Source organism: Phyllostomus discolor, chromosome 8 (genome assembly GCF_004126475.2).
Source record: "Phyllostomus discolor isolate MPI-MPIP mPhyDis1 chromosome 8, mPhyDis1.pri.v3, whole genome shotgun sequence".
NCBI classification, from domain to species: domain Eukaryota; kingdom Metazoa; phylum Chordata; class Mammalia; order Chiroptera; family Phyllostomidae; genus Phyllostomus; species Phyllostomus discolor.
Window position 1 is genome coordinate 65,784,779 of NC_040910.2, and position 144,179 is coordinate 65,928,957.

Sequence of the window (144,179 nt, forward strand, 5' to 3'; positions counted from 1 at the left end):
TTAGCTATTCATACTAAGCTAAATGCATTGATACGTGTTCATTGTGGCTTGAACTTTGTCCTCCCCAAAAATGTTCAAGTCCTAATCCTTAGTACCTGTGAATGTAATCTTATTTGTAAATAGGGTCTTTACAGATGTAATTCATATTTTAAGTGAAGCCACCCTGAACTAAGGGCCCTCATAAGAAACAGTCACACACAGGGCAGATGGCCAGGTGAAGACAGGCAAAGATTGAAGTGGCACTTATCCAAGCCAAGGAAAACTGAGGAGGGCGGCATCCACCAGCAGCCTAAAAGAGGCAAGGAAGGATCCTTCCCTGGAGCCTTTGGAGAGGGCATGACTCTATTGACACCTTGATTTTAGACTTTTAGCTTCCAGAACTATGAGAAAATAGCTGTTATTTAAAGCCACCCAGTTTGTGGCAATTTCTTATGGCAGCCCTAAAAGTAGAATACAACGTGCAGCTACTTCATAATGTGGCTGAAAAAAATCTGTATGATTGTGTAGAAAATAATAATAGAACTAAAGATGTGCATTTATTTTGCATTGTACTACATGTGTTTTCATTAAAAAAAGGATGCAATCATTTTATTTGAGATGTTCCAGTACAACTTACAAAAGCCTAGTAGATGAGAGAAGAGAAAAGATGGACATTAGTTTTGGGAGTTGGCATCATTTGTATCTTCCCCTTTGATGGTAAAGATACAAGAAAGAAAGAAGCAGTAAAAGAAGGTATATTTGCAAATTATTCTATAAGAGATGGAGCATTTGTCTGACCTGCAATAGAAACCCCATGGAGACAGAAAATAAAACATCTCTTGGTAGCCACTCTCTACTTCTGTTTTAGTCACAATGTACCATGTTTTTTCTTTTATGTGTGTGATTTTGTAGGTAATTCAGTATTTTCTGTCATCTATTATTTATTTTCTACCATCACCATGTATTTCATGTGCTTTATGGACTAACTTGCTAAAGGCAAATTTGCATAAGTGGAATATTGCATAACCTGAGAAGCATCTACAATGGTTATTCTAATTCCAGTTACCTTTCCTGTTCAGCTGTATTGGTCATTTTTTTAACATCAGTCACTAGTAGGGGGAATGAGATGGATCCTAAAAGAGCAATCAAGTCAAATCTCTTGCTATAAATATGAAGCTATTTATTTTCATGTATCTGCATATTTATGTATAAAGTGCATATATCTTATCCCAGTATTCCAGAGAACAATAAAAAAGAGATTATTTGGGAAAGAAAGTAGAAGAGATCTCTATTGAATTTAAAGCATCAAATCTTAAAAGCCTTGTGAACATTTATTAACTTGATCACATAAGACCTGTTTAGACTGTGAGAGATCAAACCATCCAAACTTTAAAACTGTAAGATTTAATTTTGATCAAGTCAATGTACATAAAAAATCAGCAATAATTAATCTTACAGTCTTAGTTGCTTAATAGTATGACTTAAAAAACTACATTAACAATAGAGTTACCGTATGGCTCAGCGATCCCCCTTCTGGGTATCTACCCAAATAACTTAAAAACATTTATTCACAAAGATTTATACACCCAAATGTTCATTGCAGCATTATTCACAGTGGCTAAGATATGGCAACCACCAAGGTGTCATTCAATAGAGGAGTGGATAAGAAGATGTGGTGCATTTGTCCTGTGCAATACTACTCAGCCATACAAAATATTAAACACTGTCATTTGCAACAACATGGATGGACTTTGAGAATGTTACATTAAGTGAAATAAGTCAGTCAGAAAAAACTAAGAACCATATGATTTCAATCACATATGGGATATAAAACAGACAACAGTATGGTGGTTACCAACAGGAGTGTGGTAGAGGGTAAAGGGGGCCAAATGTGGAGATGGAAGGTGATTTGACCTTGGGTAGTGGGCACACAATGTAATATACAGAAATATACAGATCATGTATGTATCATGGAAAGGTACACTTGAAAACTATGTGACCCTATTAACCAATGTCACACCAATAAATTTAATAAAATAAAAGCTATATAATTGTGTAGAAATCATATCACAACTGAAAAGAAAAAAAAGCATTTGTTGAAAGAAGTGGTATCTATAGGTACCTTAAGCCATGCCTTGTATGTTCTTCTGAGTAAACAGAGGGGCGTACACCTGCTTCCATGAGTGTGCAGGCACACAAATTTCAGGCTGGGAAATGAAGTGTGCAAAATTGAACTCTGTTGTGCTTTTGAAAACTGAGCTGAATTTTCGTTTATAGTGTGTTTTTCTAATTGGGACAAATGTAGTCTCAGTCCATTCTGGGAAATCTCAGGGTCTCCCCAGGATGCTCCCTGCCCCCACATTTTGATGACTTCCTCTGATCTTTCTCCATATCTCCCATTCGGTCTTAGAGAAGGCCAAGATACCATGTGGGACCTGGGCTTTAGCCACTGTTACCCACCCACGGGCATCTGACGAACTGCACTTTTCCAACCCGTCCTCGGTCACTAGCATGTTGCAATGGTGTCATGCATGTTTCCAGCCCCCAAGGCCTCTCCTGACCCTGTTGTGCCCTTCAGACCCTCGCCTTCCTGGCTGTTTCTGGGCCCCTGTCCAATGCCTCTGGAGCTTTGAGGGGCCACTGCAGAGCTGTGGCAGGTGCTTTCTGCCAGGGAACACTGCAGCCCTTCCTCCTTTCTCTTCTTCTGCTCTTCTGCATCTCTGAGGTGCAGGATCTCTTTGAGGCTGGCCCTTCCCTGGCATCCTTGAGGACTGAGGCACAAGTCTGCTTTGTTCCCAGGTTCTTTCAAGCTTTTGTGCAAGGTCTATGTCTCTCCTCCAACTCCTGTTGGACATACTTCTTTGGAGCGGGAGCAACAGGAAGCACCAGAACATCTCCAGTGCCCTCTGACTCACCTCTTGTACAATACAGGGAAGAGGAGTTTTTAAATCTCATTAGATGTCCTGCACCAAAGAAACTCACTCACACTCCCCTTATTTTTCAGGTCTGTTATTCATGCCCCACATCCTTCTAAAGTTCACTAAAAAATTAAATTATTTTTATCTATGAAAAGTATACAATATCTTTAAAATAAAACAAAGTATGAATATTATAATAAAACAGGAAATTATGGACTTGGCATCCTCTACTTGAAAAAAAGAAACTGAGAAGAGACTAAATAAAATAACTACATGACCCTCATTGAATCAACTTTTAGCCCTAGGTTACTTAAATAAGTTCCATTTTTTAACTATTAGTTCTTTTTCCTTCTTTTGCTTAATTTTTACTGCAGCCAAGAGATTTTGAAAAGCTGGATAGTCAGTCTACTAAAAAATGTTTCTTGACACTTTTCCATGCTAATTCATTTCTTGAAGAAATATTTTTCAAAACCTGCATCCAGTTTTTTTATATGTCACAGACTCTAAAAGAATTGACTCAGGAGAGAAGCAAGAAGCATGAGCAAATTTCTATGTAATTATCCACCTTTCCCATTATTTTTGGCCAAATCAATAACTCATAAAATTGCCATTTGTCAAGACATTAGTTAAAACCCTATCCTTTGAAGGATGTCAGGCCCTAGAGAAATAATAGAACAAAAGAAAATCCCAGATAGTTGGTGAAATGTCCCCCACCTGGCCTCAAAGTATACCTAGGCCTCACTACATGCAGCTGAGCCCCCAGTGTGTTCTGAACACATTTGCCCTCTGAGCTTACAATAGCAAGTCCTGTAAAGCTTAGGATTCTACTTCTTAAGGCGTGTTCCTCAGAACAGTGAATGAGACTGGCTAGGGCAGGGATAAACAGAGTCCATGGTCCAAGAAGCTGGCGAAACATCAGACTAAGCAAAAATTAACTAGTTTCTTTACTGAAGAGTCATCTCAGAGACTATAATATGCTCTTGTTTATGAGGAATGCTCAAGAGGTAATACGTTTCCCAACTTTACTTGGGAAATACTTTGTTATGGAATATTTCCCAGGACTAAGGTTACATTCAGAGAGGCTCTGGCCTCTTCCAACATTAGAAAGTGACAAGAGTATACATGACCACCCACTCAGAGTGCCACCTGCTAAGGCCAGCACACCCAGCCTTCCATGAATGTTAGCCCCTTGGTTTGTCTCTCTTTTGTTCAAACTATGAAGAGATTGACTCAGTATTATTGGTAAAAACACTTTGTAATGTTGGCTTGCAATAACTTCTGTTTTCTTTTGTTTTTCAAACTGAAACAACCACTTTGCTCATCTTCCTCTGGAAAAATCTTACTCTTTCTTCCAAAAGTCCTCCTTAAATTCCACTTATTTTGGGAACTCTTAGTGATATTTCTATTTTATTTGAACTCTAGGTAATCCATAGCTTAGTAATTAATACACTTTAATCACCAAGTGACTTGGGATTGAGCAAATAATTTTTCCCTAACATGAGATGAGTGAGAATTACATATGACTTAGACAGAAAGTCACTGATACCAAAACAGTCACTCTGATCTCCTTTAAAACCTGACCTGACTTCTAATGAGCTCTGACTTGTGACCAAGGCTGTATTGTTCCTTCTCATAGTGACTTGACTCAGCTTCCAAACCTACTTGTCCACTTGCCTGCTACCCACTGGACTCCATCTCTCCAGTCCTACTGGCATGTCCCCATTCCCAAGTCAATTTAGAGCCATCACTAGCACCCCAACTGTAAAGATTGATAAATAAAAAAGAACTAGCAAACAAATGCCAGGCCAACTGTGGAAGACCCAATTCAGTAAGAAACACTTAGAGTATCTTTTGACTTTTACTTTTCCTTCATCGGCTCTATCTACTGTCACAAAGTTTTATGTTCTTTCTCTGTAAGGTATTTTAGATTTTCTCTTTCCATTTGTGTCCTCTGCCAACATTGCAATGTAGCACTCTGTGATTTCATGGCCAGCATCTAACTCCAGCCTCTCCACTGGCTTATCTACTTCAAGCTTTTCTAACCTGAACAGCATTCAGTTTTCAAAGTAATTTTCCAAAATGAAACTTTCATAATTCCTGGGGCTGAGAACAAGAAATCAGGCACTTGAATTTGAAATCTAAAGATTCCCAGACCCCAATTTTTTGTCTATTTGTTTTTGTTTATTTTAATTATAAATAAATTGGAGATCATGGTATTAGATAGTTCTATATCCCAAGCAGTGGTGAATCAACCGTCCATTCTCCTAATATTGTTGAGACTGAACTCAGTTCAGAGAGGCAAAAGGTTTCTACTTGTGAATAATAAATCTTTTAAGAACTGTATTGGAATGGTGTGCACATATAATTGAAAGCAATAGGTGTATCTGTTGTATGAGTCATCAATTGAATTTCAAAGCAAATGTTCCTTGTTCATAGTAAAAAAAATAGTAATGTGTTAAACCTCTCATAAGGTAAATAAAAAGACAATTTAAAATGTCACAATTAGCTTACTGCATTTGAGCTAGTCTCTTTGGAGTCAGGCTAGGAAACCACAGTTTAGGTTTGGCTGAGATGCTGGGGACAGGAGAATAGATACGAGACAGCAGGTGAGAGCAGGTGGTTCCTGGTAGAGCTAAGCTGGTGAGCATGAGCAATATAAGCTGATGGCATTAATAGGACCACCAATGGCATTATCTGACCAGGGGGCAAGAAAGCCTGTATGGTGGAGTGGAAAAGCAAATCTGATGAAACTGAAAGAGACATGCTGCTCTAAAATCCCAATGAACATCAAAAATTACAACAGTTTACTCCAGGGTAGAGATGAATCCAAGATCAGACCAAGGGTCCTGGCTTCTATCTCCATTCCTCTCTCGCCTCTGTATTCCTATGCTGATTTCATCCTCAGGGCAGTTTCACTTCTCAGAGAAAAGTGTGGCCTCTGGCAGCTCAGGCTTATGTCCTGCCAGCTGGGCAAACCTAGGGCAAAGGACAAGCTTTCCTAGTAATCACAGTCCTCTCATTGAACCTCTGGGCCTGGCTTGATTTCCTTGTATTTTCTAAACTAGACCCTATGGACTGGAAGATGGACTACTTTGACAGCTAAAGCCAAGGGGTGAGCTTAAGTGTATTCGGGTTTTATGGCAGATGTGTAAGGAGGAGTGTTTGCCCAGAGGGAAACCCAGGTGCTATTATTAGAAAAAGAGCAGGCAAAAATTATGGCTCTTCTCCAGAATATGTGTAATAGCTTCCTATTGCCAGTCTGGCTGCTCAGTGTTTATGGCAGAAACACATCTTCCTAGGACCTCAGCCATGTCAGAGGCAAACTTCATCCAGGGCATTTCAGCACCCATGTGAGTCCTCTTGACATAGATAAAGATGCTTCTTTTTCAAAGCGCTGTCCTGTCATCAGATAGAAAATTGTCCCAACATACTATGTTTCTGCAATGCTTGCAATATGAATGATGTCTTCTTGACTTAATGAAGGTGGGCACGCCTGGCAGAACCAAAGTAGGACCCAAAGGTTGATAGTCTTTGGTCCTCATGTCCCCCTTCAGATGAACAGGGGTGTTTGGGGGAGGTTCCTTGGTCATTTCTTGACCACAGTTTAACCTTTTGGGTCTTTAAGAGAGTTTCTGGCAACAAAAACTGATGCAAGGGTTTAGAGAGAGAGAACTGATGGAAGCAGAAATGGTGGGTGAGAACACAGCTTCCCACCTGGCAACTTCGCTCTCAGGAATGCTGAGTGATCTGGAGAGAAGACCGCAATGTGGAGTCAGACAGACACTGCAGCGTCATGTAGAAGCCCAAGACAGCTTCTGAAGGCTGCTGAAATCACACTTCTGCTTCTAGGAAACTTTCTTAAGTTATCAGGGAGATAACTGTAACACTATCTTATGGCCAAAATATGTGTAAATGGACACTTGGTCCCAGCGAATGGTTTGGCATTTATCGACTGCCTTTTATGACTGCCACATTGCTGCTTGTCTCTTGTGACCCAAAATGTTGTGCTCCCTCAACCAGTTTCTCGAGGTTCATTTTCAAATCTGCCACCTTCACCAAATCTCCTTCCCTAATTTCTAGTGAATTATTGATTATTCCATTTTCTCTGTCCTAACATGAATTGGAATCCTGTCCTGGAGGCTTGGCACTGCCAGGAGGAAGCTTTTTCAGGAGAAACTGCCACTGAAAAGCAAATATTGTCATTTGGCCTCCACAGATGCATGACAAAAGCACAGACTACAAAGAAAATCATGCAGGGCCCTCTGGACCTAGCTCCTGTTTCTTCTCCATTCTGATTTTCTGTTACCCCTGGATCCTTTCGAGGACTTCTCCAGGCCAACCCACACATTGTTCACACTGAAACACGAGCAGGTGACAGCGCACCGTGCCCTGTCTTGTCCCTTGGCTTTTCTGTGTACCCTCTCAGACTGAGTGCCCAGCCCCCGCCTCTTCCCTGGGAGCCCTAGTGCATCCACAAATCTTTATCGGTGTCCTTGTAGCAGGTAATATGCTAGGTGTTCCAGGGAAACTACTTGTCTTAGGCTTCCTGGAGTGTTTGTGTAGTCTAAAAGGGAATCATAGAATCACTGCACACTATGACAGCACAAAACCTCCCAAAGTCTGTAAGAAAAACTGGAAACTTGGAGAATCTGTACCAGGAGACTCGTTCAAACCAGGGGCAGGGCATGGACAAGGAAGACATCCTAGAAGATGTGTTTTGAGCTGATATCTGAAGGACAAAGGGGATATGCACTCCAGATAGAAACACCATGTGCTTCGAGAGAGAAAGGGACTGGGCACCATTGAGACTAAATGTGAAGCTGGTGATTGTGTAGTATGTCATCTCATAGTTCAAATTGAAAATAATGCAATTATGAATCCCAAGGAATGTGCACGTTTTGTCTCATTAAGATTATAAGCTCCTAAAATCTGTGTTTCCCCATATGTAGAACAAAGTATTTTACTCTTCCAGAACCATTTTACCCCCTGATACATTCTTTAGGGGGCTGCCCTGGATACATTACATCAAGGGGCTCCAGGTTCTCTGCCTCTGATGCTGGTTTGACTGGTCAGATACCCTGGCAGAAGATGGAGGCAGAGATGAGAGTGAGGTGCAGAGAGGAAGGGCAAGGCAATGGAGGGCTACGGGATTGTTTCTTAGAAATGCTGGGTTTCTAGGGTACGGGAAGATAAAGTCCAGTGAAGAACCTGAAATTCTTTGAGCAGAACCATTTGTGAGTCCTCATACATCAATCCTTCTCATTATTACAGGTCACCAAAGAATGTTCTCCACATTATCCACACAGCAAGAAAGTCTTAGTCTTTTTTAAAAACATCTATCTCTACACCTATCTATAGATGCATATATATATATAAAATTTCATATGTGTAGTTATATATGAAATTATATATTACAAACAAATACATATATAAACTATATATCTATTACATAATAAGTCATATTACACATTATATAATACAAATGATAATATATTATGGTATTTTATATAAAATAAATTATATATAATATATTTGATGTTATGTAATATATAATCATTCTAGTATTATATATTATTGGGTTGGCTAAAAAGTCTGTTGGTTTTTTTTCCATAAGATGGCTCTGGTAGCGCTTAGTTGTCTTTAACTTCATTTGAAACAATTTTGTTAGATTGTATTGTGATAGCTGTCATGTCAGCATGCATTAAAACAACTTATCAAAAGTGGTGAATTTTTGTGTAGCTGTTTTAATATTGAAGATGGAAGAAAATACACAACATTTTTGGCATATTACACTTTATTAGTTCAAGAAAGGTAAAAACATGACTGAAATGCAAAAAAAGATTTGTGCAGTATGTGGAGAAGGTGCTGTGACTGTTCAAATGTCCAAAGTACTTTGCAAAGTTTTGTGCTAGAGATTTCTCGCTGGGCAATGCTTCACGGTCAGATAGACCAGTTAAAGTTGATAGTGAGCAAATTGAGACATTAATTGAGAAAAATCAACATTACATCATGTGGGGCATAGCTGACATACTCAAAATATCCAAATCAATAACGGTATTGGTGAAAATGAAAAATGTGTCTTTTATTTTAAGGAAAAAAGTGAACTTTCTGACCAACCCAAATATATAAGAAAATATATTACATTATAATGTGTTATATATCTATATCTATCTTTATATACAATTGACCCTTGAACAACACAAGTTTGAACTACACAGATCCACCCATATGAAGATATTTTTTAATCACTATCTGTGCTCTTTTCAGCCGGCAGTTAGGAGTCTGTGGGTGAGGAGGGCCAACTACGTATGTGTTGTTCTAGACCACTCTATAGAGGGTACTTGACCATCTGCAGATTTGGGTATCTGTGGGTGCCCCTAACCTCTGCATCATTCAAAGGTCAACTGTATGTATATATGTGTATATATGTGCGCACATACATATATACATATGTGTATACACATATACACATGTATATACACATGCATATAGTGTGTATATGAGATATGTCTGTGTATGAGATATCCATATATGTATCTATAGAGTATATATGTGTATATACGTGTGTGTATACAAAACTTTAAAGGAAACTAATCAAGATATTAATCATGGTCATCTTTAGACGATGGAATTTGAAACTTTGAGTGTGCTTTGTTTTACTTTATACTTCATTGTATGTTAAGTGTTTTAAATAACCATGAATTGCTGATTCTAGGAGAAAGTCATTTAAAATATATTTCTAACTTTAAAATGTAAGCACTCTGTGAGTGGGGGTGAAGGAAGATAAGCGATCTTTTGAACAGTGGAGCAGACGAGTTTATAGAATCCAGGGCTGAGAAGGGTATGTCTTGGAGGACAGAGGAGCCGGAAGTGAGAACCCACTAGGAAGAGGCAATGCTGCAGAAAAGGAAGCTGGAAGCGATTGAACATCACCCTCACCTCTCTCCATGCCAAGTACAAGACCAGCTTCTATGATAGCGAGAGCTTTTCCTGGCAGAAGCTTATCACCTGTAACCCATAAGGAGTGGCTGTGTTCTTTAACATGAAATGACACAGAGAAAGGGAGAAACAAGAAGAAATTGAAACAGAGTTCACAGTGCTTGTTGGTATTTTTGTAGGGGCTTCTCTCCTTTCAAAGTTCTGTAATAATGACTAGCCATGACTGGTTTCCATTCTAATTAATACCCCTGAATGGATGAGGAGAAGCATTTTCTAAAGAGTTGTGGTATGATTAACTAAATGTTATTATGGTATTTCATGGGACTTTACTTAATCTTAATTTTTTTCATGATTAGACACAATGCCACTTACCTATGCCCTACTGATTTTTGTTTTGTTTGGTTTGGTTTTATGTATGCATTTTTTGTTTTGTTGTGTCAAAAATCTTTTTCCATGACTCTGTCCTGGGAAGGTGCCTTGGGTAGTCCATGTCCCACCAATAAAGACCTCTGCTTTTATCCAGGGCCTCCTCTAGGTGACTTTTTCCTTCTAGGTGTTGACAACCTTCTGCCTTCCCTCATTCCTTCAGACTTAAGGGTGGTAAGAACTCCAGTGCTACTAGCCCAGGGTTATTGCATTGTACCCTGGTCTTAGCCTTTCCCACTACTTTATAAACAAACATTTTGTAAATAAACCTTCCAAGAACTATTTTACATGTGTTTACTAATTTACATGTGTTGCCTCTTTCCTATTGGGGCTCTGTGAGCTATGCCCCTCTCACCAAAACCATCCTGTCTGTACTGTCCAATGTGGTGGCCACTAGACCCAGGTGGGGATTGAGCACTTGAAGTGTGGCTCGTCCCAACAAAGAAGTGCTGGAGATGTAAGGTACACATCGTTTGCTTGAAGACTTGGTAGGCAAAGAAAGAATAAAAATGACCTCAATAATTTTCATACTAACTACATGAAGAAATCACACTTTTAGGTAGATTAGATATATTACTAAAATGTATTTCACCTGTTTCTTTTTCACATTTTTTAAAGGTGGCTACTGGACATTTTAAATTACTGGTAAGGCTTGTATCTGTGGTTCATATTTTATTTTGAACATGCAGAGAGGCCCTAGATAATGAGCGGTCCTGGGAACCACATCTCCTACAGGACGTGCATTTCTAACGCCCACATTAAGGAAGTCACCTATGCTCTGATGTGAAAGTGGAAGCATGCAGTATCCTACCGTGTGGGAGCTCCGTGGGAGCTTGGAGACCACCACTTTGAGGATGAGAAAACTGAGGCACGTTCGTAAGTGTTTACGGGATATTGCACATGCCTTCGGAATAACTGTAAAATGGTGATTTCCTTTCTATCTTTCTTCCTTTCTTTCTTTTCTGCCTTCCTCTGGAACTCAGACTGAAACATCTAGAGAAAAAAATTAAAATATACTAAACCTCAAGCTAGTATTAAATCTCAACTGGTTTGTCGATACCCAATTTTAGCGCACAAACAGGCATTAAAACTTGGCAGGACTTGTTTGTTCATCCTCGTAAAAGCCCATTGCTTTATGGCATCAGAATCTAATGAGCTCTTCGCTGGCTCGTAGGATAGGTTGGGACTGGCACTGCATAAACATAAAACCACGCCAGGCACTGAGTATTTATCCAGGGGTCACACATATTCCAGTTTCGCCCAAGCAGAGTTAGAACCACTCAGGCCCCTTCGGAAGGTTCAAAAGGACTTCCCTGACTTCCACTTTGATTGTCAAATAGAGCGCAGCAGAGGGGAAGGCTGCAAGTCCCAACACTGGGCACCAGGAATCCCCTGAGTGTCCTGCAGCTCCGTCGCTGTGCCCGCGGCGGGCCCTGCGGGCGCCCGCAGTGGGCGCAGAAAACGGCCCGCGCAGCTTCCAGGGTTTGATGTGCGGCGGCCAGGCCAGGCTACCGCCCACATTACGGGGTGTCCTGCGGAGACGCGGAAGCCAAGAAATCAAAAACAAATCGGACTGGAATAAGAAACCACCTCAAGCAGGTTCCACGGGCCACCTCCCTCCATTAAACAGCAAGGCGATTTGTATCCCTTCCTGACCCGCTCTCCCAGGAGCGCGAGAGGAGGATGTGGGGTCAGGGGAGGCAAGAGAGAGGAAACCGCCGTTTAGGAAGGACACTTAACTCCTTCGCCCACGCGCGCACACAGGCACAAAGAGCATTAAAAAAAATTCCTTCATCAAAAACTGGGCATATGGATTTGGAATCGGAGCTGTTAATTTTTTAAAATCTTACTTTCTCCCCTTGATTTATTGGTTTATTTCCTTAGAGGTAGCTCCTTTCTAGGTCCTGGGGAACACTTGATCGTTCTAAATTAACAGAAAGGAAAACGATCAAAAGGAAAAACAACAAAAACAACAACAACACACTGCTGAGGGGAGAAAAGGCTCCGCTCAAGGCCCCCTGGGCTGGGGAGTAGGTGCGAGTCGAGGCGGCTCTGGAGGAATTCAGTTCGCCGGAGACGAACGGGGGCGTGGCGTGCAGCCGGGTACTGGGAACTGCAGCCAACAAAACTTCCTAAGGTTCGGGGAGGTGGCCCAGGCTGCGCGCGGGAAGGGTGTAGCTACGAGGGAAGCTGAGCGCTAGGGACTTGGAGGGGGACAGGGCTGCGAAGGGCTGAGGTAGTCGGAGAGGTTCAGAGCCCCTAATCCAGGGAGTCCTCCGCTGGGTGCAAGGCAGGCCCCCGGGGATCCGGCGGGCTCTAGCTGTCGGTCAGACAACCCCGGGCCTCCGCAGCCCCTAGCTCGGCTGGAAAGGGGCGAGGCTGCCGGCCAGGGTGGGGGTTGGGGGAGGCGGAGTGGGGGAAGGGGCGTCACCTCGGTGGCACCCGCCCTCTCCGATGTCATTGGGCGGCTGCGGCAGGGTCCGCGCCACCTTTTCTCCATCCTACCCTGCTCGGCCGGGGGCTGGTCTGGCCCCTGCCGTTGACGTCACCGCCAAGTTTGCAGCCCCTGGGCGCCCCACGTGTGGCGGCGGCGACGGAGTCGCCGGCCCGGGAGGCTGCGAGGGAGTGGCCGCGGTGGCTGACAGGTCCGGAGCAGCCTGACTCCACTACATCGCACCCAGGTAGGGCGCGAGAACAGTCTGGAGTGGCCAAGCGCGCACCAAAAGGGGCGGACTGCTGGGCACGGGCCTTCTGGATCCCACTCGGGCAGCGGGACTCCGGGGGACCTCCCACCGGGGATGAGAGGGAGCGCCCAGGCGGACTAGAGGACAAGGAAGCCGCGGCAGGGAGGCACAGCCTCTTGCCGCTGTCTGGAGCGCACAGAGCTCAGCAGCACGGGAGCGATACGTCCCCTCTCCCGGACGGAGCAAGGGATGCACGGTCGCTGAACGGAGATCGGTGCCGAGTGGCCGCTCGGGGGCCGAGGCTGAGACCCACGCCTTCGCCACCAACGCCAAGACCCCATTCCCGCGACTCTGAGAGAACTGGCGCGCCGAAACCTGCCACAAGACTCAGGACTTGCCGAGTCTAAGACGATGGTTTCTTAAGCACAGCACCACGTCCCCTTCCCGACCCCTTTACCGGAGGCAGGGATCCCGCGCCAGGTTCCCGGGGCTGCGTCTCCCGGAGGAGTCCCGGCTGCCGGCTCCTGGGGCAGCTCGCACGGCCGCAGGGACGCGCGGGGTATGAGGCCTCCGTCCAGTGCGCAGGCCCTCCCGGAGGATGCCATGGCACCTGAAAGAGTCCCGGCCTAGCATGGCCCGCACGCTTCTCGACGTCGCCTCCGGCTAGGATGGCCCCTCCGGGCCCGGCCGGTGCCCACCCTGCCGCTGCCGAGCCGTTGTCCCGCAGCATCTTCCGGAAGTTCTTGTTGATGCTCTGCTCGCTGCTCACGTCCCTCTACGTTTTCTACTGCCTGGCCGAGCGCTGCCAGACCCTGTCGGGCCCCGTCGTGGGGCTGTCCGCCGCTGGCGAGGAGGCGGGGGCCCCAGGTCCCGGCGTCCTGGTCGGAGGCCGGACGGAGCTGGCCCTGTGGTCCTCGGCGACGCAGAGAAAGCGCTTCTTGCAACTGCGGCCGGGACAGAGGCGCCGGAGGCCCGCGGGGCGCGACGGCGGCGAGGAGGCGGCCTGGGAAGAGGAGACCCCCAGCCTGACCGGGGGTCCCGTTGGCTCTGGGGCGGGGAGCAGCGTGGCCGAGGCCCCGCCAGGGACCCTGGCCCTGCTGCTGGATGAAGGCAGCAAGCAGCTGCCGCAGGCCATCATCATCGGCGTGAAGAAGGGCGGCACGCGGGCGCTGCTCGAGTTCCTGCGCGTGCACCCCGACGTGCGCGCCGTGGGCGCGGAGCCCCACTTCTTCGACCGCAGCTACGATAAGGGCCTCGCCTGGTACCGGTGAGCGGGCGCGGGGGTCTTTGGAGTGGTGGAGAGAACTTGAGAAAGCCGATGTTGACTGCCAGTGCACCTCCCTCCCCATTTCAGGCAGAAGGCAAAGGGGCGGCTGTAGTTGTCCTTAACTTGACGGGTCTCTTTCCCTACCGTGCCTTTTTCTTTTTCTTTCTTTCTTTTCTTTCTTTTCTCTCTCTCTCTCTCTTTCTCTCTTTCTCTCTTTCCTCTCTCTCTCTCTTTCTCCCTTCCTTCCCTTCCTTCCCTTCCTTCCCTTCCTTCCCTTCCTTCTCCTTTTTTTCTTCTTCAGGACAGTGAGTGCTATCCACTTTCCATGTGGGTGGGTGGGCAGTTTGGGCCTTCAAGTTTTTTTTCAGTCCTTGGGATTCCCTTTTCTTTAAATAGCCAATCTCATCTTTTCCTTCTGCTCTGTGACAGGATCCTTGTTAGCTAAAGGGTGGGGGGGGGGGGACACCTCTCCTAAGTCAGAACCCACTCATCAATTATTACTAGATCTATCCCCATTCCCAAAGAAGCCTGCTTCATTTCTTCTTTACCTTCTGGGCAATTCCCTGTGGTTAATGCAGACTTTGCCATCAGGTATTTATTTACCTTGACCCTTTGCCAGATAATTATCGTAGGTGGTAAGTAATATAGAAACTTCGTAAAAATGTCAGGAGCTAGAGTCTAGGCAGTAGAGAAATACATGTTGGAGCAAGTGCCAGCCACGGGTCACTGTGTTTTAAAGAAGTCTTCCTTGGTCATAACTTCTGTTGGGGGCGAGGAATGAGTTTTATAAAGTGCTATCTATAATTACAGGGAGGAGTACCTTTTGTCTCTGGACTGGTAGAAACTTTCCCAAAGCTCTTCACACAATTCTCTTTTAAAATGAGGTGGCTAATTTAAAAAAGGGGGGGGATATAGGGACACTGGTTACAGTTTAGGAAACAAGTCTGATTTAGATTTTAATCTTAAATTCACCAGCCTTCTCAAATTCAGCCCACTTTTAATAATAGAATCAGCTAAACTCTAGTAAATCCTTGTGTCACCTGGATTTCGTTCCCCATAAAATAATGGCTTTTTTTTTCCTCTGAGAACTAGGAAAAATCATGTGGCCAGAATTTTCCATTTTATAGTTTTATCTCATTCTTCAAATGGCAGTCTCCTTGTCGTTTTAACTGAAACAATATTACAAAAGTTACAATACAATTTAAATATATTTCAAAAGACCACTAAATCAACCATGCAGCCCCGAAACAGAAATGGACATGATTTGACAAGTTTATTTACATGAGAGGTCAAACGCACTCTCGGATGGATTTCAGGAGCTGAATTTACGGTAACCCAACTCATGAGAAAACAGTTGGTCCTAAAAGTCAAATTTAAACATTAAACCACTTTAAAACAGTAACTTTCCATTTATTGGAAAGAAAAACAAACAACCTTTCCTTAATACAGAATATATATCATTTAAAATCATCAGCGTCTTTAAAAATCCCCTTGTGTTTCTGTCATTTATGTTGTATCCTCTGGGAAGTTCTTATAAAAATGACCTGTTGAATCTGAAAACAACAGGTCCTTCTTTTTAGCACAAAGGCAGCTCTGTTTTTTCCATCAAGGACACAAGAAAGAAGTGATTAAAGACCCCTAAAACTCTTATCTATAGCACTTTGCATTGAATTCGGCCTCATACAGTGTATAAGGGAACACATTTCAAGCCAACTGCCCGGAATATCTAAGACAATGTTTGGCTCTGAGGTGCTATTATATGTGGTGAAATATTTAGTACTAAAACCCTTTACTTAAATTTTACCATTTAGACTTTATTTCCACAAAGTAAGATTGTTTCTTCTTATTCCAGAAATGAATGTTTAAGGGCACTGTATATCTGGAGACCTGGATCTTATTTTCTATGGAACTTTCTGAACTTGTGTAAGAGAAGGAAAGCTTCAAGGTAACTAGAAACACAAGTATTGAAAAAGAGAGAGAGAGAGAGAGAGGGAGAGGAAGACGTCACAAACATTTAGAGCATTCTCTCATTTGGAAACTGGATGCATGCTGTAAAGTAAATCTGTCTTTGGATTGTTTACTCCAGCAGAGGAGTTCTATAAAGCAATTTATGGTGGTTACAAAAATAACTGCACAGTAGACTTCATGGTTTGGTGAATTTAATTTTCTAAGTGTTGGAGCAATGTCTTTGTTTTACCATTTGCAGTGGTTTTTTATTGGATGCATAAATTTAAGTTTAACTCAATTACATAGAAAACTCTTATTTAAAAAAATCCAAGCTATGGAGCCTGGATTATGTGATTATTTAATGAAATTTTGCCTCAGTTCTCTTTCATTTGGCCCTGAAGTTGGAGTTTGATGTTTGTGAGAAAGATTGAAGACCTTAACTTCAGGGGAGAAAAAAAAACAACTCTCACGCAGAATACCACTTAATTATTAAGTGCATTTTAGCTGCTTGCATTTAGCCACTATTTCAGCATGAATGATTCAGTTAGGTTTTCTTGAATTAGCCCAAAATTTGTAGTGTAGGGCTTCTGTCCCACATTTATGGCCACACATGTGTATGCACATGCACACACACAAGCAGAAAGAAGACCCCAGTATTTGCCCCCCGAAGTGAATTGTGAAAGAGAAAAATATGTATAGTATCTTTCATGTGAGTAATTTTTTCAATTTATTGAATTTTAGAGAGATAGAGAGACAGAGAGATGAAGGGAGAGAGACAGAGACCGAAATACTGATTTGTTGTTACATTTATTTATGCACTCATTGATTGATTCTTGTATGTGTCCTGACCAGGGATCGAACTCACAACCTTGATGTTGGGACGAAGCTCCAACTAACTTAGCTACCCAGCTAGGGCTAATATCTTTTAGATACTTTTTGACATAGGACTATCACACGTAAATATCTAGCCTGGGCTTCTTTTTGCCCAGTGAAATTAATAGTTTGTTGTGGCAGTGCCCCCTACTGTCTTGACAAAGGGACAAATCTGTTGCTGTTAGGGAGTTTCAGAAAATCCCTTGGAGAATGAGTTTGAGAGTTAGAAATGTGTTGCTAGAATGTTTCAATAAACTAACTTATCATGCTGGGAAAAACATAAAGTACTTTATAAAGTGCATCCCAAGAATAGTGTGATCAACTGTTTCTTTGAACAAATGTGTAGTAAAGGCTAATAAAATTAATTTACTTAAATACTTCACAAAAGAAAATTTTCTAATTAATTTAAAATGTCCTAACATTAAAATAAATGAAACAAAGGCAAATTGTAATATGCCAGGAAAATTGTTAATGATAATTTAGGATGCTTTGGCATAGTTTTCTAAATATGAAACTCCACCCTGATGGGCTTTAAAAAACATTCCACATTACTTAATTTAGCAGACATGATATCAGCCCAACAAATGTCTGTGGCTTGCGTGCCACGGGAGAGCAATCCTTTGCAGTGAACAGTCTCCATTTCCACCGTGTGTGCGGTGGGTTCATAAACAAAACGGGGAACTGTTGCATTAGCTTCTCAACATTTGGATCTTTTCTGGAAAGTCAAGGCCAAATGCCTCAACTATGTAGTTCAAGAGTGGGTGAGCTTAGAATTTAGTACCATCCTCCTCTCTCCCTGTGTATATCTGTACCCATGAGAAGGTGAGCTTTTTTTTCCCCTCCTAAGACAAAACATACCTACTTATGAAGTATTTAAAGATGTATGTGCATTTATATAATATATATGGGTGTACGTGTACATATATACATGTTTATATAGGTGTGTGCATATAAACATTTGGTTTCTGTAACTCCTTATTCTCCTATTTTGGGATAAGATAGTAAGTATTTATTATCCAATCTTGTATACTAGCACATTTAGTTCTTATGTTTTGAGTTGTTTTCTTTATCAAGACTGGACAATTTCAGCCGAGATCAGTATCACTTTAATTGTTTTACTCTATAGCTTCTTTACTTGCTGTATTCAGGAAGACCAAAGATTACTTAGTTTGGTATTTAGGAGTCAGTTCTCCCCTGACTTCACCAAAATTTGAAGTTTTCTGGCTTCTAGTGATCATTGCCTTGTTTTTCAAGTCCACCAGAGGGGCAGGCTGAACAGAGGAACTTTTGGTTCCTATCAGGAGGAACCGGCATTTCGTGGCAGCTGGGAGCAGCTGCAAAGCACCCCCATGTGCAGTTTCCCACCCTCCTGAGCCACGAGGCCCTTCTGCATGAAGGGTTGGAAATGAAATTTGAGCCAAGGGAGCTGCAGAGTCTGGCTATCCATGCTAGGTTATATGGACTGAAGTCCAAAGAGGTCGCTTTGTTCTTGAGGCCTAGTTAAATTCACGCAGAAAAGAAGATGGGTAGGAGGAAAGCATGAAGAAGTTGCTTTGGGCCCTGAGTTAGGGCCCATGTCTACAGGGGGACAGGATATAATGTCTCTTATAAATATAATTCCCAGAAGCTCTCAGTGATGGGACACTCTCTGTCCACTGAGAGGCTGCAAACAGACGAGAGGCTGCAGCCCTTAGAGAAGCTGCAGTGCTGTCGTTTTGTTTGCTGAATATCTGAGCTCCAGGCTCATCATCCCAGGAGACTGCCCAGCAAACAGGTCAAGTAGCCTAGGTCCTGTGTGTCTGCCAATTGCATACCTGCAAGCACTTGCATGCCAGACCAGAGACCTAGTAGGAGGTAAAAATGAGGGAATTGATAATGGGAAAGTTATTAAGTGGTTAGGGAACTTCTGAACAATATCTGACACCTAGGGTATGGAATAGTCTTTGGGACTACTAAGTCCAGGCGTTAAAAACAATAACAACACCCTGGCTGGTAGCTCAGCTGGTTAGAATGTCGTCCTGATATGCCAAGGTCACAGGTTCCATCTCTGTCCTTACAGAGCACTTACCCGAAGCAACGAATGAGTGGAACAGCAAAATCAATCTCTCTCTCTCTCTAAAAGATCAATCAGTAACCCAACAACGACAAAAACTGCATATAGTCTGGCCTTGGAACACTTCATGTGAATGAATATTCCTTCATAACAATGAGACATATCTTGTGCTGATATACTTTATGCATAGCCATCTATCAGTGGAAATTCTCAACAGCATTGTAATCTTCTGCCCTCCCCTTAAAAAAAAGAGAACACTTTGGTCAAAATATTTGTCTCATATAAATAAGTCTGTTGGTTGGTTAAGAAAGAATATATGCCAAATCCATGTTTCAGTCAAGGGAATGAGATCAGCCTGTGATATTAATGACAATAGGGGCCAACCTTACAGAGACCAGATACACACCTCATGAGGGGATGAGAGTCACAGAGCAAACAAACTCTGATATAAACAACAAAGGCCCGATGTCTCTAAGGGGCATACTTGAACAATTGCACATTGCAATGATCGTCAGTCAAATTGCTGGGCTGAGTTGGGAATTATATATACCCAGCACCTGTCCTTAGGGAGACACCTTCTTCCACCAAGTGATAGTAACTCGGCTGCTAAAAACTGCCACTTCTCAGTTTGTTTCCCAATGATATTAGGTAGAGTCCAAGCTTTCAGAAATTAAGTGATGAGCTACAACAATTGTGAAATCGAGGTTTCTTATTAAATGTCTTTAATATGTAATAAGAGGAAATTTCACTTAAGTAGTATTTTAACTCCCTAGGCTTTGCATTTATAAAAATATCTTAAAAATATGTGCCAGCACTTTAGATTTGGTACAGTTTAAAAATCTCTGCAGGGAGTATTGATACAGTTAGTAAGTAAACTTATGTGAAATCAGAACTTAGAAATGGAGGAAATGCTAAACTCAGTGAATTGAAGCCTCTTCCCAGTTTTTTGCCTCCAATGATCGCAACTTCTGGGTTCTGCATTATTCACGTGGTCACGACTGTCATGCCTCTAACATTTACCTTTATCCTGTGAACACTTGAGGAAAGTCTTTCAGAAGTTCAAATTTGGCTTGTTTCAGAAATTGTCAGAAGACCATAAACGTAAAAAAAGGGGGAGTGTTCATTAAGAATAAAGTTTAGTACTTGACAGTGGGCTTGTGATATTCTTGAAAAGATTTCTAAAAACCTATTCACTGACTCCTGACAGCAGCCAACTTTGAGTATGACCTGTAGTGCCACCTAGTGGAAGGAAGAGTCAGCAAGGAACTCGAATGGCTAAGTAAACTGAAAACGTCATCATTATCAGAGTATATGTTTAGTCTCAAAAAAAAAAAAAAAAAGAATGAGGAGGGGTTGTGTTAGGTAGCACTTACAGCAAGTAAGATCTGCTTAGTGTGGCTGAGCTGCACTTTGACTTTATGCCTGAGCTCACTTTTTTTAAGTAGGGAGTTTATTCTTTGGAGAGGAATAAAAGAGACTTGCCTTCACAATAAATCTGAAAAGCAAGATATAAATGATTAGGAGATTTATATTAGAAATGCACATGACTGAAAGGAATGCCATATGCCCCAGATTAGTTTTGTTAGTGTGTTTTGCCTCTGTTTCTGAAGCCAGCTTCAAATGAAAATACTTCCAGATGATTTGATTTCAACAAGCAGCCTTACTCCTTCCCCTGTCTTGTACAGGCTCTGGAGGAGGGTCCAGTGATTCTTAACAGGCAGCACACAGAAGTCTACTTAACCCTTAAGTACCTGAGCTACACGGTTGAAGACCCTGCTCACATGGTACAGTTTTATAGAAAGGTGCTTTCAGAGTTCCCAAAGGAGACATCTTCCTGGTATGCAGTCCGGAGTGCGAGGAGGGGAGGGCAGGGAACGGGGGGAGGGTGGGGAGGGATGGTGGCCAGGGCAAAAGTAACACAGGAGGAAGGGGAATAATAGGGATGTTCCAGGGGAGAAACTGGGCAGATATCACCTTAACCACAGGGTAAGGTCAATGTTGCCTTATTCTCCTGTCGAGATGCACCCCCTGGTGCAATGCAGTGAGGAGGGCACTTCACCTGTGGGGGATCTTCCCCCAAGTCCATAACCCCACTCCAATCATGAGAAAAGAGACCAACCCAAATGGAGGGATCTACAAAATTCTTGACCAGTACTTTTGGAAAACGTTAAGATCATGAAAAACAGAGTAAGACTGATGAACTGTCACAGATAGCAAGAGACCAACGAGACTAATCACTGGTGAGTAAATGAAGTGAGCTCCTCTCGCCTGGATCCTGGACCAGAAACAGGCCGTTTGTGGAAAAACTGGAGAAACTCGAATAATGTGTGCAGTCTAGTTAATAGTATCATACCAAGGTTAATTTCTTGGCCTTGCTCATTGCACTAGGGTTATCTAAGACAATAACCTTATGAGAGTTAGGGCACATGAGCATTCTCTCTACTATTTGCTTACGAGTTTAATATCTAAATTTATTCTAAAAGAAAAGTAAAAGCAGCAACATCAGCAAAGATGGCAGGAGTTGCCCACCAGCTCCAAGGGATATGGGCTCAGACTGAAATACTCTGCCATGCCAGCTCTCTTTACCCTGCGTTTCTGTTCTCTCTCCTCCGAAGGCCCCAGCACAGGCTGCCAGCTTCGCCTCCACTGCCAGCACCTGTTGCCTCCAGACATGCTGAGCTTTCCCTCAGCTGATTTCATAATAAAATTGGCTCACGGCCCCCCTCCTACTCGTGAGTCCCCAAAACAGGCACAGAGATCGTTTTGTTTTTCTTTCTTCCTCTGGCCATGTAAAGTGAAGAAGGTGTAAAATGTTGCCCAATCCTGACTGAATCCCACTAGTGCTGGACAGCAAAAACTGATGTAAGTGACAGGTTTCTGAAGACACAAAGAACTGAAGTGAGGGTCAGAGGAGAATCAAGCTTGGGCATCTGGCTCTTTTGCTACAAACATTGGAGGAGCTGTTGTCCAGGGTCAAGAAGCTTGTAATGGAGTGAAGAGATGGGTTCTTGGCTGTGGATGTTCTTTGTGGCTAAGATAACACAGTCCAGATTTTCTGGACCAGCTTACATGCTCTATCTGCTTAGCCTTGTGCTTTCACCTTTGGTTGAGACTCTGTGGCTTATGAGAAGAGTCATAGGTGCCAAACAGGTCTGGAGCAAGCATGGGGTTGAAGGATGAGGGAGAGAGGAAGACAGAAAATCTAACCCCAGGCACTGGATGACAGGGACCTGGACATCCTGAGTGGTTCTTCCTGCTGGAACTGCTAAGCCCAGGATGCCAGTGTTATTGGGCTCAAAGTTCCTGTCTAGGTGGCATGCTGGCGTGTTCTGCTTCTGTTTTTAAACACACAGTTGTGCAGCTGAGAGCCTGATTTAATGGAGTAATGAAAATCTGACTTGAAGCATTTCCTTTGATATTTTTAACAACTGTAAAAATAGTTTTATCCACATTACATTTTTACTTAAGCAAAACAGAACAGCACATAAGCTACATCTTAAGACTCAAAGAATTTAATGGTATTTCCTATTAATCGTTGAGTCACTCGTCCTTATTGGATCTGTTTTATGAACCTTTTTCATGGAAAGGACAGGCTACTTATGCTTATGTAGATAAAATTAATTTATGTGACTTAGTACTACTCCCAATTTGTTGTTCGGTATTTTCCTACCTTAGTTGGTGTATACTTTTTTTTAAAAATCATGCATGCATTTTGAACCATTTTTTTTAAATAGCAAAATATTTGAGTCCTGCAATGTACATTTGATAAATATCTATCATTTTATCTGTTTCATTCATTTCTACTTTTCTTCTTCTTCTTCTTCTTCTTCTTTTTCTGGTTTCTTAAAGGGTAAAGCTAGATTATTTGAGATCCTTCTTTTCTCCTAAGATAGGCATTTATCATTATAAACTTCCCTCTGCAAACTGCTTTTGCAGCACGCCATACGTTTTGGTGTGTTGTAATTCCATATTCAGTTGTCTCTGGATATTTTTTGATTTCCCTTTTGATTTCTTCTTTTACTTGTTCAGGAGTGGACTGTTCAATCTCTATATGTGTAAATTTATCAGTTTTCTTCTTATTACTGATTTTTAGTTTCACACCACTGTGGTCAGAGACTGTACTTGATATGATTTCAGTCTCCTTAAATGTCTTGTGGCCCAGCATATGGCCTGCCCTGGAGAATGTTCTGTGTGCTCTTGAGAGGAATGTGCATTCTGCTGCAGTTGGCTATAATGTTCTCTGTGTGCGTGTCTTAGATCCATCTGATCTAAAGTATAGTTTAAGCCTGTGTTTCCTTATTGATTCTCTCTGGATGGCCTGTTACTGTAGATGTGTAATAATAGCTTCATTTGTTGAGCTCTCACTGTGTGCTAGATGAAGCTGCATGATCTGTACATAGTCTGGATATTTTATTAATATGATTAATATTATTAGGTAAGCTCAAAAAGATGAGGTAACTTGCCCCAGGTCATATAGCCAAATAAATGGAAATGGTGCTGGACCCAGGTTTGCTCACCCTCAGCATGCCAGTCCTTCACCACTGCAATACTCTGTTATGTCTCAGTCAGAATCGTCCATGTGGGTTCCTGCCAAAACATCAAGCCATAAGTGGCTCAGTGATGGTAGGGACTGAAAGTCTGTCCATGTGATAGAGTGACTTGAGTATGTTTGACTCTGGGTCTTGAACCTTCCGTTAAAAACAAGACAATGTATCAACATATGGTTGAAAAGTAAATTTTTTAAAGTAGTTAATGTCTTTGTGAGCTCATTAGCCTATATAGAATAATTAAAGCCCCTGTTTTTTGTGTAATTCTTTTTTTAAAGTAAACTAATCACAGAACTCATCTTACTGAACATATCAGAAACCCTAAGCTATTCAATTGATCTTTTTCCTCATCGATTAAAATATAACAATGACCACAAAGAAATTCAACTAGTAATTGGTCCAAAGGAGCAAGCTTCTTTCTTCTGAACAGCTGCATAGGGAAGCTGAAATATTGTCAGAAATGTAATCAGACAGTTGCTTACTGCTCTTGGAATTATAGCAAGGTGAGTTGGTGGCTGTACCCCTTCGCTGCAACCATCAACAACACGTGCTCCCTGTTGGCTGGAGGAACCCCCCATAATCCCCCTGAATGCAGCTGAGTCATTGCCAGAGTCCGTCTTTCTCATTCTTTTCTATGTTCACACTTTTTGATTGACACTTTTTTCTTTAGATATACTAATACTCCCAATGAGGGCATGGCCCATTGTCACCTCCAAACACTATTCTATCTTCATTATTATTATTAATAACTTTCAGCTAATTGATTTCTTGCCACCTGGTCATTATTAGTGCCAGGCCCTTTACTATAGTGGTCAGGTCATTGCCACATCAGACACAGCTCTTGGTTTGAACTTCCTTTGGTTCTAGTCAGATGGAATCATACAATCTAAAGGATATTGGCATTAAAAGATACCTTAGAGAGTATCTTCTGCATATGAATAAACTGAGGTGCCTTGCCCAAGGTTAGTCCCAAAGACACACTTGACTTCTAATTGCCAGAGTACAACATGGCTTAGTATACAGTACCTGGAGAATATAATTGGGAAACAATTGCATGCTCTGAATTACATAAATTTAATTTTGGACAATTTGCACCAATGACAAAAAAATTCCAGAGAATGGAACAAGTTATTAGCATTATTTTTTCTCCTCCCAGAACTGGCTAATTAAAGCATTGAATGGAATTGAGCCAGTGCTCAATTCATCTTTACACTTCTAGTTTTTGTCTAAACGCTTTTCCCAATATGTTGATGCCTGTAAGTTTTAGAATCCTGCTAACATGATTGGCCTGTGGATCCTTGCGAGTAATTTGTGTTTTATGGTTGTTGCCTGCTTGTAAAAGATTAGTAGGAGAAATCCGAGTACAGACAGGAAAAAGTTTGCTTTTTCTCTCTTGAGTGTTCAGGGTAGGAAGTAATCAATCAAATTATGGGAATAAAATTCCTTTTCCCGTTTTCAGAGTTCTTACTTAGATTAGCCTTCTCCTTTCAATAGAAAATATCAAAGTTGCCAGGCTGGTTTGAATGACAGAGTCAAAAATGATCTGTTTGTTACGGTCATAAATCTTTGCAGATTCTCATTAAGTTCAAGTACTTTAAAAAGGAACTGGATTTAGTTGCAACTAAAGTTCCATTTTAAAGTTCCAGAGCAAACTGCTCCCCTCACCACCTTTCTTACCCAAAGTTACATTTGTTCACATTCAGTGTTCAGAAAACTTCTGGCTCGAAGAAAATGCTGCAGCTATGAACTAATTTCATTTCACAAACAAAGCTTTTAAGTAAACAAAGATGGCATCTTTTTTTTTAATTTCCTGGTGGACTTTCATTATGTCTGTAGTTTCTCTCATCAAATGTTGTGGGTATATTTATATATATATATATATATACATAAAGAAATAAAGGCCACTTGTTTTTCTTTCTAATGAGAACTTACTCTTTCTTCTTGGTGCAGGAGGATTTAGGATTACAACAGTATCTGTTAAAAAGGCTTTCCCCAGAGCCAGAGGGTCTCCTAGAATGCCCTGCTAGAGTTTAATGATGGAAAGAAAACAAATTGGATCTGTTTTATATTTATATGGGAGGGAAGTCATGGGGAGTTAATGCACGTGATAAAAATTCTTGGGATTTTCAGGTGCATTTTTCCTGTGGCAAAGGATGGCAAGTTGGAAGCAAACACTGGATTGAGTGCTTCTCAGCTCCAGCTGGTGGTTACCAAGTAAGGAGGTAGACTCATTATTGCCATCCCTCTGATTTCTTTGAAATAATACTGGAACACTAATTAAAAATATATTAGGAAATAATTCATGGATTAAAAACCAAATCTAAAACAAAACAAAACAAAATTCTAAATGGACGAAGCAAATCATCCTTATCTGGGGGGAAACAGCTGTTAGTGCATAACCTCTGGCTTGTAGCGAAGGCCAGAGCTAGACCACAAAAAGCTGGTGTACCAAGGCTTTTCACACTGTGGATCACAAGACACTAACGCATAATCAAATCACCTTTTCTGTGATTTGTGTGTGAGTGCAGAAAGGGTTAGATATAAAATGTATTTGTTATAGAGGCTCTCAATAGAGGAAAAGTTTGAAAAACACTGGCTAGTGTGAACAGAAGTCCTATTTGAAAAGACTAAAATGAACATGCTTTGGGGTCTCTTGAGGAGCTCAGTGCAAGCATTCTATACTATGGATTCTAAAGCTCAGTCTCTCTCAGCCTTGTACCCGCAGGGCCTGGAACTGTACCTGTCACATAATAGCTTCACTATTTGTTTAATAAAAAAAAATTAAAATGACCTTTAGGACAGAGGTCAGCATTTTTTCTGGGAAGGGCCAGATAGTAAATATTTTAGACTTTGTGGGCCATATGGTCCCCATCACAGCTATGCAGCTCTGCTTTTATAACAAGAAAACAGCCTTAGACAACATGTAAGTGGATGGGTATTGCTATGTTCCTGTAAAACTACTTCCAAACATGGGCCTGTGGCTCACTGGTCATGGCGTACAGACTTCTAGGGTTGGCTATAGACCATTTTCCCTTACTCATCCTGTTACTCTCAGGTGAGTATCCACCACCAACATTCATGGCATGTGTTGTGAATGCATTAGGCAGATGATCAGCCTCCCACTTGGAGATACAACTCAGAAATGACAGAGCTCCTTGCAGCTGTGTGAGAAGGGACAGTCCATCCTGGAGATGCATGGCAGCGACATGTGGGAACTTTCTGACCCCTACAGAGTTGTTTGCGATGATGGCATTTCCTGTAAAAGTGGTCATGTGCTCCATGACAAACGTTTTATTTTGGAAAAGACATCACATAAACACAAAGCAGTCTTTGGTCATTTTTTAAAAAGCTTAATAATTCCTTGATATTGATATTTTCTTAACTTTGTACTTTAGTACATGTTTAATTTATAGATCTTTCTCTTTTCCATATTTTCCTTTGTCTTTTGGATGTCTGGGCATCTATGAAGCATTTGGAGGGAGTGGTAGAGGACACAATGAGGTAATACCTCATTTTCAGCTCTCCATTCCGAGAAACAATCCCGCCATGTGGATTAATTCAACAATCTGCCTTAGCAAGTGAGGAGTGAAGCATCAAGTTGGGATCAAAGCATAAGGAAAGATCCTTGAGGATTATTTGTTTAAAGATTTTATTTATTTATTTTTAGAGAGAGAGGAAGGGAGGGACAAAATGAGGGAGAGAAACATCAATTGGCTGCCTCTTACATGCACTCTGACAGGGGACCAAACCTACAACCTAGGCATGTGCCCCAAATGAGAATTGAACTGGCAGCCTTTTGTTTTCATATGACGACACCCAACCAACTAGCCACACTGGTCAGCTCACTGAGGATTATTAAATGGCATGTTTAAGAAATGTGGACTTTATTCTAGATCATCATTGTCCAATGGAAATGCAATGGAAGCCTCATGTTGTTTAAAATATTCTAGTAGCTGCTGTAAAAAAGCAAGAATGAAGAGGTAAAATTCATTTAATAATTTTTATATAAGCCAATGTGTGAAATATTACAATTTCAACATGTAATCAAAAAGATAAAACATTATCGGTGAGACATTTTGCATTTTCATACAAAACATTAGGAGTCTAGTACCATTTTCTGCATACAGTATGTCTGTATGCAGTTCTGACCAGCCCCATTTCAAGTGTTTAACAGCCCCACAAGGTCGATGGCTCCCATACTGGACAGCGCAGCACTGTCGAACGGCAGGGACTGGGGAGTGCATGCAGAAGACTTTCAGCTGAGGACTGATTCCTCAGATTCTCTGGTTCCCCTGTGGAAACCCAATCCAAGGTGACATTGGAAAGGTAGAGGATACTGAGCAGGGTGGCTATTGAGGAACCTAAAAGAGAGATGATGGAGGCTTGAATTAGAGTGTGGGGTGTGGGGAAAAGGTTTGCTAGACATTTTGGTAATGGGAGTTATAAAAGTTGTAGTAGGGTCCCAGCAATGAGGACAGGGGGAGACATCAGGGACTATTTCTAGTTCAGGTGTGTTTATTAGTAGCTGTGACTAGGATAGGGAACAGAGAAGAAAATAACAGGTGTCAGAGAGAACAAGCAGCTTTATTTTAGACACCGGAAGTGGAAAGTGCATCAGGATAAGCTGTCACTCACCAACAAGCTCGAGGTGGGAACCATTATAAGGCATGATTGCTGAGGTTGTGCCAGCCATGACCATGGCCAAGGTGTGCGGGTGTGTAGCAGAACACAAGGAGAGGGTGGAAGGTGAGCAAGACCAGGAAAACACGTTTATATTCTTGCCCCATAGGGAGACAGTTTCTATAGGTTATGCCACAAAGTCAGAAGTGCTTAGAGGGAATTGTACTGATGTCTGTAATTTACTTTGAAATGCATTAAAAATGGTAAGATGAATTGATGGGTAAATAGATGTATGATAATAAAAATATAGAAAATATATGTGTATATTTAGAATTTAGCCAGTGGGTATATGGTGCCTGTTTTACAAATCCCTCCAATTCTTTTCCATGTTTAGAATTTTCATAATGAAATCTTGGTGGTGGTAGGGAAGAGATGGCTTCAAGTTCAATGAAATCAAATGCTACAGAGGGGCCAATAGAGGTGTCTTCATTAGGAAGTTATTGGTGTCCCTGGGGCCAGGTGGGCTATTGTGGTGTGACAGAAGCCACCCAGAAATTGCTGATGAGTAAGTGGAAATGCTTTACAAGAGGGGAGCAAATTGAACATCACCCAGATGTCAGTTCTATGCTGTCTCCCTCTTCTCTGCTGGACTTGAGACAACCAATGAACTCCTCATACCTGTCTTACTTCTGTCATGGCTAGTCGTCCATGTAAGTAAAACTTCCCTGTATGAAAGGAGGTTTAAAAATGCCTTTAGTGTGCTTTTGTCCTAATTACTGCATTTGTATGTCATTTTCTGCACTGATATGGATACATATGCATGGTGACTTGATAAACAGCTTTTTTACTGGGAGGTTCTGGCCAGATTTTTTTTAAACTGCAGATTGTGCTCTTTGGATGGGTGCTAAGGTTGCAGCAGTGATTATTGGACATGATAATTATGCTCTTGAAAATTCAGGGAAAAGCACAGTGGCTCTATGCAAGGTGCGCCTCACCAGGTTGAACTCCATTGCAAGTGTGGAGAGAAAAATAAACTTGCCTTAAGAATCTCAGTCTTTCTGAACCTCACTTGAAAGGTCCATGAGAGAATGAGGAAATTTAAATGCTTTGTGTTTTCTCTCACCAACACTGAATTTTTTTAAAAAAAGAAATTTCAACCATTGAATATTTATTCATCGGTAACATATTCTTATTTCTCCTCTATGAATGTCAAGTATATTCTTTCTTATGTTCCTGATACTTTCCTATCTCTTCTCCAGAAATTTTGGTGATGATGAGAAAACATTGGAAGGAAGGAAGGAAGGAAGGAAGGAAGGAAGGAAGGAAGGAAGGAAGGAAGGAAGGGAGAGAAAGGAAGAAAGAGAGAAAGAGATGGAAAGGAAACGGCAGGGGAATGGGAAAGGAAAGACCTGAGAATATCAAACCAATTTATTTCTTTACTCTCTGACTCACAAATTTATTGCTCTTGGAAAAAAGTTTTTAGTGGTTCTCATTTAGTTGATGGCAACAATTTCTCTCTAATTCATAGAAGCTCATAGAAAAAGGGCTTGGACAACATTTCAAGCTGAAAATTGCTGAAATAAGGGGACTTGCTGTGCCTGACACTCTGAAAATTATTTCCATAGCATCTCTAGATTTAGTATTGGAATATTGCAAACAGTGAATCCACGTCACCAGGACTGTGCTTTACAGTTCCCTCCGAGGCCCGAGGGTGGGCTGGTGGAAGATTAGAGGGTTCGTTTGGACAGGATGAGTAAGGAGAACAGACAGAGAGTGTGTGAAGTCCAGAGAACAGAAGAATGAAAAAGCTGGTGGGCTTACATTTATACAAATAACTGCACATTCACTTGGCTCGTCTAATACCTGGATTAAAGTGTAGCTGCTCCCATGTTACCCTTGGTAGATGTGTGACAGAACTTTGAAAAGTTTCATTGTATGACCAGAGCTCACCATCATCTCAGCAGAGGAGGATGTAGAAAACTAGAGGGAAGAGAAAGAGAAAATAGCACCAAACAAAAAACGTGTCAGAGGACCACCAGTAAGGAGCAGAGAGACCCATGTGCAGCGGCAGCGGAGGGGGATGTGGAAGCAGTTTCAGCAGTTTCGGTGTCGACCTTGGTATTTTCAGTGGGTACCTCTGGAGACTTCTGTGGGTTCTGAAATCCCCAGAGGTGGAGATGTCCTACCTGATCCTCCACGTTTGTCTCCCTGGTCACGTCCTTTCTATGGCTGTGGGTTTCCAGTACATTCCCTCAGACCCTTTTCAGCTTCTACCATGACTTTGTTCACTTGATCTTTTTTAAATTAAGAAACACTACCTACATTTGTGGAGACAGAATAGCTATACCATCTTTATAGGAATTCAGGTTCTCTGCCTCTACAAAATTAAGATGCCAGAATCTTCTTAACTGTGCAGACTAACACATTATTAACGTGACTGCTGGGCGCTGCCCTGTGTGACAATGCTAGTTGAAAAATAAGGCCCTTGGAAAGATATGACAGTATTTCAAATATGGTTTCTTAAAATAGAGTATTGATTTCTCAGGAAGAGAAAGCATGAAAATAGGTAAATGATCTAATGTGTGAGCAAGTGTTATGCTAATGTAAAAGGTGAGTATTATGAAATGCTTAGAAATCCATTGGACATCGTGTGTCTCTTTCCACGTGCAATGCCTTGATTGTTTAGCAAACTGTATCAGTGAACAGATTATATTTCAGATGTTTTCTTGCAAGCACATTTCCCCTTCATTTATAAAAAATATACTAATAGTTCATCTATTATTACTATATTGGCTTGAGCATGTGATTTGTGCATATTTATTATTATAATATGCCAGCGCAGTTTTAAAAGTTTGGGTGAAACCATTGTCCTTCAAAACAGGAAGTTATTAAAAATCAGATAATAATTAGATATGTAAGCAATTTTAGTGTATTGATTTATGAGTGCTTATGATCAGAATTTTGTAGAATATACCTACTCACTTTTGAAAGCTTGGGTAAAATCAGTTTCCTTGAAAACAAAAAGTTCTTTTTCTCCCCGCCCCACGGCCTCTAAAACCCTGAACTATTGAACTCAGATTTGAGTAATGATGTACTATACTTTGCCAAATGAGTCGTTTCCCCTTTTATACCATCCATCAGAGAGAAGGAAGTGTTCATTTGGACAAACTGCTTCCCAGGAAAGGCCTTTTTTGTGTTTGTTTAAGTCAAGGTAATTTTAAAATAGAAGAGAATGTCATATTGTTCTCACATGGCATTTAGGAAATAAAAAAGTTGGAGTCTCTGGGATACTCTGAATGCTATTGGCTAAAACAGTAGTTAAAAGAAATAAGTATCTTCCATAATTAGAGAAAAGCAATTTGGATGATTTAACAGTTCGTATAAAAATGACAGAAATGAGATGTTCCACATATTTGCAGTTTTCTTAGACATGCCACTACAAAATATAATATGTACTCTAAAAGTATTTTTGTAAATTGGAAATATTTAGGCTCAGAATGTTCTGACTGGATTTATTTTTATTATAATCAATTCTTGTTTGAAATTCCTGGAGATTGTACTAAATCTCAACCCACTGGGAAATAAGCTTGTTTATTCTTACCTAAAATAAAGTACCTGATAAATAAGAAAAAGCACACTATCGTAAAACCTCATTATTAGCACTAGGAATGGCCTGCAGGTCATTTAGTCCAGGACTTATCTGATCGACCAAAGCTTATTAGTTTATTAAAACCATTTCATAGCTATCAAGTCATCAAATAAGGCTTTTGAGATATGTCTTCACAATGCTGATATAACATATTTGAAGAGTAAAATATTTAGTCAGCCTGTTGCTCCTTTTATCTACTGGTTGCCAAGCAGATTTATATTTCTTTATTCTTTACTCATATGACCAGTTGTTTTAAGGCAGTATAGAGAGTCTAGACAACTTTAGAAATATGATTTTATTGGCACATTAAAGTTTATTTATTAGGAAGAGAGTACAGTCAGTTCTACTATAATGCTTGCTTTAGAAAAGTAAAACTGTTAGTATATTAGGAAATAATTTGAGCATAATGTGAATTTTGCATTTGTTTATGTGCATTTTCCTCCACAAGAAACACTAGATGGAAGAAAACTGTACTCAGCTGAACCCAGCCATGCCAGGAAACACACACACCCCTCCAATGTCCACCAGCTTCCTCAGTTCACCAAAGTTACAAGTCACGCATGTAGGTCTGGTGCCAGCTTTAGGTCCCACTTTGTAGAAACCCCCTCCTACCACCTCATGGTAAGTCACACCTGCGAGCCTTCCAATGCCCACTTCCACGAGAAAAGTTTAGGGCTTTTTTAAGGTTAAGTGTCATATTTATTGTAGTACTTATGAATTCCATAACTATTTAAGGTGTGTAAAACTGTGCTACTATTGTTATTAGGTTCCTACCTTTACTTAATATGTGCTACTGAGGAAGTTTTCAAGAGTTGTATACTAACTCTGTTTTCCCCATAAGTCCTGTAAGTTGTGTGTGTGACTTTATACAATGCGAAGATTTAAGAAATGCATATGTTGGAGTTTTTGGCATGAGCTACTGTATATATTGGCCCATTACAGAAAATATAGCAAGTACAGTAAAGCCCACACTTATAACCAACTTGATGTACTTGCTCCTGGATATTCTACTATCACATATTTTCAAAACCTTTTTAACCTAATTAGGCTCACGCATATATATATATAATTTCTACTAATTTTATCATTTAGAACTGTAATATAAACATTTTCTAACTCTATTGTTAGCCTTTTATAGATATCGTATTGACTTCTAAATCCCATTTTATGTATATGTCATCATTTACTTAGCCCTTAAGTACTTTTTAATTTGGAGCTATTATGAATAGTACCTCAATGGATATCAAGTTGTTTAGAATGTATTCCCAGAAATAGAATCATAAGGTCAAAGACTATGAATATTTCATGCGTATTGCTAAGTTGATTTCCACAGTGGTTGTATGAATGTATATTCCCAACAGTATCGTACAGGTAGAAATGTGATAAAGTTTCCATGACTCTGAAACAACAAAGAAAAAATTTCACTTGAACGGGAGAATGTGTCCAATTACATAAATATTTTAATTTAAAAAAAGATGTATAGTGCTAGGCATCTGGGTATTTTGTATATATAGTTCTGTGATATAGTCAAAGAATCTCCCATTTATCAAATATTAACATGTTCTTCCAGGTATTTTGACATCAGACAGCTACATGTTATTCATACATTTTATGTATTTAATGTAAATGGAAAATTTGGGAATCCTAAGAATGGAAAATCAGTTTTACTTTTAACAAATGAAGTAATTCAAATAATCGTCATACTTGCAAATAATTATTTTTATTGACATGGTATTTGTAATTCCTCTTACCCAGGTATGGCTTTGTTATTAAGATGATCTGGTGTCACATTAAGAATCTAGTTGTTGCCCTGGCCAGGCAGCTCAGTTAGTTGAAGTTTTATCCCATGGACCACAAGGTCGCAGGTTGGATTTGGGTCAGGGCACACACCTAGGTTCGGTCCCTGGACGGGGTGCATACGAGACACAACTGACAGATGTTTCTCTCTCCCTTTTCCTGCCTCCCTTCCCCTCTCTCTAAAATCAATAAGCATGTCCTTAGATAACTTCTCAAAAAAAATGGTTGGGTAAAAGGGCATATGCATATTTTAAGGCTATTGATATAAACTAAAAATTGTTCTTTGGAAAAATTGTTTCAAATGCTCCCACTGGTGGTGTGAGGAGAGTTCATTTGACTGAGCTCTAGATTAACAACTACCCCGAGAAATCTCTTTCCGTATGCATTACAGACTCTGTTATCACCCTTTCTTGGGATTATTAACATAATCTTTGGGTATAAACAGTTGAAGTGTGCCTGAACCTGATGCAAATGGTAACCATATTGGCTGTTGTAGAGAAGCCCTTTCCATAAACAAGCCTGCAGTTTAGTCCTGGCTCTGTCATTAATTAATAAACTTATATTAAGCACTTGACTTCCTTGCAACTGAGTTTTTTTTCATCTGCAAAATAAGAATATCCATTAAGTGATTTCTGTTAGAAAACTGTACTGTTCTTTAGATGGTGTATCCTGCACTGTATGACTATGGACTAAGGGAAGTTTTTAGGCTTTACTGTCACTGTGAAGAGTCGAACTCTCAGTCTTCCTCTGTCCCTGGATGAGACAGTCAGCTTTACTGGTCCCTGCTACAGCCAGACCTGCAGGCCCTTCAGGGAGGAAGGTGGGAGAGAAGGTAGCCCCTGTGTAGTGCACAGCCAGGAAGCAACTCCATGGTCTCACTATAAACTGAGAGTCCATACAGCTTAAGGACTCAGGACTGGCCAGCTCTCATCTGATCCAAGCCAGGCAGAATCGAGGTGAAGAGACCTTAGTTACACAAATTAATAGCATGCAGGGTAGGTCATCCCACCAAGCAAAAGTATGTTCCGTCACCCAGTGCTACACGTGAAAATTGGAGATTAATGGTATTAGTCAGTTTGCTGGGGAAAAAAAAACAAACAGTACATTAGAGTAGTTGTTTCCTCTAGGAATAAACAGCTGATTTTGAGGATGATGTGCCAGGGAGATCTTTTCTTTTAATTGCAAAATGATTATGACAATAAGTACAGCTAATATCCATCACCATTCGTAGTTACACATTGTTTTTCTTCTGATAACTGTAAAGATCTACTCTACTTTTAAAGGTACAATATTATGAACTATATTCACCAAGCAACACCTTACATCCTCATGACTTATTTTATAACTGGAAAATCTTAATTAGAGTGGGATGTATCAAATACTATGTGCTGTTAAAGGTGTGTGGACATTTCCAACACAGCTGTAGTGGTGGCTCAGGAGAGACATCCACAGATTCTCTGATATGACTTCCTTCAGGCAGTGGAGTTGGAGCCGCCTCCTCTTGAATGTGGGCTGGGTTGAGTGACTCACTTGTAACAAATTGAATGTGGCAAAAGTGATAGAATGCTGCTTTCAGGGTTCTGTTCTAAAAAGACTACTTTTCAACAGGAGTGTGTTCTTTGTCTTGGATGACTTGACATGAGGAAGTCAGCCACCAGGCTGTGAGTAGTCCTCTAGAGAGATCTACATGGAAGGAACAGAAGTCTGCTGCCAACAGCCATACAGTGTCATTGATTTGATTTAAAGTGGATCTTCTAGCCTAGTCCAGCCTTCCTGTGAATACAGTTCCAGCTGACCACTGGCTGTAATCTCAAGAAATACCCTGAGCAAGAACCACTCAGATATGCTGCTCCAGGATTTCTGACCCTTAGAAACTGTGTGTCTGTTACTGAAGTATCTGAGTCCTAGAATCATTTGTTGTGCTATTCCAACTGGCAGTGCAGTTTGCTGAGACAGTGCTGCTGAGACCTACGTGGGTTTCAGATGGTCCTGTGGGGCTCATTTAAACACCAGCTCTGGGCCTTACCTCCCAAGAATCAGGTTCAGTAGGCTCATTGTGGGGCCTGGGAATTCACATTCCTCACAAGTCCTCAAATGATGGTCAGCTGCTAGCTTGGGGACCCCCTTGAAATGAGGGGGCCTCCCCCTGCTGCCTGGAACACCTCTATACCAACACATGTGCATAGCAGAGGAGAGCTTTCCTGTGGTGCCATCCTGGCAGAATTTTTATCCTTGTCAATCCACATGCAGCATCTATGCTGCCCAGCACTGAAGCTGGGAATGAAACATAATACCACTTCCAGTGGAAACTTTCGAGGCTTTGGAACCTGCTGGTCTGTTGGGAGCATTGCAGCAGTTAGTCTGTTTTCAGCTCATTCTTGCCCCAGACAATGTCCCTCCTTTCTTAGCTTCTGTTGGCTTGTTCCTGATAACCTTTGGTATGGTCTTATGCTGTCTGGGCCTTAGACAAATGCTGAAGGAGCTAACATCTCTGAATGATGTTTAGATGAGCTGGAATGGTGAGAGTTGAATGTTAATGGCTTTTCCTAACAAAAGTCACCATGATTAGGAGAGGGAGAGCAACCCTGCCCCCCTAGTGTCATGGATACAGCTGAAGCTCATGTCTCTGTGGCTCTTTCTTCGAAGCACACAACTACCTTGAACTGAGCAGTGAAGTTTCATGTATAATGTCTTAGGAATTGGCAAATTATGAAATCAACACGGAAGCTGGGAATTCCATTGCTTCCTGACCTCAAGCATTATTATCCAACTTTTTTGTGCCACTAAGAGATACTTTTCCTCCCTCACACAGGAGCTTGCCATTTGGTGAGGAATCAGGAAAGAATCACAGTCCAGGGGCACACACACAGTGGTGAGTGAGGGCCTACACATGATCAGCATCAGAAAATTCCAGAGCTGATAGCCTAGCGGAGACCTTTGTGTGCTGGGACAATGGAGGAAACCTCTGAAAGGAGGGGATCATAGAAATGAGGAGGACTTAAACAGAAAGATGTTGAGAAGAAATTCCAGAGAGGGTCCACCCCAAAGTGAAGAAGAGAGATTACATTCGGGTGCTATTGTGGGGTGGTGGTAGGAGGATTAATTTAACTAGGGTGGGTATTTTGTCTGTGAGGATTATTGTGAGATAAGATGAGAAAAAAATTAGAACCTCACAGTGGGGGATCCCGAAAGTTAGTTAAAAATGTAGAATTTTTTCCTGTGAAAATGGGGTAAATTTGAGCAAGGCAATGACATATACCCTTAAGTGCTTGAAGAGGGTTGATATGGCAGAGGGTGTAGATGAATTGACCAGGGTGAAGTGCAGTGTGGGACAGAGCATGCTGCACGTAGGAATTCGACTGAGGGAACAGCTGCAATCATTCGGACCACAGCTAGTAAAAACCTGAACAGGTGAGATTGCTGAGGGAAAATCATCACACGGCTGTGACTGGTTGGTTTGGGAGAATGGAAAGGAATCACAATGATTCTTCCCAAGTTTGCATTGTATTAGTTTGGAAATGCTTGAGACTGAATGAGGGTGGATAAGGGGGTATGGGTCTGAACACACAGAGAGGTCAGGGGTGAGCCAGAGGCATAACACTGCAGATGTGGACGTGAAGTGATCTTGGAAGTAAGAGGACAAACCTTAGATGGATTGAAATTTTAAGAGATGGAAGGCTTGGAGGAAGGCTTGGAGGGGGGTCGGCATGGGGCTATGGAAGAATATTTCACAGTGCACTCAGAGAAGTCAGGTGACATCCAGGGCAAATGCATGCAATGCCATTGAAGTCAGGATAGTGGTCATTTTAAATGCAGGCAGGAAGGAGGCTAGGAAGAGCCCAGATCTCCAAAGATTGAATGGATTTGACTTGGACATTCAATATTTTGACTGCAATCCAGATAAGGGGAAAAATGTTAATGGAGCATGTTGTGCTGTTTCTCTAGGACCTCCCAAACTCCAGGGCTGTGCATAGAAGTTCTTTCTGCCCATTGGGATCAGAGGCTGAAATAAGCATGATCTTATGGTAGAAAAGGGCCATCACATCTCTGCAGTTCAATATATAAAATTTCCACTTAGTCTTTTTATGTCTCCCATATCCCTAATAGAATGGTTATCTCCTTGAATCTGTGTTTTGCTCATTTTTAAAAAATTTCCTGAGGTTTCTGGCTCAGTGCCTTGCACCTGGTAGAAACTCAGAAATGACTGTTGGATTCCCCACCTTCTAAATCCTTTCAAATGAGAGAATGGGTCTACAGGTCAGGCAGGCAAAATGACCTTCTCAGATTAAAACACAGGCCGGACCTCTCCTCCAGGGAGCCAGCCTCTGTGAACAGAAGCCAATGGTTCAATAACAGCCAATTCAGCTGAGAGCCCTGTGTCAACCGCAGAAGCACATCTCTCGAACAGCTTTTATCCCCTCGCTCATGGGTTGTCCTTAGCATCCTAACTTCTTTTAAACCTCCACTTAAAATCTCCAAAGTCATTGGTTTCCTAGTCCTTCCAGGTAAATTTCACAAGAAAGTCCCAATTCTTCCTCCTCCAGGAAGGAGAGCATGTGGGGACTTCATGTCATCTGAGGGACAGGCACCTACAGTCTGCTCCTGAACCCACCAGGTGATTACTTGATTTGGGACTCAGTTTTGTTCTCTCAAAAATGGGTTTGACTCAGTGTTTTCTGATTTGGTTATCTTTAGACAAATGTTTTCAATCAATTCATAGAGGCAGAAAAGACATGGTGAGAGGGTGAGGTGACGGGAGATGAAAATAATCTACACAGAAGCATGTTGTTACCTAGGAAACCATTTTCTTATGAAGTTTCTCTCTTTTGTTTTGCTGTGAAACAACATTTTATTATGAAAAATTTTACTATATAGTAAGACTAAAAGAATTTTACAGCGAACACCCAACTACTCACCCCCCTACCGTTTATTCTTGACATTCCGCTATGCTGGTATTATCACACATCTTTCCATCTGTTCATTCCCTATCCAGTGTGGATTCTTCATTGTTTCCATGATTCCTCAGGCCCTCTGACTCTTTCCAGACTGTCCCATGGCTGTGGGAAAATCAGGGAGGGTTGCTAAGTAACCATTGAGACATTAGAGTTGGCAAATTGGTAACCAACTCCATCTTAGACACCCTCTGAGGGAAATTTTCTTCCTGCACTCTTCAGAGTTGAAATTTGCTAAAATAATACCTCTGCTGTACAATATAAAATATGAAAATAAGGAGACTAAGGGGTTTTTTAATGTAGGATTTGTAGATCCAAATGAGCAAAGTCCATCAAAGCAGCCTAACACAGAGTTTATATCTCTGTTCCAGTGTTGCCACAACACAAGGTACTTTTGGGGAATTTTTTCTTTTGGAATTCCCTTCAGAACTAAATGTCTTACAAGAAAACTGGTTTTATTGCTTCTTGGCAGGCTGACACTGATTAGCCATGTAATTCTGGTTCTTTTTTTATCTTTTATTGTTGGGTTTATTGATTTTTTTTATTGTTGTTCAAGTACAGTTGTTTCCATTTTCCCATCACCACTCCCTTCCACCCCACCCACCCCCACCTCCCACTCTCAATCCTACCCCTCTTTGGCTTTGTCCATGTGTCCTTTATATATGTTCCTTGATTACCCTTTTCCTTTTTTCCCCATTATACCTTCTCCCCTCACCGCTGGTTACTGTCAGTTTGTTCTTGATTTCAATGTCTCTGGATATATTTTGCTTGCTTGTTTGTTTTGTTGATTAGGTTCCACTTATAGGTGAGATCATACTGTATTTGTTTTTCACCATCTGGCCTATTTCACTTAGCATAATGCTCTCTAGATCCATCCATACTGTCTCAAAGGGTAAGAGCTCCTCCTTTCTCTCTGCTATATTCCATTGTGTAAATGTATCATAATTTTTTGACCCACTCATGGTCACTACTGATGGGCACTTAGATTGCTTCCAGCACTTGGCTATTATCAATTGTGCAACTATGAACATTGGGGAGCATAGGTTCTTTTGAATTGGCTTTTCAGGATTCTTAGGATATAAACCCAGCAGTGGAATTGCCAAGTCAAAAGACAGTTCTATTTTTTAGTTTTCTGAGAAAATTCCATACTGTTTTACAGAGTGGCTGTGCCAGTCTGTATTCCCACCAACAGTGTACTAGGGTTGCCTTTTCTCCACAACCTTGCCAGCACTTGTTTGTTGCTTTGTTTAAGATGGCCATTCTGACTGGTGTGAAGTGGTAGCTCGTTGTGGTTTTAATTTGCATCTCTCTGATGGCTAGTAATGCTGAGCATCATTGCATATGACTCTGGGCCCTCTATATGTCCTCCTTGGGGAAGTATCTGTTCAGGTTCTTTGCCCATTTTTTAATTAGGTTGTCTTACTGGAGTAGAGTCATGTGAGTTCTTTATGTATTTTGGAGATCAAACCCTTGTCTGAGGTATCATTGGCAAACGTATTTTCCAATACGGTTGGTTCTTTTTTCATTTTGCTGATGTTTTCTTTAGTCATGCAGAAGCTTTTTATTTTGATAAGACCCATTTGTTTATTCTTTCCTTTATGTCCCTTGCTCTAGGAGATACATCAGTGAAAATATTGCTGTGTGGAATGTCTGAGATTTTCCTCCCTATGTTTTCCTTTAGGACTTTTATGATGTCACAGTTTATATTTCAGTCTTTTATTTACCTTGTACACCAACAATGAAATATTAAAAACAGAAATCAGGAAAAAATCTCATTTGCTATAGCAACAAGAAAAATAAAATGCCTAGGAATAAACCTAGCCAAGGAAATAAAAGACCTGTACTCAGCAAACTACACAACACTGAAGAAAGAAATTAAGGAAGACACAAATAAATGGAAGCACATATATATCATGTTCCTGGATTGGAAGAATTAACATCATCAAAATGTCCATACTATCCAAGGCAATTTATAGATTCAACACAATCCCTATTAAAATACCAATGACATATTTCACAGCCATAGAACAAACATTTGAAAAATTTATATGGAACCATAAATGACCCCAAATAGCCCCAGCAATTTTGAGAAAGAAGAACAAAGTAGGAGGGATCACAATACCTCATATCAAACAATATTATAAGTCCACGGTAATCAAAACAGTCTGGTACTGGCACAAAAACAGACTCATAGATCAGTGGAACAGAATAGAGAGCCCAGAAATAAACCCACATTTCTATGGTCAATATTAATTAATATTCAACAAAGGGGCAGAAGTATAAAATGGAGTAAAAATAGCCTTTTCAACAAATGGTGTTGGGAGATCTGGACAAGCTAGATACAAAAAAATGGAACTCGATCACCAACTTACACCATACACAAAAATAAACTCAAGGTGGATAATTACTGCTTTTTAAAGCCACTCTCCTCCCCATCTTTCTTCAGATGTGGCTCTCTTTCTCACTATCCATGAGTCCATGCAGGCTGACATGACAGACACAAGCTCCCTGGGTTTGTAGACATCTACAAAAAGCATTGATAGCAATAAACTTCTCCTGTCTCTGGGCCCTGCTGAGCAACACACCCTCAGATGACTTCATTTTAGTCTCCTTTTCTGTAAAATATGGCCAAGAAACTTCGCCTTGCTTTAGGCAGAGGGTTCTTTGATGAAAAAAAATAAGAAGCTTAGGAACCCCAAACTTTTTAAAGGCATGAAAAAACATGAAGTGCCGTGAATTTAATTGTTTAAATAAAAGTCATAAGGCAGAAAAATAGACTGAAAGCAAATATTTTAAAATGCTTGTGTACTAAATTATGGATGAGTGATTATGCCTTCTTCTTGTTCCCAAAATTATTTATAAGGTGTTATTACCTTTACCATGAAAAAGTGTATTAGGACTCAACACCTGTTGTTATTATCATTTTAAGACAAAAAGCAAGAAACAATTTTTGTGGTAGCTAGTAGAAAAACGAAACAACCAGTCACTTGGGAAAGAAATGGAAATAACATAGAAATGAACCCTTTTTTGCCTAATAGTAACACTGACTATTGATTTATACCTTCTATGTTCTAAGAATATCCTTTATTTTGCATCCCTGGGTAATAGCTGGAATCTCACAAATACGGTAAGATTACTCACATGTCAATAATTCCAGAGATTATATCACTTTGGAGCTGGAGGTCAGGTGAACTGCTGATTAGCCTGCTAACTCCTATCTTTTGCACTGTGCTACTTTCCAAGAGGGATTAGTGGTGACTCCCAGAATAGAATTTGCAGGCTGCTGTGCTAGGACACAAGGAACTGGAAGGTGGGAGGAGTGTGGAATGGCTGAAGGCCCTTTTAGACTTTGAGAACAGAGAATGTGAAAACCAGGGAGGTTAAAAGGGGGAGGTGGCATTGAGATTCTTTAGGTATGCCATTCAAAAGTTCTATTTTAACTTTTTATCTCCCACTACCTTTCCCAAGAGACTGAATGTACGTGAAATTTTTATTTCCAGTCTAGTCTCCGGCATTGAAGTTTCAGACACTGGTAGCTGTGAAAACCTAACATCTTAAAAATCACTGATGGTTGTACAGACAGATGGAAGGAGCTTGCAGGCACAACCTGGGCCCATGAGCAGTGAGTGATCTGATTCATTCTTGCATCATCTCGGAACGTGCGGGTTTGTGTACTGGATGGCCTTCCAGAGCCGTTCCTGTCGGTGGGCTCATGTTGTGTGCATCCGCCTGTGTTACAGCAGTGCACTAGATGTTGGATGGTTAGCTCCTCTGCTCATGAGATGTGGTACTGATATAGCCTCATAATTTAAACCTTTAATTATCTCAGAAAATCTTCCAGCAGCAAGATGGACTGAGCTGAGGAAAGATGTGATCTAATTCCTGCCTCTGTCTGCCTGCTAACAATAAACACATTGGAATGTTACAGAAAACATCACCACCACAACAAAAAAAAAAGCACACCAAGCCAAAGTTCAAAGAAAGAAAGTTCTGCCAGAGCAGTAGGTGGAGGCTGAGGACGCAGGAGCCCACAGTGGGTAAGCTGGACAGGGGACCTGCAGGTAGAAGGCTGGTGTCCTGGAATGTGGGCTTGTGCTCACAAGGAGAAACAAAACCCTGCCCCGCCATGATGCCAAATGCCTTGACAAACCCCACACTCTTGATCTCATGAATTAGAAAACTTTACCTCCCAGGAGCAGAAAGCAGTGGTAAAGATACAGAATTTTGGACAAATTTTTCAAATCACCCTTAGGGAATGAAAACCACACTTCTGAGCTGTACATTTGCATGTGGTCTGAATTTATACCTCCTGTGAAGTGTGAGAACCACAAGCTTAGAAGTCAACATAAGGACTGGTCTCAGGATCATTGGCACCCTGGTGTCTTTGGCAGAAGAGAAACTGAAACTGGTCTGGATGATTTTTCATAACTTGGTTCCCAGGAGACTTCTCAGAATGAACAACCACAATTGAGGACAAGTACACAATTAGCAATTTCAGCCACTTTAGGAAAGAAATCACCCATGAAAGAGAGGCAGCAGACCCAACAATCTCCAAGACAGACCTACTTGAAAGTATATAATCTGAAAGATAGATATTTCCATACTTGTTTGAAATTATTAAAGAAATGAAAGAAAATATAAAGATCATAATGAAAAAGTATGACAGCATAGAGAAGATTTGAAAAAGAACCAACTAGAATGTGAAATGAAAAAAAGAGTTGAAATTAAAAACTAAGCGGAGAGGATAAAATAGCAGAAAAACAGTAATGAGTAAAAGATCAGCTTGGTAAAGAGCAGAGCAAAACAGCTAAGCAACATTAGTAACTCAAGTATTTCACAAAATTACCAAAGAGATAAAGAGATCAGGGAATAGACAAAGGTGGTTTATAGATGCAGAGAACAGATGAACGGGGTCCAAGACAGGTTTAATGAGAGAACATGTAGAACTCTCAGATAAACAGAGAGAGAGTTAACTGCATGCAGACTTCTACTGAAACAGCTCCTAAATGACATTCTTTAGCAGGAAAGACTGAATCCAGGAGGAAAGCGTGATGCAACAAAAGTGATGGTAAGCCAAGAAATTGGTAAACATGCTAGTACATCTAAATGAGCAATGACTACAAGATTAATAAAAGTAAGAAGTTGGCTGGCTGACTAATGAAAATGAGAGAAAGGTGAAGTGGAGGCAATACTGAAGTATTTTACAGTTTGTGTTGATAGCGAGAAGGCTAGAGATAACCAAGTTCAGATTTTAAGTCAATCACTATACAAAACATTTTAATGTGACCACTAAAAGGATAAAAATAACTTCAAACTGGAGAGCTGGTAAACCAAAACACAGCCAAACCTGATCAATCCAATAAGACGATAGAAAACAAGGCCAAAGTTATAAGTAATGAAAGTTAATGTAAATGAATCAAACTCAAAGATTCCCTCATTGGATAATTTTCTCAGAAAAATAGGTCTCCATAAAAAAGAACCTGGATTTTTGGAGAAAAATTACTGTTCTTTTCAAACTTCCTCAATGCACTTCACATCTAGTATCTTCATCTGTGCATAAAAATACATGTTGCTGTACACAGGCAGAATAAAGATCTGTATATAGAAACATATTATTAACATATGTCCTGAGGTGTTGCTGATGGAAGAATTGCTTTTCTTGGATTAACTTTAAAAACTTCCTACAACCAATCCTAAACTCTTCAGCTTCCTGCAGAGCAACAGCAATGCAGATTTCTGGTCAATGGGATGAGTCCAAATGTTTCATTGTGTAATGATATTGGGCCATTCATTCACTGATAATTCAGAAAATCAGTGTGCTTGGCACACGTGCTAATAGTTCAATTGTGTGATTTTAAATTACTCTCTCACGGTTACTTATAAGCATTTACAAAGTTCAGAAACGTACACTGAGGGAAGGAAGGGACTTGGGCTATGTTCGCCTGGGGCAAATTTCCGGGGCCTGCACCAGGGGCCTGTGCCTTTGTGATGCCTCACCAGGGTAAAGTCCTCTGGACTCCACCCACCTAGTCATTCCTAGTAGCAGAGCTTGTCAGAGCTGGTGAGAACCTTCCAAATCTCCAGCCTGTCAAGGTGCTGTGCAGATGAAGAAACTAAATCACCCCACCCTGCATTAGCGGAATGGCTGACATCTCTGACACTTTCTGTTTGCCTACACTCCACTTGTATATGACCTGCAAACCCCGACTCCACTTGCCATGGCCCCAGCTCACAGGAAGTCTTCCCTTGTGCCTAATGATCTGAGTGAAACATTACCTGGGTCTTGGACCACACCCAGACCCTTCAGGTAATCCCTGCCCTTCCTTGTACTCCAGTCTTAGTTTCTTCAGTTCATTGCCACCCTACAAGGATGGCGTGTGGGCTCCTTTCCCCGGGGTTCCCAGTGCTGTGTTGGAGGGGCCCGTTGTGGCCTTGCCTCCTCTCACCTGGGACCCGTGCCCCGTTGCAGGAGGTAGGAGAAGGAGGGTGGCTGAAGTTGTTCCCTTCCCTGCCTTCATCTGTAGCATACAGCATCACAGGTGTGTATTTTTCTCACTTGCAGTGCATCCCCGAGGATCTACAGGATGTTGGTTAGGGCCCCTGTAGGTCTGACTTGACTCCGTTTCCCCAACAAAGTGAGCAAACAACAGCTGGCAGATGTAACCTTTCAAGTTCTGTATATGCTACTGATACACAATCCCCTTGTAAAAGAAGCTAGGGCCTTCCAGGTAGTGAATGTTACACAAAAATCATCTTTTAATGAACTTGAAGACTGTCCTGTCATAGTAAATATGAGATGGTTTATGGTCGCTGGCATGCCGATGCGCTTCATAAACCCTGACTCTGGAACTCAGCTGGGTGCCTTGATATTTGACTCTGTGGATCGAGTTTGGCCCAGTGGAAATATTTGCCAGTGATTTCCATCAATGTAGAAAAACAGGACATATATACAGCCCATAAATTCTCTGCCTGGCCAGGAGTGGGGGCGGGGGTCATCATAGGGTGGTGGGGTCTGGGGGAAGGGCCTGAAGGCAGAGGGCGGAGGATGTTGAAGGACTTCCATCAGGATAATGTTTCTTCAGTTTCTGAATCTGTCTTTCATAGTGGACATTTTTATAGGGCCATTCCATCCTAGGATGTAAGGGAGATCAGAGCGGGTGGGAGGGGCTGCAGTGTCAGGAATCAGATAGGGTTACTATCCCCCGCCACCACACTGGTAGCAGGATGTAAAGTGTTCACAGAGTGGCCTGGGGTGTCTGTCTGTCCAAGCAGATGCATTTGCTGCTATCTGGTGCAGAGTGAGTTATCCGGGCCACGGCCAGGCCAGGCCTATCTGACTCACCTCCTGGGAGGGGTGGGCTGTGGGCTGCCCTTTCCTAGAGATGGAGCCTGAGCTACTACTTGCCTGTCCCAAACCAGGCAGGGTGGTAACAGCCACCCGTCTTCTGTTCCCATTTTTAGGTACTTTGAGACAGTACCCACAGTGGCCTTTGAGGATTCAGCTGCCCTTAAGGGACACCAGCCGTGTACTGCCTCGGCCATGGTTTTCTCTGTGGCCAAGCTCCCTGGCCCAGCGTAAATGCCATCATTGATGAGAACTTCTCTGAGGAAACTACCTTCTGCCCCACCCAGAGCAGCACTCCACTGTCGTTTGACCCTTGGTTCCTCCCCTCCTTACCTATGTTTGGGACGTTTGTGCTAGTGAAATGCACCATTTTCTTTTGGAGCCAAAGAGCTGCTGTGGGCTGCTGTATCCACCTCTTGCTAGAATTCCCCAGGGGCTCCAGCCCAGTGGGAGGTCTGTGGCCACTGCATTCAGGAAGGGTTCTGGCCTGGCAGTATCTCTGGGTGAATGCTGGCAAGAAGATAGGCAGCAGGGAGAAAGAAATGGGGGTGGACAGAAATACACAGCTGCAGCCGAAGTCTGAGCTTCCATTCCTCCCATGCCCTGGGTCCCCATGCTGTCTGCTTATGTGAATCACCTGGGGAGCTTGTGCACACTGATGCCCTGGGTCTGCCCTAAGGACTCCTATTTGATTGGTCCCAGGTGAGCTCCAAGGCACGTGTACATTGTTTAAAAGGTCCTCAGGTGATTCTGCTGTGCACTAGGGATGGGGACCCCTGCTTAGATGCGATATGAACAGAAATGAAGGCGATGAATTCTGCTTGTTTCTGATCTCCTAATGGCTCTTTGACACCTACATCCCTTGCAAGCTAAGCATCTTAAGATTTTGTGTTTGGCTGGATGATACTGCTGGAATTTAAGTCTGAATTAAACCAACCTTCCCTCTAGTTGAAGAATGCCAGTGTAACTTTCTAAACTTTGGTGTCTTTACCTTTTTAAAAGAAGAAAACACACCCTGGCTGGGTGGCTCCATTGGTTTGAGCATCATCCCCTATACCAAAAATTTGCAGGTTTGATTCTCAGTCAGGACGTACACCTAGGTTACAGGTTCAAACCCAGGTCAGGATGCATACAGGAGAAAAACAACTGATGTCTCTCTCTCTCTCTCTCTCTCTCTCTCTCCCCACCCCTGCTTCTTCTCTCTTTAAAATCAGTGATCTCTCACACACTGATGTTTCTGTCCTTGTCTTCTCCTCTCTCTAATAAATAAATCAAATCATTTAAAAAATAAATTAATTAATCAATGAACATATCCTCAGGTAAGCATAAAAAAAAAGAGAAGAAAACACTTAAAAAGGCTTTCCTGTAGTACTAAGTACTTCAGTCCAATATCAGGTTCTTCATCAACATTAGGCACCTACTTGTATTGCAGTTGTATTTTGAGTAAAACAGAGTTACAGTATTTAATTATTTAGTGATATTTGCCCATGATATTGAGTAATATTGAGTAATAGAGCTATACTGTTTTCCAGACTAATGGAAACCCTGTACTTCCAACCAAAACACAGGCACATGTTGCAACCAAAAAAAAAAAAAGAAGAAGAAGAAGAAGAAAGAAAAAGAAAACAGAAAAAGATCTCAATGTTAAGTAGCTTGAGTAATAATTATATTATGATTACTTAGGAGAATGTTTTTGTTCTTAGAAGATATACCCAGAAGTACTCAGGTGTGAGGTGTCACAGTGCCTGCCACTACCTTATGGTTCAGCAAAGGAATGTGTCTAGTTGTACATACACAGAGGCAAGTGTGGCAAGAAATAAAAAAAAAATAAAATGATCAACAATTGGTATATAGAGTACCTGGACAATTCATTCATGATTTTTGTGATTTTCCTGTAGCTTTAAAATTTTTCAAAATAAAATTTGCAGGATCAAGGAATTGAAAAAAAAGTTACTGGCCCAACTGCAAACTAACTCTTTGAAAAATGAATGTTGTTAATTGTATGAAATGAGCAAAATAATTAAGTAAATGAAAATCTAAATTTATATATTGCTTATCAATCTCCTTAGCTATATTAGGGATAGTGTGTGCCTACATTCTATGAATGTAGTGAAGAAAATACTGGCTGTTCTCAGCTGCCCACTGAAGCTATCCATTAACAATGTGTTCATTTCTTGAATTTTATAAGAGGAAGGATATGACTATGACGGATACTGGCCAACAGTATCCATCACCACTGCAGATGCTTGAGATACAAGAGAAATACACACAGACTACCAAGTCCTGTGGAGGAATAAGAACAGAATGGCCACTCTTTCTAGTGGAGAGCACACCAAGTCACCACCTGAGTAGGCTTTTTATTAGGCAGTATTGGGTAGGGGTACGGATACAGTTTGTGGATTATAGTCTGGCAGGGAAGATCAAGCGAGCAGGTATCTTTCAAAGAGTTGACAGAGCTCATGCTGAGTTTGGGGTTTTATCACTTAAAAAGCTACAGGGCTACTTTTGTTTCCTGCTCATGCCTTCATATTCAAGAGAATCCTCAGTAAGCAGGTCTCACAGGATCTTGCATATCCTATGCCTCAGGTCTAATTACCCTGGGGGTCCAGTGACTCTGGTCTGGACTGCACCGCCCCTGTTATTTCCACAGGCCCGAGTAGGCAGAGGAGACAAAGGCAGCTGGGAGATTTGGATATCTCACAGCCAGAACAAGGACTCAGGCTTTGTCAAAGCCAAGGGGGGCAAGGGTCGATGTTGATCACCCCCTCATTTCCACAGCCCCCTGAGTCTCTTCCCTGGGGCTTCTACATGATCATGCCTGTCTTAGATGATTCCCCCCCCTTGAGGAATCTTACCCGTCATTGGCTAACTGATCAAGCATCAGGGGGCTGATGCTTGCCTTGGGGGCCAGGCAAGGAGCAGAAGCAGCGCTCCTGCCAGGGAGATAAGCTTGTCTCCTTAGTGGCTTCTGGTCCAGAGGTCTCTCACTCAGCCTTAGCCATGGGGGGTTACAGCTTCCTGAGACCAGGCAGGGCAGATCCCAACATATGACAGAGATAACAAATTGCTTAAAACCTTTATATATGTATAATGTATATATACACATAATATATAAAATACAGTTGGCCCTCAGTATCCACAGGGGATGGGTTCCAGGACCCTCCATGGATACCAAATCTGTGGATGCTTAAGTCCCTTATACAAAATGGGGCAGTATTTTATATAATGTATGCACATTATATAGTATACTTTACTATATTTAATTCATCTCTAGATTACTTATAATCCCTAATGCAATGGAACTGTTGTGTGCAGTTGTTATACTGTATTGCTTAGGGGATCATGACAGGAAAAAAGCCTGTATGTGTCAGTACAGACACAGCCATCGTAGGCCTAACTACACAGTACGTGTCAGCAACAATGTAGCTTTTTTCTATTCGTGTATTCGGAACCCACAGATATGGAGAGCTGACTGTATATAAGGTCTGTCCAGATGGTATCCAGCCATGTAATATGAAAAAATAGGAGACATTTATTGAAGGAAGATACAAACAACATTGTACATAAAACAATGATGCCTCAGTCCCTTCAAAATAGGCACCTTGGGACCTCACACAGTTGTATTTTCCTGAATCTCTTCGATGGTCTGAAATCTCTCCCCTTTCAAAGGCCATTTTAGTTTTGGGAAAAGCCAGAAGTCACAGGATGTCAAATCTGGGCTATAGGGGAGCTGAGTCACCTGGGTGATTTGATGTTTCAAAAAAAACTGCACGAGACGTGATGCATGAGTGGGTGCATTGTCGTGATGAAACTGCCAATCACCAGTTTCCCACAGCTGCAGCCTTCTGAATCATCTGAATAGTTCCTGTGGAAGAACGTTCAAACTTAACAGAAAATTTGATGCAGATTCATTGCCCTACTCACTCAGTCATTTTGAATGTGATGTCCACACAGTACATATGCTCACTCAGTGGTGTCTACTGCCCCCACTGACTAGTACAGTGAAATCGTCATTGTCGACACATACCCGTTCTAGTCCACCCTCCTTGGCTGCCAGGCCACACTGATGTTGCACAGACTCTTGTTATATTAACAAAGATTGGACTTTTCCTGGACAGACATCATCTATCACATATATTTTAATTTCACTTTTAGTTGTCAATGTAGTCTAGAACTAAGGAATTGGGACATGTAAATGTTGAGTTTCTAAGTGTTTTGGGGAGGTACTGTCCATGACATGAAATGGTCTTCCTTCGGCTCCCCCAGTGACAGCGCCCAGCCGAGGACCTGATGCACAGGCACTCACAGTGCACAGAACACCTGGCACAGGCTGCAGTGCCCCTGGGTGGTGCTGTTTCAAGTTTGCATCAAGGTACCATGAGCGCTACAAAGGGGGTTTGACTCCACCATTACTTAGTGCATTGGTCCTTGAACTCTGACTTATTTGGTGTTATTCTTCTGCTTAAGTTCATTAATTTTTTCTTGTTCAACTTCTTTGCTTTAAATTTAACTTTATTTTTGTGAGTTAAATTTTACTTTGTTTTGTCTTGCCTTTAGGAAACTCATTGCATTCTGTGTTTATTCTTAAAATTTTAAAACATTGATCTGGACACATCACGTGTTTGTTCCTTGTTACTGGTAAACCCTTTCTGTCAGCAGATGTAGGATGATGAGAACGTTTTCTGGAACACCCACCCACTCAGCTGCATCCTGAAGCTCTGTTCCTTGGTCCTCAGATGTCTGCCCTTCTCTCTTCTTTCTCTTATTTCTCAATAGTTTTCCCTGCAGTTTAAGGAGAGGTGACTTCAAGTTTGACCTCCACAATGAAAATTAACATTTTACTTGTGTGTTTTGTTTCTTTTAATTATTTCACCTATTCCCTTTTCATTTCTCGTCACCTCTCAAGTTGTTTCTTTGTAGCCTGCCTTATCCTTACTATTTCATATTTTTTCTGATTTTATACAGTCCATATTTAAGTTCTGTGAGCATATGGGTGGGTATCACTTACAACTTTGGGTTTTGTTTGTTATACTTTTTTTTCTCTACAAAATGTATTTTTATTATATCTTCTCATGTAGGGTTTTGTCCCTTTCTTTTAATTTTGTGGCTTCTCTTTCTAGAACTGATGTTCCTTGTTCTTTGTTGACTCATACTTTACTGTTCGAGGTTTTATTCAGGTCCTCAATTTGCTCAAAAAATACGGTGCATGACTCACCTCAGATAAACAGGAGGTCCAGTTAATGACAAATCTATTCTAAGGAAGTGGCTCAGCAATTAAGAAGAGGGATAGAGGCCCCACCTCAGAGCATCCACCTAGGGAAGTTCAGGGCCATCCTCAAACCTTGCATCGTGTTTGTAAACCTGCTGGGCTAGGTGGCTGCTTTCTATATGGGCTTTTGTGCGTGAGGAATATTTTGTTTTTGTGTGTTTTCATTTGGTGAAGTTGAGCCTTCTCTCTGAGTGAACGATAGGATTGTGTCTGACCTACTTCCTGTGCTGCTATCCACTTTTCCCATGAAAATTTCCACTGGGGCACCATTGCCACTGGGATTCTGAATGGGTCCCCATTTGTTTTATGATTTCTCCTTGCTCTCTAACCCTTCCTAAATCCGAGGAGATTCAGGGAGTCCCTCTCAGGTGGCCCCTACCTACTATTGTTGTACCCAGTGTTGTTTCAGGAGAGATACCCAGGTACTATGGCCCTGGGGAGCGTATCTTGATTTGGTCGGTGTCTGCACACAGAGCTCACCCTTCCTAGTTTTCCATACCAAAGGAGGGATTGTCAAACTTTTCTCTTCCTTTGGTCATTTTGCCTAAGATGTGCTGGTGGATGCAAGAGGGGAGTTTTAATGCAGTCAGAGTGTCTTATACCTTCATGATTTGTTCCTTTGCTTCCATGATTAGAAAACACTTCTCCAGGAATGACTACATATCTGTCTCTCTTTTCAGGTGCTTGCACATCCTATTATATATTCAAATACGCATGTGACTCTTAACATAACTGGGATTTATTTTGTGTGCAGTTTCAGATGCAGACAGAACTTTATTTCTTGTCTCAAATAGTTAAATTCACCTTCTACTGAGTAAGAAAGGTATTTCTTATGTTCATTATTTCACCAAAAAATACCACATTTCTGTCATTGGGGTATTGTGTCTTATTTGGATGTTAGTGTTAAACTCTACATGTGAGGCAAGATCTTCTTGAATCATTTCCCCAAAAAAGCCTTTCATCAAGCCTGGAGTGCTGTGGGGTGAGGTCCCTCTGAAGGGCCCTGAGGGACTCAGCAGGATGCACTACCTGTTCCTTAATTCTAAGAGGACACATGGTCCCAGCTGAATGTCAAGTGAACTCCCCATGTTATTTCAAATGTGTTCTTTCTATTGCCAAGCTGAATCTGTGTAAGTGGAAAGGGTGTTCAACGTGGCATCCCTTAAACAAGGGTGGGTTACACTTCTCCACCTTGCAGTTCTCGTTTCTGTACTTCATGGGTCATGGGCTAGGTTTACAAAAGGAAAGGTTTGGGGAAGTCTCCCCAGAGTGCAGTGGGTGGCGGTGGGGGGGGGGGTTGCTCCCAGCAGATGGAGGGCTCAGAACAGGCAAGAAGGTTCAGCCTATGTCCAGGCAGTGATAAGTATTTCGGATCAGCAGAGATGTGGCTCTCAAGCTGGAGGTTGCCCCCCTCAGATGGAGAGGAGGGGGTGGTAACGCTAAAGAGGTAGTGGTCTGGGACTTTACTGGAGACAACTGTGAATTCCAGACTAAGATGTTCATTCATTATTTGTTACTCAGTCAGGTGCCACTGAATGATTTTCAGCAACACCATCCTCAGGGGGCTTGGGGAAGGGTAATTTGGCAGCACAGAGATTCAGGGAGCCAGTTTCAGAAGACAGAGTAGAGTTGGGGCGTGGATGGGTAGTAGAGGGAGTGGCATCTGATCCAAATTCAAGGATGGCCCCAGCAGATTTTGAAAGTGTGGGTGAACTTTTCCTGTTGCTGCTTGAAAGACAAAACTTAGCCTTCTTTTTTGAAGGAAGGCAGAGCATGCTTCTAACTAGATTGTCCTTGTAGGTTTGAGACTTGACAGTTTCTAAGTCACCAGTGCTCCACGAGGAAGGTGGTAATCAGTGGTGTGTGGGTCAGGGCTGTGCTGAGTGTCCTTGGGTGCCGCGTCCCAGGGACATCAGCTCCATGCAGGGCCTCAAGCTGTCAGGTGGCAGCTCTGGCAACTGCTGTGTCTGGGAACAATTCATGGGTTTGCTGTTCCTCATTTGTATTTTTTAATAAGCTCAATACATCATATATTACTCATTGGATACTAAAATTGGATTCAGTGGTGGAATAATTGACAGTTACCCTTCTGAGTGCTTTAAATGCCCTGCTACTTTCCTCAATCAGTGGAAGGCTCAGAACTGTTCAAACTACCACCGTACTTTGCCTGTGGCCCTGTGGCTGGGCATGGGGAGGCTCTGAGCCTGGAGCACAGGCTATCTACCCAACAGAAACTCTTAGAAACGAAGTGAAACAAAACAAGCAAGATAACCAAAATGAATAAAGCTAATGGTTAAAATGTCTTGCTCATGCAGAAGCTCCCAACTCTGGTTAACTCGCCAGGAATGTTTTTTTTCCTCTTGAATCTCTGATTGGTGCTGCAGCCTATTTGCTGGCAGTCACATCTCCCTGAAACTGTCCCCTTATTTTGGTAACTAACTTTTTTTGCAGATTGCTTCCTAGGGTATTCATAGAAAAATGATTAGATTATCTATGTTTGAAAGTCCCTATTTATAAGGGTTATTAGAAGAATAAAATTTCTTCTGAATATAAATTTAAGGGGTGCTTGATAAACATATGGTTAGGCCAAGAGCCTACTTACAGTTTTAGAGGGAAGTACTTGAAATGGTAGTGGGTGCTGGGATGATGAACCTAAACTTTTTTTTTTTGAGAAATCAGTACTTTTTAATGTGCTTAGGATGAACTCCAGGGGCATTCAGAAAGATATATATTAGCTGGCCAGGGGCATCTCAGAAGAAAATCCTTGAAAGCAAAGGTAACCAAACACAGGACCAGCTGCCTGCCACTACAAAAGCCAGTACTCAGGTGCTGATGTAAAGGAAAGTGTTTTATTTTCAGGTGCCGGCAACATGGAAGATGGAGGACTCAAGTCTCAAAGTCCATCTCCACCTCTAAGTGAAGGCAGGGGGTTTTATAAGGAGGGAGAGGGAACAGAACAAAGAGATCAAGGGAGGAGGGTTTGAGATTATTTATGTGCAGACCAGCACAGCCCATTCAAATAAGGCAAATGACAGTCTGGTGTGCATCGTCCCGGTTTAGTTATCCTGGCTTCACGCCCTCCTGGCTCCATTGAAATCTCTCTGAGCTGGGATGCTTGAAGGTCAGTCTGTATCTTATGAGCAGTTAGTTTCTAGGATTCTTACACAAACATGCTGTTCATCTATAAGCTGCATATTAGTCAGAGTCAGCACTTACAGAAACAATGTTAGAAGAATGGTGGGGTGGGTTCTGATTTTCCACCATTACACAAGGAGTGCTGTGGATTGGGACTTGCTTGGTGAGGTAAAATCTCAGGGACATATGGAGATTCGAACTTTTTTTTAGAATTTTGGTACATATACAAGTCTTGGGAACCCTGAAGGAAGCACAGGTAGAGAAGACCTTAGTTTTTTTAGAAGGGAAAACTAAGAGGAAAGCATAAGGTCATCATTAAAGACCTCTTCATCAATGTCATTGTAAGTACAGCTTATGCTGGCTTCCCCATTAGTGGGTGCAGCCACAGCACTCTCCTCCTTTCTTCTAGCAGCTTCTCCCACACAGGGTCAGTGGAGATGCTCTCCTTGGTCACCCCTGTGTTGCACCTGTTAGGACAGGCAACACCCAGTTTCCTGACCTGTGAACCAAACACCCAGAGTTTATAGCAGAGAATATGGGAGCAGGCCAACTCCAAGTAGAGACTGGCCTCATGGGCTGGAGGGACTCTATTCTTATAGGGCGGATCCTTCCTGGCTGGTTGTGGTGGGCTTTTACTGAGTATGTACAAGTAGTTGCATTACTTTAAAGCTACTGTGCATGTGGTCTCCCATGATTTTCCCTAATTGGCCACCAGGGAAGGGGGTCCCAGAATGTTACTGAATGGACCCCCCTTTTCCTGGGGTCCCCCTGTACTAGGTTTGCCTTACCCATCACTAGAGAATTATAGCTCTCCATGTTAGAGATCAGTGAAAAGGAAAGGAATTATTTATTCAAGTTGTACAGACTTAAGAGTAATGACCTAATGCCTTCATTAAAATCCCAAAGTCCCTTAAAACACCCACAAACACACACAGTCCTTCCTTTCCCCCCTTTGCCTGGTCTGGGGTGCTTTTTCTCAGGAAAAGAAATAGAAGTATGTGACTCAGATAGCCCCTGGTTCTTCCCAGTAATTTGTGCTCGGCTGGTAGGCCTCCATCAGTTTCCAGCACCATCAGCTGTGTCGTCGGGGTCTTCAGTTCTTATTCCAAACCCACATGACACCTTTTTATAGCCCACCAGGACGAGTCCTTTCACCCACTTCCTTCCTTCAGTGTCTCTCCAGCATTCTTCCAAGCTGCTAAGAGAGCTCTGCATCGCTGCTACATCTTCCTTTCTGGCTTCCTAAGCTGCACGGCAAAGGGAGACCCAAAGCCATGTGGCGATTCTCTGCCAAAGCCGTGTGGTAATTCTTGTCGTGGCTGCTGCGTCTGGGTTTAAATCCCATTGCTAATCTTCCTTTGCAGCCTAATTTCTGACTTCTCCCACAATTGGCTACACTTGCCAGCATTACCATGTTTTCCAGCTTTTCTGGGCTGCCATAGTAAGTCCAGGCAGGCATGGCCTTGTGGTGTGGAGCCAATCATCTCCAAGCTCTTATGCAGGCTCTGTAACCAGGGAGAGTTGCCTTCCAGTTACATCCTGGGTGGAAGTCAGTCCCTTCTCTCTGGCTCAAAGTGGTGGCCACAGCTATTTAACATATTTATGAAACCAGTTAAAAGTTATAGATATGTTAAATGACTGTTCTAAAGGCTACCTGCAAAACTGTTGCTATGCAAAACAACTCAATGTATCCCTGCTCCATGAATCCCAGCTCAGACTTGTGGGGGTGAGGACAACCCATATTTTTAATATTTCCTAAACACCCTGAGTTCTGGACCCCATACAAATCCTCTTTTGGGGCCCCCCCTGGCTGCACCCTCTTACAAATGCACAGTGCCTTGTACTCACCTCTCCCCAGCCAGCACTGTCAGAGCCAACAAAAAGTTCAAGGGAGGACCTGGCTCCAACTCCATACTTCAAATATAACCTAATCTTTTAATAGGATTCTGGATTTTGTACTCGGCTTTGGGCCACAGCAATTCTTGCTCCTTGTGTAGACTTTGCACCATGACAAAGAAACAACAGGAATTTAAGTTAACTGATCATAGAAAAATGGAAAGCCTTAAACCTGGGTATCCAGAAGTCCAAATGATGCCAAAGGCCACTTCTCCTGGCCATCATATGCAATTCTCCTCCCAGCTGAAGGGGAAGCAGTGCTGGTCAGTAACCAAGGAGAGAGAACTACTCCTCCAGCTTTAGTCAAGGGTCAGATGACTTGCTTGGGGTGAGAGAAGAGAGGCAACCGGAGAAGCCCCTCACCAGAGTCTGCTGCTTCCTTTCTGTTTCTCAAGTCCAGGGCTGCTGAGGAAGAAGTATTAGCTGTACCTTTTATCATCTTAATTTGCATTTGAAAAAGTCCCCCCAGTGCTGAATAATCTCGAAGGTAAATTTGAGCTCTGCCCCTTCAGCCTGTAGCCAGGTTTCTGGAGAAAACACATTTCGGCCTAGAGGGGAACTCTTTTTTTATAAATGAATTTACAAATAAGGTGATAGAGCAAAAGCCGGCCACCTAAGAAGAAACATAAAGAGCCCCACCCCCACCCCACTCCCACAACCACTTTCGACATTGCCCTTGAGAATGCTTTCATGGGAAAGTTGTATTGATCAATGCTGCAATCGTATTTTCCCCTGACATACCTGGCACTTAGGTTATAAGTACCATGGTCAGCCAAGGGAAAATTAAAGTCTTCAAGAACCAAATATAGCAATTGCTAGTCAGACAGCCATAAACTCGGGTCTAAATCAAATCAGTAAGTGCCTGTCAATGGATGTCTCTGTGTGTGGGAATAGAGAGAAGATTAACACAGGCTTCTAACTTCACAAAGTATGCAGCTTATTGGGATAGAACAGATTCAGACCTAAAATGTTAAATCGCAATTCTTGAGTTAAATAATATATGAAAAACATAAAAGGGAAAAGGGAAGTGCCATGAGACAGATAGATTCTTAAAGTAAAGCCACGCATGCAGGAGACAGTGGAACCCTAACGGTGAAGTTTGCTGTGATGCAGAAGGGAAAGGATGGAAATCTGAGAATGGGAAATGGTCAAAGCATAGCACAAAGACAGAAGTGAATACAACTTACTCAAAAGAATTTTTAAAAATTGCTTTTCTTTTTCTCAGAGAATGAGATTCATGTCAGCGGAGACATCATGTTGGAGCCTGAAAGTACAGGGCTCTGGCTGAGCAGTGTGGTGTCAGCTGGATGCCCTTTGGACAGGCCAGGAGGGGATCTGAGTGGGCTGTTCGGACAGTGGCCTGCGGCTGTGTGCGCCACGCAGCCTCTGTCGGTGGGGACACACGGCTGCCACAGCACGGAAATGATGTAAATGGTGATCCTGTCTTGATTTCTAATTCTGATCATTAGTTCATGATGGAGAATTTTGCATCAATTTTGATGTTTTAAAAATATTGCTTTAAAATCTCATTTATCTTGTTGGCTGAATTTTTGGTGCCCCCTTAAATGCTGCACCTGAGGAAAATACCTCCCTAATCTCACTCTAGTCCTAGCCCTGAATAAATCCACAAATTTGAGTACCTACAAAAACAAAAGTTTACTTTTCACTCAGAGAACCAAGAATGCCGGTGTTTTGGTCAGGTGACTGCTGCAAATAGTGGTTTGGGGACCCATATTTATCATATAACACATGCCACCAACCTGGCTCCAGGGTCCACTCCAGGTGAGTAGTGCTGGGGAGAAGAACCCTGAGGGGTGCAGAGGGTGGTTCACAGCCCAGGAGGGGAAGTGATGTGCGTCTTCTCTGCTTTTGCACTGTTGGCTGGAGCGCAGGCATATGCCACCCCACAGTGGGTGGTGGGGAGAGTGGTAGGTAAGGGGTAGCTGTGTCCTCAGGAAGGAAAGGAAATAGGGCCTGTTTATCACAAGTCCTGAAAAAGAAACTTAAACTTCTGCTCAAAAGTTTGGTCCATTCATTTAGACTAATGATAAAAAGCTCGGTTTTCAAATGAACTTGTAAATGTTGCTTGCCGTTGCACTTCCTAGCAGATTCATAATACATGTTAGAATTGCAAGGCTCTGAGAATAAATGAAACTTTAATTTAACCTTATGGTCTGACAGAAGTAATACCTGCTTGAGTGTGGTTGGTAGGGTAATAATATGGGTGTACTATTTAAAGTTTTAATTTGAACATTTCACCTAAAATGTCATATGGTATACTTGAGTATGATATTGTTATGTTACAGAATTATATGCTTATGATTTTGTAATAAAAAAGGAGCATTATTTGTGCCACACCCTGGATATATAGCCATGGAATCTTCTTTTCATGGAATATCTATCAATCTCCCATGATCATCTTGGAGAATGGTAAGTCTAGAGAAAAGGGAAGTTTTGAGATAATTGATAAGACATGAATAAAAGGTCCATTAACCATTAACAATTCAGTTATACTAGTTGGCAGGAATTTATGGTGAGCTAAGATAGGATAGTTTTGGGACTTTTTCCTAAAGGCTAAAAGGGAAAAAACCTATGGCTCAGGAATTCCAAGTGTGACAATAGGTACAGGTAATCTTTGGGTCCCTGTGGTGGTCGGAGGGACATGTATGAGGAAGTGCTGATGTGTCCAACTGTGGTGTCAACAGAGTGGGTGCAACTACTGTGAGAGGAAGACAAATGGATTTATTTGGTTCAGTGTTAGGAAAATTTCCCTGAGTCAGAGAATTGTTAAGTAGTGGTGAGCAGAAGAGACATAACCAGAAAAATGTTTGCTTAAAAAGCAGGGTGTGTTAGAGTGCTCTCAGACTGAGTGGTGTTGTGCAACAGCTAAGTGTGTACCTTTGTTCGTGGCTGCCACATGTGGAGTGAGGCTATCTGTGAAGTCTTGGAACATGACAGACAGAAGGTCAAGGTCTTTAACCTGAATATTACCTAGGATGTTACCAGACATGGTGGGTTTATGCTATGGATGTAATATCTGTGTGGCCCTCCAAATTTCTGTGTGATGATATTTGGACATGTGGCCTTTGGGAGATGATTACATTTAGGTGAAGTCCTGATAGAGGAGCCCTGTGATGGGATTGATGTCCTCATCTGCATTGTGAGGACACAGTAAGAAGGTGAATGTCTGCCAACCAAGAAGAGAGCTCTCACCACACATTGTACCTGCCAGCACCTTGATTTCAGACCTCCCAGCCTCCAGAGCTGTGAGAAAAATATCAAAGTATTCATTGTGTAAGCAACTTAGTCTATGGTATTTTGTTTAGCAGCCTGAACTGATTTAGACAATATATAAAAGCAATATAGCCACCAAGTTATTAAAGACCAAGGCATTGGCCACCGGGAAGCATTACAGTTTGAAAATGAGACCTGGACTTGTTAGTGTAATTAAATGATGGGGACTTACAAAGGGGAGACAGTGCTAGATGTGGAGGGGAGGGACTGAGGTGAAGACTACTTTTTTTCCTCTGAAATCATGAGAGTAGAAGATGGGTCTCTATGTGAAACACTTGGTCATAGAATTTAATATGTTCTAGAACATTTAGTAGAGTAGGAAATTTGGTAATTATTAAGTTTAATGTGTGTTCTGTGGGGGTTGTCTAGGTGATTGTACAAAACATGAATGTGCCAGTTCAATATGTTGGCTAAATGTTGCAAACTATATGATCTTAGAGTTTCATAGTACTTACTAACACATTAGAGGGTTCGAAAAGTCCTAAAGATTAAAAACATTTATCACAACTCTTCCCTACCTTATTTGTCTATGAAATCCATTTTTTTCATGGAACATATATTTTTATTTGTTCAACACATACTTATCAAACGTCACTGTTTGGTGCCATGTTGTGAAAGGTTGGTGTTCTGCAGAATGCAGCTGAGAAATGCTGGCCTTGTCCAATCTCTGAATCTGTCAGGTGAGGAAGTAAAGAGGAGATAGAGAGTGGCTAAGGAGGTGAACAGTTTCCATAAGGAAGTCAGTGGGGAAAATCTCCTGCAGGATCATGGGTATTGAGATGAGTGGTACGGGAGGAATGGCTGGAATGATGTGTGGGAGGCAGTTGCATTTTTTTCTGGGGGTGGCATATGAAGGTAAAGGGATAAGGCACGATGAAAGTGCACACATCTTTGTGGTGAGGAGAGGGTCCACCACCAGACAGTTTTATGATATTGGAGAAGGACTGGTGGAAATGAAGCAGGGAAATACACATACATAATTCCCTGTTCAAGCAATCCCCCAGACTGACAAGACGCTGGGCAATAAAGCTTCATCTGATGTTTTTGAGTTTTGTACTAGGTGGTTTGAGTGATGCAGACATGAGAAAGAGCGTGTCCCTTCCATAAACTCACCAGAGAGGTGATGGGTGCAGCCTTAGGTCTGGGATTGTCACTCATCCCGAGTCCAGTTGGGTTCTTTCAGAAACCATAGGACCACAAGCTCTGGGGTGCAGTGGAGTGTGAGACAATATAAAACCTTTCTCAGGCAGAGAGAGGCTTAATTCCCAGGTCTAGATTGGGAGATGGAAGGAAAGCTTTCTCAGATGGTGAAGGCAGACCATGAGAGAAAAATCCAGGAATGAAAGCTCCCTCATGATAAACAAACCCTGGGAGGAATTACGTATGGACATGTTCCCTGTGGAGCGAGCAGAGCACTGGCTGCTCCTTCACCGTGCATGCCCCTGACACACTGTTCATTACTCGAACACGGTCTGGTGTCATTAAGATATCAGTGTTATTTAGGTGTGTTGCATTGGCAATTTAATTAGGTCTGGGTAAGGCTTGGTATTTATTTATTCATGGCTGATGTTGGGGAGTTGTCAGACAGAGGTGCCTAAGGAATGCTAATACCCCTCAGCTTGCACTTGACACACACACATGCCACTTATTACCAAACTGATTATTTCAATCATTAGCAACACATACATCAGCCTTCTTCACCTGAGATTGCCACACGCATTCATCTTTTCATAAACAGTTATCTGACAAGGGCACTGAGAATTGATGTTCTGTGGGGAATTGCCCACTGTGGGTCAGCCACAAATGCAGCAAGCTGAACACCCTGTCCGCATCTTCATTTCATTAATCAGATTAGGACAATCACCCATCGAGTGAGCACCATGTTCATGAACAATAACCAATCAGAGTGCCTTTGTGTTGCCCCTGGCAATGGCTGAATTTCTTTTCAGAGGACACTGCTTTGCAGGTCCCCTTGGATGACCTGCTTCTTTGCTCATCCTATCACCCGCCTATTTATAATAATTATGGTTGTTGCAAGGATCAGAGCTTGAGAAGAGACTCTCGGGTTGTGGAGGCACCATCTGCTCCTTATTGCTCACCTGTGTCAGAGACTCCTGACGTCACATCTCCACAGCAATATGAGCCACACTGTACAAATAAAGAGACGAGATCATGCTGGACATCACAGGGCCCAAACAGTGACAAATGAAAGCAATAGGCTAGAGCAGAGGCGCTCGCTGGCAGAGCCCTTTCCTTCAAAGGGTGACTCACGGGAAAGGCAGTTTTGCCGGATTACAAGGGTTACCCCAGACCCTTTTATGAAGGATTAATGTTTTGTTTTGTTTTTGTTTCTTCTCTACATGCACAGCTTGTTCAGATTGCATCTCACCCATTTCGGAAAAGAGAGTATGTTGTCTAATTTCACCTAGACTTTTTGTTCCTTTCCTTCTTCTGCTGTAATACAAAATTTTAGGGTTTGGTTTTTAATGACTAGTTTTTAAGCAGTCCTAAAGGGGAAAATATACATATTTGCCCTAGAATGGCTTCATTCCACCAAATGCTACCTACAATGTGGTGGTGATGATGATGGTGATGAGGAAGGTGATGCTTTCCTAACATACAATCTTTTTTGATTTTCACCAAAAAATGCTTTTTTTTAAAAAGGTTTTGGAAACTGAGGTTAGGAGACTTTATGCAGCTTTCCCAAGGTCACGAACTGGTTAGTGGTAACCCTTTATGAGGGGTCTCCTTAACTGCTTCACCACCTCTAAGCCATCCTAGAGTCCCAGCAGTGCAGCATTCTGTGTGATGCTTCAGAATCCTGACACGCAGCTACTCATATGAGAGGACCTCACTCCTTTTGGCATTTAGGCCATTCTTCTTTTGAAAAGCTTTAAAATTTAAAAAGTTTTTTTTGTAATTGGCCCAAAATCTTTATAATTTCTAGCTGATTCTAGATTTCTTCCTAGGTGTACAGAGAAAAACTCTGATTCTCTACATAGTAGCCTCTCCAATAGTTAAAGACAGTCACTGTCTTCTAGAAACTTTTCTTCTTCAGGTTAATGCCAAGTGTTGAGGTCATGTGGCACTGCATTCATCTTCTAGGGATGCCATAACAAAATACCACATCCTAGGTGGTTTAAACAATAGAAATTTTTTTTCTCACAATTTTGGAGGCTGGAAGTCCAAGATCAAAATGTCAACAACAGGGTTGGTTCCTCTTGAGGCATCTTTCCTTGGCCTTCTTGTATATCCCTAGTGACTCTGCTCTTGTTAGATTAAAGCTCACTCTTATGACCTCATTTAACCTGAGTTACCTCTAAATGCTTGATCTCCAGATACAGTCACATTGGGGGGTTAAGGTTTCAACACATGAATATAGCAGGAGGTAGGGGAACAGTTCAGTTCAAAATAGGTAAAATTAAGGGAAGGCCTCCGTTTTGCTTTATTACATGTACAGGAAACAAAGAAAGCCAGTACCTTTCACAAGTGAAGGAGGTGCCTGGAGGTATATGAAAGACCCGACTTTCATCTTCTTTCTTCAAGTAGCCTGCAGCAGGCATGGCCCCTGAATGTGCTGTGTCATCTGCCCATGGTGCTCAAAGACTCATGCTGAGCTAATATTGAAATGATCAAGCCTAAAAAAAGAGATGCAATTTCACTGAGGGAAGAGAATTCTCAAGGAGTGCAAGTCCCTTAAGACTGGACATTTGGCAGCACAGGTATAAAATGAGAAGGCCCACTCTCTCAGATCTCAAAGAAACCAGCTCAGGCTTTGTTTTTTTTATGCTATGTTTGAGAAGGTAGAGAGGGTAATAATATAAACTAGCCCTTCATTCCCAACATGTATACCAAGACTGAGTGAGACAGTGATGAATTACCCAGGATGAGGTTAGAATAATTTAATAAAAAGAGGTGGAAATAGGGTCTTTAATTCCTAACCTTTGGAGCTATGGCTCAAATCCATTAACAGGACATGGATTAAGAAATCCAAAGTAAGATTACTCAGCACCCCGCACCAGTGAGTCACTCTGGCCCTTAGGTCAGAATTAATATCTGAGAATTCTTTAAAATTTTATGACTGGGATTTTATTTTTTTTCCCTGGCTCGACTTCTTTTGTCATCTTAGTCTCTTTAGTGAGATAGGAAAGGTTTGGCATCCATTCAAAACTCGTTCAAACCACAGGGTAGAACTATAAAGGAGGCTTTTGGGGATATTCAGGGTCAGTCTGAATCATTTATATCATAGCTTTCAGTAAGAAAAATACTTTGTGGTATCAGTAGGAAGAATTATATCACAATATATAAGTAAAGTTAGCAAAGATTTACAAAGCTACCTGTGTTCCCTTAAGCAGTAGTTTTCAAACACTTGATGAACTTAGAATTCTTGGTTCTAGTGAAATTTTTCATTAAAGTAAAATGGAACAAAACTGAGAAAAGAGAAGTTGCTCAGCTTAAACAAGAATGTGTGGTCTCAGGGACCACACCCCCCCCCCATTCTGTTCTTTTGAGTGGACCAGAGTGGGAGTGAATGCCAAGATCTTTCAAGAAGATAGATTGTTTTTCCTTTAGGAGATTCTTATTCTAAAGTGAATTTCTACAGTAAACCACAGAATGTATGTGAGCAAAAGCTGATTATTAAGTAGTAAGTCATACTTCTCCTTTAGTTTTGAAAAATATTTTAAAAATGATAGGTGATCTTCCAATATAGATGTAGAGATTAAGGAAGGTAGATTTTCCCCATAGCAGAGACATTTACATTTCTTTGGCTATTTAAAGCAAACTGCTGAAAACTGGTGTATTTTTATCAATTGAGCATGCATTTCTTAATCCATCAAATCATACACTGGTGAAAATGGAAGGGACACTAGGAGTTGAAATCAAATGAGATAATTAGATAAATGTGCTTTGTCACTATAAAACATTTTGCAAGGATAAGCATGAATGATTATTATGTTCACCCCCTTTCTTTAACTGGAACTATAATATCCCTTTGACCTTTAACCCATAACTCTTTAAACTGGAGCTCAGAAAAGGGAAGAATAGCTTGCTCAGTGTCAAACAGCCAGTCAGCAATGAAGGTAACACTAGCATGTTGTAGACTGTTGCATGAGGACATTTTGATCAGTTGTGAAAGCCTAGTAATCAGAGGTCAATGAGAAATTCAAAATCAACCATTTGCTTTCTCTTCTGCAGAAATTTATTTCATCTATACTTGAGATAGATCCCAACTTTTTGTTAGAAGACAAAAGATAAGTCTATTAGCCTGGACCACAAGTCTAAAACATGTTCATGGAAGGAATTTAGGCTCATTTGCCTATGTCCAAACTGAGGAGCACAGGGGCACTCTTTCTCTATAGCTCTGCATTGGTAAGTTTGGGACATACAGAATGGGCTCTCATCTTACATGGTTGGTGGTGAGTTTCCAAAATCAGTGTAAAAGGTAAAGACACTACAAAATCAAAATTACCTTTGAGAATCCTTTGGGCTCTTAGAAGCTCAAAGACCAATTCTGTATTTTTCTCTAGAGATATGTCTGAGATATTACTTTTCCTGTGATGTTGGAAGCCAAGGTCATTTTTTAACTGAGCATGGCAGCATAACTATGATCTATGTTTCAGTCTTTTTGAGCTTGCTTGGTTGACTATGTTGAAGAATTGCACGTGATCTGATTCCACTTTACAAGTTTCCTACTTCACCCACAATAGTTTCCTATTGACTTAGTGTGATAGGACTGACATGTAACTCAAATAAATTTGAAACACAGATATAATAATATGTAGTGATGCTTAAGGGAAAAATGTGTTCTTTGGCAATGTTTTTGACCTGTGAGGGAAATTATGGAGGGTGACTGTAAATTCCCTCAACTGACCTATAGTGCCCTTCTCTGAGCTAGCATCTGGTTTTAGAACATTGGGAGTTGGTATGGTATTGTCCCCAGTGGTGACCACCAGTGATTCTTCCCATTCATATTTCCACTGTGCATTCCACTTCTTCCATCAAGAGATGGAATCTAATTATTTCCTTTGCCTTGGATCTAAGCTGGCCGTGTGACTTGCAGTAGCCAGTTGGATGAGGCAATGCTGTGTGAGTTCCAGGCTCAGCCATGTAGAGGCCTGACAGCTTCTGTTTTTGCTCCCTTGGGCCAACCACCCTGCTGAAGGGAGAGGCAAGCCAGCCCCCAGCTCTTCAGCCACCACCACTGAGAACCCAGACATTCAAGTAAAGCTATCTTGGTCATTGTAGCCCAGCTGAGCTCCCAGATGAATAAAGCTTCATGAGCCCAACTGACATCAAATGGAACAGAAAAATCACTTAGCTAAGCCCTTTATAAAATACAGAATCATGAGCAAATAAATGCTTTGTATTGCTGTCAGCATTAAATTGTGTTGCTTTGTTAGGCAACACTGGATTAACAGTAGGAAACAGTAGATAACACTGCCCAGATACTTTTCCTTCCTCCAAGTAGAGTCTTCGTGCTTTTGTGTGCTCCAAAGCTGTCCAGACTCTTAATGAAGAAAAGCAAAACAAGAGCAAAGCACCAGGGACCTCCTCAGTTGTGAACTCTGCACAATCTTCAGCAAATAGATAATTGGGCTGGAGGATCTGGCCCCAGTGTCTCAATGGGGCTCTCAGCTTTGTGGAAGTGGTCACTAATCATGTTTTATAAATTCCACATTCCACCTTATTTCACACATGTCATATTATTTTTCTCATATTTTACTCTGCTTGATTTTCAGTTTTCATTGCAAAGGAAGATAGTGACAGTTGGCACAGAATTACTTTCTAGAGGATTCAAAACCTAGGGAAAAGGAGGCATTGATGAGGATCAAAAATGAAAAATTACACAATTGTAGGGTAAGGACAGTAAACGAATTCTAGAAAAAGAAACTACTATCATGAAAATATCCAGAAACAACTTCAGTGACTTGCAAAATGAGGAATCCACCTCCTTGGGTGGATTCTGCTCAGTAGCAGATCTGGATGCCTGGGAGTCGCTCAATTACTGAGCCATTTAAGTCAACTGTAAAAGAAATTGGGGGAAAATATGGAATATCCATCTGTAGACATGAAGGTGACCTACCCATGCAGTACCACCGTGAACTTCATTCTGTGAAACACTGAGGCTGGATGTATGACCAGTAACTAGAAAGACATGTCATTTTCATTGGATCAAAAACGTTATAAAACTGAGCTGTCACTTAAAACACATAAATGTAACATTTACAGACCAAATATACATTTCTCAACAGAAAACTCCTTTTAAAACCTTGGCAGGGCAAAGCTATGAGCTAAAGAATGTTTATCGTATTCTTTGAAACTCAGTTAAATTCAGCAATGTTGTCATTTAAGAAATCACTGAAAGCCAGATTTTAACCTCACAGAAATATTGATGGCATAAAGTGGAGGCTGATGAAATAAAGGCTTCTTATTACTTTCACTACCTTGGAATAACCTTCTGGCTATGAACTTACAGGGAAATGCTTTCCCACCGCCGTCTCCCCACTCACCCCAGCCCCTGTCCTGTACAAGAGATGGTGCTCCCCTCAGTTGACAAGTATCTGGTGAAAATTTTATAAGGGTTTTCAGTGAGGCATCAGTTGTCTTTAATACTTGAAAGAAAATTGAAAGGAAAGATTCAATTACTCTTGTGAAAAATGAACCCTCTACACAATGTTTGGCCACTGCTGGTATGCTTGTTTTAAAACTGAATTATAGGGGCAATACATTTTCCAGAGACACCGGCATTAATTTTTCTCAAACCATTCAAGATTGGTAGGACAGAACAGGAGGGAGGAGAGAGAAAATAAGATAATAAGAGTTTCACATTGATTTATTCACCTTTGTGCAAAGTAACAGGGACGGGAGGGAGACCGCTCCGGGATCCTGAAGAAGAGACAGAAGATCTGTGGAGGGAAGGATGGGGGCAGCCTGCCAAATGGGAAGATTGTTGTTTTTAGATGATATAAAATTGCTTTATTTCTCTAGCTACTTTACAAAAATACGTATGCATAAAATACGCCACTTGATGATGCTGGAGTGACTGAAGACCACAGTTTATCCAGGAAATGGTGTTTTCCTAACCCACTTGTCTGTTAGCTCATTCTTTTAATAAAGATAAACTGGGCCGAGCCATGGCTATGATTCCAATGTGTTTGAGTGTGGTAGTGCTGAGGAGATTGGCTTGTAGCCCGCCCTCAGCAGATAGATGGGTTCTGGGGGCACAAAGTTGGTGTCACACATGTGTGTGTGACCTATTTTGCAGACCTAATGTTGGATCACTTAGAGTAGATGGGAGAAGCACTGGACCAGGGATCTGCAGAGCCCCTCCTCAGTGATTAGCTCCATGAGAGACCAGGTTCACAATTTGTGGGAGCACAGTGCAAAATAAAAATGTAGGGCTCTGTGTTAAAAGCAAAGTATTGAGAATTTGGGGGCTGCAACATCAGAGTACTGAACAGAGGGTAGAACCTCTCTAAGCATGGACCCTGTGAGACTGCACAGGCTTCATGCCCATCAAGCTCCTCCTGGCTCCTTGACTTTGTGACAAGAAGTTTCTCATTGGGAGTTGTCAATTTCCATGTGTTAAAATGAACTGATTAGACATGATTAGCAACTTCAACCTTGGGGGTAAGGGTGAAACATCGGTGGAGTCCATTAGCAACATTATTAATGGAATTCAAGGTTTAATTCCCCAAAACCGTTCCCCATCCTATTCTTCAGACCACGTGTCTATGCAGAGAGATCTTGTGGATTCTCTTGGGGAGCCAGGAGGTAGGTATTAGAAAGCTTGTGGTCATTGTCTCATAAAGCAAAAGAGAACTTAAAAACATAAGAACATATTTTCTTATATCTACAAAATAAAATCAAGTCCATTCAGTTGCATTAAAAATTAGTCTTTGCCTTTTAAAACAACTTAAACCTATTTTTTGGTCTCAAACAGAAATTTAAAAAATAGCATATGCTTATTTATTTTGGAACTGACTCTTCAGGCAACAATTGCAGGTTTATCATTTGGAAAGAGACTTAGATCCAAGTGACTTCTATAAGGCTTCAGCTCTGAAGTTGAACTTCTGGGAGGTGACAAATGAGAAGGGGATGAAGGTATAGTTTTTCTTGCTATAACCAGGAAAGGATCACTAAACCTGAGCATGGGAATTGAGAGTTCTGAGAAACATCACTCTTTGTCTGGCAGCTGTACAATGAGTCACACTGGTTCTCCGGGTCATTTAGGGGAAGTTCTGGAGTCACCAGAAAAACATGCTGGTATTTCAGTTTCTGATCTTGATAAGAGAATCGAATATAATTCTTCAGATCTGTTCTTTCTCCCCTTTTTGTGACCCAGAGAGTGGACAGTGGGACATTAGCATAAGGAAAGCAATATGATATCAACTTGCCATTTTGTATGAATGGGTGTGTCTCTGACCTATTAATGTTTTGCTTTTTTTTGGTTGAAAAGGAAAACCTGATCTGGAAGAACAGAATTCTTACAATATATTTGGCTTACTTTTGCAGGTTTTTTCATCCATCCATTTAACAAATATAGTGGACCGTTGTTATTCAGAGATTTGTATTTGTGAATTTATCTACTTGCTAGAATTTATTTGTAACCCTAAAATTTATACTTGTGATGCTTTCACTGTCATTTGTGGGCATGCACAGAGAGAGCAACAAAAGATTTGAGTAACCTGGTGCATGTGTTCCTTCCTGAGGTCGGATAAGGAGATGCGCTGCCTTCTTGTTTTAGCTCTTGTACTGCAAACAAGTGTCCTATTTACTGCCTATTTAGGGCCATGTTTTTCTTAATTTTTGTGCTGCTTTTATTTTTTTTTGGTGATTTCACTGTTTAAGTGGCTTCCCATGTGCTGTCTATGTCCCTAAGCTCAGAAAAGTTGTGGTGTACCCTACAGAGAAAAATATGTGTTAGATAAACTTTGTTCAGGCATGAATTATAGTGCAGTTGACTGTGAGTTTGTTAGTGAATCAACAATGTATATTAAAAAAGGTCTTTTTAAACAGAAGCACACATAAAGCAAGGTTACATATTGATTGCTTGACAAACTCTTCTGACCAGAGTCTCTTGGGAAGCTGACCCTGTGTTTCCCCTAGGAACAACAGTTCAGTATTTGCCAATTCAGTATTCATGGGGACTTTATAAAACATATCTACATTGAATAATGAGAATCAGTTGTACCTGTTGAGACCCCACTCTGTCCTGTCGAGACCCTTCGACTGTCCTGAAGCTGCAAAGTTCAATAGAAGAGTGTATCCCATCTTCAAGGAGTGTGTTTATGACAGTAGGGACATCATTGACTACTACTTATTCCAAGCACCTTATACAGTAGGTTCTTTAATTCTCTTAACAACATTGTGAATCGGGCATTAAACTATTCAGAGGAACAAAGGGTCAAGTTGGCACAGCTGTGAAGTGGCACAGCCAGGAACTTGTCCTGATTTATGGACTCCCCAGTCATGCATTCCTACTCTTGTGCTCTTCCAGCTGTCTGGTCAAGGAGACGAGAACGCATACACTGCCACTACTGGGATGAGAAAAGGAAGGTATTGAGATAGATGTTTCTGGTTTGTTTTCTCCAAAACACCAAGCCCACCTTAATTTCTCCTCTAGCTTGCTTTGAGATATGTGTAAAAATATTCTCAGAGGAGCTCTAGTAAAATGTACAGTTCTTCATGTAAGTCCCTTTTCTTCTGACTTGTTGCATTAAATATAACAGAACTTCTAAGCAACAAAAGAACTGTATACATGAGACTATGATCTTTTACTACAATAAATACTATTTAAATTTTTGTTATTATTGTCCTCTTTGATCAGCTTATAGACTCGATCCAAAGTTTTAGGAAGTTGTTTTCATGAAAGTAATATCTTTTAATCCCCATACAATCTGATTCCTCCAATATGTATCATTTTAACTTAAACCCTTTGCTATGGATGTAATCACCCTCAAATAACAGGTACATATAGAGTGGTTTAATCCTACCTTAAAAGTGGGTTTAATAATTATTAGATTGCCAGAGTTCCACTGTTATTTTCTTGTCTTCCCTTTAAAGGTCCGGGGACACTTTTAAAGCTGGGTCTGTGTTCCCATCCAGTCAGGACTCAGGACAATGACATGTTGTTTTTTCCTGTTTCTTCAAGGCTGCTGTAAGGACACAGTGAAATAACTTATAAAACCACCTTAGATGGCACCTGGGATATAGTGGGGCTCATTAATAGAGTTTATTTTCTACTCCTCTTATTAAGCCATGTAATTTCTGGTCAGCAGTCAAGGCCATTTGCAAGGCCAGGCATCCCTATTTCACACTTTGTCTCAGGACATCCTGAGCAGAATGGTAGTCTTTGCCCATCTTGGGTATCTTGTCAGCTGATACCAAAGAGATTCTTAATTCTCTCTTAAACTCCAAATATCCACATTTCTGTGCTATCTCTACTTTGTTCCTCTTAGTTCTGATTCCTCAGGCTTTGGACTTTCTTGGAAAACTCATTCCCTCACCATATGCCTCTCTCCTTGTTGCCAAGTCTTCTTCAACTTGCTCCTCAAGTGCTGGGCATTATTTCCAGAATTTTGGAATGTTGGCTACACGTCTCTCTCTTGACTGCCTTAGGACCAACCATTCATTGCCAGTTTGCAATTTGAACTGGCTGGTGGTTCACCCCTGGACATCAATCACCCTGTTCTTCTGTTAAACAGGAGAGTCTGTCTGTGGCACCCCACGTTACATGATGATCAGGTCTTTTGAAAATGCCATTGTCAATGAGCATGTGTGCAGTAAGCCTTTGTGAGTACCTAAGACAGTTCTTCGTGTTCAGGGGACCACCTAAGTCCCAGTCTGGCAGTCTCAACTTCAGCCTTATCAGCTACTGCCAGAGAAGTCACTGGTGCACTGTGTCTGAGGCTCCTCAGCCTCCAAATGGGCTGTTCCCACTCATGTGGCTAACTGTGCTCGCAAAGAGGCTGGATTTTCAACTCTAATTACAGGCACTAATTCAGGCCTGGCCTTCTGATCATTCATCTTTTAAGTGTTCAGCTTCTGAATCCCATTTGGACCCCTGGCCCTCTCTCTCTCCTACCACCTCCCCTTGATGTGGCCAGCATAGTTAACTGAGACAATTAGTAAATGCTGAATCATTGAGTCAGTGAATGAGGCAAGTGTCTGTGTGAGGTATACAACTTCCTGAGTGGGTTTAATGGAAGCCTAAAGAGATTTTTCACAGATTCATGGGTTTTCAAAGGAGAAATTTGCATATTAATAAGAAGCTGTTCAGACTGATTCGCTTAATGTGTTTGGAGTAAGTATAATTAAATGTCAAGGGAGATATATCATGAAGTAATGAAGCTGAAGCCAATTTATCAAAAATAAGGTCTAGGGAGAGACATTTCAAATAATAAACAGTTCTCTAACCTTCCTTTTTAAGGTGATTTGCTTAGTCTGGGCCAAGATTTACATGTTTTTTTTTCGAGATTCAGTTCAAACAAAGATGCTGGGAACAGAGTGGGGGTTGGGAGGGAGGATAGACATTTTTTCCTATTCAAGTTTATAACATTAAAGGAGGCCTTTCCTGTCTGAACCACTTTTAAAGGGGACAAAACCTATTTATTTAGTTCTCTTCTCTCAGACAGTGGGATGTGGTTAGGATGGGCACCCACGCTGCACCCTTACACACACAGCTAGCTCTCCTGGTGAGAGGAAATGTCACAGGTGAGGGCAAATAGTCAGTCTGGAATTGTACCTATAACAAAAATTGTTGAAAATACAACCCTGGGTTCTGGGGTTTGAAGAGTGAGCTATTTATGAGCAAGCATGTCTGAGGAGTTGGCTATTCTTCAACAACGTCAATCCATGCTGCACTTTGAATTTGTTTAGAAATCATGATAAAATTTCACAGCCTTCTCTTTATACTTTATCCCCTAAATGTTCGATTGAATTAACCCAGAAATTGATGGATCCTCCTGAATTCTAGGTTACACTAAAGTAGCCTCAGGAATAGTTGCTTGACCAGATCGCATGGAAACATAAGCATCCTGATTCTGTTTATCACAACATGAGAGCCGGCGGTTTGTTCCCTGGACAGACCATGGTGAACAGGACCATCACTGGCCCACCTCGGAGAGGTCTCAGGGCAGAGAGGAGAGACTTGAGTCCATGCTATAAAACCACTGGGCAGAAAAGAGGAAATGCCTACCTTGTACTTGGTTATCACACTAACAAAATGAAAAGTCACATTTACAAACTGGGGGATTGAGGAGTTTCCACTTGCAATGACTGCATCTTATCATCTGGGGCCACTGGGAGGACTAAACAAAGAAAAGACCACAATATAAACTTCTGAATCTTGTATCACTTAAATTTTGGGTGATAGCATATTCTCCCAACTTCCTCAAAGCAAACAAGCCATGGGAATCTTTGAAAACAATCTATTTTTTCCCACATCTGAGCAGATAATGTATATAGGGTTTTATAAAGTTAGTTTCTGTGACTCACTGCCTTTGAAATCTGCCTGCCTTGGGTTCAAGTCCCAGCACACTCCCTTATCCCCTGGGTAACTTTGGACAAATTGCTTAACTGATCTACACATTGGTTTTGCCATCTGGAAAGGCAGAGATAAGTTATACCTTGTTTGGCTTTTGTTGGAGTGGAGATGGCTCATGTGAACGCTCTTGTTACTGTTGTGATTTTGATCACTTGACCCATGACCTCATGAGGCCATTGTTTTGGGATCCATCAACAGTGGTTATCCTTTATACTGAAACTGACTGGAGACATTGGATTCTGCTATTTTCTCTTCACATTCAAAGGTAAAAACAAGAACTATATTTTGGATGGGTTTGCTTATATCTGAGCACAATCCCTGGGAAACTCTGTGTTGCATCTATTCAGAGCAGGGAAAAGAAGGGCTTTCTTTCCCTGTGATCAAGTAATCAAGTCCCTGATTATCCTCCTTTTCCTACTGATAGACCTACCTTCCAGTTTGTGTGTGTGTGTGTGTGTGTGTGTGTGTGTGTGTGTGTAGATAGACAGATTACAGTTGGCAGTTGTGGTTTCAAATGTTTGTACCAGTAGGGATCATTCTTAAAAATAACACGTTGCCTACTCTTACCATGTTATAGAATCTGTGCTGACTGAATGAGGGAGGGAGGGTGTCTAGAGTGCACTTGCTTAGCCCTCCCTCTCACTTTATAGGGCCACCTGAAAACATTTTCAAGCAGTCTCTAGGGTTGTCTTCAAGCTAGTTTGCATAACTCAATGGCTTGCATTTTCTCTAGCTGTGTTGGGCATGTTCGCATCATTGTTTTAGTAATGCACAACTTTTATCATGTCACTGAAACTTAGGGCAAACACAAGACGATTGCACTGTGGTCACAATGCCAAGAGAGCCTTATACAAATGTTCCCAAATTTGGCAGAATAGGCAATCCAGCAAACTGGACGTCCCAAACTTGTCATTTATACCTTTAAACTGTGTTTCCAGCTGTAAGCTGTTATCTTTCTACCACGGAAACATACACTGAATATTCCCCAGTCCCACTGGTCACACATGGGATCCTCCACAGCATGACCAGTTAGATGGACCACCACATACCTGGCTGGAAACAAATCTCAGCCTTTAACTTTATTCTGAGTCCAAGGGCAGCAACTTCATGAATAAGAGATAACATTTATGAAATCAGATGACAACTCTTTTGTTTACTACTATCACATTTTGTTATATAATGTTTATGAATTCCTTAAAGTCAGCCTACAAAATACATTCTTTATAAGGTTACTTCCACGGTGTTATGTAAGTAGGAGTTGTTTGTGGTCAATATGAATGGGAAATGAATTCAACAAACATAAGTGGATTTTTGTTTACGGTGAACCTTTCAGAGTTGTGCTTCTAAAATTCATTGTGGCAAGTCAAACAGGTTTTGTCACATGCAGTGTTTCCCACAATGGAAAGCATTTGTAATGAAAACCCATAGTACTGTGTGTTCCTTGGAACACTGTTTGTAGAATGCTATTTTTCTTTAATTAAAGCAAGTTGTGATTTATAAAATGAAAACTTTGTTAGAATGGATGAATTTTGTTGTTAAAATCTGATAATGATCTTAAGGAAATTATTTTAGGATCCCATGAGCAGGTCATTCTCTTTTCCTGAATAAGTAGATGGTGCTAGGAATATTAACTGCCAACTTCTTTCCCGGAAACATGGGCTTAGAGACTGAATTTTACATGATAGATTGGTGTTACAATATGATTGATTTTGTTCATTTCTTCCTAACAAGCAATTCATTTTCTTCCTAACAAATAGCAGGTGCTGGTTGTTCAAGGAAACCACCTACAACATAGAATAAAACATCTTTTTGGGGAGGCTGTCAAAAGTGCTAGGCTACAGAATTTTCCACATTTTATTGCTTTAGGTATCTTATTATTCTCCCTGGGCTACCATTCTCCTAATCAGAGTCTACAAACCAAATGACTACATACATTGGGCATGTATGAGAGCTGTATATCTTGGATCTCATATTTTCCAGCTTTATCTTCCCAATGCACCCTCCTGCACCCACTGCATCCATCCACATGCTATTCCCACTGGTACCCTTGGCCCCACATACTTCACCTTTGTATCACTGTGCCTTTGTGCATGTGTCCACCTCTCTGCTTGAAATGCCTATTTCCTTCTTTTCTACCCACTAAAACCCCACTCATCTTTCAAAGATAAATTCAGGTTCCTTTATGACTGCTTTTCCTAGTGGCTCCTTCAGTGGTTGAACTTCCCACTGTTGTATGCCACTTGGTTTTATGCCACTTGGTTATACAACGTATTGTCTGTCATTCCTTGGGTGTTCCAGGAAGCAGATCCAGAGAAGAGTAAAGGTGTTTTGGAGAGGGTCACCTGTAAAGAGAAAGGGAAGGAAGCTGATTGTACAGACCCGATAGTCAATGCCAGCCCCACCAAGAGATCTGAAGCAAAGACTGCTCCTCAGAGAAGCACCAACAAGGGCAGACTGGGCTAAGCACCTGTGTCACCACCTTCTGTCATTGACCAAGAGCCACCTGGAGCAAAGTCTGCTCAGTAGCTGAGATGACCCTCAGGATTCTAACAGCTGGAAACTATCAGCTGACCACACCTCACACAGTTGGGCCGCAAGTCCTTTGGTGAAGGGAGATCAGAGTAGCTCACCTGCGTGTCTTCCTCCAGTTTTGTGCCACTTGTCCGAGTTTTTATTCCTTCATCCACATACCCAGAATGATAGAAGTAGAAGGGACTTTGGAGATCATGCAGTGGAACCTCCACATTTTACAGACAAGGAAACAGAAACATTCATCAGCTACATTGGATTATGATTGCCTTCATGGTACGATCTGTACTGAATTGAATCCCCAGCCAAAATCTACCACATCAGTCCATCTACTCCCATTTTTACTCCATCATTCCAATGACATTCAAGTATCCATTTCTCTGGCCACCCAGGAGGCACTGCCTTTTCCTGGGGTTGAGGGAAATGAATATTGGAGGATGTTGTCTTAAAAAAAAGGAGAAAATTATTAGTGATATCTGCTGAAGCCATAGTAGTTCAATTACACATTAAACAGAAACAGTATTGACACTTCAAATATTAGGCTTTTGTGACTTGAAGTCTCCAAACAATTAGAGATAATGAAGGGAGGTTGAAATCCACAAAGCCAGATCAGCTGCAGAAATAGTTGGGGGTCTATGAACACATTGTTGTAGAAGGAAGAGAATCAGTCAATGAGCAGGAGGAGAGTAAACTGCGGCACGGCGTTTGTCTTCTTTTCTGTTTGTCAGTCGCTGTTCACAGAAGCTGCTTGACTCCAAGGCTGTCTTAGGTGCATGTGCTTCCCAAGATTCTGCTCTCACCAGCTCCTGGTGCTTTCAGCTGTGGGCAGTGGTGCTCCACTGCCCACAGGGGCCTGCTCCACTCCAGCTGTGACTGATAATGCCTTAATTACCAAACCCAAAGCCCTCAAAGTCTGTCTTCTGGGTCCTGAGGGCTCTTGATTACTCAACTCCCTAAAAGGAAACACCTTCCACATCAATAATTAAACAGAGCAATTAGGGGAATATAAAACGTATAATTAGACAGAATCAACTCTGTGTCCCTTGAGCACTCCATCTCTGTTTCTTTTTCATGCTCTATTTCCTCCCTCTCCTTCCCCTGAGGTGTCATTTTGTAGACATAGAATAGGACATTCAATAGGAAGCCTCTATTCTGTGTTTTTAAAACCCAGTCAGGAAAGGGGGAAAGCATTTGAAAGGAATGAAGGTGAAGAGTGGAAGGTAAGAGCAGACCCTCCTGGGGCTGGAGGGGGGAAACAGGATAGGCTGTCTCAAGCTGCCACCTGCAGTTGTATAGGAAGTCTCTGGAAATCGGGTCCCCGGTCCCCAGCATGGTCAAGCATGCAGTCTTAAGCACAGTGTGTGCTGGCCCCAAAGAGCACCCCAGGAAACGATCGCCGCTAGTGACTTCTTACTTCACTCTGATGCACCTCATGTCCTCAGGAGAAGAGAATCCACTTTTTTTTCTACTTTGAGGGAATGAAAATCAATCACAGGCTAACCAGATACTATGAAAATTAAAGATGTATTCTACTGCAATGTGGTAATATGAACCTTTGCATGTAAGCCTCCCTTTTTCCCAAATCCCCAGTGAAATGGCCAAAGAAATAATAGCAGTAAGAAGAAGGTAGTGTGAGTAATGGAACAAGAGCAAGACTCCATCCATGTACAAACAAACAAAAAACTTCTCTAAGAGGTAATGCAGGGAGATCCAGATTGAGGAGGGGGTTGTCAGGCCAGGAGCCAGCGAAGAAAAGCTTGGCTTGGGAAGGAAGCAGGGGACCATGGGAACCCCTGAAGTGGGGTGTGCTGGAGGGCAGTGACTGAGTGTCAATCTTGAGTCAACCCTGGGAAGCACCAAGTGCCAGGACTGAACAAGCCACACTCACACCTGCAGGGGCAGGTTGGGGCCTGGAGTTTCCCTGCCCTCCAGGGACCACTAGTATGTTGTGTGTCAGGAACAGGTGGGCGCTCAGCACAGCTAATTTCAGGTCTCAGCCTGGGCATAGCAGCTCCTGTGTTCACTCCCTACCTCCTGCCTGTTATAGGCTATTTATTTTACTTTTAATTTGACAAAGGAAATCCCAGAAAATACCTAACATTTCTCTTCTCCTTTCTTCTGGCCCTGACAGCTTTCAGTGGGGACTTGGAAAATAAAAGTCATTTCAGCCCTAACTAGGGACAAATACAGATTCACCTCCTGTGTCCTGTAAGGTCAGCAGGCAGAAACAGGATCAAACCTAAGTGTGGGTGGTTCAGAAGATCATGTCCAGTCAGAGGAGTCAGAAAGAATACCTTCCTTTTCTCTCTCCCTGATGCAGATTTTCAGCATGCAATAGGAGGAAACCAGAAAACTCTGTCATTTGTTTTCTTAACAAGATTTTAGTCTTCAGATTAACTGAATACCAGGCAAAAGCAACAGAAGTGGCCTCAATGTATCCCAACTCCAAAGAGACAAGTTTGATCACAGGATGAAAAGGGGAAAGGGAGAAACAAAACAAATTCTACAATCACCTAAATGACAAAAACAGGTTTCCTCAAAAGAAGAAAAATGAAATTGGCATTAGGTGTCTTCCTCAAAATACTGTATTTCAGAAAACTTTAGCTTCTTATTACAGAGTTTTAAGGGGAAAACCCTTGTGACTTAAGAATTTTTAACCATCCAAATGATCTCAAATGGCTAAGGTAAAGAAAGTTAAGACATCACAAAAATTGAGTGAACTGAAATTACATAGTACAAAACAGAATTAATAATCTGTGATGGGAATTGGTGTTTATAAGAGGCATGTAAAATGCTTACAAATATAAGCATGGTCAAAGCTGACTTAGGAACATGGGCATTCACAGACACACTCTCAAACTGAGAAAAGAAAGGAAATAAAATTAAACAGGCTAGAGTGACAAAATTTACATCAGACAATATAAAATTCAACATGAGAGACTTTAAATGAAACAAAATATCTGACCCAGCTTTTCCCAGTTTTAACATCTTGTATAAATAACTATAATATAATGTCAAAATCAGGAGACTGACATTAATGTAATCCACAGAGCAAGCAGAGATTTTTTTTTTGTATCACAAACCTGGTGGAACATTCTAATATACCCACTTGAATCCTTGCCATAGCAATTGGAAGAAATAAACATATGGAACTCTCAAAAAGATGCTTAATTTTAATTTAATAAATAGGTACCAGAAGGCTATCTATTCTAAAAACAGAAAATAGGAAGTCTTTTCAAAAGTCTGTGGAACATTTATAAAGATGTATAGATGGCCACAAAAAATGTGTATATTAAGTTTCCTGAAAGCTTAACTAATATTAAACTCATGCTTTGACTACAAGTGACAATTTCATAAAAGGAAAATAAAATTTATAAAACTACTACAGGATTAAAAGCTATTTTCTTTAAAACCCTTGAATTAAGAGGCAATTAAGTCTGTAGTTAGATAAGAATCAAATGATAACACTGCATGCCTGTGATAACTATAAAGTTAGTAGTATAAGTAGAATGAATTCAAATCCTTATATATTTTAATATCAAGCTAGAAAGAATGAAAATTAGTAATGTGGACACTGAAATCTGAAAACCAGAAAAAGAACAAGAAATAAAAAAACAATGAGAACCAATATGGCCAAAAATATCAAATAAATTAGAAAACAACTTTGTAAGAGTGAATTTAAAGTATTTATAAATACTTTTTAATCTACACAAACTAATTTATAATCTATACAAAGACACCAATCACCAAAACTGTCTGTAGGAAACAAAGGGGACATCAATTGTTGAAGGACAATCCAAATTAAATTTACAATAATCAAACAAAAGCAGACAAAAACAGAGAAAAGCGTTAGAGATTTCTCCTTGTCAAAGGAGCCCCCATCTGTACCTGAAGCGGCAGAAAGCCCACCTCACGGGACAGCACACATTCTGGGAAACTACTATGGCGGAGGGCAGGGGCACCGCACTGGGATGCCCGGCCCCTCATCCCCCACTGTCTGTACTCATATCCTTGCAGCATTTGACATTTGCTGCTGGTGATTAGGACCACTTTTTAAAACATTGTCCTGCATCTCCTGGTATCATTTTCCATTGACAAACCCTCCTTCACTGGCTTTTCTTCCTCATTTTACCCCATGTGGGCCCCCAAAGGCCCACGCTTTGTCCTACAAATTGCATTGTCCTTTGTCTTAATTAACTGATCCTATTTCCTACTCAAAAAATTAATTAGGTCACATTCTTTGTATTTTCCTTATTTCACCCACTTTCTGCATAACTACATGATCAGATCTTGAAGTCACTTTTGAAAGGAAATACGTGAGAGAAAAAATGGACAAAATATCACTTGATCTTTGGCTTGATTCTAATCTTAGATGTTGAACCCCTGAGACCTAGTTCTTCCTCTCACCTTTGTGAATTTCCTTGCTTGTAGGACTTCTCACTTTTGACTAGGCCTCCTGCCTGTGGTTCTTATTTTGACCTATACCTGTTTTATTTCCAAACACTTAGCATTTCTACCTCACTCCAAAGGTTTTTTTATTTCAACTTGAGAACTTGCTCTATCACTGCTTACAAAACTTCTCTTCCATTTTCCATGGTAATATGGCCAAATCTAAGAGCATATCTTCTGTATTTGTTTGTGTGTGCATGTGTTCTGTGAAGCTTGACTTGAAACTGAAGCTTTGGTATCGTTAAACATTATTTTACCAGTCTTTATATGTTCACATTATACATCCTTGAGAAGATACCATTTCTTGTACGACTTGAGTGAGACCAATATAGATGTTATTTAATAGATTATCCCCTGAAATTGATGACAAGAACCAAGATGACAAGATTTGAATTCATACATTTCCTGTGGCACATAGTAAAGACTCACTAATTGGCTGAATAACTCATTATATTCTATTTTGATAATTATGTGTTATCTGAGATAGAGATAAATCATACTTGCCTTCATAAGATAGTGGTTGTGGAAATGAAACCATATTAAATTAAAAACAACCAAACAAAAGCATGTAACAAATTATTGAGGAAAAATTGAGATTTCTTTTTTAATATATTTTATTGATTATGCTATTGCAGTTGTCCCATTTTCCCCTTCACTCCCTTCCACCCTGCACACCCTCTCCCACCCATATTCCCCTCCTTTAGTTCATGTCCATGTGTCATGCTTATAAGTTCTTCAGCTTCTACATTTCCCATACTATTCTTGCCCTCCCTCTGTCTATTTTCTACCTACATTCTATGCTACTTATTTTCTGTACCTTTTCCCCCTCTCTCCTCTCCCACTCCCCTGTTGCTAACCCTCCATGTGATCTCCATTTCTGTGGTTCTGTTCCTATTCTAGTTATTTGCTTAGTTTGTTTTTGTTTTAGGTGTGGTTGTTAATAATTGTGAGTTTGCTGTCATTTCACTATATGTTTTTTATCTTCTTTTTCTTAGATAAGTCCCTTTAACGTTTCATAGAATAAGGGCTTGGTGATGATGAACTCCTTTAACTTGACCTTATCTGAGAAGCACTTTATCTGCCCTTCCATTCTAAATGATAGTTTTGCTGGATGGAGTAATCTTGGATGTAGGTCCTTGCCTTTCATGAGTTGGAATATTTCTTTCCAGCCCCTTCTTGCCTGCAAGGTCTCATTTGAGAAATCAGCTGACAGTCTGATGGGATCTCCTTTATAGGTAACTATCTCCTTATCTCTTGCTGCTTCTAGGATTCTCTTCTTCATTTTAATATTGGGTAATGTAACTATGATGTGCCTTGGTGTGTTCCTCCTTGAGTCCAACTTCTTTGGGATTCTCTGAGCTTCCTGGACTTCCTGAAAGTCTATCTCCTTTGCCAGATTGGGGAAGTTCTCCTTCACTATTTGTTCAAATAAGTTTTCAATTTCTTGGTCTTCCTCTTCTCCTTCTGGTACCCCTATAATTCAGATGTTCGAACGTTTAAAGGTGTCCTGGAGGTTCCTAAGCCTCTCCTCATTTTTCTGAATTCTTTTTTCTTCCTTCTTTTCTGTTTGGTTGTTTCTTTCTTCCTTCTGGTCCGCTCTATTGATCTGAGTCCCAGTTTCCTTCCCATCACTATTGGTTCCATGTGCATTTTCCTTTATTTCACTTACCATAGCCTTAATTTTTTCATCTAATTTGCGACCAAATTCAACCAATTCTGTGAGCATCCTGATCACAGTGCTTTGAACTGTGCATCTGATAGGCTGGCTATCTTTTCGTCACTTAGTTGTATTTGTTCTGGAGCTTTGATCTGTTCTTTCATTTGGGCCATTTTTTTTTGTCTTGACATGTCTGTTACAGAGTAAGGGGCAGAGCCTTAAGTATTCACCAGGGTGGGGCAACCTACATGGCTACATTGTGACTCTGTTAGTTGGGGAGAGGTCCGAGAGGGAACAATGGTGTTTGCTCTGCTCTCTGCTGGATTTCAGTCCCTTTTGCTGCTTCCCCCAAGCAAACTGGGCCTTTCTGGTGCTGATTTCCATGTGGGTGGGCTTGTGTATATTCTAGGACCCTGTGGGTCTCTCCAATGAACTCTCCTGTGAGGCTGGGAGTCTCTCCTAGCACCTCAATCCCCACAGGTGTTTTCAATTGGTGTTTTGAGGCTTTATTTCCCTGCTCTGGGACCCTGGGTTGTGTGGTCTGTCTTGCTCCTCAGTTTTGCCTGGTTTATCTGCACACGAATGTGGGACCACCCGGTCTGCCAGACGCCTAGTGCACCACAGCCCCTCCACAATCCACTGCCTCGCTGAGTTCACCCGCTGCCACCCCACACCTGGCGGTCTGCCAGCCATCACTTTTTCTGCCACGACCCCTCTCCTCCCGGCCGTCTGACTCCGGCCTGGCCCTCCTACCCATCTGGATGAATGTGTCCATTTTAACTCCTTGGTTGTCGAACTTCCATACAGTTCAATTTTCTGTCAGTACTGGTGGTTTTTTTGTTTCTAAATTTTTGTTGTCCTTATTTTGGTTGTGCGAGGAGGCACAGTGTGTTTATCTATGCCTCTATCTTGGCTGGAAATCAAAATAGAGATTTCTAAGTGGGAGATAATACCTATCTCCTAGCAATAGCTCAGATAAATAATTGGTTTTTGAGAGTCAAGGTACTCTCTCAGTATTTTTCAAACTTTTTTTACCATGATCCACATTATTTATATGCATATGCATACAAACAAGTGAGAGAGTTTATAAGAGAATACTTTCTCTTACCTTATGACATTGTTTGGTATTTTCTGCCCTATTCTGTTTTATTCTATTCTGTATTTTTAATGAAGATTGTATCTTCTAAAGCAGCAGTTCTCAGCAGGGATGTTTTTCTCCCTGGGGACTTTTGACAACCTCTGGAGACATTTTTGGTTGTTGTCTTGCCCTTTGCGGTCCGGGGAGGATGCTACTGGTTTTTAGTGGTAGTGGGCTGGGGATGCTGCTCAGATCTCCAATACACAGAACAGTTTTCATGACAAAGAATTATTCAGCCAAAATATCCATAGTGTTGAGGTTGAGAAACCCTGATCTAAAGGGTTGTGCCCACAGATATCAAAACATTGCCATTCTACAGTTACCAAAATGGAAAGAATACTGTCTACAATAATATGCCAAAATTGTAAGGGGAATGATAAAAATAATGTTTGTCTTTATAGTGACTCTACAAAGAGGACCATTTTCTCTTACTAAAGTGCTTGGTGTACTGTTCTTCAAGTTAATGTCAACTTGGGAGACTTCGGTCTTGAGGCCATCCAGGGCAGTTCAAGGTGAAAACGTTAATGAATGCCTCTTCAGTGTCCATGAAAGCTGAGTCAGCGCTCAAGGCGATTAGCGGTGTTGGGGTAGAACTAATGAGCTTCGGGTGCCAGTAGTTGGTATTTGAGCTCAGTGGGGCGCTGGGACCCAACAGCACTCACCTTCTTTCTGACCTGCTTGGGCTTCTATTACTTTGAAACCCAGTAGTGAGAAAACTGCTGAAATGGCCGTTTATTCTCCATCAGGCTAATTACTTACTTTCCCAAGATCATGACTATATTTTGGAAGGGCTGAGACATCTGAAAGCAGAGAACATCCTGCCTACTGGGGCAGAGAGTTAAGGCAGTTTTTGTGCCCCTCAAAAGAAATAAGCAATTAGCAAAGACTCTAAAAGCAGGACACAAAGTGGAAGGACTTCTAATGTAGTCTGTGGGCCAACCCAGCCAAGAGCCGGTTGTGACTGGAACTGAGAAGCATGGCTTTGGGAGATGTGCCACCACAGGCAGCTGCCACTGTATAGGAAGGAAGGGCAGTTAGTGGGACTGGCAGTACTCAGCAGAATCCATGTGAATGACAGAGAACTTGGAAGGGAGCACATAGGTTGCTTTTGGTTAGAAGGTTTGAAGTTGTCACAGCAAGCTCTCATCGAACTTGACATTAAGGATGATATTCCAGTTTTCTTATGAATAAGCAATGCATTTTTATCTAAGTAGAAATATTTTGCATACTCTTCAATATTCTTAGCTATGGATTGGTTCTATAGACATACACTAATTGGAAAATATTTTAGAGGTCACTGGGACCAGGACACAGGATCTTGGATTGTTGTTCCTGCTTAATTAGTATAATGTTGGACAAACTACTTTGTCTCCTGGCCAGGCTCTTGTAACGTTTAAATGTGTGGTTGTTTCCCCTTGCACATATTATGGATTTAAGAGGATGGGTTAATAATGTAACTGTCCCAAGTGAATGACAGCAGATCCTGTTTTACATCACCAATCAAGCAGATGTTAGAAAATTAAAGCATATTGGAAGAAGAGAAGTTAATGAGTCAAAACGTTTTGATTATAAGGAATACAGGGAGTGTCAATAGCATTAGCTTATCAGTTCTTCATTGATCCTTTATCAGGGTTCTTACTAATCTGAGGGTAGAAATAGGGAGATGGTGGCAAATGACTGAATTTGATTTTTATAGCAAAGGTACCTTGATTATTTCCATTGAATGGGTAAGAGAACTGAGACAGAAAAGTTAAGACACTTAGGGGTCACATAGTTATTAGGAAGTGGAACTAGATACTTCCAGTCCCTAAGCCTTACCCATTTTTATACTATTTTTTTCATTCTATTCCCTCTAAGTTCTGTGTTTCACACCAGCCAATGAGCCTCTGATATTTTGAATTTCTACAGCTACTTTAAATGCCTCACAGGCAGATAACAGTATTTGTGGAAGCTTGATGTAGGGGGAATAATCCAACCAAATCAATAATAGTTTGTAATTATTTTCTTTTTTCAAAACTTGATAGAAATTAAACAATAATCATATCTTCTTCCAGACAGTTGGCATGAATTAGTAAAATAGTTCATGTATTTTAGTCATCTGAAAGGCCAAACTAGATCAACTACAAGATGTCTAAGAGATCAGATGGCAGTTGGCTGTCACTGTGCATAAAAATAAACTTATCATCATCATTATCACCACACTAAGCACTTTCAGCTTCTTTGCTCATCTGTACAGCATTTCAGGTAGTTTTAACAGTTTCTCATCAAGGCTTTCCTATTCATGGTAGAAACAATTATTGCCTTGATGACTCCACCCCCATCAGGAGCCACTTGCATCTTTATAAAAGAAAAATGGGCTAAAATAGGGGTTAAGTGGCTTGTTGACTGATTTCAGACTATTAGTGTTGCGGACAAGAACAAAAGCTTATCATTCTAGAAGTTTTGACAAAGTCAGTATTGTAACCATTTAGACTTAATATTATACCCTAGGCAGCTACTGAGATTAGGACCTATTCTCTTACCTAATCTATTTTTGGCATTTTAAGAATAAATTAAAGGAATATGGATCAAATCAAAAGTAGCAATTCTATCTCCTAGAGGAAAGAGAAATACTCTTAGTGTTTGGATACAATGTTGACCAATAATTCCATTCCCTAGTTTGGTGTGCATTTATTTGTCCAGATTTTTGGCAAATCTATATTATGTACAAATACATCATACTAATTATCTATGGCTAAAATAATGCTCCCTAACAGTACAACAAAACCTCAAAGACATACAATAACAGTCATTTATTTTACAAGTCCTCAAAGTTCAGCTGATCCAGGCTAGTTTGAGATCTCAGCTGGCCTTGCTCATTGCCTCTGGTCAGCTCTGAGTCAACCAAATGCCTCTTCTGACCTTGGCTGCTCCTGCTCGTATGACGGGGGAACCAGCTGGCTAAAGGCAGAACTAGGGTGGTCTTTGTTGGGAATGACTTGGGTGACTCAACTATTTGTTTCTCATCCTCCAGAAGCCTTGTCCAGACATGTCCTCAGAGTGGTGGCCAAGCACAAGAGTATGAGCGGGATAAGAAATTTTTCAAGCCTCTTCTTCTATCACAACTGCTAGTATCCACTGACCAAAGCAAGTCACATGCCTGAACTCAATATCAATGAATGGGAAAGTAGATTTTGCTCATGATGAATAATCTGCAAAAGCCATGGTTAAGAGTAAAAATAGAGAAGGGTGTAAACTGGAGCCATCAACACACTCAGCATGTAACAATGACTGAAACATATGTCAACACACATGCATTGTTTTTATTACCTGTGTTTACAAATGTGAGATAATATCCTGTCACTGTATGGCATATACTATTGTGAAGATGTTTTAAAATTTGAAACAGATGTAACTTGTTCCAAAATGTTCCATTATATGAAGATACTGCACCAGAAGATTTTTATCTAGTCCCCTAATGATTGATATTTGTTTCTTGTTTTGGAGGCTTTTGTAAAAGTACTACAGTGGACTGTCATTCACAGAAATGTAAATATTTGTATTTCTGTCCATCGAACTGGTCTTTCTGTCAGCTGAACCTGTACAAGTAGGACTGTGGGATCCCAGCACTGAGCCCCCTGCAGTTCCCAGAATGTGCACGATCTCCTGTGCTTCCATATCTTCACAGAATTTCTCCTAGAATGTCTCTCTCTCTCTCCGTTGACCCTGATAAACTATTGTGAAACCCAAAATAAAGTGAATCCACATATAGTATAATTGGGGATTGGTCCCCAGCCTCCACGTAAGGCTCACTCTGTGACATCTCAAGTTTTCAGTCCATGCAATTGGACTGTTTGAGGGACCACTCCAAGCTCTACCCTCATCATCACTCTCGGCTTCACTCAAGCACCACTGTATTTGTAAAGCCATCCCTAAATTCCTTTAATAGGTCAGGTATTCATTTTCTGAACATGACACACACTCCCATTATAATTCTCCCATTGGAATACATTTGCTTTCGTCTATCTGCCCACTAGATGGTGAGGTCTTTGTGAGTAGGAATGTCATTTTTTTTGTCCTTGTCATTCCACTTTCTAATAAGGTGCTTGGACAAAGTTGCCACTCAATAAATGCTTGTCAAATAAAAATTTTATACTTGAGGTTAAAACCTAAAGGTAGGCATATAATAATAATTCATTAAATACTTATTTGTTCATTCAGTACATATTTATTGATATGTACAGTGAATTAGATATGCTTGAAATGAGAGGGTAGGGCCAATGTGAATGTGCCTTCTTGAAAGGGGATGGCCTTTTTAGAACATCAGATGAAATTTCAGGCTTTTTTCTCAGAAAAACTCATATATGCTCATTTTCACATATACTTACAGTGACCTCACCACTTCCTGATACTCATTCTTTGGGCTCAGATTAAGAACCACTGCCTTCGGTTGATAGGAACATGATAAGAACATGGCCCTGTGTCAGACTGAGCTGTACCAAGGACATTGGGGACCTTGAGCTTAAGCCGTTCATTATGACCACCCATCATAGTTCTTCATTCTTTTTTTTCTTGTTTTAATCATATTTTATTGATTATGCTATTAGTTGTCCTAATTTTCCCCCTCTACCCCACTCCACCCAGCACCCCCAGCACCCTCAGGTAATCCCCATACCATTGTTCATGTTTACGGGTCACATGTTTAAGTTCTTTGGCTACCCCACTTCCTATACTGTTTTTCACATCCCAGTGGCTATTCTGTAACTACCTATTTGTGCTTCTTAATCCCCTCACCTCTTCACCCATTCTTCATTCTTTACTCATGACAGTTATACAAATTTCCAGAATAGGTTGTTTGTCATATTTATGTCTTAATCTACATTTTAGATATTTTGACTACCCCTAAAATAGTTTTAGAGACTCACATATTTTAGGCTACTGATAATGACATATGTACAAATATTAACATCTCCCACACATATGCCTCATGACTTACTTGACATGACTTAACCATAATTCTGTATAAATACATAGATGTTTGATTTACTGGGAGAAAAAAATATCACCAGTTAGAAAATGTGATTTCAGCATTTAAAAAAACATTTTAAGGTGTATTCAGGTTAAATGTAACATCAGGGTCACATTCAAAATAGTAACAAAAATAGAAACTAGTTAGGAATAATATCAACAGGAAGTGTGTACATCTTGTTTGCAAAAAGTTTTACTAAAGCTTCAAGGCCTGGGGCTAGGCAAAGAGTTCTTAGACATAATGCCAAGAGCACAGGCCATAAAACTGGATAAGCTGGGCTTCATAAAAACTTTAAGAATATTGCTCAGTTGTAGACTGACCAGTTACAGACTGAGCAATATTTTAAAAGAAAGACAAATACTTCATGGGGTCATTTGTATGTGGAATCTTAGGGGGGAAAAAAGCAAAATTTATAGAAACAGAGTAGAAAAGTGGTTGTCAGGGGCTGAGTGGTGGGAGAGTTTGGGAGGTTAATAAAAGGGTTCAGACTCTCATTTATAAAATGAGTAAGTATGAGGATCACATGTATAACATGATTATTGTAGTTGATAATACTGTATTTTATAATTGAAACTTACTAAGAAGCTAGAACTTAAATGTCCTCACAAAAAAAAGAGCCCTGAAAAAAAGAGAAGTCCAAAATTTAATCGTTAAAGTGCAGTCTATGGTTCATGAAAAAAAAATAATAATAAGACCACAGGCTTGGAAAATATTCCCAAATTCCATGTGCAAAAAAGGACTTCTAGTAAAAATATATAAAGAACTTTAAAACTCAGCAGCAAGAACATAACCCAACTTTAAAAATGGACAAAGGGCTTTAACAAACATTTCAACAAGGAGGCAATTAAGCAAATGAAAAGATGTTGAAAGTCATTAGCCATTAGGAAATGTAACCTAAAACCACTATGAGATGCCTTGCCCTGATCTGTGTGGCTCCGCTGGGTGTTGTCCAGCAAAGCAGAAGGTTGCCAGTTCAATTCTTGGTCAGGACACTTGCCTGGGTTGTGGGTTCAGTCCCTGGTTGGGGCATGTGCAAGATGCAACCAATTGATGTTTCCCTCCCTTTTTTTCTCCCTTCTTACCATCCTCTCTAAAAATAAAATAAATAAAATCCTTAAAAAAACCCTGTGAGATAACACTATATAAATAATAGGAAGGCTAAAAAATGAACCAAAAATGATATCAGATGCTGACAAGGCTGTGGAGCAACTGGAACCATCATACACTGCTTTGGGGAATGCGAAATGGTACAGCCACTCCTTAAAATAATTAGGCTGTTTCTTATAAAGTTAAATATATACTTATGAAATTACCCAGCAATCCCACTCCTTGCTATTTACCCTAAAGAAACACAAAAACCTGTACCAAATGTTTATACAAGTTCTACTTATAATTGTTGGAAACTGGAACCAACCCAAACTGTCCACCAACATGTGAATGGATAAACAAGCTGTGGCACATTCATGCAATGGAACACTATTCAGCAATAGAAAGTAAGAAACTGTTGATATATGGAACAGCTTGAGTGGATTTCAAAGATAATATCTTGAGTGAAAGAAACCAGTCTCAAAAGGTTATATATTATGTAATTTCATTTATAGGACATTCTCAGAAAGAAAAAATTATAATGACAGAGAACACGCCGATGTTTGCCAGGGATGAGGAGTGAAGGAGGGTATGGTTATACAGTGACAGCACAGTATGGGAGCGATGGAGCTCTTTTACATTCTGATTGTGGTTGGGCTGCACAAGTCTATATACATAACAAGTTGCATCAACCTGTATCCAAAATAGTCAATTTTACTACCTATTAACTTAAATATAAAATAAAATAAAAGCTTTAGTGAAGAACATTAAAGAAAATTTGTGTAAGTGAAAGTTGTATCAGATTGATAGACCCAATAGAGAAAAATGCCATTTCTTCCTAAGTTCATCTGTACATTTTATATAATTCCAATTCCAAAAGAAGAAAGAAGAGGATTTGATACAAATGTTTTATAATTCTTCAATACCTTTGGAAGAGAACACATTTATTCAAGCCAAAAATATTCAAGCATAGAATAGATCAACGATTTCATGTTAGATTTAAGACATATTAGGACATTGCAATAATTAAGAGTGCTCTGCTAATATCAAATTGAACCTAGAACACAATATAAACACTTAATATACAAACAATATAAAATCTTGACACACAATGTCAAATGTATGAAATATACATACTATATTTCATACATACTATGTGAAATAGGTGGATATCAGTATTGGATTAAAAAACAGTTATCTATCAGCTTTTAAAAAGAAAAGTATTTAGAATTTAACCTCAGCAATTACTTAAAATGAATTTCAAAATAAATAAAGTTAAAATACAGATATTTGTTTATATTATAAAAGGAAGAAGGACCTTATTTAGAAAACATCATAAAGGAAATGCAAAGTCATAAAGAAAAAGACTGATAGATTTAAAAACATAAAAAAGTTAAAAACCATAAACAAAAAGGAAATGAGAAATGATAAACTGAAATATTTGTTACATAAGAGGGATACATATAATTAATATAAAGGAAATGCTTCAGATCTAAGAAAAAAGATATCCAGTATAATAGTAAAAATATATATAACTAGAAAATGTCTTTAAAATTTATAATAATATATGCTACAGTGCTCACTAGTTTAAAACATAAATATTAAAATGTTAAAAAATTATTTTCCTATGTTTATTGGCAGTAATTGTGCATGATCATAATGCACATTATTAAAAGGTGCATGAGGAAACATATACTGTAATACACTGAACTAGAAATAAAATATTAAAAATAGTGTATTAAAATTCAAAGACAAAATTTAAATACCTTCACAGAAGGCAAGTTTGTAATATAATTCAAAAGCCTTTAAAATATTCATGCTTTCATTTTCACTTCATGGAAACAGTTAAACATGTGAATGAAACTGTTTAACTTTGGAAACAACCTAAATATCCAACGATAAAGAATTCACTAAACACTTTTTGGCAATCCATATAGTGGGAAACTGCACCGTCATTTAAAATGAAGTTGACATGTAGTTAACATCAGGAATGGTGTTCCCAATTTATCCTAAGTGCAAAAAGCATTTCAAATAACATATGTACAAAATGATCTGTTTTATAAATAACTTACAAAGATCTGCATAGAATAGTCTGGATGCATATATTCTAAAATACTATATCTGAGTACTAAGTGGGTGATTTCACTTTTTAGAATTTTGTGCATCTTTGAACTTTCTAATTCTTCTATAATGAACTTTTTTCACCTGTGAACTTCTAGTTTCCAAAACATTTCATGTAAAAAAGTCCATTTGAAAAGCAGCTATTTTCTCCTGTGATGTTTTGTGTCCCTGTGCTGAAGAAGGAAAAACTCTTGTTTAATAACAGAAATGTAGGGAGAGCCCGTCTGTGGTGCCTCTGCTAGGGAAGGGCCGCCCAGTCCAAGGGAACAGCTTCATTTGGAAGGTCCACCTCCCCAGAATCCTCAGGTGCTTGGGAAGAAGAGCCCCATCCTTCTGCCCTCTTTTCCTTTGTAACGACTTCTCTGAGCCCTGGCACATTCTCCTCAGGCCCACCCTTAACATTGCCGGGTCTCCAGAAAAGGGAGACGGAGGCCCCACATCTCACATGTCTAAACATTTAAAAAGTGATAAATCAAACTAATAAACTTTTAAATGAAATATATTCTATTCTCCTAGTTGGACAAATATTCCTTTATAACAACAACACAGAAAAATATGTTTAAGTCTACTGTTTTTATATATCTGAAAGATTTGGCAGCATACCAAAGATGACTAGATTTAATTATGATTGTTCAGCTGGGTATTCTGTTGATGGGCCAGCAATGTTTGGATGAGTAATAAAGGAAAACCTACACAAATAATGAGCTCATATACTTATGCAGTACAATTTGTTTTTCATGCTTAATTTCAGCAAAGTACTAATTATGTTACAATCAAGATTTTATATGAATTTTCTTCTGTTGACGATAATGATCTGAAGCAGGAGTTGACAAACCTTCTGAAAGGGTCATGATAATAAATATTTTAGACTTTGTAGGCCATATGGTCTCTGTCATAACTGCTGTTGATGCTCAAAGGCAGCCACAGACAGTACGGTAAGCAGGTGGGCAAGGCTATGTTTCCATAAAACTTTATTGGTAAAAACAGTTGGACTCAACTTGTGGGCCATAGTTTGGTGACATTTGATGTAAAGGAATTTTGAACTGCAGTATACAAATTTAGATGTATCCTCATCCAATCTGTAAATCAAAGTAAATATAAGAGTTAAAGTATTTCTAGGTTTTTGAAAGTCATTTTTCTTCTGAAGTATTCCAAGCTATCCATCAACATCCAAAGGTAAAACATAAATTATAATTAATACGTATCAAAATTTAAAATCAGACATTGAGTTGACTTCTTTTCATTTTTTAAAAAAGTAACTAAATCTTATTAAAGACTTCATACAATTAGAGCTATTTTCAGTTCTAACCTGCAAGGCCCATCAATTTGCCAGTGGAAAGAATTCACTGTCATGTGTCACCTCTTTCATCTATACCAGCATACTTAAAAGTTTCTGAGTAGCATGATCTTCCAGGTTAATAATAGTGTCCCTCCACCTCCATGTGCAACTGCTGTAACATGCTAACGTGTGAGTGCCTCCAGCACCATGAATTCGAATAGTAACAGTAATAACTAGCAAATGATACTTTTAACAAGAAGCCATTCATACTCTTTGATATGATGCATTTGGTAAGTTACTTAATTTGTCTTTTCTCTGTGCTAACTACCCATCTCCATTCCCACATTCAAATCTTCCTCAAGCCAGAGAGATGCCCATCTGCAATGTTGGTAGCACCACGCACCCATATACATCCTCTGCCTTAAAGACACAGGGCAAGAGGCTTGGAGAAGCATTTCCTGGGGCCTGAACAGTGTCTGCCTCGAGAGTGGCTGCTTAGGGTTAGGGTCTGCACTATACCAGCACTTGGATGACATTTTTTTACATAAATGTGTGTCAAGTGGGACTTTCTAAACTGTGGGACTTTGAACTGGGGCTCTTCTGGCCTCCAGGACCCCTGACGCGTTTGACCTGCATTCCTACGGGAGCAATAATTTTCTCCCTCAGAGTGGCCAGTGGTGCAGCTGCGTGGATGGGTTGTCTGATGGACACTGGTTGATTTCTTCCTGTTTTTTAATTTTTTTTATTTTTTAAATATACTTTATTGATTACGCTGTTACAGTTGTCCCATTTTCCCCCCTTTATTCCCCTCCATCCTGTACACCCCTCCCACCTACATTCCCCCCTTTCAGTTCATGCCCATGTGTCATACATATAAGTTCTTTGGCTTCTACATTTCCCATACTATTCTTGCCCTCCCCCTGTCTATTTTATACCTACCATCCATGCTACTTATTCCCTGTACCTTTTCCCCCCTCTCCCCCTCACTCCCCCACTGATAACCTTCCATGTGATCTCCATTTTTGTGGTTCTGTTCCTGTTCTATTTGTTTGCTTAGTTTGTTGGGTTTTTTTTTTTTAGGTTCACTTGTTAATAGCTATGAGTTTATTGTCATTTTAGTGTTCATATTTTTTATCTTCTTTTTCTTAGAGAAGTCCCTTTAACATTTCACTTAATAAGTGCTGAGTGATAATGAACTCCTTTAATTTTACCTTATCTGGGAAGCATTTTCTCTGCCCCTCTATTATAAATGATAGCTTGGCTGGATAGAGAAATCTTGGATGTAGGTCCTTACTTTTAATGACTGTGAATACTTCTTTCCAGCCCCTTCTTGCCTGTAAGGTTTCCTTTGAGAAACCAACTGATAGTCTTACGGGAACTGCTTTGTAGGTTACTGTCTCCTTTTCTCTTGCTGCTTCTAAAATTCTCTCCTTATTTTTAATCTTGGGTAATGTAACTATGATGTGCCTTAGTGTGTTCCTCTGTTACAGAAAAGTGACTCAGACAGCTTCGGGGTTTATGAAGTGGAGTTTTATTCACACATGCAGACCCAGAGGAGGCAGTCTCCAAATTCTGGGCCCTGAGCTCAGGTGGCGGCTTGCTTATATTCTTGCTGTAAAGGTGGAAGGAGGAGCCGGGAGGAGCACAGTCACTGGCGAGATGCGGGCTTACAGAAGCAGAATGCGGGGGTTTGTGTGCGACCTTGAGATAACTGCTATCTAAGAATGGCTACCGGTCAGTTACGTCCTGTCACAGTCTCCCCTTTTGATGCTATAAGGTGCTTGTACCCCTTTAGCATCACCATACACCTGGCTATATGGCTGAGGTGCTGGGGAAGGTTGCAACTGCTGATACTGGTTGGTACCACTGGAGAGCTAACACTTTGGCAGCTGCCCATGGTAACACTTTGGCAGTCACCATGGCCTCCAGGTGTTGGACCAAGGTCCGGAGGATGCAGGGTCCCATATGCCTGACACCTCCGGGTCTGGTATCCTATGGTCCTGGATAATCGCTCTAGTCCGGTATACCTTCCCTCCCCAAGTGCAGAGGGATTGCTGTGGCTGAACACAACCTGATGGCATGTCAGTGGAGGAGCTGAAAGCTGACCCTGGGAGATAGTAAGAGACCACTCCACCACTGAGCATAATCCTACGCCCAGGGGTATTACATTTGCAGGCTGGGGCTGAGACGGGCCTCATTAGTCAAGCGAAGCATACAATAAACCCAAATGCAGAGACCAAACAGAGATAAACTATCCCTAGGGTGATCCGCTCCATGGGATTCCATTCCGCAGGGGTCACAATCACTAATCCAATTCCCTGTGAAGGTGCCAATCAAAGTCAGGTACCCTGTGGAACAATGGTCCATTCCTTGATGTCTTCTTTACTGGCTGGCATCCTCCAGAGCCTCAGCATGGGTAGCCTAGGTGCAGGCCTAGTCCTCAAGTCCTCAGGATCTGCTGCTGCTTTGGCCCAGCTGTAGTGGATCCAGGGGGTGATTCCTGCAACTTAATTCAGCCAAGCACTTCAACAGCGTTCCCTCCCAGCACCGTTCCCAGGATGGGGCCACCAGGAGGAGGTCGTCCATGTATTGCAGAATCATCAGGTCCAGCTCCCCCTTGGCTAGGGGCTTCAGGGCTCTTGCTAGGGCTTCCCCAAATAAGGTTGGGGAGTTCTTAAACTCCTCGGGCAGTCTAGTCCAAGTCAATTAAGTCTTGACCACAGTGTGCGGGTCTTCCCATTTGAAGGCAAAAATGGGTTGGCTGGAATGTGCCACAGGAATGCAGAAAAAGGCATCCTTCAGATTAAGGCAGGCAAACCACGTTGCTGTTGGGGGAAGCTGGCTCAGGAGGGTGTACGGGTTCGGGACAACCGGATGGAGGGTGACGGCTGCTTCGTTGACAGCCCACGGATCCTGGATGGGCTGGTACCCACTCCCATCTGGCTGCCATCATGGGTCTCGGCAGGTGTGGCCCCATGTCATGGAGCTAGTCTTCTCTGAGCTCCCACGCAGGTGCTGTAACTTGGGGGACCTGCCCCCCAGTCACATCTTGGATCAGGGGAGAGTCTCTTTCCATCCCCCTGGCCCAGAGCATGGCCAGAGCTATTTAGCATATCTAAGTGACCAGCCAAAGGCTATAGATATGTAAAATGACTATGCCATGGATTAGCTGTAAAGCTGTTGCTGTACAAAACAGCCCTGCATGTTCTTGCTCTGTGTGTCCCTTCCCCCAACTCACAACTGTGGGGGACACCACAGTGTCTTAAAATCTGGACACCTTGAGCTCTGGACCCCATTTTAAATGCCCATTTGGGGTCTCTCCTCTTGGCTGTACCCTGTGACAATCCCTCCTTTCAGATATACACCCACTTTAAATTCTTTTAAAGGACAATGGACAGAGATCTCATCTTCTTGTAACTACTTCTGGCTGGACATGGACGGCGTCCCACCTACCCATGAGTCAGGGGTGCCCTCAAAGGGAAGGGGGGCATGGCATGCAGCACGGAGGGAGTCCTTCCTGTAAGGGGAAGGACTTTACAGAATCCTGGTCATATTCTGGAGATGACAGATTTGGAAAGAGTTGGAAGGCACAATTAAATCATAACCACTAAATGACAAAAGCAGGAACTTAAGTAAAGAATGGCTTATCTGGAGGAAGGTGTACAAGGCATGCTACACCTATCAGAAACTCTTGTGGCCCACTATACTTCACTCGGGCTGAGGGGAATATATTAAGATTTCCCTCCTTTCAGATATTTGAACCCTTCCTGTCCAAGCCATCAAGACAAAAGGGAAAAGCAGTTCTAAAGTGAAGCCCACAGATCTGAACTGTTCACCAACCCAACCACTTAGTTCAGCCAAACTGTTGAGTTTCAGGGGATGATGATGAAAAATGGGCTCCTTAAATGAGGCCTATATTGCAACCAATCACTCAGGTAATGAAGTCATAGGCATACATCCTATGAAAACAGAAGAACACACAGGTTAATTCACACAATAATCCCCAAACCAGTCTCTGTGCCTGTGAGACTGTCTTTTGGGAAGACATTCAGTTGAAACGTCCTTCCTGCAATAACATTTAGCAATGGCAATTTGACAGGTCCTCCATACCTGTAAATTGTACATCTTTGGTGATATGACAAACCCAGTTTCAACTTTCAAATGAAAACAAACTTTCAAGACAGCTGTGCCATTCTGATGTCCAATACTGAGCATTGTGATTTTCCTTGAACCACAATTTTTCTCCTTAAGATCACTTTCACTGTTATTAAAGGGACTACTTTGAGTCCGCTTTTAATTTTGACTGTTCATTTGCATAAACACACCAAGAGCAGCCTGGATTACTTATGATCTTTAATTCTGCTTTGCTGGAACTCACACGGGGAACCTTTAGATTGACTTCTCAGTCCGCCCCTCAAGGCACAAAAGCTGAGCCACACATCCGCTACCTGGCTTCGCCTGTACCAGTTGTTTCATTCAAATCCTTGAGGCTTCCGTTGTGCCTACAGGTTTCTTTTTTGCCATCTTTCAGAAAAGCAACCTTCGTTCCTTCCCTGGAAAGACTGCCATGAAACACACAACCAACCAAAGTACCAGGCTTTTCTTGTGGGCTTACACTAGCTTTACAAGTCAATCCCAGCTCCTCAGGGCTTTCTGGTGACGACCAGAACCCATACATGCCTCCTTCAGATGTGACATTCCATTCAAAGTCTTGGTTAACAAGACCACTATTAACAACTGGTCTTATTGGTTTTATGCAAAGAAACCTTATGTCATCACTCACTCCTACAGAATGCCAAATTCTGGAGGGATCAGGTAGGAAGAAAAATACAGTGTGAAGGAAAATCCTTTTCCTTCTGATATCCACTAAGACTGCATTTCCATGCCTTATACATTCTATTACTAACTTTCACTACATAATTCCTTCCTATAACTTTCACTTTTCTATTTATCTTTACAGTTTCCCACAGACCTTCTGCAACATTCACAAACCTTCTAATCTTTCTTTCATACACCTTCTTCATTTACATATCTTATACTTCCCACTTACTTTCCTACAGAGTGTGAAGTTTCAACCTTCCCTGGAATCCTCAATTTCCTTTTCAGAGCAGATACTGGGCAAAATCCAAAACACAGAGTTCCAGAACAATACACAGGTAGAGGCATTCTCTTGCACCAATGCGTCCATTGGTGCCTCGCAGAGACGTGCTCCTTCAGGTCAGGTCTCTTGGCAGAGACATGCCCTTAACACTACAGGTACCTTCCACTAAAAGCCCCTGGATTCGCAGGGAAATCCTGCAGCTTTCTGAAGCTTAGACATTACTAACACCCTATATATCAGATGCTCACCCTTGGACCCCAGTTCATGACCTTCAGAACCAGAGCCATTTCTATCAGAACCAGTTACACAGAGAACCTGACTGATGCTGTGCCCACACAGCAGCAGCATACAGCCCATAATCTGAAGAGAATCCTTAGCCCTCCACCTTGTCCAGTTCCAAGATGGTGGTGCCCATGCACCCTGGGTTGTCCAAGATGGCAACAACCATGCACACTCAGTCCTCCATGGTGGGGCACTCAGGTGGCTCACTCTCCATTTTACCCAAAATGGTGGCACACCCACATGGCTTGCTGTCTGATCCCCACCATACATGCAATCTAGTACTGTGGCAGAACCCCCCTCTATGATGAATTCTCCCGATCAGCACTGACAGACAAGGGAAGGGACTCTTGGGTCGCCCACCTGGCCTCTCCCCTCTCGGGGTACTTAGGTCATCATAGCTCTAAGGCTGCCCAGGTAGAATTCGGGTTAAACTCCCAGCCGTTATGCCGTATGACAGACCCCGGAATTGCAGATTAGGGCTCACTCATGCTCCGTAGGCTTCTGCTGGTGGAGCAACAGACACAGTCATTCACACACACAGAGATTATCACGTTCCCACCCGCCCTAACAGTGGGAACCCTGCCTGGGCCTTCTGGCCTGAGGGGTGATCAGTCCCTCCTTCCATCACGAGAGTGGGCCTGGTCTCGGGCGCTGGTCCCTGGGGCACTTACCGGATTGGTGCCTGCTCAGGTCTCACCAGTTTGCACCCCGCCAGCCTGGGTCAAAGAGCGGTCCAGGGGCCGAGCCCACAGAGCCTGGGATATTCAGGACCCGCAATCACTGGGGCGCACACCTCCTTTTCACTGCCGGGCCCCACCAGCCGCCCCGAGGCCGCCTTCACTGGAAGCAACAGCCTGCTCTCATGAGTGGTTTCCCAGTCAAGGAATCAAAATGTTACAGAAAAGAGACTCAGACGGCTTTGGGGTTTATGAAGTGGAGTTTTATTCATGCATTCGGACCCAGAGGAGGCCCCGAGTTCAGGTGGGGCTTGCTTATATACTTGCTGCAAAGGCAGAAGCAGGGGAAGGGAGGAGCGCAGTCTCTGGCAGGAAGCGGGTTACAGAAGCAGAATGCGGGGTTTAGCATGTGACCTTGAGACGACTGCTATCCAGAATGGCCACTGCTCAGTATGTCCTGTCACACCTCCTTGGGTCCAACTTCTTTGAGACTCTCTGAGCTTCCTGGACTTCCTGGAAGTCTCTTTCCTTTGCCAAATTGGGGAAGTTCTCCTTCATTACTTGTTCAAATAAGTTTTTAATTTCTTGGTCTTCCTCTTCTCCTTTGAGCACCCCTATGATTCAGATGTTGGAATGTTTAAAGGTGTCCTGGAGGTTCCTAAGGCTCTCCTCATTTTTTTGAATTCTTGTTTCTTCATTCTGTTCTGGTTGAATGTTTCTTTCTTCCTTCTCCAAACCCTTGATTTGAGTCCTGGTTTCCTTCCCATCTCTGTTGATTCCCTGTAGATTTTTCTTTATTTCACATAATGCAATTTTCATTGCTGCCTGGGTCTTATTTATGCTGTTGCAGTACCCAGTGAGTTCCTGGAGCATCCTGATAACCAGTGTTTTGAACTGTGTATCTGACAGGTTGACTATCTCTTCGTTGCTTAGTTGTATTTTTTCTGTAGCTTTGAACTGTTCTTTCATTTGGAACCTTTTTTTTTTTTACCTTGGTGTGCCTGTTACGTAGTAAGGGGCAGAGCCTTAGGTATTCACCAGGGCAGGGTAACCCGGGTTGCTGCATTGTGACGCTGTGTATGGGGGAGGGGTTTGAAAGGGAACAATGCTCTTGCTCTGCTGTCTGCCATTTTCAGTCACTTCCCCCACTACCCACAATTAAATTGGGCCTTTCTGGTGCTGATTCCCAGTGGGAGAGTTTGTGTATGTTCTAGGACCCCGTGAATCTCTCCAACGAACTCTCCTGTGAGTCTGTGAGTTTCTCCCACTGCCACCTCAACCCCCACAGGTGTTTTCAGTCAGAGGCTTTGAGGCTTTATTTCCCTGCACTGGAACTCTGGGATGCAAGGTGTATCTCACTCCCTAGTTGTTCCTCCCAGTTTATCTGCACTTGAATGAGGGACTGCCCAGTCTGCTAGCCCCCGCTTTGCCGCGAGTCTTCTCTTCCTGACTCCCAGTCTCTGCCCCTCTTACCCTCCTGGATGAATGTTTCTTCTTTAACTCCTTGGTTGTCAGATTTCTGTGCAGTTTGATTTTCTGTCAGTTCTGGTTGTTTTTTGTCTTTAAATTTGTTGTCCTTGTTTTGGTTGTGTGAGGAGGCAAAGTGTATCTACCTATGCCTCCATCTTGGCTGGAAGTCTGGTTGATTTCCTTCCTGGGGTTGATTTGTCTGTAGGCCTCAGGTCTGGATGATGTCGTTATTTTGGAAATTTGTTTTATATCAAAAGAGTGAGATTATTTGGGAAGTTCTGTTTGTTGTTAGCAAGACAGATTGTGTATCATTTTCTACTGTTCAAAATCGGGGAAGCTGATGTCAGGGTAGTGGTAGAAAATTTCAGAAAGAAAACCCAGGCAGCCCACAGCCCCAGGCCAAGTAAAATCATGGTTTCAGCTGGTTTTTCCTGTCTGAAACTCAAAAGAGGTATTGATTTTGCACTTAACTCTATGTCCAGAAGCTAATAAACAAACAATCAAGGAAACAGAAAACAAACAAAAACCCCACTCTTGCCAAAATGTAACAAAGAACCTTGTTAAAATTTCAGGGTTTTCCTTATTATGCCCTCAACATGTTTTTCTCTCAGCTTCTCCCCTTATCTTCAGCAGCACATATGCGGAGACCTGATAATTCCCCGCTGGTGGGCGAGCCCTGCTCTGAAGCAGCTGTCCACGGTAGCACAAAAGCTGATAGCACAGCTCTCAAACCAGTCATTTACAAAAGCCCTGTCAGGAGCCCAGACAAGCCATGAGAGGGGGGTTCGCTGTGACATCGCTGCAGGGCTGGGAGAGGGGCCTGTCCTGGGCCCATACTCTGCATCCTCCAATGGACTTCCGAGTCCCTTTTCTGCATTGTGGATCTTACCATGTGGTTAAAGGTGCCTGTTTGGTACTTTCCTCCCTTCGTCTGGGCTCATGTTCAGTGGAATTTGCCTCTTTCAGAAGCACCACTCAGGCATTCTCCCTCCATGGATGAACTTTATTTTTTAGGGATTTGAAATGCCACGGCGGCCAAGCCTGGAACATATTTTATTTCAGGAAAGTTGGTTGCCTGGCTTTCCAGAACTTTCCACACCTGTGAAAAGAAGGGGCCAGCTTACGTGGTTTCTGGGATGCCTCCCAGTTTTAACGTTTAGAAAAGCTGCTGCTTAGGAGTCCTCCCCCTTTTCCTTTCTTCAGCACATACTCTTCTTTCTCTCCCACCTTCTTGGTCTCTTTTGTCTCCCTGTAATCTCTCTCTCTCTCTCTCTCACACATACACACACACACACACACACACACACACACACACATACCTTCTAGGGGTTTATAAATATCAGGCTTTAGCTCCTGACTAATTTAATTATATTTTATTTCAGCCATTCATTTACCATCAATTTCTATAACTACATTTGAAATCATTCTTTGATTTATTTGTATTCCAACTAATTGTAGATTTCTTCTAATTTTTTTTGTTAATACACTGACTGAGCTCTTAATTTAGCTCTATCTGTTGTTCAATTGAAACTTCAGTGTTTGTTTTCTCAAGGTAGATGCTAAACATCACTGAATGCTCAGATTTTTTAATCATTACATATCTGAAAATGTCTTGTTTTATTTATTTACTTTTAGAGAGAGAGGAAGAAAGGTAAAAAGAGAGGAAGAGAAACAGCAATGTGTTAGAGATACATGGTTGCCTCTTGCACACCCCCAACCGGGGACCTGGCCTGAAACCCAGCCATGTGCCCTGACCAGGAATCAAACTGGTGACTTTTTGGTTCGAAGGCTGGAACTCAATCCACTGAGCCACAACAGCCAGGGCTGAAAATGTCTTTTTTTAAGACAACTTCATATGACGTAAAACCTGGCTGAGTGCAGAGCTCTTTTCTCCCTTTAATCTTTTACTACCAATGAGCATTTTTTCTAAAGTCTAAGGCTGAATTTGTCAATAGCCTAGTGATTGGGTTATTTTATTTGTTTTTCTGCATGAATGCTTATGAAATATTTTCTGTATTCGGAAACTCTGAAATATTTGCTGATATTTTTCAAAGTGTGGATCTCTACCACAGTAGAGTAAGGAATTAGGGTGAGGCACCGGCAGTACCAGATTAGAGGGGCCTCTGGCTCCCAGGGCTTTGCCACACTGCCTTGTGCATGAAGGTGTAAAAGAGTAATTGCTACTATTTACCTTGATAGAGAAAGAATGTTTTAAACCCAGAGACAGACCCACTGTGGAGAGAGGTATGGCGTGTTCCTATCTTTTTCCGGATGGTTTCTTAAGCTCTGATTGGCTTACATATTCTGACATTATTAGGTTTGTCTGTGAATTTTACTTTTTGATGTTAATTTCCTTTTTTCTGGATATTCTTTGATATCTTGATAAGACACTTGGAGAAGCACATTGGTTCCTGAGATCCAGACATCATTTTAAACCAGAGTTTGGGATAATGTATACAGGGTTAGGAATGAGTGTTTAAATCTTATAAATGGATGAGTTCCCCAATAAAGTAAACTTAGAAGGGGAAACTCAGAGGGTGAAACAATGAGTCTTATAAGATACTGGTCTACTTTTGCATTTCCTGAGAGTCCATGAATGAGATAACTCGAGGGGTTTCTTGGGAAAGGGTAAAGTCTCACACAAACAAAGCATTGTTGCTTGAATTTGTGACCCAAGGGTAGAAAAGGTGTATTTTCTACCTTTTTATGAGGTTCCCCGAAATTATCAATCAAGAATCCTTGACTTTCTCTTATCCTCTGGAGTGCCAAGGGGCATTGTGTTGTTTTCTTGAAATAAATTCCCTTCCTTTGTCATAAGGCCTGATGAGAGTAAGAACCATCTCTTTCTCTGTATTTGATAGTTCAGAGATACAGAAGGCATCCCTCATCACCAGCTTTGGGAGGTGTCCCAGCATTTAAGTTTACTGAGTGACTTATCTCAACAATGGTTTGATTATTAGAATTGCACTTCTAGATTCAGTCAGCATGAGAGCTGGTTTAAAAGCATAAGTCTTCTTCTTCCACTGAAGCCAAATCAAACAACTGAAGGGAATTTTCTTTCTAGCTTTATAAGTCACGTTTTGAGTGGGGTCCTACATTACAACGCAGGAAGAGAAATATGGATGTGGTTGGGGCTTGGCCTGAGGGAGGCAAGCTGACAGCAGGGTGGGGGTGGGGTGCAGGGAAGGGTTGCAGCGGCTTCCTCTGCTCCAGGCTCATGCCATTTGGGACCCATGGGAACTACCCTCATGCCATGGCCATGAAAAGAACATGTTTTCCCCAGAATTTGCTGCTGCCAAAGGCTTCCCAAAAAGCTTTCAGAAGCAGACACATAGTTCTTTTCGATCATATAGGCTAAAAAATGTCCATGTCTATGGGCCAGATTTATTTATTCATCAAGGTAAATTACATCTTTGTTACAACTCAGGGACACCCCTGGCAGCATGTCCTACTCTTGCAGAAGAAGGCAGCCAAAAAACCATGTCATGCATTTTATCTCCTTGTAACCTTCTAGGCAGGATGGTTTGCATGCTGAGGTAAACAGTGAAGAAATGCTTTTAACAGTCACATATTTTGACCAAAGGCCAAAGACAGTGAACCCCACCATCCAAAAGAGAACCACTGATGTTTCCTGGGTGCTGGGGAAACTGAAGGCGTATGTGCTGAAAGGACCTGGATTTTCTTTCTGTCCCTTTCACTCATTACTGTGTTTCTTGGGCAAGCCATGCTACCTCTTGGAGCTTATTTCTTCATCTGTGAAATTATGAAATAATTCCAGATATCACTGCTGTGAGCTGTAGGGAACAATACATCAGATTCTGGTTTATAGTAAATGCTTACTTAGTAAGTATTCATTTGCTTCTGTCTTCATCATGTTCTTAAGGCACCTGAGCTTGAATTCTTGTCTGCCCCTTATCTGTTTTTGTTAACTTAGTCCTATCCATGAACTTCATCTTCTAGCTGTGACATCTTATTTTGGTGTTTCAGGCACAGAGGGAGCATGGGACACAGATGGTTTCCTTAGTTACTGTCATATCAAATGCAGTGAGATCACTGAACCTGTGAACTCCCTGGTCTTTCTGCTGCTGCCAAGTGCTGGGGAAATGCCAGAATTATCAACCAAGAACCCTCCATTTGAACTAACCTCAGTACTTTCTCTTGGTATCCACTATTTGAGCTGCATCCTTTTAAACCTCATTGATTCTGAAGTCAATTCTGTTGATACAGAATTGTCTTGTCTAATGATTTACACAAAATTATTTATTGGATTTGTGGAGTCTCACTTCAGAACAGAACAGTGTGAGGCTTTGCAAAACTTTAAACTTGACCAAGTCATAATTAATTGGAGTCCTGCACCATACATGGAATCTTAGAGGTGGAAAGGCCTTAGCAACATGGAGGACTTATAAGGTCTTATTTGCCTTATGAAGAAAACAAGGCCCAGAAAACTAAAGTGAGTTTTTTAAGATCACACAGCTTCATAGCAAAATCAAGACTGAATCCAAATTCCTGTTCCCAGTTTCGAGCTTCCTACTGTGTTGTCAACATGGCATGAATATCAATGCCATCTTTGAGAATTGTTATTGACACAGTAGTTCTGATTCGGTGAGTCGATTTCTCACTCGTGCACGGAGACATTTTGGTGTTCCTAGGAAGTTCAACTACAATGGCCTGTGGCCCCCACCCCAAACAAGCATGGGAAAGACCTTGGATAACTGCTACCTAGAAGTGACATTCTTTACATTTCTGCTTCTTAAAAACATGTGGAATTCTGCAGAATATTATGGTAAACAGTATAACTATGGTATGTTACTCATGGAAATAAAGACTGGAAAATATTTTCAAAAACCAATAATGATTTGTCTTAATTATAATTCTTAGGCAGAAATCTCAACTTTTAAAAATTAGCCTCAACTGAAAGAGAAACATATTTCTCTCCTTTTTTAGGGGGAGGGACCTTCTTTGTTCTTTAACATAACTGTTTTGTTGCCTTGGAATTGTACTGTTTTTCGTATAATTTCCATCGTTTTCCAACTTTAATGTGTTGGGCTGTCTCACTTTCCTCCCTTCACAAATCAGCTCTGCAGCCGCGTTGGTTCTCCCTTTGATAGTCCTCCTGTCCTCACCACCCCTTTCTTGCCCGCTGTCCACCCTCTAACTCGGGTCACCAGCTCCTCAGGCCCGGCTGATATTGGAAGAACTTCCTAAAGTATTTTATTACCTGCCATCTGTTCTTGCTTCGTTCTTACCTGTACATTGTTTCAGATTTAACTTACCACTGATGTTCATCACACCATCATCTTTTCATTCTAACTTTACATGATTTTCCAATGCAAGCGAAGTACTTTGGCTACATGCAGCTCAGATCTGGGATCTTTCAGGACCTTCATAGCCACATTCTGGATAACTTCCTCATATTCTCATGTTCCCAATCTGTCCAATTTGCTCTAAGCCAACTTCTATATATTTGTGCCTATCCTCTTTGCTGACTTTCTCTTATCCACTGCAATAGAAATCACTTGTCCCTAGGCTTTCCTCATGCTGACTGGGCCACCCATTGCTTCCCCCATGCTGACTGGGAATTTGACCATGCCAATGTCCTCTCTGAATCTTACCTTCCTCACCAGAAAAATTGGAGAGCATTTCTACCTTATATCCCTTATGGCTATAAAGATTAATTGGGAATGTAATGGTTAAACTGTTGTGCAACTATAATGCATCCTTCAGATACCTCTGTGCTCGTGTCCACACCCTGGAGACACATCTTCTGTGATACTGAGGACACCACTGTGCCTACAGCACCACGAGAGTCCATGGCCCATGTGTGGGATGGGGTGAGGCAGCCCCTGATCTCATAACTTGCCTGGGGCAGGGGGAAGTGGCCCCTTAGAAGTCCACTGATCCCAGGCATGGAAGCTCAGCTCCTCTCCCATCATGGTCTGAGTTTCCACAAACTGGAGCTGCAGTTGATTTGACAAATGCCTTTTTCTGAAATGTGTGTTTTTCTTGGAGAATATAAAAAATAAGTCCATTTGTTTTTTACAAGTGTTGTAAACGTTTGTTGAAGTATAAGCAAAGTCAGAAAAGAATACAAATCTTGGGATACAGCTCAGTGACTCTTTGCAAGGTGGGTACACTGGTGTAACCGCACTCTGATCATGGGCTGGGATGTTTCCATCCCCCAGGGGCTCTCTGTGTCCTTTCTAGGCACTGACTCCCCCAAAGGTGCCCACTGTCCTGACATCTAACACTCTAGATGAGGATTTTTGCCCATTGTCGACTTTTTATAAGGGAAAGTATACAGTATATACATTTTTGTGACTGGATTTGTTTGTTAACATTGCGTGTATGAGATTTATTCACAGATTTGAGTCATTCATGCCAATTCTGTGTAGTATTTCATATATATACATATGAAATCATAAAGTTATATCAAACATATATATTTATACATCATAAAAAGAGAAAGATATACATACTTGGATACCTTGCTTCTGGGGCTATCAGGATTAACTAGGCACATTCATCAACACGTCTTGGTGAACATATATATATATGATTTCTAGTGAGTGCAGCCCAGGCAGTAAAGTTGCTGGGCCATAGTCCGTGCACATGTGCAACATTGGAAGATAGTGCCGAACAGTTCTTGACAGTCGCCCTGCCGGTTTGCACTTGTGCCAGCAGAGAGCTGGTGGCCCCCACCCTGGCCCACACTGAGCAGCCTCTGCAGTTTCATGCTGGCCCCTCGGAGGGTGTGTCATGTCCTGGGATGGCATTCATTGTGTTTCATCTGTGACTCCCTGGTGGCTCTTGTATTCAGTATATGTTCAAGAAACTTTAGAAATCTTGAACCCGACTAAAAATGGTTAAGATATTCTCCTAGGCTTCCTTTCAAAAGTTTTTTTTTTTTTAATGTTACCACTTCATTCATATCTGCATGCCAACTAGAATTGATTTTTGTATCTGGTAAGAGACTAAGATTTATTTTTCTGTGTGAATAACCGGTTGAGCAGACACCACTCATTAAAAGTACAATGAGGCAGGATGTTTTAGGAGGAAGCACCTCCAGAGACAGCCAGCAGCTGTTGTGGTGGATAGGTGGGTGGGGGAGTGAGAAGACGGAATGAGGGCCCCAGTGGGTAAGGGAGATGCAGCACATTAAGCGGGTTCCTCTTTGGTACATGCACAGTGAGTGTGCTGTTGATTGCCATTGAGGACTGTCTCCGGGTGGTGCCTCTGATCACAGACGTGGCAGTGGTGCAGCTAGTGCGGAGGTGGTAGGCTGCTCTCTCCCAGAGGAGGCTTTGCTCCTCGGACTGGGGTGGGCACAGCCCTGGAGGCAGATCCATCCCATAAGCAGTATGGCTCTAGTAGAAAAGAACAAACTACCTACCAGGTCTGCCATGGATCCTACTTAGCCATAACATTTCTCACACCAGAGATGGCTGTTTAAGTAACTGTGGGCCCATGGGGACTTACCCCAGTGTTTCTGATCAGATCCAAAATAAAATCTAAAAGGACAGTGTCTTGAAACAGATGGAAGTGTGACCCAACAGTGGCCGTCTTGGCACAACTGTATCACACCTCCTTGGAAAATAATGTATTCCCCTTGAAAAGTGATCTCCTCTCTCTCACACCGTAAAAAGCTAGTTTCTGTCCTTCCTAAGAACCTGCTTTGCCCACTCATGGCTCTCAAATCAGGTATAGTCATCATGTCATACACAGAAGACCTCAAATGGACAGGTATGTGGATGTCCCAGGAACATGGAGGGCCTATCTCCTCTGGCCCTAATTATCCACACTAGGGCTTCCACACAACATCCAGGAGAATGGGCTTTTCTTGGACTCTGGGAATCTGAACATGAGGCATCGCTTTCTTGAAGACAGGTCTTGGTAACGGTCCTGCCAATGCTCTGTTTACCATCCAGATTTTCCAACACCTGGCTTGATTTTTCTGGTGAGGTAAGTAAACTGAGATTTAAGGGGTTACATGACTAGCTCCTGGTCACCCCACTGGGAGTGGGTCAACACAGATCATAAACCTTATCTTCTAATTTTATATAGTTCCACAAAAATGTTTCAATTATTACATTCCTCTTTGATTTAGCAAGAGGAAAACAAAACCACAGCCTCCATTAGTACCTTATGCTAATGTTTAACTATCTTCAAAGCCAAAAAGATTCCTTTGTTTAATTTAATTCTATGGATGCAATTGGAGTCCTTATCTCCTTGGGAAATTCTTTTTTTAAAATAAATATGGCAAAATTGACAAAACATAAAATTTACCATCTTATTATTAAGTGTACAATTCAGAAGTGTTAAGTACATTTACACTGTTAAACACTCACTCTTCAGAACCCTTTTTAACTTGAAAAACTAAAACTATACTCAGTAAACACTTCCTTATTCTCCCCCGCCCCTCCAGCCCCTGGCCACAACCACCCTACTTCCTGTGTGTATGAATTTGACTCCTGTAGGTACCTTATATCTGTGAGATCATACACTATCTGTTTTTCTGTGACTGGCTTGGTTCACTTAGCATATGTCTTTAAGGCTAATTCATGTTGTAGCATATGTCAAATAATATTCCACTGTGTGGATATACACATTTTATTTATCCATTGATCCTCATATGGACACTTAGGTGGCTTCTCCCTTTTGGTTATTGTGAATTCTCATCATCTTTTTTTAGGGACAAAGAGCAAATGTGTGCAACCCACCTTGAAATAATCCTTAATTTGCTTGTGAAATCCCTTCTGATCCTGTCTTCTCTAGGAGAAAACAAAAGTGTCTCTAATTTTTTCTTGTAATTTTAGTTTCTACCTGTTTACCCATTCCCCTGCTTATTATAAATGTCTTCAAATCCTTTTTTTTTCTGTTTAGTGTGGAAATTGGAATATCCTACACTGTTAGCCAGGAAATTAAAGCCTCCTAAGAGCTATCCTTCCCGTCATCCAATTGAATTTCTCACTCCCCACCCACCCTAAGTTTTTCTGTCTTTGGGCAAACCTCCTATACCTTCTCATTGCACAGGCCTTTCTGTTCCCCTTCTGCTCGTAGTAGCCTGTCTCCTGTTTCCGCAAAGCTCTTATAACACTGGGGCAGTTCATTCATCACCCACCTCAGGCGCAAGCCCTCACCCAGAGTAGAACCACAGTACATACTTCACTCAGGTATGGAAAGATAATTTCTAGTCTTCTAAACACTTTGAAACGCAGTATTCCAAATTACGTGTGAATTTGATTTTATATGCTAGATAAGCTCTTTTCTGAACATTAAAATTCAAATTGTAGTAAGAAAATGAGTAAAGAAATTAAAAGGGAGATTGCTATTTTAAGAAAACTGGTGTGAGTCCTTTTACAAATCAACCATTCTCTGCAATGTAAGCTTAATTAAGGATTTATTTAGACTATCACTTCATCCTTTTTGAAAAAAGTAGCTTGCAGTCAGTTTGTAGTTAACCCCAACTCCCTGCCCTGCCCCTCCGCATGCTAACCCAGTCAGTTTTTCTCATCCTGGAAGTGGCAGTAATTAATGTGTTTTTCTTGTGAGATTTTATTTTAGTTGTTTCCTCTTCTAACTCCCCCTGTTTTGGATAGCTCTTTTCCCTACTCTTTTGAGATCATTTAAAATGCAGTTTCTTTTTTTCAGTGATATTAGTAGTATTTCCTCTGTCCCAGCACAATCTGCAGCTTTAATCTCTGCTGAAAGGCTGCTGGGGATCTGCCCTCCCCTAGAGACAGAGGCAAGCAAAGCTGAGATCACCAGTCAGGAGCTCCTGAGTGAAGTATGTTATCTCTATTTTACTGGCCAAAATATGAGGTCCAGGAGTTCAAAGTCAAAGATTCTAGGAAAGGGGGCAAGAATGCTGACTTAAAAAAAAAAATCAACAGAAGTCCTTATCAGTTTAGTGATATTTAATGTTTACTTTTACAGTCCAAACCTTTTTCCCACATTTGATCAAATTTCCTTCTCTGAGATATTCCAAAAATTTCTGGATAGATCACTGGCTCATCTTATAAAATTGTAACCTAAATTTCCAAAGTAGATTGGCCCAGCCAATTTCTCAAGGACACAGTGACAACCCTGGGAATCCAGGTCCCACAGTGGCACCCATGCAGCTTAGAGAGCAGTGGTGATCTGTATCTCGCTTGTGTCACCACTGGACTCTCTACTTCATGTCACCCACACCTTAAAGTGTACAGGTATATGAGAAATGGGGAATAGGGTGCATTAAAAGTTCTTTTGAAATGGAGTTGTAGGGTTTTTTTTTAAAAAGAGCCAGAGCTATCAGACATCTAATTATCATTTCCCCTTTCCAAAAAATGTAAAGATAACCTGACTGCAATATCAAAGAAAGCAAAAATGGGAGAAAACTTGTATCATTTGCCACAAAGTTTGGAGAATTTGTGCCAGATACAGTGCAGATGTTAAGACCAATTCCTGTGATCTCTGAGACAGACTTTAACAGACTATATTTGGGATGGTGGGGAAATAGAAATGGAAAAGTTATGAATAAAACAAAATTGGCCACTAGTTATTATTTTTTGAACCTGGGTGTAAGACACATGAGATTTATGTTACAGATCTTTGTATTTTGGTGTAATGTTTGAAATTTTTAAAACATACAACTAGGAAATAGTGGAGGTGGGACAAAATTATGGGAAGTCAACAAAGGCAAACTCACAGAACACAAAGTACTTTTATTACAAAGACAAAATAGAAATTAATAACAAAATGCCAAAAATAAAACCCAGCTAATCAACCATTAGAATTAAAAATAAAAAATAAAGAATCAATCCTAGAAAATGTCTGGACCAAAAAGAAAATAACACGTGCAAAATGCAATTCCTAAATATTCATGAAATTATGAAAATGATAACATTCCATGTAACAACATGTGGAATTTTACTAATTCTGTACTTCAGGGGAAATTAGTAGCCTCAAAATACTTTTATTACTTGGGAAAAGAGATTAAAAATAAATGAACAAAGCACTCATTTAAGTAAATTGGAAGAATAACAAAGCATTACTAGAAAAAGAATAAAGAGGACATTAAAGAGCTAAAAGGGAAATCAGAAAATTAAAAAAAGATAATCTAACCTAGAAAGCAGGAGAGGCAGGAAACACAAAATAATGGTTGCAAATAACTTCAACTCCACAACTGGGCAATTTTTAGAAAAATATTCATTGCCAAAATTTATACAAGATGAGCAGAGTATCAAAACAACAACAATAACAATAACAATAACAATAACTACAACCAGTAACTATAGAGGAAACTGAAAAGGGATTTGAAGATCCTAGTTCCTTTGCACCCCTCACCTCTAGAAAGGACCGTATTGGATGACTTTGCAGGTGACACCATCAACTTTCAAAAGAATAATTTGAAAATTAGCTTGCTACTTCAACTTTATGAGGATACAAAATAATATGAAACATTTCTTGGCTCATTATGTTTGTAGAATAATTCATATTTTAAGAATTGATTAAGCTATGAATCATAAGAAAAACTGCAGAAGCATCTCATTAATGAATATAGATTAAAAAAACAAAATAAAGATGAATCAAATCCAGGACTATGTTAAAACAATAATATGCTATGATCAAAGAAAGCTTATTCCCAGAATAAAAGTGAATCCTATATAGTGATATTTATAAGTTTGATTTTTTTATCAATGGATCAAAGGACAAAACACATTTAGTCATTGTAAATCCCCAAAGTACATTTATTTTAATATTGATTTGAGCAACATCTACTTCTTATAAAATTTGAAATTGGAAAAACAGTGCCTTACTATTAAAAATACATATGTGTATATATTTAAAAAATAAATTGTGGATTTAATGGCAGTGCACTTTAGTTAGAAGGGCAAATAGATTTTATCTGTCTGGCTCATGTGTTTGGCTGGCCCACACCCATCTATTCTCAGTAAGAAAGCTTATTTGAACTGGGTAGCAGTATCTACTCTATCAAGATTACAGTGGGATTTTTTTTTAGCATGACGAAGTGATTCTATCATCAAGAAGAATAAACAGACAAAACTCATCAAGAATGTTTTGAACAATAGAGAGTCGGGATTAACTTTGGCATACATAATAATATAGTCTAACATAATAATATTGTAATTGGGCCAATGTAGAGAGGGACCAAGATATTCAGAATACTGTAATAATGGCATTTAAAATTATTAGATAAAAGATGGCTTAATTAATAAGCCTTGTCATAAGAAAATTCTGGAATTATAAAGAGAAATATTTTGTATAATATGCTATGGTATTATGTTAAATATAATTGCTTTGTTTATAAGACAACTACAAAAAGTGTTCAAGATATTTTAATGCAATCTCATAGCAGTATAATTGTGTTTATTACAATATTCTAATTCACCTAAAGGATATTATTAAGGTTAGTTTTTTATAGCATTTTGGGTTCATAATAAGAAATAAAAATTACAAAGCACTTAGTCTATTCTGTGCCAGACACTTTCCTAAAATATTGAGGTATATTAACTCACTGAATCATCACAACAATTGTATGAGATCAATGTTATTATTATTTCCCATTAACTACAGGAGGCACCAGAATTGCAGACTGTTTATGCAATTTGTCCACAGCTACATATCTAGTAAGTGGCAGAGTTGGAATTGCAATTCCACCAGTCTGGGTCCAGAATATATATCCACTCCCTCTTCTTAAAAATGAGCTGTCTCATTTGAGACAGGAATGAGCTGTCTGTGCAACCTTGGAGACTCTCCCAGTCTTCAGGCTCTAACTTGTCATTTTTCTTTCCTCAGGGACCTGATGCCCCGAACCCTGGATGGGCAGATCACCATGGAGAAGACGCCCAGTTACTTTGTCACTCGGGAGGCCCCCGCACGCATTTCGGCCATGTCCAAGGACACCAAGCTCATCGTGGTGGTGCGGGACCCGGTGACCAGAGCCATCTCGGACTACACCCAGACACTCTCCAAGCGGCCTGATATCCCCACCTTTGAGAGCTTGACGTTCAAAAACAGAACCACGGGCCTCATCGACACGTCATGGAGCGCCATCCAGATTGGCATCTACGCCAAGCACCTGGAGCACTGGCTGCACCACTTCCCCATAGGCCAGATGCTCTTTGTGAGTGGGGAGCGGCTCATCAGCGACCCCGCTGGCGAGCTGGGCCGCGTGCAGGACTTCCTGGGCCTTAAGAGGATCATCACTGACAAGCACTTCTACTTCAACAAGACCAAGGGCTTCCCCTGCCTGAAGAAGGCTGAGGGCAGCAGCAAACCTCACTGCTTGGGCAAGACTAAGGGCAGGACCCACCCCGAGATCGACCGCGAGGTGGTGCAGAGACTGCGCGACTTCTACCGGCCTTTCAACCTCAAGTTCTACCAGATGACTGGGCAAGACTTTGGCTGGGATGGATAACCATATAATTTAAAAAGAAAAAAATCAAATATAATATATTTTTTTACCAATCGGTAGAGAAAAGACAGAGTAATATTTGTGCTGAAAATATTTCTTCGAGTAGTTTTTTTTCAATGAATGTTAAGAGATTGTTCTCATCTCTGTCCCCATCTTTCTGTTTAACTTACACCAACATTTGGATAAAGAAGAAAGGAAAACTTTACTCATCTAAATACTTTAAATTTTTAATTTTTATTTTGTGTTTTGTATACATAATTAAAAAGTAAGAGCATCAGTTGCCATTAAAACTTTTAAGGGAATTCTGGGGGTAAATCGATCTCTTCCTCTGTCTTACAAGGCCCAGATGAAGTTGATATCTAGCCTTCTGCATTTCTCCCTTTAATATTTTTATCATGCCACTTTTTCTGAAACTGTTCCACAATTAATAATGCTGTGTGGTTGTACACCACTTCAGATATCACAGTGCTTTCAATTAAAACATTTTTTGATCCTTATACTGCTATGTGGTATAAGAACATGGTACATGGAGATTATAGTCCCCATTTTACAGATAAGGAAACTGAGTCTCAGGGAGGTTAAATAGCTTACTGTAGGGCCAGATGGTGAATCTTACAAAACCCCATCTTCCACTTATTCCTTATTTCATGCCACTTTTTCTAGGAGAATGGGAAGGAAGACCTCTGTGCCTTTAAAAATGGTTAGGAAGGTTGGAAAAATGCTCTACGTGGGACAGGGAGGTTCCTATTGCTTCCTAAGTTCCAGGCTAGCCCTCTGGCACTCAGCATACTACAGAGTGTGGTCCTGGAAACCACTTGGACCTGGGCACAACATCTTCTGAGAGCCAATCTCAGCTTGATTGTAGTAGAGAGAAATGACCCAATTCTTGGATCGAGAACAAGGGAGACAGTCACACTGGTAACAGGACAAGGTGTGGTAGGAACACAACTTACCTTACCTTTGTTGTTTTGCCTTGACCTATTTCTTTTAATTAAGAAAAACCCATTCCTATAACAGCTTACAAATATCAATTTCATTTTTATTTATTTCTTGTTTAACAAAGAAAATCTGCTTCTGTTTGTAATGTCTCATTTCTAACCTTGGCTCTAGTACTAAAAATATATCAATATACATCTTTTACAATACCCTTATTTTTCATGGGTGGAGGCCTGTCACCTTTGATACTTTCTTTTTCCCCATTTCCCTTTAATTCCTATTATAACCTAGTATTCATTAATATTTGGAAAATATTCTCAGAAATGCAGATGGAGGTGAAAAGGTGTTTTTTCCTCTTTGCCCATCTGTTTCTGCCCATCCACCATTTAAATAGCTCAAATTAATCAATCGTTTATTAAAAGGATTCCTCTCTGAGTGGGCATTAATGAGATTAGCATTAATGGGAATTAAATTGGTTTAGAGAGGAGCGCATATGCACAAAATATATAAAATATGTATAATTAGTCTGTCAGCAATATTTTATTACAGGTTTAAACCCAAGAGGAAACTGTCTCCTATCTCATGGAACTTTTCTATATCCACCAAAATTTAAAGGACCAAACACTCTAGTATTCTAAAATAATATTCTTTTTCTACTCTTATGTTGTTAATCAAAAGAAACTAAAGTTGTTTTAAATATGCAGTACAACTGCATTTGCCACAGCAGCTGCATCAGGTGAAGTAAATATTTCTTGAGAAGCTTAACATAGGATTTAAACAAAGGGAAAAAATATTTAAATTTCTAGATATCCCATTATTGCTCCAAATCTCTGGCTCTATTTATTAGTTCCCACTTTCAGGAGTTAAGTAAACCCCAAATCCAAGTTTCTTTTCCCAGTTGATTTCCTTCCCTTTCATGCTCTCAATTTGCCAATGCCACAGCTTGTTTTTTCTAGAATTATCACTACCAGCAACAAGATACTCATTTTGAACTCTATTAATCTTTTTCTCTTAACTTGTTTTGTTTATGCTTTCGATTCTTTTATAAGCATTTGCTTGACATTATGCAAAAGTAGTTTGCACAAGGAAACACTTATGTTCAACAGTCTTCATCTTTTTGTGATAAGAAACAATAAAAAACAGAATTGAGTGTAAAGAATCTCTTCTTGCATGTAGATTGTTCATATTTTTTTGAAATGAATGATTGAACAGCACTCTGGGAAAACCTTCTAACTTCTAAGATTTCATAGGAGTGTTAGAAGTTATAGATCCCCCCCCAAAAAATATATCAAGAGGCAGTATACTGTTTCCTCCAGAACAGGATTTCCCATTTCTACTTCTCTGTGGTATTTACTCCTGCTGTGCATGGACTTGACTTCAGATTTCTTTGTTCATGTAGCTACACCAAATAAGAAATGAACATCTTAGCCGTCCTTTCCTGTCGCTGTCTGCTCCGCAGCCATGCCTACTGGCCTCATTAACTCTTCTTAAGACTGAAGAATTGTCTCCAGAGAACAACCAGAGTCTACAGCTTCATTCTTCACACTTTACATTTGAAGTGATTTCTACTGTATGTAAACTCTCCACACAATTTAGCAACTTTTAAGAAAAGTTAACTTTATTCTAATAACCTGGGATTAATAAGGTTCTAGAGAATAGATGTTAATTATTCTAGGAGTATTGACCCTTCTCTAAGTTTCCAATTTTCAAGGTCTTTAAAGTTAGAATAAACCTCAGTGGTAATTTGGATCACATCCCCATTTGGCATTCTTTCTTTAACTGGGCACCAAAAACATTGATGTGTCTGTAAATCCTTAACTCTTGATCTTGCAGTTGCTAATAGGATAAATGCCCTCCAAACATGTCCATCCTGCGCTGTCAGCTGAGACTTGCCAAATCCATTACCCATGAAAATACCAAAACTCAAGGTGTGAATAAATAAATGCATCTATAAAATAATAATACCTTATAGTCATGTAGCAGATTAACCTTTCAAATGCAACACTTCACCTTCAAACACCAGCAGCTCTCCAGTCTCATTAGTTCCCTTTACAGTTGAGGAAACTAATCCTTAAGATAGTGATTCTCAACAAAGGATGATTTTCCATCCCAGGACCATGTCTGCAGATATTTGGGTTGTCCCAAGGGTGGTGGAGTATAGGGCACTTCTAGTGGGTGAACATCAGGGATACCATTAAACATCTTATAATGCAAAAGCGAGCTTCCATAAAAAGAATCACCCCACCCAAAATGTCAGTGAAGCTGAGATTCCCCGGGGCAGAGGAAGTAAACCAGTCACAGGTCCTGTATGTGTGTGTGTCTGAACCAGGTCAAAGTACCAGATTCTAATTAGTGCTTGACTGGTAATGCTTTCACTCACCACTCTAGGTTTTTCTTTTGAAAATCTTTCTTTCTGTAACTCTGTAAGAGACTCCATTATAATAAACAGATCAATGTTTAACAGTGTGCTTTGCCAAGAGGAGTACTAAAGAGAAACATCAATGAACTGAATTCTTACAACTGAGATATAGGAACAGCTTGGAATAAACGGTAGTCACATTTCTGTGAAGTTGAATCTTTGTCAGTTTCAGGCTGAAAAATAGCATTCCAATGAGACATTTCTAAAAGTGTTTTCAAGTTCAAGTCTTGCAATTTCAATTTGACCCCATGACAGTGCTGTGACAGTATTTCTTGTCACCTGACACAACCAAGTGACAAGAGACAGAAGTAAAAGGCTCCACTTCTGTTACACAGCTAAATTCAGGTGGATGTGCTGTGCTATTCAAATGGTCCTAAGTTGCTGAGTAATAGCAAATAAAGGAGAATTCTCACTGACACATCTTCTAGAAACCCAGGAACTTTGTATACAATTCCCACAGAATTGAGGAAAAGAAGAGCTATGGTTCCCAAATATAGAAATGTGTGGTTGAGATTCAATGAAAGTCTTGGTGCAGAAATAAAGGACCCTACCTGTTCTCCTATTGTATCCTACATTTACTGAGGAAGAATCAGACTTAAATAACCCAAATATCATGCCCTGTTAGGGAAACTTCAGCATTACTATAGAATGTGTGGTCCTTAATTATTAACAGGAAAACAGATTTACAATCAGAATCTCAATTATATTGGTGAAAAATGGATAGGGCAAATTTTAACTTGTCACATTATAGAGTTTTGGATTGGGGACCTTCTCTCTTGAAAAAAGGTAAACTTGGGAAAATTACAAGGCAGTGCAACTTCATACACAGAGTGATAAAATAATGAATTTTAATTATGCCAGGAGGAAATAAAACTGGAAATAGAAATTGCTTGTAATATATGCATCTATTGTGGGATAGTTAGGATATTTAGTTGGTATGTTTCAAGCTATAACCCTCATTTTCTAGTTTCTAACTTTTGGTGGTGTTCTTTTAATAGCTATGTGCTCAACAACCCACTCTCCTCCAGTTTGACTGTCTAAATAAAAGGTAACAATAAACTGGAAGCATACTTTTTATCCCCAAATTCTTGGGTCTGAAACTTTAAGTGCACTCAAGGATCGCATATGAGAAATGGCATCCTCAGTTAGCTCTGCCTGGCTGGTACATAGGCAAGGTAGATTTCTAGCTGGGTATTAGCTGATAGCTCCTAAGAGAGCTTTCAAGTTTCTGTCTAGTCCACACATTGGCAAACTATGGTCCATGTGGTTCAGGTCTCTCCCAAAGTCACTTTATAGGAAATCTAGAGGGTTTACTGTCCCTGGAATCTTATTTTCATTGCAAAGAGGAGGGATGTGTGCTTTTCCCTCACACCTCCCATCCCCATGTTTCTTAGTGCCTTCTCTCCCTGCATCTTGCTGTGTCCAAGGATGCCTGGAATTCCAGCCTGTCCGAGCCTAAGTTCTCCACTTTCTTCAAATGCACCATGTTCAGTGGTGTCCACTTCCTACTTCAGGCTCCTGGAGCCCATCTTGGGCCTCTGCACTCAGCCTCAGCTCTAGGGAAAGTCATCCAACTAGTTGATGTGTATAACCAGACATCAGATGAAGGTCAGATGGGTCTCCCTTTTCCCAACAGTACTTACATTAAGAAAACAGGGCCCAAAAGACGGGTGAAACAGCATATGAAAGCAGGAGTTTATTGTTGACAGGAGATGGAGGTGGTATTGGAAGGACCCTTACCAGGTTCCAGTGCCCCATGCCTCTCCACTGACCTGAAGAACCAGGGTCAGCGACTTGAATTTTCACTAGACAACCTGCTAGGTTGTCTCCCTTTGGTCTGGGCAATAGCATTTTCTCCACCTATTTTCCCATAGAGCCTCATCTAAGCCCAGATTTCTTTATTTCAAGCCTGCAACAGCTGGTCAACCAGAGTACAGTAGGAAGCAAGAAAATTTTATAGTCATTTTACTACAATTTTTCAGAGGGAACAAGCATTCTTGATTAGCTACCATCAACTGATACCTTTAGTGCCAAATCTAGTTCTTATTTCAGAATACTTGATCTTACTCTTTCAATACCAGATCAGCTGTTCTTTGCTATGAAAAATCCAACTAAATATTTTATAATAATAATTTACATTTATACAAAATGACACAAAGTACTTTTCTACCTTACATAGATTTGAATAGTTCCCCCCACCCCCACTTTTTCCTTTCTTTCTAGATAAATGCAGACACCAGCCCACAGTGTCTGAGTCATTATGGATGAAATGAGACATTCATGTGGATTACGGAATCCAGTAGAGGGAAAGGGACAGCATAGCTTTTCTTTCAAGGGGAGCAAAAGCCGAGGCCTCCACCATGACAGGCCTTTATTTCTATCTCTCTGCACATTACATTATAGTCCTCATTTTCTATGCACAGGTTCGTTTTAGGTGGTTACCTTTTACAGAAAACAAAGGAGCCAATGCTGCTAATCATATCACAGAAGAGGGATATTTTCAAATGAAAAGGCAAAAGTGGTTGAACCAGTTACACTCATCCTTGGAAGGTTTAGCATGGATTTTAGGAAGTTACTTAACAGTAAATGTCCTCAATTCAGGGTGAGGGAGTTTTAGCAAAAAGCAAGACTCATAGCAGCCTAGGCACATTGCAGGCCTGATTCCCCATGGGAAAACCTATCTGTGGGAGTGGGTTCTGTGCCTCTCTGAGTGGGAGTTGGGCCCACAGCACACAGAACGGTCTCCTACAGTTTTTACAATCTGTTACAGCTCTTTCCCCCTCCCAACAATCTACATTTCCTCTCAACTGAATTGTTTACAGGTTATCTCTTCAGCCTCTTCCTTCCACCCTTCTTACTGGAATTCCACATTATTTCCCTTGAGTGAATTTTTACCCTTTAGTATTTGCCTGAATCAAAATCCTTTGGCCAAAAGGTCATCTTGCAGCTTTATTTTTTTGTATTTCTCCTTTCTTTTCAATGTGACTCTTGCTACTTTTTTCCCTTTTTGTAAACATCTGGCCCCAAAATTATACCTTACTTTTCATTTTAAAACTCAGCCTTTAGTCTATTTTCCTTTTCCTCCTTTACCTTTTCTTAGATTGTGCCCTTACATTTTAGCAAAAGTTTTCTGTAGAGAAAATTCCCTTCCCACTCACTAGCCTCGCAGCATGTGGCATTTAAAACTCTCTTGGAGATGTATCTTTCTTATCCCCTTTTACCCACTAAAATGCAAGCCCTCAGTGGCATTGGCTTCCAACTGTAAAATGATTCCGTATTGAACATGTCTGGCGCTTCTTCATCCAGCCGTAAATAATGAGCTCTTTTTCAGACTCTTTGGCCCCTGCTATTTGATGAGGCCATTAATAAAAAGTTCTCTATCAACGAAATGATAAACTCTGCTAGCCTGAGCCATATATAATGAATACAGGGAAAAATTGGAAGCAGATCTGTCTTTACCAGCCTCACCCTGTCTTCTAACTTACGCTGCAAATCTCCACATGGTAACAATGCCCAGATTCCGTTTCCCTCATCAATCCTTCAATGCTTGTCCCTAGGTTCTCACCAGTTCTCTGCCTTTTCATGCCCATTCAGTCCTACAACGCCTTCATTGTGTAATTGACTCCAGCTCCAATTTCTCTAGCCTGATCTTCATCTTCATTTACTATCGTCTCCCTTATTTCCTTATTTCTATCATTGCCACTATGCTGTTTTCTAGTGTCCACCCTTCCCTGACACCCTATCATCTTCATAAGCAGCGCTTCTTCATTTCCTGCATTATTTAAAACTTTTCTCCACTCACTGTTTGAGGCCAGGGATAGAACTACACTGACAGAAAATATCACATATTCATTAGACTTACCACTTCATACTTATATATATCTTAAAAGGAAACCATGAATAGTTTAATCCATCCACTTTCTTGATTCTACCTATCATTTTTTAATGACATTTATTTAATTCATCCTCTCTTTCTGTGCTTTAATGATGAAAACCCATGTCTCGTGGATAATTTTGTGAATAGCCCTGATTTGACCAGGAGTAATGAAGTCTTGCATAAATCATTCAGTACTACTGAAGCTCCATTTACTCATTCATTAAAAAAAAAAATGCAGAGGGTAAACTGTGCTGTCAGGCTCATTCCAACTGAAATGTCTGGAAATGTTTTATAGTTGGGGCTGTCACAATAATTATTTTTTTCTGTCTCTTAAAATAATTATCTTTCAATCAATCACTTTTCCTGTTCCCCATAGTGCACTGAAAGCTATAATGAAAATTTGCTTTTGTTAGTAAGAATGGATGCTAGCTGGCCATCAAGGCTTCTCTCCTCAGTAACTCTGTTACCTCTGTCAGGCTGCAGGAGCGGCACCTGCCCCAGAATCATGGGTTTGTCTCTCCTCTCCTTGAGGGCCCAGCATTTTCAGCCCTCCTAGATTCTGAGGCTGTATCTTTTCTGGATTCTGAAAAAATTCAGTTTAAAAAAAAGCCCATAATAACAGTTTCTAAATTGGGGCTATCTTAATCCATCCATTTTGGGCCCTTTAATTTATAGACTACCCCCCACCTTGAACAGTAAAATATAGCTATAAAAAACTCACTCATTCTTGTTTTAACCATTACTATCATCATTGCTTTGATCTGGTCTAGACAGACCATGTTTTTCCTTGGACATGTGCTATTTTCTGTGAACTTTTATACTCCAGTTTCTCCCACCTTCTATACCATCTTCTTCCTTAAAAAGGAGGTAGAATCTCGCTTTTTGAATCCTAATACTGAGAGAATGTTCCATCTTTAACCCTTTGGAGACAGGGACAGTGCTTATTGCCTCTTTATCAGTTGCACAAATGCCATCTGAGTCTCAGGTTTGCCAAAGATTGCCATCAAGTGACCAAAAAGTTCATGTGTATTCATGTGCATGACCTTTATGGTGATTGCAATTAAATCTATTTCATTTTGGTTTGTGAGAATATACTTAGTCTTCAAGTTGCCTTTGAACTCCCTTTTAAAAAAGAGTCATTTTACAAATTTTTGGTAAAATGCACATAACATAAAATTTACCGTGTTAACATTAAGCTTACAATTCAGTGGCATTAAGTACATTCTCAATGTTTTGCAATCGTCACCAGAACTTCTTCATCACCCCAAATGGAAACCTTGTATCCATTAAACAGTCACTCCCCACCCCCTCCTTCAGCCCCAGGTAATCTCTACTTTCCATCTCTATGAATTTGGTTCCTCTAGGTACCTCATATAAATGGGATTATATAATAGTTGTCCTTTTGTGTCTAGGTTATTTCACTTATAATTTCTTTTCATATCATCTACATTGTATGTGTTCAAAGTTCCTTCCTTTTTAAGGCTGAATAATATTTCACTGTGTGTGTCTTTTGTTTATCCATTCATCTGCTAGTGGAAACTTAGGTTGCTTCCACTTTTTGGCTATTGTGAATAATGCTGCTCTGAACTTGGGAACACAAACATCTGCTACAGTCTCTGCTTTCAGTTGTTTTAGGTACATGCCTCAGAGTAAAATACCTGGATCCTGTGGTATTTCTGGACTTAGCTTTTTGAGTAACTGCCAAACTTTTCTGCAATGGCTGCAGCATTTTATATTCCCACCAGCAAAGCATGAAGATTCCAATGTCTCCACATCCTCTTCAACACCTGTTAATTTTCTGCTTTCTTTCTTAACTTTTTTTTCATAATAGCCACCCCAATAGATGTGAAGTAAGAGGATGCTTTTTTCTGTTCTTATTCTTTACCTCCAAGTCTTCATTGCTGGCTACCCCTGTCCTTCTTCTGCTTGTAATTCTTCTAAAAGGCTTTTTATTTTTATTTTTATTTATTATTTGAAAAAATACACAGGCCTGTTGCTCATTTCCTTGCCCTCTCTTGTCTTCCTCCCCCTCCCCATCCCTGGGATGATATCAGCTTTCCCCTTTTCTTTCCACAACAGGAACTGACTAATCTATCTTCTTTCACTGCTTCCTCTGCCTTCTTAATCTCCCATGCCCTAGAAATGCCCCTGACCATCTGCCCTGAAGCATAAGGTGGCTTCCTGGGATGGGTCCTGATTCACCCAGCTAGTCCAGCTTCTTCATGTGGTTATCTTGAGGGTGACTGACTTGCACCTGTTTTCTTCCCATCCCAGGAAGCAAGGGGCCAGGGGGCCTGAAATCCTGAGCCCACACCCATGCTTGCACACAGCCTTCCCTAGAGACTGCATTTAATCTCACCACCACTGGAGGGATTGCCAGACTCTTGTTTTGCACACTGGAGACACTTTTTTGATGGTACACAATAGCCAGGTGACCCCTCCAACCTACTCCGGACCTTCAGTGAATGGTCTTGGACCTACATCTTTGACTACCAACCATCACCACAAAGAGCAAGTTGCAAAGAGCAGACACCATTTCCTTCAAACCACACTCCTTTGTCACATAACCTCTTCATCCACATAAACTTCAGGCTAGATTGTCAACCTCACCAGACCTGTCAACACAGCCCAGGGTCTTTCCTCAGTCACAATTTGTTTCTTATCCTGAAGGGATAAGCAAAATTTAACTTATGGCTACTTACTAAGATTACCATTAATAAAAACAAGTCAAGTCATTATTCATCGTTTTCACTTCCAAGTGTCACTAAGAAAGAAAGGATTTGCATAAATTCTTGTTGCTATCATCTTGAAAAATGGGTATCAAAAAAATGCTACCAGGAGCAAATTCAAAACCACCCCAGGCTTCACACCCCAGGCTGTGTAGCTGTGTAACTAATCTTGTCTTCAAATGAGCTATGGATGCCTAAACCTTAAATAGGCAGCGACACCCACTGAGGCCTCGCCTACCAGGACACTTGGCTCAAATTCTGATAATGAGGCTCATCTTGCATTTCTGTCACTAAGCTCCCAATCTTAAATTCTGCCCAGTCACTGTGTTTTCTGCTCCCTCTGGGGCTGAGTTCTAGGCTTTCTTCCCCGCACTGTTCCAGAGCAGGGGGTGTGCCTGAACTCATCTCTGTGATACCATTCCCAATGCCAGCTGCCAGACCTCCCTCGACACACCTGACCTTTGCCTGCGGGGCTCTGTCTGTGTCACCACCTGCATAATGTCCTTGCTGACCCACCAGACAGCCAGAGGAAGCCTGACTCCAAAGGACATGAGGCTGTGGCCCATTATGTCTTCATACATTTTCTAAACAAGTCAGTTCTCTCTCTCAATTATTCTTTACAGGAATTTGAACTACAGATTTGCAGCTTTGGTTTCTCCCAATGTCACTGCTATTCCCCAGGGGGCTGGGGTTCTCCTGAGGAACTTTTCTGAAGAAGTCTCCAGTCCACCTGGACACACAGCAGCAGAGTTCTTTCTGTTATCTCCTGTCTTCACCTTGAGCAGGTGGAGTTACTACTGAGGGAATGAACCTCAAGCATCAGATCCTTCACTGGCATTAGTCCCTTCCAGGGTCCTTTACCCAGTTTCAGGTTTGCAGGTTTGTATTCTTTTCTTAAAGAAGCCCCTAAAGTTGTCTGAGCTCAGGACTCATGATACCTGTATTCACTTCTGCCTGTGTGATTCTTGGGGAAGACAAATTTGCCACCTGGGCAGGATGCAATCTCTTCCCCTTCTTAATTTAGTACATTCCAAATTCCATCCTCTCTACTCCTCAGTTGTATTCTCCAGTTCTACTTCCTCATTCTTTGTTTTCCACTGTTTTTAGAGATAGAGGGAGAAAGAGAGAAAGAAGGAGGGGAAGGAGGGAAAGAGAGAGAGAGAAGAAACATCGATGAGAGAGAGAAACACTGATTGGTTACCTACTGCTCATGTGCCTAATGGGGGATGGATCCCACCACCCAGGCATGTGTCCTGACCAGGAATAGAAAATGCAACCTTTCTGTTTTGGGGATTCTTCTCCAACCAACTGAGCCACACTGACCAAGAAGGCCTGCTTCCTCATTCTTATCTTACACCTGGCTGATAGCTGATTTACAAAGAGCCTTGAGGATCTGTGTACATAGCCATGACAAACCAGTGCAATGGAATACCCTTGTGTCACCTTCATTTGCGAGGACTGGTAATGGTGTGTTTTAATTTTAACTGGTAAGGCCAGATGAAACTAATCAGCACAGGCCAAAAACATTGGTCACCACAGGCACTATCTAGTTACTACAATTCACAAATCACCTAGCACCCTTCTTCAGCCCTTTCAAGCTTATTTTCTAACATAAAACTTACTACTGAGAGTCAGAGTAGATTATCAATGAACAGCAAGGGTATTCGATTTGAATTCTAGATTTTCTGATTTCTAGCTGTGTAACTGTGGGAAACACACTTAATCTCTCCATGCCCCAGTTTTCTAACCTGTAAAGATGAGATGATAATAGTAGCACTCAGAGCATAGGGTTATTATGAGGATTAAATTTTTATGAGAAGTGCTTATATCAGTGCCTATCACATAGTAAATAGGATATAATAAGTTGTAGCTCTTATATTAGCTATTATTTAAAAATTCTATAGACCCACTCTTTTGGTTCTAGAAAATGACTATAGCTTGCATGAATATGTTTACACACACATACATTCCTATTTTCCTATGCACTTCCAGGCCTCTTTGCACAGAGACTATGTAATTTGAAATAATTGTAATACATTTTAAGATTATTTTATCTTGAAATTAAAAGAGTGCTCAAATACACACTGAATGTTTTCAAATGTTGAAGCTATCTAATAGCTAAGTAGAAATTGGAAGGAGAGAAGTGTAATTTAAACCCGTTGATGGAGACCGTGTGTCATTTCAGTCAGAGGAAGACCACTCAGGCTTCCTCATTATAAGTCACCCAACAGAAAGCAAACATGTGGGTTACTTGGTGGAGTGACCCATGGTTCTCTCCATTGCAGGGTTATGAAAATCTGTGAGGAGCAGCTCCTAAAAGTCTCAGGACCTAGAGTTTTGCTCCAACACTATATTGTGACTTTACATAAATGCTTAGGGGTTTTAAGAGTCTCAGTGTGCTCATCAGGGAGTAAGTTAAATGTTTTCAGAGATTCCTGCCAGCTCTAAACAATATAAATGCAAGTTTTATCAAACTCTTTGCTTGGTGAGCCATAGTGATGACACATTTCAGTGGTAGCCACCTCAGGCTTTGCAGAAGTCATGATGGCACAGACTGAATTTATTTCCTTTCACAGTCCATGTCCCTAAAGGTGGGATATTTCCATGTTCTTCACTGAACACCCCTAATAGCACCTAATTTCAGTGACACTTTGTGAGTAATACCTTTGTAACAACATGGTAGATGATTCTGTATTTAAAAAGTCATTACCATGGGCACAGGGATTCAGTAGATTTAGTAGGTTATGCCATATTCCGCTCCTGCAATCATCTGGTTTAGAAACAAATTCACATTTTATATTTTCATTGGAGGAGGGGAAAGATGATGATGTGGAAGTTAAAATATATTGATTTGTTCAAACAGGCTTTAGGGAGGAAATGCTTAATGAGAGATGATTGATATACTAGCAAGGGTGTTGCTAAACTCAGCAGCTATGAAAACTAGGTTAATTGAACTGGGTGCTTTGTTTATCAGAATGCTTGGGAGTCATGACATTAATTCATGCTTACAGTTACAAAACTTCAACATGGTGAAAGTAATCACTAGTGGCAGTCCCATAACATGAAGATATTTACCATGAAATAAGACTTCTATGCTATGAAATAAAACTTTACAAGGCTCCCAGCTTTATGGACTAGGACTATTAGCATTTTATGTATCTATTGAATTGTTTAAACAGTTTCAGCTTCCCTACTTTTTTTTTTAAATTAAAAGTTATAATTTTTCAAGGGTAAATCTGGGCTTCCTAGGGATTTTTGCAAATAAATATTAAGATTCATAAATAACAAGAAAACAAACAGTTTCCCTTCATGGCTTGGTTCAATTCAGCCAATTGTACATTTTTGTTTATTTTCTCCACCTTGTTTGGAGAAGGGACTGAAAAGAGATTATTTGTGGTGGTGACCGTTGACTTCATGCAATTTGTCTTTTCGTGTTTGTTGAAGTACAAATATATATATATATATATATATATATATATATATATATAATATTAAGGAGGCACTCTTTAAAGTTCCAAGTTTTTTGGCCATGTTTGATAAACATTAACTTTTTGAAAAACTATTCAAAGCTTCTTTAAAGTATTCTTCTATGACTTAAGTCATCAAAAATGGTAGGTTTTATGTACTTCAAATCTTTGAATTTATTTTTAGTATTGCAAATTTTCCTCCTCTGAGGAAACCCATCAATTACTTTCTCTGAGGAAATACAGTTTCTTCTCTGTTTTGTGTCCACCATTCTTGATTATGTCTTACAAAAGCTACTAAGGTCTTTTATTCAAAATGCTTCTCTGGGAATTTTCTTAATTCTGTAACTTTTCCACTCTCATAGTTGAAACTGGGAACCATTTAATATATTAAATATAAATTGATTCTGACAAAACTACCAGGAAAATTATAAATAGTGATAACAAATTTGAAATTAAACTTAGAATTGAAAAATCTCATTTTAAATATATTTATTAAATTGAGTCACTCTACCAGGTTTTCTTTTCTCTTTCTACGTAACATGAAATATGTACATGTTTCCTAGGAGTGAGGTTAAAGAGTTTACAATGTCTGTCTTCATGTAATATTTTGTTGGACATTTTTCCTTCAGTGTTAGTTCTGCTTAAAAAAATAAATTTTCTTTGTGTATTATATTTTACTTAATTAAAGGCACCCATTTCATACAATACAGCCTCAGTTGTTTCCAATCACTGATTCTTATTTATAAAGCATATTACTTAAGGACCTTAATAGTACTGATGGGGTAAACAATATTTCAACATTAAATTAAAATGAAAACTGTTAAAATATTAAACTTTATCATTTTCTTCCTTAAAATAAGCTATGCCTAAAAATTCTTTTTGGTCCCAAAACAAGACATTAGAGGGTGTTGGTTTTCTGATAAAGCAAAATATCAATGTTAGTTTATTAATTATTTAAATAGTTTATTTTATTCTTTTGGATTTCCAATATACTTATTTTTTTAAGATTTTATTTATTTATTTTTAGTCAGAAGCAAGGTGTGGGAGAAAGAGAGAGAGAGAGAACCATCAATGTGTGGCTGCTTCTCATATGCCCCCTAATGGGGACCTGGCCCACAACCCAGGCATGTGCCCTGACTGGGAATTGAACCAGTGACCATTTGGTTCACAGGCCTGTGCTCAATTCACTGAACCACATCAACCAGGGCCCAATATACTTTTTAAACAGCTCTACTGACACATAATTATAATAACTGTAAATACTTAAATCATACATTTGATAAGCTTTGAGGTATGTAAAAACAATGATCCCATTATCATATTCAAAATAAGAAATATATTCAATACTCAAAAAAAATTCTTATTTCTCCTTAGAGCTCTATAAAGTTTAGCTTTTTATATTTTGAGGTTCTATTATTAGGTACAAACATATTTAAGATTATTATGTCTCCTTGATGAATTGGCATCTTTACCATTATGAAATAGTTTTCTTTATCCCTAGTAACATTATTTTCTTGGAAATATACTGTAATATTAATATAGTTATTTAAGCTTTATTTTGATTAGTGTTTGTGTGGTAAGCTTTCTTCTGCTCTTTTACTTACAATCAATTTGTGTATTTATATCTGAAATATTTTTCTTATAGGCAACATGGATCTTGATATTTTTTTATCCATTATGACAATCTCCATTTTAGTTGAGGTATTTAGACAATTTACATTTAATGCAATTAACATAGTTAGATTTAGATGTATCATGTTGATATTGGTTTTCTATTTGGCTGATCTGTTTTTGTTCATTTCTTTATCTATTTCTGCCTTCCTTTGGATTAATTGACTTCTTCACAATTCAATTTTATCCCTTTGTTGGCTTATGGAAGTAGGTTTATAACACATAATAAATTTTGTTCTTATGTGAGATATGTCTCCAAAAGTGGGACTGACACATGTTTGGCCCAAATAGTTCCAAAATTAAATCAAAATGACTACGTTCCTCCCACATGTTATCTAGCATTGCCATACCCATCACCTACTCATTATTTAAACTACTCACATGGTTTAAATGAACACGTGTGCACACACTCAAACACACACCTCTCCTCACCCCAGGTCTCATTTCATCCTGTACATCTCTAACTCTGGCTTGTTATCTCATCACTTTAAAGAACTCAAACATAAGACCCTGAGAACTGGAGCCTCTAAGCTTACCTTCCAAGGTGCCTATTTTAGTTTCCTGGGGCTGCCCTAAAAATTACCACAGAGTGGCTTAAAACAATAGAAATGTATTTTCTCCTAGTTCAGGTGTCCAGAAGTCTGAAGTCAAGGTGTTGGCAGGATGATTTCCTTCTATACGCTTTGAAAGAAACTCCTTTCCTTGCTTTTCTCCTTGTTTCCAGTGGTTTTCAGAAGTCTTCTCATTCCTTGGCTTTTAGCTGGAATTCCTGTGTCTGTCTTCACGTAGTCATCTTTCCTCTATGTGCCTGTGTCCTCCTTGTCTCTAAATTTTCCTGTCCTTATAAAAACACCAGTTACTAGATTTGAGACTCACACTAATCTAGTATAACCTTACCTTTGTGAAAAAAAATATTATTGAGTTATAATTGACATGGAACATTATATTAGTTTCAGATGTATACTATTTATATATTGTGAAATGATCATCACAATGAGTCTAATTAACGTCTATCACCCTGCACAGATATAAGATTTATTCCCTTGTGAAAAGGATTTTTATGATCTACTCTCTCAGCAACTTTCAAATTACCAATACAGTATTATTTACTATAGTCTTCATGCGGTACCTTACATCTTTATGTCTTATTCATTTTGTAAGCAGAAGTTTGTGCCTTTGGACCCCCTTTACCTATTTTGAATCCTCTACACAATATCCCACATCTGACAACCACCAGTCTGTTCTTTGTAGCTATAAACTTTTTTGTTTGTTTTTAGATTTCACAAGTAAGTGAGATCATATGGTATTTGTCTTTGTCTATGTATCTTAGGATAATGCCCTTCACTTAGGATAATGCCCTCAAGGTTCAACCATATTGTCACAAATGGCAAAATTTCCATCTTTTTTATGACTGAATATTATATATTATATAATATTCATATATGTGAATATTTTCTTTATTGATTCATCTATTGATGGACATTTAGGTTGTTTCCATGCCTTGGCTATTGTAAATAATGTTGCAATACACATGGGGTGCATATATCTTTTTTAGTTAGTGCTTTGGTTTGCTTTGAACAAATACCCAGAAGTGGAATTACTGGATTATATGGTAGTCCTATTTTTAATTTTAGTGTTTTAAAATAATAACCTCAAAAACCAAAATGGGTCACATTAACAGGTACTTGGGGTTGGGACTTCAGCATATCTTTCTGGGGGACACAGTTCAATCCCAAGCAATCCCATAAATGCATGGGGCATAAAACAAATATTTTCTGGTCTACCCTGAATTTACCATAGACAGATTATTTCTACCTCGTGAGTTTCATGTGTGTGCTATGTGTTGCTGCAGAACTAATTGCTGTGAATCCACATCACAGTTTCTGCAGGTCCGAAGTCCAAGTGAGTTTGGCTGGGCCTTCTGATACGAGTCTCAGAAAGCTGCAGTGTCAGGCTGCATTCTCATCTGGACACTTGTCTGAGGAAGAATCTGCTTCCAAACCCACTCAGGTTGGAAGAATTTTTTTTTTGAGGTTATAGGACTGGGCACTCTGTTCCTGCTGGAGGCCACTTTCAGCTTGCAGAGGCTATGTTCAGCACCTAGAGGCTGCCCACCGCTCCTGGAGGCCAGCACAGTCCCTTACCATGTGGAGTTCCTCAAAAGCTCCACATGGAAATGATGTTACTTCATCAAGCTGGCAAGGAGAGTCTGTAGAGCAAGCCTGCCAGTAAGATGGAATTTTCTATGGTGCAACATAATTACAGGAGTGACCCTCATAACCCTCACTGTCTTCTGTTGGCTAGAAGCAAGTCCTGCCCACACTCAAGTGGGGAGGGTTACACAGAGGCATGCAGAGGTGGGGGTCACCAGGGGCACCTTAACATTTGCCACTTGTTTCCCAGCCTGATGAATGAGGAGACTGCAGCAGGTGTGCGCTAAGGTTCCCTTCAGCTCTGGTGTCTAACTCTAGGGAAAGCCTTCTCTCCAAGTTTGCATTGTTGGCACCTCCCCCATCCATCACATCTCACTGCTGACACTCAAGCACAGAACTATGCAGAACTTTACTTGTGCTTTTGTCACAGACCTAGCAACTACCTTTGCTGAGATCAGTAGCCATTTATACAAAGGCTTTTTTAATCAATATGTGGTGACTTTTAATTCCTAAATAAGGTGAGGACTTCACTCTCTTCTGACTGAGTAGAATAATTGAATTTACTATTCTCTTGACATGTTTTTCCTTGATACATGTTACTGTAGTCTCTTGAAGAATACTTTCTTTGCTGAACTGAAGTTATCATCAAATCCCCTGCTTCCAAAAAGGTAAATTACAGAACTATGAATTTTGGATGTAACTCACTAATTGCTAGGGGATGTCCCCATCACACTGTCTTTTTTTCTGTCCAGCTTTTATAAGATCCCCTCTTCATGTTCTCTTCTTAGAAAACCTTCTCCTCTCTCATTCCACGTGATTTTCTTGGCTTCCTTTACCACCTTCTCTCCATTTTCTTTCTTCTCTCTTCTCCAATGCTGCAACCAGCTCAGGCTACAACCGATCCCAACGTTGCTACAACTAGAACATTCCAGTAAAACCAACAACAAAATAAAACACACAGGCCAGACCCTGTAGAGTCTGTTGCCTTTCTTTGCCTTTTCTTATACCCTATTGGTGCACCCCTTTTTCACCCTGTTCCAGGACTGACATCTCTAGCTATAGGCCCACCCTGCTGTTCACTGTGTCACCTCTGGTTAAATGGATGCCCTCTGGGAGAGAAGAACTCAGAACTTACACACCCCAAACCCCTGCTGAGCTGCCCCTTTGGTCACTATCCATACACATGTACAGCCTTTCCATGCTGCTTCCTTCTGCCTCTCCTAGTTCTTTACCTCCTGGGCTAAGTTGAGAGAGGCTGGCCAGCTAGGATCCTCAGCCATCTCCTCAGTCCTGCCTCTTGCCTCACTGGTGAGAGAAAGACATTCTTAAACCTGGGGCATAATGATATAGAGTTAGATCAGTTTTACATTGAGATTTAAGTAAAGTTATTCTGACCGGAAGTCAATAACTACTGAAACTGTTCTTGGAATCTCCAATCTCAAAACAGTGAATACATTCCTCAGTGCAGTAGTGTTTGACCATAGCTTCATAGGATGGATGGGACTATTATCTATGGGGTGAAGGCAGGAGACAGCACAGTGCTACCACAAAGGAGCTTCTCAGAATATATGTTAATGAGTTAATTTATAGTTTCAGGTCCCTACTGAAGTATCGACAGAGGTACAATGGCACCACTGTGGAGTGGATATTACTAGGCTCACCTACCTTATAGGCTTCCTCCTGTACCCACGGAAGACATCGTTAATTGATCATAGTACTCTGACATATTGAACCGCAGTTCCTCCTGAGAATCCTCCCCAACCATGTGTTTTGGGAAGCTATTACCAATTGATTGAAGGTAGTACAGGCGACAAAACCTATTTCCTATGCCTTATACAATATAAAGGAATAAATGGGAAAAGAGGCTTGGAGAGGAAAGTGGAGAAGGTTCCTGGGATCTCAAATGACAACTTACTATTTTAATAGTATGTTTAACTTCATCACATTTTAGTTCCCCAGTCCTAAAACGGAAATGCGCTACTCAGAAAATACCCGGGTTCACTAAGATCATGGAACCAGTTTATAGCTATTTTAATTTGCTTCATTTTTATTCTTAAAATAGGGGTAATGATGGAATCAAATCTGTAGCATTGTTGTAAAGGTTCAATAAAATTCTGTGTGTTGGATTCTTAGAGTAGCGAGTGGTATGTGTTAGGTACTTGATTATTATTAGGTATCAGTGATATTAATGTTAGTTATGACTTGCAAACAGTTACCCTCTTATTGAGGCTTGCAAGACACCCTTTACCACCAACATAGCCTTTCTGGGTGGCATTTTGCCTCTGCTCCAGAAAGAAGCCATACACAGGAACTGGCAAATTCACCTCCCTCTGCATTTACCATGTCATGACAGAGTGGATGTGTCTGCGGGGTTCACAACATTGTGTGAATCATAACAAACCTCTCAAGTGCAACCTGACCCTGGCCCCTTACTGTGCTTCCCATTAACTTTTACTTCACCTCAGAAAGACCTTCCTGGGAAATGTGGTTTTGTAAGTGTTAGAGGAATTCGTCATTGGGGACCTCTTTGGTTACAGAACCCAAGTGAAGTAACCAGGGCAGGAAATGCATCTGTTCTGCAGTACTGGGCTGCCCCAGTGGGCATGCAGTGCTCCGACTTCAAGGGAGTTTTTGCACACCAGCGTCCTATATCATAGCCATCTGCCCCAATAAATCCTGTAGTTACTGCTGGTTGAAACCACTGGTACCCAGGGATGGAATGCTTGATTCATTAGCTACTGATAAGGCTAGCAATCCAAAGACCTGCCTTCTGTCTTCTGCTTCATTACATTCAAGAGCAATTAAGAGAAGTGATTTTGTCATCACACTCTTACTAATAAATGCAGCTTTAGTGGGTTAAGCAGTAGCATAGAAACAAAAGAGGGTCATAGGCTTCTATCACATTTTCAGGTTGAACTTAATGGTGCTCATTGTCACAAACTTTTTGCCTATCTGTGCTTCTATCTTACTATCTTTCTTAGTTACTATCTAAAAACTAAAAATAGTAAAAAAAGAATGGATAAACACACTGACCTTCTTTCAATAGTGCAATGAAAGTGGGGGTAGCTGGAGCTCAGAAACCCCCTTGTTCCACAGTGGGTCATGCTTTATATCTGAGATGCTTAGGGGAAAGATGCTATTAAATCAGACCCAGGGATCAGAGGCCAAGGGGTTGCCAGCAGGCATAAGGGAGCCCTCCCAGAGTGTCCTGAGATTTCAACTTCCATTCGGGACGGGGAGACATATCACTCATTGCGTTCTGCTTTGGGCCATGCATGGCAATGCTCCAAAAGGATGTAATAGAAAAGGTGGAATGAGCTATAAAAGACTTTGGCAAATAACAAGGTCTTTTTTTCTTTTTGCCTATAGTTCAAATAAAAAATACTTGAAAAGAAAATATATATATATATGTATATATATACACATATATACTACAATGAAACCAGTGACTCCAATTATTACCACTCAACAATATTGTTTCAACCAGTTATTTCTACAACCTATAATACTTTTTATGAAAAATCAAAAAGATATTAATATTTAAAGTTTTCTAACACTTAGAATTTTAAAGATAGTAAAGCAATTTGATTCTTTTTTCAACCCCCTGGACCAAAATCCAAGAATTTAATATGATTCGCCAGGGGCATAAACAAATGGACAGGACTGTCAAAGAAATGTCAAATGCAGTACAGAAAATCTTAATTCATTTTCAATTTAATTTAATCTTGGAATTCAAAGAAGTTTTTGGGAGTACCTATTCCAACTTCTTAAGACCTAGACAAAGCCCCAAGGTCACCTTAGTTCTTTTCTCCATTGGTCATATTCTTATTTTTTGACCTTGTAAGAGAACAGAGAAGATCCCTTAGTTGTTCTTACTCTATTCACTATTTAGAAGTAAAGAGAGATTCCAGCTGGGTCCACCATGAAAAAAACAGGAGCTTTTAACTTAGTTCCCACAACTTCAAACTCCAGCCAGTAAGACATGGGCAAAATTTTGGGGGGAATTTAAAAGAGTGCAGAAGGGAGAACCCAGTATATCCACTAGGAAGTTGCCAGATGCCACTGTCAACCCCATACTTCAGTCACCCTTGGCTTTGACTTCTGGATATCATCAATCCAGACCTGTCTCCATGGACTCTGTAATCTGCCTAAGTAATGTCATTTGGTCTGACTTTCTGACTAACCACACCTTTGCCTCCTTGCCTCATTTCCTGGCATACTATGTTCCTAGCCACAAGCTCCTCAGCTCTTGGTTTATTCTGACTTACCTTAGAACTCAGTATAGTAAGAATCAGGGCATTCACATATAAGAACAGGAGTTTCAGAGTTGAGGAAAAGAAATGAATACCTTTGCATTGTGTAGCATACTGGGCTCAGCTCAAAGGTTGGCATGGAACATTCTCCCTGATATTAATGCAAACCACATGTGGTATTGACACAGAGGGATTTGATCCAGTTTATAGAGCTAAAATCTAGTGCAAAGGAAGCCCTAGTTAGAGCAGTTAAAGGGATTAAAGATTGAAGGAATTTACTACATGCCAAACACATTCTGATGGTGGGATGGCAGGTGAGAGAAAGTAAAGAACAAATGGAGATAAGACTGTGAAAAAAGTGTTTGCCCAAAGGGGCCTGGAAAGAGATGAGAGGGTCAAAGTTGTGAGGTGGGAGCTGATGTAATTGGCAAGACTCTACTCCTCAATTCCCGTTGATAAAGGCTATCACAACAGTGATCTTCTCTAGCTGAAGACAACACCTCAGCAATCACAGAAGTTCCTGGTGGATAGAATGCCTAAGGTCTCTCTGCAGAATGCCATCCATGGGCAGGACTGACCACATCCCACTCAACTTGGCAAATTATGAAATGAATTTTTTCCAATCTACCTACATAAACATTGAAAGTAGTAGTAATGATCCCTGGTAGGTGGGAGACAGCAGTTATCTAACATTTTGCCAAACTCTATGGTTATCACTAACACTCTTAAGTATTGACCCTGGTAGATGTGTGCTGGTTTCTTCTGTGAGTTTTCAGTGGTTTATTTCTGACTCCAGTATATACCCTGTGCCCATGCTACCCTGGAGGATGACTACCCCAAAGGGTATCACTCAGACATGGTCCCAGGAGTCTCTGCTCCAGTCCCCAGAAATGTTCCTTGCATATCCCACCTACACTGCCTCCTGTAAACTATTAATACCAAGCTATCATTTAGTAGAATGCTGAATAACAACCACCAGCAAGTCTTTGGGGAATGACTCGATATCCAATTCTCTGCATTTGCTTTCCTACATACCAAAGCTTATATTTCTCCAGTGTAATAATGATCTATCTACATTCTACTTATTCTCTTAGCTTGAAGATTTTCTTGATTTTCAACTATAAATTCTTATTTCAATTTATCCAATCATAGTGTCTCTGAAGGAAAAAAGACTGAGTCAATTCCTTTATGTCATCAGTGAAGTGAAAAGTGTTATTAATGATCACCTAGCTTGGAGCATTCCACATTGGTTCACTTCTGTGCCCTTTCCCACCACAGGACAGGTACGACAGTCTTCCCCACCACCAGGACCTCCCTCCTCTCCAGTGTCCTGGCCTGGGCTGGGGCTTGCTCTGGGACATTGCACACGCACAGATGAGACAGGGACTAGGCAAAGGTCTTAGAGCCTGAATGCCCCTCTTGCTGAGCAGTTACAAGATGGGAAAATAAAAGTCTCAGCAGCAACTCCAGGTAGCCACGTTTGAGGCAAAGGAGGCATTCTGGGAGAACATTCTGGGAGGCGTTCTTAGAGCACATAGATATAAGGCAGGAGGGATACATTTCTGGACTCTACAAATTTACTATCACTGAGAACAGTTTTGTTTTAGTGCCATTTTTCTTTCTCAGTATTACCTTTAATATTCTTCAAAATTGCCTTTCAAAATAACCACATGATAGAACACAACTCCTTGGCCTTTATGGTAGTAATGTATATCATTTTATTTCTACACTGAACTTCCTGACTTCTATGTACAATTTTTGGTACATTCGTACTACCACTTCATGAGTATTTGGATGAAATTGTTCTGAGTTAAAAATGATCTAAAAATATTAATTACAATCAACACTAAAACAACTGCTTCAGAAGTTTCCATGCCCAGAAACAGCAATAAGCACAAAGGACATGGGCCGAAGGTGCTGAGAAGGTCTTTACACAGAGGAAACAGAGTTGCTATCTGGCAAAGATGACAGTACATCAGAAATGATGTGGTTCTTCACTTAATTTTTCCTGCTGTTTTTGGGAAATTGGCTTTTCATATCATTTTTTTTTCATTTAATGTGATATTGTATGAATAATGTCTTTACAGTACCTTTTAAATTTGTATAAAATACAACTACCTTGTAGTCAGTGCCGGGGGGGCCATGCTCACCAGTGAAGATGGGAGAATACCAGGCTCAGAGCCAAGGCCCACATCCTCTGATGCTGGAGGGGAACACCCCAGCCAGCCTTTGCAGGGTCAGCTCCTATGAACTGCCCATGCTGGGGGGGCTCTTCCTTCTTAATTATCCCTTTGGGGCCTTGAGAACCTTGTCTAGTGACTCTTTTTTTTTTCCTTCTTTCTCTCTCTCAATCCAGGAAAACCTCAATCTAATTTGGGAGAAATCTTTCTTTATTCTCCCTCCCTTCCCCCTTCTCACCCTTAATCAAGCTATTTGGCTTATAACGCATGCACCCTGTGCACCAGGTAACATTCCACCTCCAGGAACATGCAGAGGCCAGTGACTGGAGCATTTCCCTAAACCTGCTGAGCCCCTGCCGTGGAAGAGCGCACATCACTATGAACTGCTGGGAGGAATTACAAATGAAGTCAGAGAGGGTACCAGAGGAAGTAGCCCCAAATTCTTTGGAAGTCCTATCTGCAGGTGGAGGGGCAGAAAAGAACCCCTAAAACTCCTTGTTTTTCTTCCTTCCCATTTTATATTCCACACACACAAGCCTGCCTCCCACCTTTTTATGATTAACGGTGACACATCTGTTGATTTGGTCTTTTAAAATGCATTTAAAAGATTACATGAGAAAAGGGGGTTAATTATTGTTTCCTTCAAAATACTAACTTTGAACTAATGGGAGTTCAAGGAAGAAAACATTCTCATGCTTATTCTCCCTAGAGAATGGCATTTAAAATTGTTTTCCAGTTTCACTGAGATATAGTTGAAATACAATTTGTTCAAGGTGTGTGACATAGTGATTTAATATATGTTTATATTGCAAAATGATCACCACAATAAGTTTAGTCAATGTTCATCACCTCACAGTTACAAACTTTTTTTCTTGTAACGAGAACGTTTAAGATCTGTTCACTTAGCAACTTTCAAATATACAATGGAGTATTTTTTTGAAGATTTTATTTATTTATTTTTAGGCAGAGGAGAAGGGAACAAGAAAGAGTGGGAGAGAAACATCAATGTGTGGTTGCCTCTCAAGTGCCCCCTATTGGTGACCTGGCCTGCAACCCAGACATTGTGCCCTGACTGGGAATTAAACCAGTGACCCTTTGGATCACAAGCCTGTGCTCAATCCACTGAGCTACACCAGCCAGGGCACAGCTTTCAAATATACAATACAGCATTGTTAACTATAGTTACCATGTTGTATATTACACCCCCAAGATTTATTTACCTTATAATTAGAAGAATGACATTTTTAAAGAAATCAAGACTGTCATTGTAGGTCTATAGAATAAGTTAGAGATAGCAAATTGTAATTTTTTTACTCACAATTTTACTCACAATAGGTCTCAGGAGACACACATGTACATTAGATTAAAAAATAAAATAAAGAAGAGGAAGAAGACAAATATATTACCTTGGAATAAAATCAGCTCCAGAACAGAAAATGCTGTGAACTGAAAATGGGAAAAGTTGGGTTTCAGGGCCAGTAGTAGCAGTGGCATTGGAGCATACAGAGAGCTCTGTAGATCTTTTCACATTTCTCACTCTCAGTAACACACACCAGCATGAAATAAAGCCTTCTTTAAATTTTTGTTTAAAATATGTTATAGATGTTGGTGGTAATCTAAAAAGTATTTTTAAAACATATCTGACTGCTTTAAAAGGCCCAGTGAGACAATGAGTGAAATGTGTTTAGAAGGAAAGAGGGAAGACTCTGGCATTTTTTTCTTTCTTTCTTTTTTTTTAAATTTGTTTTTCTCTTATTGATTCTGGAGAGAGGGAAAGGGAGGAAAGGAGGGAGGGGAAAAGAGACACCGATGTGAGAAACATTGATCGGTTGCTTCTGGCATGTGCCCCAACTGGAGACTGAACCCACAGCCCAGACATGTGCCCTGGTGGGGAATTGATCCCGCAACCTTTTGATTTGCAGGATGATGCCCAACCAACAGCCACACCAAGGTCAGGGCTCAGGCATCCTTTCTGCTCCCCTTGGATAAGCACTGCAAAATGCTGTCCTGCTCCATCTTCCTATCCCATCCCACAGGGCAAGGTCTTGCCTGGCATGGGGTAGGAGAGGAAAGAGCATGCTAGGAGTCCAGAACAAACCAGAGGACCCTATGGAAATGGAAAGCCTCCAGAAAGCTACCCAAGGGTGACTTTGGCAGAGAGTAATTAAAACCCCTTATTGTCTGCAGTCTGAAATGGGCTCAGTTAAGACAATATCCCTAAGGAGCATGAAAAACAGTGCCCAAGGTAGATTCCAGAGAGATGAAAATGTCCCAGCCCCATTCTGTGTGAAAGAGAATGTTAAAAAACTTTCCTCTCATCAAAACAAAGGTAGATGTTAAAAGAAGTTGGTAGATATTCCTGGCTAACATTCACTGAGTGCTAATTATGTGTTAGGTACTCTTCTAAATTTCCATGTGAATTCATTCAGTGTTCCCAGCAACCTCAGCACCAGTTTATGGAAGAGGAAACTGAGTCATGGGGCAGCTAAGTGCTTGTTTACATTTCCAGAGGAGGCAAATTACAAAGCCTGATTACAAACTAGACATTCTGGCTCCAGAGCCTTCACTTTCAACTCGCTGCTCTACCACCTCTGGTGTGTATGACAGGTACATCACTGCAGAGGACTTTGTACTTGAGAATTTCAAAGTCAAATGAGTCATATTTGGAAAGCATTTCTAAGCAGTTCTTATAGGCACACAGTGCTAGGTGGTTTTACATCATTCTTTGCAACACTTCTGTGATGAATCTACTCCATTTCTTTCCAAATATGTTCTTGGGAGACTAAGTTTATAATAGAAGTGTTATCTGTTTCTCTAGAGAGTGCACTTTTATAGAGAAAAATCAAAAGAAAAAATATAATGAGTGAATCCTATTAGCTCCACTTTCTTTGATCATTCACACCTCATACATACTGTTGTATGCTGCTAGGCTAAGTGAGAACCACCTTTCCCCCATGGCACTTGCCCAAGCCCTGGCAGGGTGTCCAGACAGAGTTAATTTACCTCCAGAGCTAGCATTGCTCGTCTCATATTCTTTTCACTGATGCCAGATATCATATCAGTTGTCATCTTTTGATACAAATGGCATCCTAATCATAAAAAGTTTCAATGTTGGATTGTTTCTGGATGGATCAGTGAAATAGGATCATATTTCTTTTGTGTTCTTGGCTTCATGCTATCACCACAGTAATTTTCCAGAAATTCTTAGAAAGTCTCCTTCCTGGTCAAAAATTTTTGTTAGCTCATTATGTATATTTGAAGTACAGCCTCTCAGTCTACCATTAAAACCTTTTTTCAGAATATAGCCTGAATTATTTCTTTCTGATATTATTTCCTATGGTTTCTTCTTTCTTTTCCTCTCCCCCACCTTACAGTTGCAGGGAAGGAAAAATATTTTTTTCTCTACTCTTCTAGGTTCTTGGCTGAGAACTCTCCATAATAAAAAACAGATTAGCTGGAGAAAAACAGAAGTTTAATAACATATATATCTCCTGTAAACATGGGAGAGACCCAGGAAGACTAACTCCTTAAAAATTGCCCAAGCCACCACTCTAATAGCATCTCCAGCTGAGACAGAAGAAGATGTTAGAGGAAGGGGACCAGTTGTGAGAGATGCCAGGAAAAGCATGATAAAAAAGGGCAAGGCTGTTCTGCAGATTTAAATTGATGCCTTTTCCATTGATAAGAGTGTCATGAAATTTAGTCAAGCCCTCTTCCTGGTACAGAGTGGAAGATACCCTTACAAATTTCCTTTGTCACTGTAAATGTCTCTTACAAATGGGTAACTTTCACTCAGTTTTTAGAACTTCTCCTCTGTCTGCTCTTTCTTAAAAGTAATCAAACCAAAAATCAATAGATCAAAAAGGCGTATTTTGGGGTGGTATATTTTTCTTCCTTTCACAGTCCATGCCTGCCTGATTCATACAGTAGCCCATGGTTTCTGGAATGTTCTCCCATTCTCTCCACTTCCTAACTTCTCCACATGTCTTCATACTGTGAGTCCTTCCATGCCCAGTTGCAAGGCTATGTCATAATCCCTTTTCCAACCACTTTGCAACTTAAGCCATCTCCCCTCTTCAAAAACCCTTCATCAGAGCCCCTTAGTGACACCCTACAAATATGGTTATTTATATACAAGCCTTATATCCCTAGATGTCAGTTTCCTTAAGTACAGGACTGGTTTAACTCTGCGGCAGAAACAGAGGCAGACATGGGTCCTATGATGAAAGATGCAGGGAAGAATAGCAGGGACTTCACAATTACAGGACTGGGTATGCTTCACACTTCACAGAAAACTGGAAAAGCAGTTTCTCAGACTTCACAGACAAATGACGGAGGACAAATGACACACTCTTCTGCATTTACATTACATTTATGTTTTCCCCAAGAGGACCTGATTGGGCCATTTTGCCACCATGCTGTACAAGTGCTCCTACTGGGCAGTATTTATCCCAGATCAACCCTGAGGCCACTGACCTCCACTGTCCATGCCCTAGGCACAGTTGCTTTGAATCAAGCACTAATCCATAAACTAATCAGTGGTTATCAAGGGGAGTCCAGTTGACTTCATGCAAATTTACTTTAGTCATAGTGGCTTATATAGAAAATTACTAGTGAGGGTCATTTTTCTTCAGAGGTACTTACATTCCTTCTCCTGTCTGCCTGCCCAGAACAATAAAATCTGGTGGTTTCTATTAAGCCCAGATAAATAAGTCTTGGTTCCCAATTATGTGTTTATCCATAATATAGCCAAACCTAAGCAGAATTTTGGGGGTCAAGTAGGTGGGCTTCACCGGTCTCTGTTGCCTGTTTCCATATCTTCCATGGCCAGTGAATGGTTTTTCTTACTTGTTTGGTCTTGGGCTGGAGCTTAAAGCACATTACATCACCTAACTTGGGCTATAGCCAACAAAGCCCTCCCCCATTCCTGCTTCTTCCATCACTTAGATCAAGAGGTCTTTTATTATGTGTGCTGGCTTGAAGAATATAGGTCAATAAATTTGTATGCCTGTACTTATCACACAGCTTTGTAAAACAAACCAATAGGCCTGTGAGCCCGCTGTGTGTTGCAGCTGAGTTCTGCTGGCTTACTAGAGCCAATTCCCAACTCCATGGACTCCACATTTAGTGATGCTATGCCGGTGACTTGAAATCAACTATGGTGGGAGTATTTACACTTTAGAAATTGGCAAACACTACAAAATTATCTTTTTTATTTCTTTTACTCTTCTTAATTTTTAGAGAGCTGGTTCAGCAAATGCCACTGAAATAAGCCCATCACAACTCCTAACAACAAGTATAAGACAGAATACCTGTCCACAGTAGCACTATCCCATTTCTCCTAGTACAAAGAATGTACCCCGTTTCTTTGAGACCCAGTCCATATGAGGAAGCTGAGGCACACTGCTGATTGATCATTCCAAAGGAAATAATACAGAATGGAACTCCAGAAATAAGCTAGAAAGACTGTCATCTAAATTCCACCCAGGGCTAGACTAAGGTACCAAATTTTTCACCCCAAAGAGTCCAATGAACCTAAGCAAAGGGCAATGATACTGGGGAGAGCCAAGTGGACGGATTAACCTTTTTAAAAGGATAAATGAAGTTAATAAATGTTTACAATAGAAAGAACTACTGCCATTTCAGGCCTCTAGCAGCCTCTAGTACATTTCCATGTTATGCTGGCCTTAATGGGAAGCGACAGCTGATGAAAGCTGCTATTCATGGTCATCTGAAACAGCTTTCCTCCCAGATGAAATTTGGTGTGGCATGAGTCTAAACACACAGACCAAAGGCCAGGAGAATGTATTCCCCAGGTCCCCAAGGGCTGGCAGAGGCAACTCTGTTTGTGAAGGGGGCTTCCTGACTGGGCATCAGAGAGGCCCCAGGTAAACAATAGGCGTCTTTATGCCCCTACTATGCTCAGCCCTGAGATGGTGGTCCTGGCCCCAGTCCCTGCCCATCTCAGTCCCTCCTCTTTGTTTATAATCAACCACAGGCACTCGGGGTGACTTTGGAGTTCTGTGACAAGTATTTTCCATCACCATAAATGAACAAAGCCCAGATTGATCCCACTGCTTTTGAGGTGAGCCATATCCCTGTGGGGAGCAACATTGGGGTGGGTGGCATGATGCATGAACTTCTTTGGCTTTGCAAAGATGACTCTGACTTCTTACCTAGAAGTACCAAGGGCAAATGCAAGTCCAGCAAAAAAGGGTTTCTTGTCTGGAGTTTCAAAATGCTAGTTATCCCAGCAGCCTGTGGGACCAATGTCTATGAGCCCAAGGAGAGCAAACACTCTGTGGAACACGAAGCCATTGCTCCTACTCCAGGTCTTGCCATCTGACACTGACATGAAGTTACAAACATATGGTTTCCATCAAAACAAGGATGGTGGTATTTTATCAACCTCAGGGAGCTAGGGACTTAGTAAATAGGATAGCTCATAGCTTAGTAGCTAGAGGGTGGTTACTTGGAATAATAGTATCCAGGCCAGGAGACAAGTCTTTCTGGAAGAACCAATATTTGAACTACACTAGTGTGAGTTTTGGGCAAAGTGTCAAGCATCTAGAACTAAGAAAAATTGAGTTTAGCCTCATAGTTTCTGCCTTGATTCTGAGTCACCTATCAGGGTGGTTCTCTTTCTTTCTTATTCTGAAATTAAACTACCAGAAGTTGGCTATGGATGCCTAACCAAGAGAGTTGAAACATATTGTATATCACACTGGGAAACTAAGGCTGTCAAGTTGGGGAAACAGAGCAATACATTAATGTCTCTCTCTTTGAGCCTCCTGACTCCTCACACATCTCTAAGATCCCTAGTGAACAGATGTTAATTCAGGCCACAAATACACCTTTGCAAGAAATGTGACTTTATTTTCAATAGCTAATTCTATTTTCCTTTTTAAGATGCATGTTACTGGGTGGTAGAAACTAAATTTTTTGTGCACCTCTGTATGCCAGAAACCTAGAACAATATATAGAACTCAAGAAGCCAATGTTTTAATGTGTAAGATTCTCAAAATCTCTGTAGCATTGAACCTCAGTTTCTTGCCAGGTGACAAGGCAGGCATGTGTGCACATCTGTGAGTGTGTGTGAATGTGTATTTTGGGGATCAGGTGTGTGCATGTCTGTAATGTG

The 144,179-nt window shown here is 40.8% G+C and overlaps 1 protein-coding gene across 1 annotated transcript; it reads left to right on the top strand.

Moving 5' to 3' along the window:
• Nucleotides 1-13,600: 13,600 nt before the first annotated feature.
• LOC114515092 (heparan sulfate glucosamine 3-O-sulfotransferase 3A1) lies at nucleotides 13,601-117,939 on the top strand. Its single transcript, XM_028534383.2, has 2 exons — nucleotides 13,601-14,213; nucleotides 112,735-117,939. Exons 1-2 carry the CDS (start codon nucleotides 13,615-13,617, stop codon nucleotides 113,354-113,356), a joined length of 1,221 nt encoding a protein of 406 aa, XP_028390184.1. The 5' UTR covers nucleotides 13,601-13,614; the 3' UTR covers nucleotides 113,357-117,939.
• Nucleotides 117,940-144,179: the final 26,240 nt, after the last annotated feature.

What these genes read in the sequence shown, in the direction of transcription:
- LOC114515092 (XM_028534383.2), top strand. Translation starts at nt 13,615, where the DNA reads ATGGCCCCTCCGGGCCCGGCCGGTGCCCACCCTGCCGCTGCCGAGCCG. An exon ending in AAGGGCCTCGCCTGGTACCG is followed by an intron (nt 14,214 to 112,734) that starts GTGAGCGGGCGC and finishes TTCTTTCCTCAG; the next exon opens with GGACCTGATGCCCCGAACCC.